Source organism: Anolis sagrei, chromosome 9 (genome assembly GCF_037176765.1).
Source record: "Anolis sagrei isolate rAnoSag1 chromosome 9, rAnoSag1.mat, whole genome shotgun sequence".
NCBI lineage: Eukaryota > Metazoa > Chordata > Lepidosauria > Squamata > Dactyloidae > Anolis > Anolis sagrei.
Window position 1 is genome coordinate 18207973 of NC_090029.1, and position 106486 is coordinate 18314458.

Below are 106486 nucleotides of genomic sequence, written 5' to 3' on the forward strand. Positions count from 1 at the left end.
TCAATCACCCTCAACCCCACCAGTATTCAAATTTGGGCGTATTGGGTATTTGTGTCAAATTTGGTCCAGTGACTAAAAATATGTCCTGCATATCAGATATTTACATTACGATTCATAACAGTAGCAAAATTACAGTTATGAAGTGGCAGTGAAAATAAGGTTATGATTGGGCGTCACCACAACATGAGGACCTATACTAAGGGGTCGTGGCATTAGGAAGGTTGAGAACCACTGCCCTAGAAAGTGGTATTCAGATGTATCCTGACTCCAACACTAGAGTTAATACCCAGCCATCATGACTAGTAACCAAGGACTAGCTGACCAACTGATTAGGCTTCAACCCAAGAGTCCATAAAACATACCAGTGACACATTTGGTTTGAGTTTATTGCAACTTCATTGCTTGACATGAATTTCAAAGTTGACGGTGTGTTCAGTGGGGAAAGACATGGGATTACGAAGCAACTCCTTTAAGACGACTGACCAAAAAGGGAGAAAAAGAAAGAAAAGGAGAGAGAAGGGAAATGCAGGTGTCCAGATAGAATTAAACATCTATTGAATAATAAATTTCTTCTGTACAGTTAATGCTACAGCGACAGATCCAACAGCAAATGGGGGAAGTCTTCACACACAGGTTACAGATTAGGGATGGAGGTGTCCATATAGGCATCTGAAAGGGGATCAGAGGTGGAAAACAGCAAGATCCCAGTTTGGATTGAAATCAATCCCTGCCCATTGTTTCCCTCAAAAACCGAACCAAACAATATGGCTTTTTAAAGAGTTAAAGAGAATCAGAAGAAAGAAGCAGCTAGGGCATTAAAGCGGACAGAGCCGAAGGAAGGGAATACAAGTTCATGCAACTGGAGGAGACGCACAAGTCAGCATTGTCTGTATGCCCTGTGAAATATTATTATGGTACGAGAGGCAGTTTTTCATATGAGATGTCTCTGAGGATGGCTCATATATATTTTTTCCTGATTTTAAGAGATCTTTGCCAGCAGCATCGACCCTCGACCAGCTTGGAATAAATCAAACTGGAAGTGAAGAACTCAGAGGAAGTCTTTGGGTCTGGGTTGGAACAGGCGTCTCTTCAGAGCAACAGGGCATCTCCTCCAGATTCTGGTCTTCTTCAGATTCCTCATGGCTATGTTGATACAAGGTCAAAGTAGAGCTTTGTTCTTCCATTAGAGGTCCAACTTTCCTTGAGGCCACATCTACGGCCATATCAATAAAACCATTCAACATGGTTTGTTCCATCATTTCCTCTTGATGCTGGAGCCAAGCATGGTTGGCTTGAGTCTGAGACTACTTCAACTCTATCAAGAGGTGCTCAAGAAATCCCCAAAGTTGGAGGTTTTCTTAAATTAGTATGTGAAGAACCTTTCCTCCTTGGCTGAAGATTGGAGACTCAGTCTGTGCAATACAGTGATTTCTGCGGAGTGCAGTTCCTCTAGAGAAGAAACTGCTTATATGGCTGCTCCCCTAACTGTACTTTACAGTGTTCCAGTCAGACTGAAATCTCTACATCATCTAGACATTTTTCATTTTGTAAATATGGCTATAATACTGGTCAAAAAATTCTGCAATTCCCATAGTTGGAAGCGTATCAAATAATATCCTCACAGGAACCCCTATTTACACTGCAGGATATGTACATATTTGGTTTTAGGAATCATTTAATGTTTGGTGAAGAAAACAGGGATGAAACTAGACCAACCACAACGATAGCAACAATGACAGTAACATATATCCCTCTCGTAGTAAGTATGTCCATTCCACACACACCCTCGCCCCCCCCCCCCCCAAACCAAAGCATCTGAAATACTGCCAGGTGGATTAAACTAAACATTGACCACTCTTTTCTTTTTTTACTATTTCATGCTCCAAATGAATGTAATTGAAATATTGGTGGGTAACTAGCATATTTATTTTGTCTTCATGGAAATGAAATGGGAAGTTTGTCCGAATAATATTTTGCAAAGCAAATATAGTCTGGAATATAAGAAACCGGCCAAGGACTGGACTAAATGCACAAATGCATATTCAAAATCTGTAATTCGCTCTGTGTGAGAGAGAAAGGTTTTAAAAATAATGTTTTGGAAGCCAGTTGAAAGTCCAGCTACCAAGGGCAAGCTCAGTATATATCTTGGTAAAGACACAAAGACTGGGAGTCTCGTTTTAGGTGGGCAAAAGTAAAGCTCAACCACCATCAAACGTCAAGCAATGGCTGATGGCTTTCCCAAAAGGTTACTCTAAGAACACCTTGGGTTGCCATTGCTGAATGAGCTTCAATCCCCCCCCCCCACCCCCAATTAATTGCCTGGAAAGGTATAGAAATGCAGACAACAAGCCATTGGGTTGAGCCCTTAGAGCTTCACTTGGGTGGTGGAGTGGCTTGCTTCGCTCCCTACAATGCACAATACCTACCACGACATGCACAATCACAACGCGGCTGCGGATATTATCGACTAGTGTTGGGGACAGATGCTCACACATGTTCAGCAGGAAAACGGGGCTCCGATTGCCCCCTAAAATGGGTTAGCTTTCAAGCAGTGAGCAAAGCTCTGGGTGTGTATCTGGGTGTATCTTTGTGTGTGTAGCCCAGCCGCATGGGCCCCATCACCATTTCACACTGGTCCTAGAACTAAGGTTATCTCAAAGGGGTGCTTCCTCCTCTCCCCCAGATTCCCCCCCAAATCTGAGGTATCAGTGGAGAAATACTGGCGGACGTTTGGATCTGAAGCCCGACTTTCCATGGTCCGTTGGCATTGCCTTCCTCCCTTTCATGGGTTCACATCAGGACTTGGTCACGCGTTTCTGGCAGCCGCAGGGCGAGGAGGCCTCCGCCGACCAGAGCGGAGGAAGCCAGAAGGATGGGCACCACTTTGGTGATGCCAACAAAGGAGGCAAAGATGGAGTTCCCCAGGATGGCTCCGATTTTGCATATCCCGTTGAGGATGCCAAAGGCTGTAGCTCTACGGAAAAAGAAAAGGATGAAAAAGTCAATGGAATAAGACTTCTCACCATTATGCTGAACCAGAACTTGGAAATATTATTTTGTGGGGCATCACTTCCCAGAATATTTTGGCCCATGCTAGCTGGAGTATTCTGGGAGTTGTAGCTTAAGGTTGAGATCGTATAGAACAGGGGTACTCAAACTTTTTTAAAGAGAGGACCAGGTCACAGTCCCTCAAACTGTTGGAGGGCCAGATTATAATTTGGGAAAAAAATGAACGAATTACTATACACACTGCACATATCTTATTTGTAGTGCAAAAAACACTTAAAAACAATACGATAATTAAAATGAAGAACAATTTTAACAAATATAAACTTATTAGTGTATTGTCGAAGGCTTTCATGGATGGAATCACTAGGTTCTTGTGAGTTTTTTCGGGCTATAGGGCCATGTTCTAGAGGCATTTCTCCTGACGTTTCGCCTGCATCTATGGCAAGCATCCTCAGAGGTAGTGAGGTCTGTTGAAATTAGGACAATGGGTTTATATATCTGTGGAATGGCTGGGATGGGGCAAAGAGCTCTTCTCTGCTGGAGCTAGGTGTGAATGTTTCAACTGACCACCTTCATTAGCATTTGAAGGCCTGGCTGAGCCTGGGAAAATCTTTTGTTGAGAGGTGTTAAGATGTGCCTGGTTGTTTCCTCTCTGCTGTTTTGCTGTTGTAATTTTAGTGTGTTTTAATACTGGTAGCCAGATTTTGTTCATTTTCATGGTCTCTTCCTTTCTGTTGAAATTGTCCACATGCTTGTGGATTTCAATGGCTTCTCTGTGTAGTCTGACATGGTGGTTGTTGCTGTGGTCCAGCATTTCTGTGTTCTCAAATAATATGCTGTGTCCAGGCTGGTTCATCAGGTGCTCTGCTATGGTTGAAGTAGTCTGCAGTGCCTTTCATGTTCCTTGATTCGTGTTTGGGCACTGCGTTTGGTGATCCCTATGTAGACTTGTCCACAGCTGCATGGTATACGGTAGACTCCTGCAGAGGTGAGAGGATCCCTCTTGTCCTTTGCTGAACGGAGCATTTGTTGGATTTTCTTGGTGGGTTTGTAGATTGTTTGTATGTTGTGTTTCCTCATCAGCTTCCCTATGCGGTCAGTAGTTCCCTTGATGTATGGCAGGAACACTTTTCCTCTGGGTGGATCTTCATCTTTACTCTCGTGGCTTGTTCTTGGTCTTGCAGCTCTTCTGATGTCTGAGGTGGAGTATCCATTGGCCTGGAGAGCCCAGTTGAGGTGGTTATTACGAGTATTTCAGTGGGAAGTGTGGGCCTGCTTCTGGCTGATGAGATAGGATTGTTGTTGTTATTGTGTTCTTTCAAGTCGGTTCAGACTTAGGTTGACCCTGAGCGAGGGCTGGGTAAATGACTTTGGAGGGCCATATCCGGCCCCCAGGTCTTAGTTTGAGGACCCCTGGTATAGAAGACCCTATGTACCATATTACCGGCCTCCGTGCGCCATCCAATCGGCTCCGGCTCCTGCGCCCTCCTCCTCCTCCTCCTCCTCGCGCGCGCGCTCACCCTTACAACCGGCCTCCGCGCGCCATCCAATCGGCTCCGGCTCCTGCGCCCTCCTCCTCCTCCTCCTCGCGCGCGCGCTCACCCTTACAACCGGCCTCCGCGCGCCATCCAATCGGCTCCGGCTCCTTTGCCCTCCTCCTCCTCCTCCTCCTCCTCCTCCTCCTCCTGGTACTTCCTGCAACACAGCTGGGAGGAGGAGGAGGAGGAGGAGGGCGCAGGAGCCGGAGCCGATTGGATGGCGCACGGAGGCCGGTTGTGTGAGTTTTCAGGGCTGTATGTCTGACCGTGTTCCAGAAGCATTCTCTCCTGACATTTTGCCCACATCTATGGCAGGCATCCTCAGAGGTCTGTTGGAAACTAGGCAAATGGAGTTTAAAAAATGTTTTGTAAATATTTACGAAATTTCGTAAATAACAAAACATTTTTTTGGAAAGTTTTGTAAATATTTTAAATATCGAAACAAAAAAACACCCCAATTACAAATTGATTTTAGAAACAAATTTTTTCTTGATCAAACAGGCCTATAATCCACAGATTTTTGGATATTTCCAAAGTTTTTAAAACAAGATCTTTTTTTTAAAAAACTACAAGAGCAATCTCCTTGAATTTTCTATACAATGACACAAGGTAACAGGGAATCGTTTTCCCCAACTTTCAGAAATATTCATGTCTAATTTTATGGAATTTTATAAAGCTTTGACAAAAACGTGTGTGTGTGTGTGTGTGTGTGTGTGTATAACTCTGGCTAGCTGCTGCGACAAAGGGTCACATCTCTCCCTCTCCTGATTGGGGCCCCCTGAGGCTGAGCAGAATTCTGGGAAATGTAGTTTAGGACATGGCCTTTTGCATTCTCTAGCATAGGGCTCCTCACCTTCCCAAACTACATTTTCCAGAATTCTATACTTTCTCAGTTCTTTTCCCAGTAAATTCTGATTTCTCCCTGCTGCTTCTCTCTCCTCATGGCAGGAAGCCATTCATTTGAAGAAGAAAGGCAATCTTTCTGGCTTTGCTCCAAGGGTTACAAAATGCAACTGAGAAATTATTGGGTAAGTTTCTATTCTTAATTTTTGGTGCAGGCCACACCCGTGCATCACATATCACATTGTAAGTACGAATATAATGAATTTGATACAATTTACAAGGACTAACAATAATTTTGCAAAGTCCCACTATGTATATATAAACAATAACTACACAGCTATTACTGATTTTGGAAAATGTTAATGGGGTTAATATACTGTGAAGAGACATAGTAGAAGGCTTTTGTTTCTCAGTTTTAGAATGCTCTATCCAAATGGCATTACTAAAGCCATTGAGGTCTGTGATTTTTCTAAAAAAAAAATCTGTATATCCATGATCATTTGAATTTTTTTCTGCCATTTTAACTGTCTTGTTTTCATGTATTAGATTATTTCTTCTATCTTAAGTTTGTTTAAACTGTTTCCTACTGCTGCTGTAGAACAATGCTCTAAGACTGTGTGATCCTTAAATACAAACCAACTAACTTGTATTACTGCCAATTCTGTGAGTAGAGGTTATGGGCTTGTGTAAGGAGGTATCCAGTGTATCCTTACCCAAGCAGTTCCTCAAGAGTGAAAAAGAGAGTTTCCACTCTGGTCTGGCCCCAACCCAACCGTCCTTCTTTCTCTCAAATGAATGTGCTGGAAGAACTTTCCTTAAAAAGTATCAGATTCAAGCTCTGCCTTGAGCCTCCCAAGATTTAAGCTACTAAAACTTCTACATATAGTCCTCCATTCTACATAAAAGAGATCAGGAGGAAAGGTCACCTTTTATGTGTGGGATACAGCTCCACGGTGATGACATCCAGGGCGTTCCAGGCAGCAATGCTGGTGCCACAAAAGAGGCATTGCCAGCCGATCATGGCCGACTCGCTGTTGCCAAAGAACAAGAAGAAGCAGCAGACGGCGGAAATCAGCATAGAGCCCCCTGCAAGACAGAGAAAAGGGTGGAAAGGTAAATTGTGAGTTTTGGAGGTGAATAAAATGCACAGAAATAGCATTCACTTGTATCCTGAAGTACAGGCTCAAACAGTTCCTTTTTCGGACTCTCTGAGAAACCCTCACAGCAAGTATGGCACAATAATAATAATAATAATAATAATAATAATAATAATAATAATATCACAAAGTCCTAGACACTTGGGAAGTGTTCAACTTGTGATTTTGTGATATGAAATCCAGCATAATATAATAATAATAATAATAATAATAATAATAATAATAATAATAATATAATAAAACTTTACTTGTACCCCGCTACCATCTCACCAAGGGACTCGGTGCAGCTTACATGAGGCCGAGCCCAAACACAACAATACAAGCAATAATAACAACAATACAAGCAATTAAAATAAATCATGGACAATAAAATAAAGTAAACCTTAACAATAAGACAACACATGATTAAAACTATGGGAAGCCCAAATGTAAAATTAAAATTGAAAATAATGTGTGGACTACTGTGGCCAAGTCAGACTTCCCAAGGTACGGGCGCAGCTGGCATACAAATTTTAACTGTACAAATGCTCCCCTGGTCACCACAGAAACCTGGGGTTCCAGGCTCAGCGATGAATCCAGGATCACTCCCAAGCTGTGAACCTGCGTCTTCAGGTTCAACACAGGCTGTAACCCTATGCCCTGTTTGACCTTGCAACTGACCAGGAGTACCTCTGTCTTGTCTGGATTCAATTTCAAATTGTTCACTCTCATCCAGACCATCATAGTGGCCAAGCACCATCTCAGGACATGGACAGACTCCTTAGTAGCAGGATATTTGTGATCGAGCTACATCAAAATGGTGTCGCAGGTGATAGAAGACCAAAAGTTGTTGATGTGTAAGGACACACAAAACTTGGATTTATGTGCTGAACCTAGAATCCACAAGAGTTCTCCTTCTCTCCTTCTACCTTGAATGTAAAGTACATACATCCTTGGAATGAATTTAGCGTGTGTCTCCACTGTAGAAGGAATGCGGTTCAGCATTGTTTTAACTGCTATGGCTCATGGGAGTTGCAGTTTGGTGAGGCACCAGTACTTTTTGGTAGAGAAGACTGAACATCCTATAAAACTACCACTCCCACATTGAGCCATTGCGTGGTGTCAAACTGCATTAATCCTACAGTGGAGATGCACCTTTGGTTTGCAGCCATTGGAGTAAAGCAGAGATGGAGGGGGAAATTGGGAGGATGAAGGAGAACTAAGAAAGCAGGGCAATTGTGACTTCACCGGGGCTGCTCCTGCTCAACTAGGATAACTGATGGATATGCACTCAGATCTAGAACTCACCAATCATCTTGATTCTTCCAACTTTGTCCATCAGAAGCGCTGAGATGATATTGCCAGGTAGCACCGAGAGGCTCCCTAAGAAGCTGACTAAGTAAATGAGGAAATCATTGTCTCGCTCGAAATCCAGGTGACACCCTTTCTTCTGCTCCAAGAAAGTGGAGTTCACAAATGTGCACTCTTTGAATTTGTGTTCATAGAGATCTGTTGGAGGAAGAGACAGTGGAAGGCTATAAACACCGTGTTTGGGGCCAGGTTTGCGCATTTTGGGGGCATTTTTGGATAATCCCTCAAGGAGTCCAGCATGGTGTATCAGAGTTGGACTATGATTCTGGAGATTGGGAATCAAATCCCTGCTTGACAATGAAACCCATTGAGTGGCCTTAGGAAAGTCATGCTTTCTATTTGAATGGAAGGCAAAGGCAAATTCCCTCCGATCAGATCTTGCCAAGAAAACCCTAGACAAGTTCACTATAGGTCAGAAATGACTTGAAGACACCCAACAGCAAACTATCCAAAACGTATGCCAAATATTTTTAGTGGGTATTTGTAAGGATAGGAACACTGGGGCCCCAGAGCCATATCCAAATCAAATGTAGTCCTTTGCCCATCCTTCACGGCAACTATAGGTGGACAATTTCAACAGAAAGGAAGAGACCATGAAAATGAACAAAATCTGGCTACCAGTATTAAAAAACACTAAAATTACAACAGCAAAACAGCAGAGAGGAAACAACCAGGCACATCTTAACACCTCTCAACAAAAGATTTTCCCAGGCTCAGGCAGGCCTTCAAATGCTAATGAAGGTGGTCAGTTGAAACATTCACACCTAGCTCCAGCAGAGAAGAGCTCTTTGCCCCACCCCAGCCATTCCACAGATATATAAACCCATTGTCCTAATTCCAACAGACCTCACTACCTCTGAGGATGCTTGTCATAGATGCAGGCGAAACGTCAGGAGAAATGCTTCTAGAACATGGCCCTATAGCCCGAAAAAACCCACAAGAACCTAACTATAGGTTGGTTTTATTCTTGCACACCCACCAACAAACACACCCTTCCGCCTTACCTGTGTTAAAGAAGACAGTTCTGATAATGATGCAGTTTCTGAAGAAGGTCTCACTGGAGGTGACGTCCTCGAAGTAGCACTCCTCAAACACCGAATCCTCAAAAGTTACGTCCCGGAATTTCATTTTCATGAACCTGAAAGGTTGGAAAAAATAGCTATTGAACCATGGCAGTTAAAGTGGTGTCAAGCTGCATCAATTCCACAGTGTAGATGACTACTAAGGTTCTATGACATTCTAAATATTAGGTTTGTGCATTTCAGGTGAATCACTACCCGTTTCTGCTTGCCGGATACCAGAAGATTCCCCAGAAGGAAGAGTGATGACCTGTGGAGCTATCATCCTTGGACAACCTTAAAAATCCCCTCTCTCTACTGCCTGCAATCTCCTTTCTGCTTGGAGTTTTGCTTCCTCAAACCTTATACTCTAGAGGAGAGGTAGACTTCCATTGGCGAGTGAACATATATTCCATATTATGTCTGTTCCAACTACAGTTCCATCCTCATGATGCTCTTTCCCCCCGCCCTCAAAAAAGGTCTAACACCACTGTTTGCCCCTTTTGAACTCCTCCCTCAGAAACACATTTTCCCTCTACTATCGCATCCAGATTGTTATCAGTTTTATCCTGTGCATTTGGCCCGTCCATTGTGTTTTATTTCTCTATTATTTTAATAGATTTTTATTAAGTTTTAATACACAAAATCCTAAATCACGACTACAACAATACAACTAATAAAGACAAAAAAGACACAAGCAAAAGTAAAATAAAATTCACACATTTGGAAATAATAATGATATACACAGTTTGACTTCCATCTACTTCTTTGTGGTGGTATCAGATTGTTATATTTAATCTTTAATTTTACCCTTCTCTCCTCTTCTTTGCTACCACATTCGTTTTATTTTTCTATTATGTTATTTTGTAACTGTTTATTTTATTTTGCTATTTCATGTATCTTATTTTGATATTGGAGCCCCCGGTGGCACAGTGGGTTAAAGCACTGAACTGCTAAACTTGTTGACCGAAAGGTCGCAGGTTCGAATCCGGGGAGCGGCGTGAGCTTCCGCTGTCAGCCCTAGCTTCTGCCAACCTAGCAGTTCGAAAACATGCAAATGTGAGTAGATCAATAGGTACTGCTCCGGCGGGAAGGTAACAGCGCTCCATGCAGTCATGCTGGCCACATGACCTTGGAGGTGTCTACGGACAACGCTGGCTCTTCGGCTTAGAAATGGAGATGAGCACCACACCCTAGAGTTGGACACGACCGGACTTAATGTCAGGGGACAACCTTTACCTTTACCTTTACCTTTATTTTGATATTATTTTTGATTCTTTGTATTTTATTTTGCTGTACTGTAATTTTGGGCTCGGTCTCATGTTAGCCACCCTGAGAGATGGTGGCGGGGTATAAATAATAATTATTATTAGTATTAGTATTATTAGTATTATTAGTATTATTATCTTTTTGTTTGCTGGGATTATTATTGATCATCATCACTATTATTATCTTTTAGAAGTATTTTCTGAAGGAAAGGAAGGGAAGGAGAAAAAGAAGCAAAAAGGGTGACTCTCCAAGCCCCCAAACGCGCGTGCGCACCCCACCCATCGTCCCTCAGCTCCCCAACTCTCAGTTAGTCCCACTAAATAAAAAGAATCAGGAAAATAAAGGAAAATTTAAAAAAAGATTGAACTGTGATGCCAAATAGAGGAGAAGGAGCCATGTTCGGCTGCCATGTAGTCCCTTTTCAGATGAGACTCCATGATGGCTGGGCCCTTGCCATTACAGATACCGGATCAAATTGAAGAAGCTAGCGTGACCGAAGGGAGCAACTAAAAATGAATCCGGGCTCAAGTCTATTAAATATACACTTCCAGGGAGATGGAATTGAGAAACGGAACTAGAAACCTATCAATAAGAAAGAAAGGTTTGTAGGAGAGCTCTCATTCTCATCCATCCTCTGACACTGGGTTACAAATGTCATTTCCCAATTGGTTCTGCCATTAAAAAAACATGAAAAAGGTTTATTTAACTGCAAAAACTTTGTCTTTGCAGGAAGAACATCCTGCAGCACATTTTGTGATGGTTTTTTCAATTATCACAAGATAGTTTTTCAACTACCATCAAGGCTCAACCAATTCAACATAGTTTATGCCACAAAAATGAAGTTTCTGGAGTAGAGCAACTACTTTCAAAGTATGGTCTGCAGAATTAACCAGGACCATGAAGCCAACAGGAAATTGAAAGTCACCTGGGAAGGTCAAGAGCTTGAACATTGTTTCCATCCTAAATATCTCGGTGCCACCCTAGATCGAACACTAGTATATAGGAAACACTGCATCAACACCATGCTTAAAGTAGCTGCGCACAATAACATCCTATGGAAACTTACTGGCAGCACATCAGCTCTAGCCTTGTCTTACTCAACTGCCAAGTATGCCTGCCCTGTTTGGCATAGGTCTGCCAATGCAAAGCAGGTGAACATAGCATTGAATGAAACATGCAGAATAATCACAGGATGTCTTAAACCTACACCTGTTGATAAACTCTACAAGCTAGCTAGCATTGCCCCCCCCCCCCCATGTGTAAAGGGAAGTTACTGCTAAATGTGAGAGAAATAAGGTTGAACACTGTGAAAACCACCCACTACATGGCTATCAGCCTCCTCCCAGCAGACTCAAATCAAGGAAAAGATTTATGAGAACTACCACTCCTCTTGGCGTCCCGCCCCCCCCCCCCCCCCCAGCAACAGCAAGGGTATCCCTCTGGGTAGCTAGACCAGGAAATCCCAACTGGATGCCCCCCATGAGGATCTTCCTCCAGGGGCAAACCAGGAATGGGCAACTTGGAAGTCCCTGAACAGACTCAGAAGTGGAGTGGGCAGATCAAAAGACAACCTGGCAAAATGACACTACCTAAAAGAATCCCACACCTTGTGTGACTGTGGAGCAGAACAGACAACTCTGCATCTGTATGCTTGTCCACTATGCCCTGCCTCATGTACAGAGGAAGAATTGTTGGAGGCTACAGACGATGCCATTGCTGTTGCCTGGTTTTGGTCAAAAGATACTTAGCCACCTGCGCTCCTTCTATTTTTATCAGTTTTATACTAATTTATGCAATGCTTTTGATACGAAATAAAAATAAGCCAGGAAATAACACTTTGGAACAGAACATTTTTGTTACATAGTGTTGTTTCACCTCTACTTTGCATCTTAAAAGGATACTTGGGGAAAATATTACAGGGAGTCAGGTCATGCCTTGCCTTATTTCACAGAGACGCTAGATGTCAGCATTTCCAAAGATAAAAAGAAACATCATGCTTAGCATCCGCTTGTTAGTCCTGACTAGAATAAACGCATTGAAGCAATGGGATTTATCTACATGTTTTGTGCCACAATTCAGCAATTCATTAGTTGGGAATCCTACCAATGGGATTCGCATCTACCGCTCTTTGGAGGCCAATGCAGAACAAAAATGGATCAACTTGTTTGATTATACTCATTTAGAACTCAGTGGGGTTCTACATGAACAAGGCATCCGTAGTCATGTTTAATCTGTTTTTATCCTAGTTAAGCTAGTTTATTGTTTTGATATGGCATTTTTGTTACATTGTTTATTATTTTATCTGTATGACATCCTGAAAGTCTGCAATAAAATGCAGAATAAAAATAATGACCATTATTTTCACTTGTACATTAAAAAACATTGCAGATCTCTCAGTCTTTGAGATGTTTTCCTCCAAACCTTTAGATATGTGTAAGCCAAGACTGGCTTACACATATCTAAAGAACTGTGATATTCTGGGAGCAGAGTTTCAAAAGGTATCTTTCCCAGGCTCTTATATATGTGCCCATCCATTTATACCCAAGTATTATTTAGCGCCTCTGACAAAGTGGGCATTATTGTATAGTGGGCCCTTGGTTTCCACTGGGCTTTTGTTCCAGGACCCCACTGTGGATACTAAAACCTATGGATGCTTAAGTCCTATTTTACAAGAAGGTAAAGGTAAAGGTAGTCCCCTGACATTAAGTCCAGTCATGTCTGACTCTGGGGTGTGATGCTCATCTCCATTTCTAAGCCGAAGAGCCAGCGTTGTCCGTAGACACCTGCAAGGTCATGTGGCCGGCATGACTGCATGGAGCGCCGTTACCTTCCCGCCGGAGCCGTACCTATTGATCTACTCACATTTGCATGTTTTCGAACTGCTAGGTTGGCAGAAGCTAGGGCTGACAGCGGAAGCTCACGCCGCTCCCCGGAATCGAACCTGTGACCTTTCGATCAACAAGCTCAGCAGCTCAGTGCTTTAAACCACTGCGCCACCGGGGGCTCCCATTTTACAAGAAGGTGTATTAAAATTGTGTCCCTTATGTACAATCACAAAATCAAGGTTTGCTTTTTCCATTTTTAAAAAATATCTTCAAGCCATGTGTGGTTGAACCTATGGAGACTCAATTCATGGAGAGCCAATGATCCTCAGCTTTTCAAATATACCTTTCCCTTCTAGGAATCTTACACTGTCTATGAGCTTAGGATATGTAACTACAGACTTTTCATTTTCAAAGTGCCTTCATGGACCTTTAATAAACATTTGGAGCATCCAAAAACATACCAACCTCTCTAGAACTGATCCTAAGAAAGTCTCTCATTCCAAAAGTAGCCAAAGCTATTTCTTGGAAACCTGAAAAGAATGCTACTTCCCAGAAAGCACCATCAAAGTTTTCTCAAGCCTTTCTCCCTGAAGTTTTTTCAAGATTGTATGGATCCAGGATAGGACAGTCCATATAGAGGGCAGAGTGGTATGTAAAACTGAGAACAGATTCACCATCCCATGGTCAAGGTCTACAGGCCTCCATGAACAATTCATGAGCCAAGGATGAATTGATCTCCAACCAGGAAGGACTTCTCTCATCCACCAAAAGACATATGGGTCAAGCACAACTATAAGGGGCCAGTTGAAAAATGGAAGAAGTGTTCTCATAAAAGACAGAACAGATTGTAAAAGTGAGAATGGGTTCACTGTCTCAGGATCATAGGTCTACAGGGCACCTCAGACCAAACATGATTGATATCTGACCAGGAAGACCTTCTGTGGTCCTCCAACAAACCTATGGGTCAAACACACCTGTTGAAGAAGGCAGGTCCAACTGAATACATGCCAGCACTCATAACAGACTCGTGTCCACAGTTAGTCCATATGACCCATACTATCCATACTGGTATTACTGATATTCACCCACTCACTTGTCATTGATATATGTCCCATTCTTGTGGACCTGGTTTTCTAGGGTGAAGTTGAAGGTGATGTCCTTCACTGATTCCTGGTAAAAGATTTTCTCACGGGATTTATATGCTTCCTCTTGGTAATACCGTATCATGTCCGGGAACCAGACAACAAGGCCATAGTAACTGGAAGAGAAGCAGAATTAAAGATGTCATTTTCCAAGATATTACTTCCTCTTCTTTCCCCCATCTTGTTTTGAAATAGCTAGTTTACTTAAACAAGTACTCTTACCATGGGTCAACAGGTTTAGGTGTCATTGTCATGTTTTGGAAAGAACTAGATCAATTGAATGACTTATGAGTTCTTTCAATTCTTTCACAAATAAAATTGATTCTTGGAATGCAACAAATGTGAGATTTTATCTCGGTGTCTACAACAGATAGTGATCTAAAGTGGAGGAACATAGTGCAGTGTAAATGTTTGTGTCTAAAATTTTAGAAAAGTTTTTCTGGTGGATACCCTAGATTATCAAAAAGGTAAATGTGAACAGGATTGTAGAGCTAACCAAGCACTTTGAGCTCTCCCTAGAAGCTAATGCTACCCTGGAGCAGTATATACGGTGTTATGTCAACTATCAACAGGACAATTAGTTGTCCTTGCTCTCCCTGGCAGAATTCTCATTCAACAACTCGACACAGAGTTCCACCAAGGAAGCTCTTTTCTTTGCAAACTATGGATACCATCCCCGTTTCTACCCACCGGTGGAGAATCGGGAAATGTTCCCGCAGCAGAAGATTGGCTACAAGAATTAACAGCGGTACAGGAGATTCTCAAGGCTTAGTTGGATCAAGCCAAGTTGGATTACAAATGTATAGCTGACCAACATTGGCAAGAAGGGTCAGAGATTCAGAAGGATGACCGGGTTTGGTTGTCCACTAAACATCTCCCCCTCCAGAGACCTTGCCGAAAGTTGGATGCATGGTTTGTGGGACCTTATCGTGTGATGGCTCAGATCAACCCAGTGATGTTCAAGTTACAACTCCCCAGGGACGTGTGTATTCATCCCGTGTTTCATCGGTCTTTGCTATGTCCGGTGAACGGGGTACAGCCAGATGCCAGTAGGGGACTGCCACCTCCTCCCGTACTGCGGGATGGGGAGGAAGAGTTTGAAGTTGAAGACATTTTGGTTTCTTGCTTTCGTCGTCAAAGATTGCTATATCTGGTGGACTGGACTGGGTTTGGGCCAGAGGAGCGTTCCTGGGTAGATGCTCGCGGTTTGCATGCCCCTGATCTGGTAGCTCGGTTCCACCGGGCTTACCCTGCTATGCCCCAGCCTTGGGGGGGGGGGGGCAAGGGGGAGCTTGGGGGGGACAGTGTTGGGGCTCAGCCTGTGATTGAACCTGAACCTGTGATTGTGTTTCAGTCTCCTGAACCTGCAATTGTGTTACAGTCTCCTGATGTGGGTAATGAGGAAGGAAAGTCTCCTGTTGCTTCTGATGTGGGGGATGCTGGGGCTGACTCTGAGGTGCAAGATGGAGACACTTTGGTCAATAGGTTTCATGCAGACACTGACAGACAGGTTTTGGTGCCAGATTCTCATGAGAATGTTTCGTTCAGGCCTTGGGAGGAAGTTTTACTCCCTCCGCCTCTGAGCTCTTCAGATTCTAGCTTGCAAAACAGTCTGGCACCTGGGAAAGTTAATGAGGAGTCAGATAAGTAGAGTTGGCGGCTGGAGATTAGCCAGAATTGACAAAAGGCCCAATGTTTACGTAGGTCTGAAAGAATTCATCAATTGAAGTCAAAGCCTGCTGGAAAGTGAAACCAGTTTTTGGAATTTAACTATTGTCAGATCAGGCATCGTTTGGAAACCTTGCATAAGCCTCAAGGAGTTTCTGCTCAAGTGGTCTCGTCTTCATGGATTTTTCTAGCCTTTCCAGGTGACTAGCAGCATCTGGTCTGTTTTTGGTTCTTGTTTGACTCCTGTCTGGATATCATTGCCTTGGATTATATTCTCATGCTTTTTGGACATTGCTTCTAATTGCTACGTTTTGGACACTGTTTTATCTGGCTGCCTATGAATGCCTTATTGCGTTTTGGAATCCAATCTATTGTTACAAGCATTTATTTATACTGATTTTTTTTTTTTACTAAGCTTTAATAAAAAGGATTGTTCCTTCACTCAACGTGTGGTGTGTTTTAGTCAGAGAGGCTATTTCCAGTTCTGGAGTGCAACAGCCAAAGTGAGGCTGCTTTACTTTGAACATAATTCATCGGAAAAGAACATAAACTGAGATGCAATAGGAAAAAACAGAGATCAGACCACAAGTTTGCAAGACTGAAGCAGGACAGTCGATGACCTGAGATACTTTTGAAGGTACCTCATTGATAGGGTCAACTTAAGGACTGAATCACACACAATAAAATAAATCAAAGTTGACTTGTTGGCAATAATAACAACTCGCCTCATGTAAGCATGCCTTGGCTAACCACTGTTAAAAAGATACATGAGCAGTCAGGACACATACCTTAAGGCCATAGAAAACCACACAATTGCCAGAAAGAGCGTATTCATTCTATACTGGGCTGTCAAACAATAAAGCACATTGTCCAAAACCTAGAGTGGAAAATACAAAGAGTTTTTTAAAAATGCAAAGTTGGACAATACTTTTATTGGAACCAACTTAAATAATACAAAAGTTTACAAACAATTTGCTCATAGAACTGGTTTACGACAGACTTCTGGTGTATATTTTTGTATGCTTTAGCAAAAAGAGAAATAATATTCATTTATGTTATCAATTTCATAACCCTGTATCATACAAAAGCCAAATATGTTTAAGATAGACCAGTGTTTCCCAACCTTTGGTCTCCAGGTGTTTGGGAGTTCAACTCTCAGAAATCCTTATTAGCTTACCAGCTATTAGGAATTGTAGGAGTTGCAGTCAAAACACCTGGAGGACCAAAGGTTGGGAAACACTGAGATAGACAGATGATGGATGAATGGATGGACAGAAAGACTGATCCTGTTGCATTGCACTAATTTCAAAGTAGTGAATGACATTCTGCTAAAAATCATAGATATACAAATAACAACACTTTAAGTTTTCTTCAGTTCAGTCTATATATATATTAATTATTTTAATTAGGGGAAACCTACTAGCAGTGTAGTGGTTTCAGTATTGGGATTCAAGGATCCCATGTTTGTGGGATGTTCCAAGTTTTCATCTAGGCTTCATTGGAGCTCTCCCAGGTCCTGAAACCTAAGTTGTGGCAGAGTTATTTTGTATCCCATAGCCACATCATGCCATCCCATACCTGTTTGAGTGTAGTTGTAGCTCTGACCAAAAAACGCTGGTACCACGTCCCTGTTGAGCTCTGGATTTCAATGAATTCATCAATCTGCTTTGGAGTTTTGATGTTGGCCACCTAAAAGGGCAAGAAGAAGTTACAGCTGCCATTTTGACAGTTCTAAATACATCTTGAAAATGAAATCTAGTTCTCAAAAGAAATGTCTTTTTGAATCCTTAACCAAAATCTCCAATGAGAGAAACAGAGTAATTCCAGGTGGGAGCTGTGACATCCACACGAGCTTAGAAAAATCCTCATTGTCCACCTAAACTATCTAATACTAATTATTAGCTATTTTAGATATTTTGTATTAGAAATTTTGCCCATCCAAAATATCTAAGACTAGTTCTTCACATTTGCTGGGGTTAAGGGCTCAGAACTCCCACAAAAATGGAGAAATTGTGACTAAAAAGCCTGCTTTTCTTATACCTGAGTGAACATTTCCTAGGAATCTCCCACTGGAGATTAGAGATCCAACTGGAGATTGGGAAGCTTCATTGTGCTTCCCAATCTCCAGTTGACTATAGAGTTGTGCTGGAGAGGCTATAGATATCTAGAGATATATTTTCTTTAGGGATCTCTGGCGTAACTCTATGGACAACATCTAGCAGAAGATGATCTAAGGATCTAGAGATTCCTAAAGAATTGTGAATAATTAAATCCATGCAAATCATCCAGCAAATGAGGAAGGTTGACTGTAATCAGACACCTAGAAATATACAAAATGTAGGTATGTGCTTTCATTTAACATATAGTGAAGGTTAAACTGAAGGAGCAAAGAGGTGTAAAGTGATTTTTACAAGAAAAAGATTGGGTTAAAGAGAAGGGAGGGGGGGGTGAGAAGAGCGTGAAGAGTGAGGTAATTTGGGAGAGAAAGCTCATCTCCATTTCTAAGCCAAAGAGCTGGCATTGTCCATAGATACCTCCAAGGTCATGTGGCCGGCATGACCGCATGGAGCACCGTTACCTTCCTGCTGGAGCGGTACCTATTGATCTACTCACATTTGCATGTTTTTGAGCTGCTAGGTTGGAAGAAGCTGGGGCTGACAGCGGAAACTCACCTTTCGGTCAACAAGCTCAGCAGCTCAGCGTTTTAACCCACTGCGCCACTGGGGGCTCCATTATACACACACACACACACACACACACAGAGTATTTATTATGATCTATGGACCCATCAGTTAACAAACCAATTAAACTATTGTATTTTAATCTCCTCATTTCTAGTTTCTGATTAGGAAATAGAGACCAGAGACATTTGGGCACTGTGCCTCAACAAGACTTGCATATGTGTTTTTTCAAAATATCAGTAAAGAATGGAATAGGAGAAAATCATCCTTGCATTTTCAATCCCTGGACTATAAGGGGCTTCTGCTCACCGTAAACACCCTTTCTGGCTCGCCTTTCGCTCTCATATTGGTGTCATGGATTTGCTTGAGGATCATCCAGGCTTCATCATGCTTTCCGATCTAGAAAGACCAAAGTGTCATGTTTGAGATGCTGCTAAGAGCAGGAAGAGTACACTTCCCCATGAAGTCTACTAGACTCAATAAAGCCCTTCCAATTGCATGTTCCAAATCAGAAGCATTTACGTTGTCATTTCCCGATCGTATTCCTTACCTCTAGCAAAAACCGTGGACTTTCTGGCATGAACTTGAGGGCTATGAGAGATGCTATGCAGGGGAGAGAGCAAACCACCACAAAGACCCTCCAGCTGTGGAAGTGGTAATTGGTCCCCATACTGAATCCCCATCCTAGAAGTGGGGGGAAAATAAACACATCTCAGTGCTAGAGGGCATGCTTGATATGCAAACATAAGAATTCTTGGCATTATTTATTTATTTATTATGACATTTATATGCCGCCCTTCTTACCCCGAAAGGGACTCAGAGTGGCTTACAAGAAATATATACATACAATATATTATATTATTAGTATAGTACAATATCAGTATTAAATATTACTATATTGTACTATACCATTATATTGTAATATTATTAATAATATTACATGTAATATAAATATATAATTATAATATCATATTATTAGTAATATTATATTGTATTACATTATAATATTATAAATATTATATGTATATACAATATATTATATTATTAGAATAGCACAGGAGACAAGGTATATGATGATGATGATGATGATGATGATGATGATGATGATACTCTATGGAAAGAGAAAGATTATTATTATTATTATTATTATTATTATTATTATTATATGAGGCATTTGGCATGGAAACTGAATAATAATAATAATAATAATAATAATAATAATAATAATAATAATAATCTTTCTCTTTCCATAGAGTATGGTGACTGACAAAAGCCAGGGGTAGTTTGCAAAGCGCAACATCCCTAAACCTTCCACCTGAAAGGAAAAGCAATGTATCGCTGCTTGAAAATACATTCCAATGGATGCAAGTGCCATCCATTCAGCCATTCTCATCAATATCTCCCTTTTTGCAATGCTAGAAATTGGGGGATACAGAAAAAATACCTTATTTGCTTGAATCTAATGCTCACTTTTTTTACTAAATGACCTTGCCAAAATCAGGGCACTCATTAGATCTGTGTAATAGATCCTAGTGCTGAGCCAAAGCAAAAGGGGAATATGCTTCAGGAGCTACACCTGGAGTTTTTATTTGAGGAGTGTCATCTCTGATTTAACAGCCATGGCTCAATACTATACCATTCTGGAATTTGTAGTTTGGTGAGGCACCAGTATCCTTTGGCAGAGAAGGCTCAAGACCTTGTTAAACTACAGCCCTCATGACTCCATAGCATTGAACCAAGGCAGTTAAAGTGGATTCATTCTACAGCATAGCTGCACCCCAAGGTTTTCTTTTCTGCTGCTGGAAACTTTGGTGTTCTAACACTTTTGTTTTTAAAGAAGGAATTAAAAGCAGGCAGCAACTCTAATGCTACTTTGCATTACATTGGGCAGGGGTTTGGTTTTTTTGTTTGTTTCAGGGTTTTGAAAATGGAGGTGTGCATTAGATGCAATAGTGCATGACTAAAATCAATACAGAACTGGGACTGTAGCGCAGCTGGTTGGGAGTCAGCTGCATTAAGATCACTACTGACCGAACGGTCATGAGTTCGAAGCCAGCCTGGATCGGAGAGAGCTCCCAACCAAAATTGTGTAGCTTTTTGTCAAACTTTACAGCCCGAAAGACAGTTGCATCTGTCAAGTAGGAAATTTAGGTACCACTTATCTGGGGAGGCTAATTTAACTGATTTATGAGGCCATAAAAATCTCCAGGAAGTATGCAAAGAATGAGGAAGTACTTCATCAGTGTCACAAACGGACAGTGAAGCAACAGCTCCCCTGGTGGCCAGAAGCTGGAATGTTAAATAACCTCTGAATGTCTGTCTATATATGTTGTGTATCTATGGCATTGAATGTTTGCCATGTATATGTACATTGTAATCCGCCCTGAGTCCCTTGTGGAGTGAAAAGAGCGGAATATAAATACTGTAAATAAATAAATAAATACAGTAGTCATACATCCTACTGTTGTTGCACAAGAGAGTGAAATATCACAAGGTCAACCTCCAATCTCTAGTTTGGGTCCAAATAACTCGTAGAGGGGGCTTTCTTAGCATGGCAACACTATCAAGCAACTACTCTGAGAATGGCACAAAACTTAAAAGAGAACATGGAAGACTGGCAATGGGTAACAAATGATAGCAGATGGTATAGCTAAACCAAAAGTTCTACCGCTTTAACCATGTGAGCCCTGGCTGAAAAATAAAGTGGGACACATCCTGGTCTGAGTGCCACATTTATGAATGCATCCACACTGCAGAATTAATTCAGTTTGACACCACTTGACCTCCCATGGCTCAATGCAATGAAGTCATTTGAAGTTGTAATTGGGTGAAGTCCTAGCCTTCTTCAACAGAGATGGCTAAAAACCTTGCCAAACTGCAGGATCCCACAATATTGAGCCATGGCAGTTCAAGTGGTGCCAAAATGCATTCGTTCCACAGTGTAGATGCACCAAGAATCTGAAGGCCTTGTAGTCCAGACACGGAAATTGTTACCGTAATGTGGAATGATGCTCCAGGCCATGATGGAAGCATATAGTCCCCCGACCATCCAAAACATGCAGAGCCAGCTCAGGTGCTCTCCTCTCTTTTCCCGGGACAGGAATTCGGAGAAATAGGCAAACACAATGGGGAGGGAGCCTCCAATGCTAAGGAGCCAAGGAAACAATCAAGAAAAATCATTTCTTTAAAAATATGCAACATGCATTTACTATAACAAGTCTGTTAGAAGCCAATTAAAACATTAAAGTAAAAACTAGGCATGTGCAATGGATTTTAAAATGTTTCAAAAAGTCATTACAAAATTAGGGGGTGCCGGCATTTTGTTTTTAAAGTGTTTCTAAAGTGTCATTAGTTAATTTTTCATTACGACATTTTGTTACTTTTTCACTATAGTAATTGTGCAGGTGGGAAAACTTCAGGGGCTCCTTTCTCCCTCATTTGTACAGCTATTGGGGTGAAACTTGGTACAATGGTGAACCACATTTACCACTGTTAGCCCATCAAGTTTCAGAATGTTTCATTTTTCCACAGAGTTTTGGGACTTTTCAAAGTTTTTCTAAGCAACATTTTTTTAAAAAAACCTACAAGACGGATCTCCTTGAATTTTCTATACAATGACACAAGATAACAGGGGATCTTTCCCACCCACCCACCCCCCACCCCCAACTTTTTATAAAAAGCCACAACAGCTAACTCATGGAATGTCTCTCTCTCTCATATGAACAAATAGAACTTCCATTGAGGGATTTCTTCCCAGCCCAGCACAGAGATTGACTTACTAGAAGTATCAGTCTATCCTCCTCTTTGCAGATTCAACCCTTCATTGGAACTCTGGCTGGCTGATGCAATGGAGGGACACATCTCTCCCCTCTCCTGGTTGGAGCTTTCCGAGGCTGAGCAGAATTCTGGGAAATGTAGTTTGGGACAGGGCCTTTTGCATGCTCTGCCATATGGCTCCTCACCTTCCCAAACTACTTTTTCCAGAATGCTGTGCTTTCTCAGTCTCTTTCCCAGTGAACTCTGCTTTCTCCTTGCTGCTTCCCTCTCCTCATGGGGAAAGGCCATTCATGTAAAGAGGAAAGACAGCCTTTTTTGGCTTTGCTTTTTTCCCCTTGCGTTGAACATAAAACTGACTTTGGGAGGTTTCTGAGATTTACAAAATTAAAACAAAAAAGTATTGGGTGAGTTTTGATTTTTATGTTTTTGGCAAGGCCACGCCCACATGTCGTAAGTACAAATTTAACAAATTTGATACAACTAATGAAAAATTGCACACCCCTAGTAAAAACCTTGGGTCCCTCCCATGATGGTATGCTTCCCCATATGAGAACAAGCTGAAACAGTATTGCAAAGAGCCAACGACTTACCCGAAACCAGAGATAAGCCGACAGAAGAGAAAAAAACCATATCCTTGTACAAAGGAGGAGAGGAAGCCAAAGGTAGCGTTGATGGAAAGCAAAGTGGTGAGGCATTGCTTCCGGCCGAGTTTGTCTGCCAATCCACCCCATAAAACAGCCCCGACCATCATGCCCAGGTAGACAATCAATCCTGGAGGAGAGAAGGGAAAAAGGACACTCTTCATTTTGAGTTTAACACAAAATCCATAGCCACGATTGAATTCCAGCCAATCCAAATGAAGACCATCCATTTGCCTCTTTCTCAACAGTTTTACAATTGGTTGAAACCTCTCATCTTATTCTTTTATGCGAAGTTACACAGCAACAGTTGTTTGATGCCACCTGAATTATGACAGATATGCCCATGAGAGTGTAGGGCAAAAGATGCATCTGCACTGTAGAATGAATGTAGCTTGGCACCACTTTAATCGCCACAACTCAATGCCGTCTTTGGAATTGCAGTTTAGAGAGGAACCAGCACTCTTTTTGCAAAGAAAGACAACATCCTTGCACATCTCCCATGATCCCTTAGCATTGAGCTGTAGCAGTTCAAGTGATGTCAAAACACATTCATTCTACAGTGTAAATGCACCCATAGAAAAAGGTCTCCCCAGAAGATCTCAAAGCTTAGGCAGGTTCACACAGGAGCAGATGGTTCATCAATCTTACCCATGACCCCTTCATTTGTGGAGCAAAAGCAAGTACAATCAGTGCTTTATTGCTATGGAGTCTTCATCCAGGGAGTCAACCATCCACACAAATTCCAAGGTTACAACATTTTATAAGGCCATTTTACATACTGTGTCTTGAGCTTCCATGGATTTTGGTATTTACAAGAGGTCCTGTAAACAAAACTCAATGGATACATGTGTACATAATGGGACTTGAGCATCCACAGATCTTGGTATCCATGGGATATCATGGAAACAAATCTCAATGGATACAGCTGTATATAATGGAATTTGAGCATCCACAGATCTCGGTATCCATGGGATGTCGTGGAAACAAATCTCAATGGATAGAGCTGTATATAATGGGACGAGCATCCACAGATCTCAGTATCCATGGGATGTCATGGAAACAAATCTCAATGTATAGAGCTGTATATAATGGGACTTGAGCATCCACAGATTTTGATATCCATGGGATGTCATGGAAACAAATCTCAATGGATACAGCTGTATATAATGGAATTTGAGCATCCACAGATCTCAGTATCCATGGGATGTCATGGAAACAAATCTCAATGGATACAGCTGTATATAATGGGACTTGAGCATCCAAAGATCTCGGTATCCATGGGATGTCGTGGAAACAAATCTCAATGTATAGAGCTGTATATAATGGGACTTGAGCATCCACAGATTTTGATATCCATGGGATGTCATGGAAACAAATCTCAATGGATACAGCTGTATATAATGGGACTTGAGCATCCAAAGATCTCGGTATCCATGGGATGTCGTGGAAACAAATCTCAATGGATACAGCTGTATATAATGGGACTTGAGCATCCACAGATCTTGATATCCATGGGACGTCATGTAAACAAACTTCAGTGGATACAGTTGTACATAATGGGGCCTGAGCATCCTCAGATCTTGGTATCCATAGGATGTCCTGGAACCAAATCTCAATGGATACGGCTGTATATAATGGGACTTGAGAATCCACAGATCTCGGTATCCATGGGATGTTCTGAAACCAAACCATAGCAGATACAATTCTATATAATGGGACTTGAGCATCCTCAGATCTTGGTATCCATGGGATGTCCTGGAACCAAATTTCAAAGGATACAGCTGTGTATAATGGGACTTGAGCATCCTCAGGTCTTGGTATCTATGGGATGACCTGAAAAACTCAATAGATATCATTGTAATGTATAAAATGGGACTCAGGCATTCTCAGATGTTAGTATGCACAAGGGATACTGAAAGCAAACCCCAGCAGATATCAATGTACATAATGCAACTTAAGCATCTACAAACCAAACCCCAGTAGGTACCATTGCGTACAATGGGACTTAATCATCCACAGATGTCGGTATCCACAGAGGGTCCTGGAATCAAGCCCCAGCAGATACCAAGAGCCCACTGTGTGTGCAAGAAATATGGTTGTCATTATATAGTGGGTTATGGACTGTAGGGACTGAGAAATAGATGTAATTGAGTCCTCAGGTGAGTATGACTTTGCATCGAATTGGAGCCTCTCAATTTCCATCAGTTGGAAATGGGCTGCATTTCACTAGAGCACTTTGAGAGCTGATTTGTTGGCCGTGCCTGAGTAAACTATCTGTCATTCAACACAGAGAGAGATTCCCGAAGGGCCGTGATATTCCAGGGGCCTAAGCAGCTTAAGCGCATACGTGTGTGCCGTACGTGCCTCTGACTGACGGGCAGGAGCTTGACGTCTTAGTCCTGCAAAATCACCCAAAGGCAACTGGTGCTAGAGAGAACAGGGGAGAAGACCTGCTTTGGATCCTGTGAACACTCTTTCTCTCTTTGAAGAGGATAGGCTTGTAAATTAGGATTTTGGAGCCTTTAGGGAAAACCTAGAAGACAAATTATCCAAGACGATGTTAGAAGTGTGTATTTCTGCCTTGAAGTAGCCTGACCCTATGAATTTTTCATGAGATTTTATTGGGCAAAGAATACTCAAAAGTGGTTTGGCCAATCTCTTCCTCTGAAATAGAGCTCCCAGCACCTAAGATTCCTTGGAAAGCCTTTTGGGCTTGTGGAAGGTCCTTCTTTATGGACTGACATCCTCAGAATCCCCCATTCATGAAGTTCTTGGAGCTATATTGGTTAGACCACACCTGGAATATTGTGTCCAATTCTGGGCACCACAATTGAAGAGAGATATTGACAAGCTGGAATGTGTCTAGAGGAGGGCGACTAAAATGATGAAGGGTCTGGAGAACAAGCCCTATGAGGAGTGGCTTAAAGAGCTGGGAATATTTAGCCTGAAGAAGAGAAGGCTGAAAGGAGATATGATGGCCATGTATAAATATGTGAGAGGAAGTTATGGGGAGGAGCTTGTTTTCTGCTTCCCTGGAGACTAGGATGCGGAATAATGGCTTCAAACTACAAGAAAGGGGATTCCATCTGAACACGAGGAAGAACTTCCTGACTGTGAGAGCCGTTCAGCAGTGGAACTCTCTGCCTTGGAGTGTGGTGGAGGCTCCTTCTTTGGAGGCTTTTATACAGAGACTGGATGGTCATCTGTCAGGGGTGCTTTGAATGAAATATTCCTGCTTCTTGGCAGGGGGTTGGACTGGATGGCCCATGAGGTCTCTTCCAACTCTATGATTCTATGATAGTCCCAAAAGGCACCTTTCCCCATGCTCTGAAATTGATACCTTACACTAGTATTCGGACCAAAAGCACCAATATTAGATCTTCTGTGAGTATGTGCCTTCAAGTCTTCTGTGGACATATGGAGAACCTATGAATGTCATAGGGCATTTTCCTAGACAAGGAATGGTCAGAGGTGGTTTACCTTTTCCTTCCTCTGAAATACAGTCATTGGTTGTCTTCCTTTAAGTACTAACCAGGGCTGACTCTGCTTAACTTTCAAGACTAAATTATCAGTGGAAATTATTAGTGGAATAAAAGTAGAAGTGGTTGGGCAAAGCAAGTGAGAGAAATGCCTTCTCCACGCCATTGTGAGACGTATGGCATGGCCCCTGTTATTCAACAGATAAAAACAAGGACAGACACTAGCACCGTGACATGTTATGATGACAGTAGATCATCCACTTTTGCAAGTTTACGGATACATGACAAACTCATTTTCATAGAGAATCATATCAGCTTTATGGTTGCCTTCAAAGGGCTACTGAATCCAGAAATGGAGAACCCATGGATATACAGAGGGCCAGCTATAATTTTATACATAAAGATAAGTGTTCTTTATCTTTTTAGGTCCTCAGATGATATAAAACAATGACCCCCATCACTTTTGGTTATCTGCCATGCAGACTAGGGATAATGGGAATTGCAATCCAACAGCACTTGTGGCCCTGAGGTTGGGGGAAGGCGAAAGGGCATTTTAAAGTCAGACAGATGTCCACAAGCCTTGAATCTAAATGCAAATCCCACTCATGTGTCAAAACAGGACATACTGCAGCCTTACAGGTGTTATTGGATCACAACTCCCATCAGCTCTAGTCATGATGCCTAATGATGAGGAATACAGGAGTTGTAGCCCAGCACCTGGAAGAGGGCCACATAAAAGGATATGGTGGGCCAGATTCGGCCCATGGGCCTTCTTTGACACCTATGACATAGGATCTCAATCAAAGTGGAAACATCAGGAAGAAAGCATTAGTCCAAAAGGCAAAAAGTGGGCTACTCCCAAGGACAAATTTACTTGTGCAAAACAGATAACAAAAAGTCCAACCATCTCCAAACATAAGCAAAATAGTCTCCAAAATTTGAACTCAGTCTCCTGGAGCAACCAGTTAATGTTGCATGGAGTCAAGATAGAATGGAGTCAAAGAGAGATGGAAGAGTCTAGAAAAGGAAAGGGCAAGCTAGAATCTATCTGGTCTATGCTTCCTAAACTTCATGTGACAATGCATGCAACGCCATCACAAGTGGACCTCCCCATTTACAGGCTTAAGTAATGCAGGGCTGATTAGGGATTCATACATATATGTGAAATTATATGTAAAACTGGTTATATAATCCCACCGTTCTGTGCCTTTGGGATTAGAATAGTATTGGGATATATATTGTACTATTTGGCCAAAAGACCCCAACCAACCACCTCTACCATGTTATCCCTTGCATCGCACTCTCAACCAGCAGATAGCCTCAGAGAAAAAGAAAATCAGTGACAAAGAAAAACCAACAAAATCCTGGTGGAAAACAACAACAGCAACAACAAAAACAACAAAAACAACAACAACAATGAAAACAACAACCCATTTTGCAAATAGCAAGACCTGTATGTGGCCAAGAGAGAATAGACAGATTGCTACCTGCTTCATCAAAAGTGTTTGGCTAAATTAAAAGGTTGCAGCATCAAAAATAATAAAGAAAAAATCAGATTTGGCAGCAGAAGCCTTGAAAGCAAATAGCAATCAGGCCTTGGAGGAGTCCATCAATAATGCCCTTTCTCCTCCTCCTCCTCCAAGCATATCAGCAAATCCTTTGTGCTGAATCACAACGCCTTTTGCCTTTGCCAGCTGCTGGACGGCAGCCAAGTGTAGTTCCCTTTCATTTACTCATTATTCAATTTCCGGACTCTTACCCCCCACTCCCTTTGCTGCCGTCGCCGAGGGGATAGATTCAATAGATTGATGGTGTATATTAATATGCATGAACACATGCACACGCAAGCACATGCAACACATGATGCAGCGTGCCTTGCAATAGAGACTTGCATTCTAGTTTGCATTCAAGAGGGCTTTCCTCCAATTACTGTATCAACTATCTGTCTATCTAACTATCATTCTCCCATCTCCACCTATCTATCATCCATCCATCCATCCCTCTCCCTTCCTCCCTCAATCTATCTCTCTCTTTCTCCATCCCTCTCTCTCCCCCTCACTTTATTTATATCCCACCTTTCTCCCACACTGGAATTCAAGAAGACATACCAAACACAGAAGATTACAATAAAAACATACCAAATTAATAGGGTTGTGCGATCAATGAAAAAAATGTTTCATAACTCATTACAAAATTAGGGGATGCTAGCGTTTCATTTCTAAAGTGTTTCTAAAGTGTCATTAGTGAATTTTTTGTTACTATAACGAGAGTAATGAAGTTTCACTACTTTTTTGTAGTAGCATAGTGCACTACTTGCACTATGCTACTCTGCTGCTGAGTATGCATGCCCAGTGTGGAACACATCTCACCACGCTAAAACAGTGGATGTGGCTCTTAATGAGACATGCCGCATTATCACGGGGTGTCTGCGCCCTACACCACTGGAGAAATTACACTGCTTAGCCGGTATTGCACCACCTGACATAGAATCACAGAATCAAAGAGTTGGAAGAGACCTCATGGGCCATCCAGTCCAACCCCCTGCCAAGAAGCAAGAATATTGCATTCAAATCATCCCTGACAGATGGCCATCCAGCCTCTGTTTAAAAGCTTCCAAAGAAGGAGCCTCCACCACACTCCAGGGCAGAGAGTTCCACTGCTGAACGGCTCTCACAGTCAGGAAGTTCTTCCTCATGTTCAGATAGAATCTCCTCTCTTGTAGTTTGAAGCATTGTTCGACATCCTAGTCTCCAAGGAAGCAGAAAACAAGCTTGCTCCCTCCTCCCTGTGACTTCCTCTCACATATTTATACATGGCTATCATATCTCCCCTCAGCCTTCTCTTCTTCAGGCTAAACATGCCCAGCTCCTTAAGCCACTCCTCATAGGGCTTGTTCTCCAGACCCTTGATCATTTTAGTTGCTCTCCTCTGTACACATTCCAGCTTGTCATCCACCGGAAAGTAGCAGCCAATAGTGAAAGGACCAAGGCAGTGACATCTCCAACTCATCCCTTGTTTGGCTATCAGCCAGCACATCAACGACTTAAATCAAGAAATAATTTTCTAAGATCTACAGAGACACTTGCTGGAACACCCCAGCAAGCGAGAGTCCAAAAGTGGCAGGCTCAAACCCAGAACCTCAATCAATGGCTGATACCAAATGAGAGACTCCCTCCTGGGCACACAGAAAACTGGGGGACTTGGAAGGCGCTGAACAGACTGCGCTCTGGCACCACGAGATGCAGAGCCAATCTTAAAAAATGGGGCCACAAAGCTGAATCCACAACATGCGAGTGTGGAGAAAAGCAAACTGCAGACCACCTGCTGCAATGCAACCTGAGCCCTGCCACATGCACTATGGAGGACCTTCTTGTGGCAACATCAGAGGCAATCCAAGTGGCCAGATACTGGTCAAAGGACATTTAATCAACTACTAAGCTTGCAAACTTTGTGTTTTGTTTGTTTGTTTGTCTGTTTGTTTGTTCTGTTAAAAATGTAATACAACTGTCTGGTTGCTCCTGACATAATAAATAAATAACTACTTTTTTGTTATACTAATTGAGCAAGTGGGGAAATTTCAAGGGCTCCTTTCTCCCTCATTTTTACAGCTATTGGGGTTAAGCTTGCTACAATGGTAGAACATATTTATTACTGTTAGCCCATGAAGTTTCAGAATGTTTCACTCATCCACGGATTTTTGGGGAATTTCCAATATTTTTTATAAACAGCATTAAAAAAAACTACAAGAGCGATCTCCTTGAATTTTCTATTCAATGACACAAGATAGCAAGGGATCATTCCCCCCAACTTTCAGAAATATTAATACATTGAATGTCTCTCCCTCATATCAACCAATAGAACTTCCATGGAGGGATTTCCTCTCAGCCCAGCACAGAGATTGACTTACTGGAAGTCTCAGCCAGTCCTCCTCTTTGCACCATTCATTGGAATTCTAGCTGACTTCTGCGATGGAGGGACACATCTCTCTTCTCTCCTAATTGGTGCTTTCTGATGCTGAGCAGAATTCTGGGAAATGTAGTTTAGGGCAGGGCCTTTGGAATTCTCTGCCATAGGGCCCCTCGCCTTCCCAAATGACATTTCCCAGAATCCTATGCTTTTTCCGTCTCTTTCCCAGCGAACTCTGCTTTCTCCCTGCTGCTGCCCTCTCCTCGTGGCAAAAGGCCATTAATTTAAAGAGGAAATGCAGCCTTTTTGGCTTTGCTTTGCTTCCTTGCGCTGAACATGAAATTAACTGGGTGGCTTCTGAGGTTTACAAAATACAAACAAAAAAGTATTGGGTAAGTTTTGATTCTTAAGTTTTTGGGACGTGTCAGATATCGCATTGTAAGTATGAATTTAATAAATTCGATATGACTTACGACAACTAAATTAAAAATTGCACACCCTTAAAAATTATTATTAAAGCATATTAAACAGCAATAGATTTTAAAAAATAATTTTAAAACATATATTTAAAGCAGTGTGTGCCTTCAGATTGCCTGTCAAGTTTTACTGACCTCATCATTTTTTTCCTAAGTGAGGAATAGTTTTGCCAGGGATAATCCTACTTAGTGTCCAGGATCAGATGGGAGCTTTTGGGTATGTAGACTAAAAGGGAAATCATGCCAAATGCCTTGTGGTTTTTAACACAAGGAGGTGTTAAAAACCAGTTCCCAAAGCCTTGTTGGAAAAGACAGATTTTAACTTTCATCGGAAGAGCAACAAAGAAGCAACTATCATTGCTTTCCCCAAGGAGGGAATTTAAAAGTGTGGGAGCAGCCATGGGAAATGTATGGTGACCCCACAGATTTCCAAGGGCTTTCCATGGCATAGATTGTTTTGCCAGTTCCAAGATACAAGCCTTCAAATAATATGGATTATTGGACTCTAGGGATCAGCAACTGACAGCCCTCTGGTTGAATGAATCCCTTTGAAGGGTGCCATCTGTCATCAGTTCGTCCATGTCTGCAGGTTGCCCTTTGGGGCTACTTTCATGTCTTTGGGGCTGTTTACTCGTTTCATGTATTCACATTGAAATATCTCTACCCGACCCGATGACCCGAATCCTGCATCTTAATCCCAATAAGAGGCGGAGCAGTGAATCAATTAATCTGAAATTCAAGTCTAGACCTTGGGGTCAAGTCATATAAACATCATATTTTTAAATAATTTGAATTTAAAGGAAACGCAGGCTACACCCATGTTAGCATCTTTGCAGTCTACTTTGTCCTCTTGTCTCTTCCTTTTAGAAGAAGCAGCATGTAATATAAACTACACAACGGAATCATTTATTTGAATATATATGTATAATACAATAAACCAATAGGAGGCATCAGGGGCTAGCAACTCCTCTGCTCATCATGAAGATGCTCTATTACTTCAGTTAACAAAGGGTGCATCTACACTGTAGAATTAAAGCAGTTCAACACCCCTTTATTTCCCACAGCTCAATGCCATGGATTTGTGGGATTTAATGTATTGTTGAAGGCTTTCATGGTCGGAATCACTGGGTTGTTGTAGGTTTTTTCGGGCTATATGGCCATGGTCTAGAGGCATTCTCTCCTGATGTTTCGCCTGCATCTATGGCAAGCATCCTCAGGGATAGTGGGGTCTGTTGGAACTAGGGAAAAGGGTTTATATATCTGTGGAATGACCAGGGTGAGACAAAGGACTCTTGTCTTCTGGAGCTAGGTGTGAATGTTTCAACTGACCACCTTGATTAGCATACAATGGGCTGACTGTGCCTGGAGCAAACTTTTGTTGAGAGGTAATTAGATGTCCCTGCCTGTTTCCTCTCTGTTGTTGTGCTGTTGTAATTTTAGAGTTTTTTTAATACTGGTAGCCAGATTTTGTTCATTTTCATGGTTTCCTCCTTTCTGTTGAAATTGTCCACATGCTTATGGATTTCAGTGGCTTCTCTGTGTAGTCTGACATGGTGGTTGTGAGAGTGGTCCAGCATTTCTGTGTTCTCAAATAATATGCTGTGTCCAGGTTGGTTCATAAAGTGCTCTGCTATGGCTGACTTCTCTAGTTGAAGTAGTCTGCAGTGCCTTTTATGTTCCTTGATGCGTGTCTGGGCAATGCTGCTGCGTTTGGTGGTCCCTATGGAGACTTGTCCACAGCTGCATGGTATACGGTAGACTCCTGCAGAGGTGAGAGGATCCCTCTTGTCCTTTGCTGAACGTAGCATTTGTTGGATTTTCTTGGTGGGTTTGTAGATTGTTTGTATGTTGTGTTTCCTCATCAGCTTCCCTATGCGGTCAGTGGTTCCCTTGATGTATGGCAAGAACACTTTTCCTCTGGGTGGATCTTCATCTTTACTCTCGTGGCTTGTTCTTGGTCTTGCAGCTCTTCTGATGTCTGAGGTGGAGTATCCATTGGTGGAGTATCCAGTTGAGGTGGTTCAGTTCATCTTTGTCGGATTTGTTGTTTGCTGAGGCACCGGTCCTCTTTGGAAGCTTCAAGATCTGATTTATTTATTTATTTTTGTCGTGATATTTGGATGATCAAAGCAGGGAAAACTTGGAGTCCCCACAAAAACGTGTCACAACTATGGATCATCCCTTTCCTCCCTGTCATGTCTTAATGGCAGCATTTCTCAACCTGGGGGTCATGAGGGGGGTGTCAGAGGGGTCACCAAAGACCATTTGAAAACACAGTATTTTCTGTCAACCATAGGGGTTCTGGATGGGAAGCTTGGTCTAATTCTATCATTGGTGGAGTTCAAGGGTCTCTTTGTAGGTGAACTATAAATCCCAGCAACTACAACTCTCAAATGTTAGGTATATTTTCCCCAAACTCCACCAGTGTTCACATTTGGGCATATTGAGGCTTTGTGCCAAGTTTGGCCTAGATCCTTCATTGTTTGAGTCCACAGTACTCTCTGGATGTAGGTGAACTACAACTCCAGAACTCAAGGTCAATGCCCACCAAACTCTTCCATTATTTTCTGATGGTCATGGGAGTTCTGCGTGCCAAGTTTGGTTCAATTCCGTCATTGGTGGAGTTCAGAATGATCTTTGACTGTAGGTTAACTGTAAATCCCAGAAACTACAACTCCCAAATGACAAAATCAATCCTGCCCAACCACACCAATATTCAAATGTGGGTGTATCATGTATTTGTGCCATATTTGGTCCAGTGAATGAAAATGCATCCCGCATATCAGATATTTACATGACAATTCATAACAGTAGCAAAATTACAGTTATGAAGTAGCAACAAAAATAATTTTATGATTGGGGGTCACCGCAACATGAGGAACTGTATTAAGGGGTTGTTGCATTAGGAAGGTTGAGAAGCACTGCTATATGGGGTCCATGAGAGATATTGGAGGCAAAAGGCCTTGCAAGAAAGGAAAAGGGTAACTGTGGTCAGATGGGGTGTAATGGTAGCAGCAAAGTGATCCAAGGAAACAATAGCCAGACCTACTTGATTCCCTTGGAAAAGCAATCACCACCACCATCATCCTTCCCGATCACCAAAGCCATTAAGAGAATTCATCCATCCTGCATCAGCTCATGCTCTTTCTCCTAGATTAAGTACACACAACTGGGATCCGCAAATTGCTTTCTGCAGAGAAAATCCATCGTGCCAGCTGTTCATCCAAAGCTTCTTAAAAACAGAAGATCCCCCTTACACACACAAACGCGAGTGCACAAGTATCGGATCCAACACTTCCATTTGCCTTTGAACAAACACTATGTTATCATCTATCCTTCTGATATTTTCTTGTAGCAATCTATTGTAATGCAAGCTATGCAGGTTGCATATGTCCCGGAGATTGTGGAAATCTACATGGTCCTCAAGCTCTCCTGCACACACAGCTATACTTTTTTTTTTGCCGTTGTTACCAAAAGACTCATCCCTCTCCCCAAATTCAGAAAGATATATTCCCAGGCCTTAAAGTGTTGACCCTGATATTTTAGGGAATTGGAAGCTGCTGAGAAGCAGCTTAAAGAACTGGGCCTATTTCAACTGCAGAAGAGAAGGTTGAGAGGAAATATGAGAGCAATGTATACATATGTGAAAGGATGCCATGAGGAAAGGGGAGTGGGGCTCCCTTTCTGCCTCTCTGGAATCCAGAACTCAATGGAGCAATGGGTTATACATTTATACCTTGTCCTTCTCAGCCTCTGAAGAGGGACTCAGAACGGGTTCAAATGATAGGGGTGGAGATGCCACTTGAACAATAGGAAGAACTTCCTGAGTATAAGAAGAGCTGTTCAACAGTGGAAGTCTCTTATTTGGAGCCTGTTGGAGACTCCTTCTTTGGAGGCTTTTAAACAGAGGCTGGATGGCCATCTTTGAGTGCTTTGATTGTGCTTTAACTACATGGCAGAAGAGGGCTGGACTAGATGACCCTTGGGAGTCTCTTCCACCTCTATGATTCTATGAATTAGTAACGCTACTTGTAAACTCTAGTGTGGTTGTTGTTGATAAGATGCATCACTTAAAGCCCTGTTAATTATAATTCTTTGACTTGCATCAAGCTTGAGGGAAAGGTGAAATAGAAGTCCCAAAAGAGAAACAAAAGGAAAAGAAACCAGAATAATCTCAAGAATAACCATCAAAACCAAAGTAGAGAGGTAGTGTCACCCATCAAGTGTTACCTACCTTGAGGGTCATCAAGCATATTATTGAGATGTTCCTCCTTTGACTCATAGCTTACGCCTTTAGCCATTGCTCTAAACCGGGCCAAAAGTCATGGACTTTCCCAGATGTACTGAACTGCAGAACCCAGCATTACTCACCTTAATGCTGCTGGAGGTGCCCTTTAGTAACATCTGGAAGGCCAAATGATTTCCACCAATGCCTAAATCTAGCCATTGCTCATAGTAAGAATAGACTATCAGAATCCATAGGATATCAACTCTTTGTTGATTCAGTAGGTCTACACCAGTTGGGTATAACAATTGCACTTAAACCAGGAATGTGCAAACTTTGTCCCTGCAGGTGTTTTGGACTTCAGCTCCCACAATTCCTAACAGCCTACCAGCTATTAGGAATTATGGAAGTAGAAGTCCAAAACACCTGGAGGAACAAAGTTTGCCCATGCCTGATTTAGACCATTCCATTACTGTTTCAAATTCCTTGGATCCCACAACAGTCTACTTCTCAAGCTCACATCCCCAAGCACAGCCCGAGGATGATGGGACTGGTACAACATAGCTCTATGAAGATGGCTGGGAAAGGTTGTTTGATATTATTTCACACATCCCCATGCAGACAGGGCTTACCTAGCATGCCTTTGTTGGAGGTGGTCAGGCACATATCCTTCTCAGCACTGGGCAGGACGAAGCCCACCACAAAGACCTCCACCCCATCTGCCATCAGGGCCAAGCCAAGAACAATGAAGAGGATCCACTGGAAGCGTCCATGGCTGCACTCCTCAATGATGTTCTCATACTGATGAGCCAGCTGTTCCTCATCCTCCATCTTTTCTGCTATGAGTTCGGCATGGTCTCTAAACTCATCTGGCAGCGCCTGGGATTTCCTCTTCTTCTTGGGCTTGAGGTCATCTGGGTGAGGGATACCCTGATATTCTCCTTCGTAGACCTCATCGTCTTCATCGTGGCCTTCAGTGGCATCACTCTGGGCATCTTCTTCTTGGCCAGGCTCCTCCCCGCTCTGGTAATACCCGTTGTTGGGAGCATAGCCTTCGTAGTTGCCATCTTGGTATCGGTAGTCATCAGAAACTTGGTTCATCTTGCCTCTATGCCCATCATCCATGTTGAGGCCTAAAGACACCCTGAGGTTGCTTTATTACTGTACTGCAAAGTGTTTCAATGTCGTTTTTTCTTTCCTCCTTGTGTCCAGTTTCACCTGTTACAATGCTATGAGCATAATGTATGAAAAGCCAATCAAAACCTTGGGAATTGGTGAAATGGCTTAGTTTCTAATTAAAGGGTGGCATCCTCAGCTGGAAATATTGTATGACATTTCCTGATCTCTGTAGGGTCTTGCCGTTTCCACCTTCAGCTGGCAAGGGATGTCGCAGGCCAAAACATGAGGGGTTTCCAACTTTGCAAAGCCAAGAGTCAATGGCGCCGAGCTGGTTGTTTGCTTTCCTGATTCATCCCGCTGCCAAAGGTTATGCTCTGGGAAAAGAAAGAGAAACAACCATGAAATGAAGACTCAAGACAAAGAAAGAAAAGTCAACCCAGTCACTGTTTCTTGGCACATTCACAAGAAGAATATAACATTAAGGTGTATAGAGAAAAAAGTGGACTTCTTTCATCATCTTAGGTTACAACACCGCCTGAGCTCTGTGAGTGCAGCATTTTTCCGAATGAAGCAGAGAGTTTTTGAGGACCGGGACATCTGTAGGGATACCAAGGTGCTTGTTTATAAAGTTATTGTCCTCCCAACCCTGCTATATGCCTGCAAAATGTGGACTGTCTACAGACATCACATGCAACTCTTGGAATGATTCCATCAGCGCTGCCTCTGGAAAATCCTGAAAATCTCTTGGGAAGACAAGCAGACAAACGTCAGCATGCTGGAAGAAGCAAGGACCACCAGCACTGAAGCAACTAATACTTAGGCACAGTTTTGCCCTTTATTTTACTTCAGCTTTCCCACTAAAGACACAAAATATTACTGGGAATTCATTTCCCTTAGCTCACAAGCTATTTACTAGTACAACACTGATTCTTTTAGGGTTTGACCAGCACTGAAGCGATGGTCCTCCGCCATCAACTCCGTTGGACCAGCCACGTTGTCCGGATGCCTGACCACCGTCTCCAAAGCGGTTGATCTACTCCAAACTGAAGAATGGAAAACAGAATGTTGGTGGGCAGGAAAAGAGATTTAAAGATGGGCCCAAAGCCAACCTTAAAAACTCTGGCATAGACACTGAGAACTGGGAAGCCCTGGCCCTTGAGCACTCCAGCTGGAGGTGAGCTGTAACCAGCAGTGCTGCAGAATTTGAAGAGGCACGAATGGAGGGCGAAAGAGAGAAATGTGCCAAGAGGAAGGCGTGTGAAGCCAACCCCGACCAAGACTGCCTTCCACCTGGAAACCAATGCCCTCACTGCGGGAGAAGATGCAGATCAAGAATAGGGCTCCACAGTTACCTACGGATCCACCTGAATACTGATCCTGGAAGACTATCCTACTTGGCCAACGAGGGATCACCTAAGTAAATAAGTAAGTAAGTTCTTAAGTTATTCAAGAAATACTAGGTTATCACAAGCAAGGCTTGAATTCTCTGCTAGTGTAACCATGCTGATATAGATGATAGCAGAAGGAAGGAACGGACAAAGGACAGTCCTGCAAAAATAAGCTGCTTAGAGTCATCAGATTCTCTCTGTCTTCCTTCATTATCCTTCTGCAAGTTTGTACAATTGCTGGTGTAGTACGCCAAGAAGAAGAATTCTTTACAGAAGCAAAGAATACTCAGTGGTTTACATGTCCTCAACAAGAAAGGATGTCCTAATATGCCAAAACATACCATTGGGTAAACCACTGGGTAAATGGTTATCTTCCACTAGATTATTTGGTGCTCCTCAACTTTTTGCTAAGTATTTCTTTGCACCTAGCTTTTGAGAGAACTTGTAGGTCTCTTCAAAGGACTTCTTGCCGTTTGCCCCAACTCACCTGCCCACCTAACAGATCGAAAGCAGAGATGCGAGTAGATAAAATAGGTACCTCTTTTAGCGGGGAGGTAATAAAGGGGCCTTAAAGACATCGATCAATTGGAAGAAAGTTCCTCGGCATGGAAGATGGAACAACCACAACACACACACACACACACAATGGCCAGAGTTGAGCACAGCTTCCAAGATGCTGGAAAAACTGCCTTTACTGTTGTTTGTGTTGTTTATTAAGTGTATAATCGGCATTGAATGTCTGCCATATGTGTGTATTCTGTAAAGCCACTCTGAGTCGCCTTCGGAGTGAGAAGGGTGGGGTATAAATACTGTAAATAAATAAATAAATAAACTCTTGGGTCTTATGATTCTCTCCGTAGTTTCAGCCAGAGGAGACCCAATGAGTCAAGAGTGTTTATGTAAGCGTTGAGTCACCAGTCAACAGCTGACTCAATATATCTACTCTTTGTTGACTGCGCCTATTTTGCACAATGAAAATAATATGGTGAGCCAAGCAGGGATTATAATTATTATAAAATTATATATTATATAATTATTTTTTTATTATATTGTAATTATTAAACTATTATAATAAAAATATTAATCTAAAATAATATTAAAATATTAGATAATAATAATTGTTGTTGTAGGTTTTTCGGGCTATATGGCCATGTTCTAGAAGCATTCTCTCCTGATGTTTCACCTGCATCTATGGCAAGCATCCTCAGAGGTTGTGAGAATATAATAATAATAATAATAATAATAATACACTTTATTTAATAAACTTTGTTATTATTATTATTATTATTATTATAGTTATTATTATTACTATTATAGTTATTATTATTATTATTATTATATTTATTATTATTATTATTTATACATTGCTTTATCTCCCCCAAAGGGGACTTATAGAGCATATGGGTCCTACTTTGGTTGCACCTCTTTTGGGATGAAAGTCATGTTGGGTTGTCCTTGTCCTTGGCATTAAGGGTGCACTACACTGTAGAATGGGGCTCCCTGGTGGCAAAGCGGGTTGAACCGCTGAGCTGCACAACTTGCTGACCAAAAGGTCAGCAGATTGAATCAATGGAATGAGGTGAACCCCCACTGTTAATCTCAGCTTCTGCCAACCTAGTAGTTTGAAAACATGCAAATGTGAATAGATCAATAGGTACCACTTCAGTGGGAAGGTAACAGCGTTCCATGCAGTCATGCTGGCCAAATGACCTAGGAGGTGTCTACAGACAATGCCAACTCTTCGGCTTAGAAATGGAGGTGAGCACCAACCCATAGAGTTGGACACGACTAGACTTAATGTCAAAGCAAACCTTTACCTTTTATACTGTAGGATGAATGCAATTTGGCACCACTTTGACTGCTATGGCTCAGCTATGGTATCCTGGGATTTGTAGTTTGGCCAGATTTTACAAATCTAGCAGAAAATGCTTGATTTGTAAAACTACCACCCCAGGATCCCAAAGCATTGAGCCATGGTAATCCAAGACATATCAAACTGTATTCTTTCTACAGAGTAGATGCACCCTAAGTGTTATTCTATGTGTTGAATAGTTAAGGTGTTCTTGCAATATCTATATAAATAAAAATGTAATGTTTGTTTGTGGGATTAACAGAACTCAAAAACCACTGGATGAATTGACACCAAATTTGGACACAAGACACCTACTAATCCAAGGAGTGACCATCACTCAAAAATTGATTTTGTCATTTGGGATTTGTAGTTGCTGGGATTTATATTTAACCTACAATCAGAGCATTCTGAACTCCACCAATGATGGAACACAGGACTCCCATGACCAACAGAAAACACTAGAAAGGTTTGGTGGGCATTGACCTTGAGTTTGGGAGTTGTAGTTCACCTCCATCCAGAGAGCACTGTGGACTCAAACAACGATGGATCTGGAACAAACTTAGCCCAAATATGCACACGCATGGAGTTTGGGGAAAATACACCTTGACATTTGGGAGTTGTAGTTACTGGGATTTATAGTTCACCAACAATCAAAGAGCTTTCTGAACCCTACCAATGACAGAACTGGGGCAAACTTCCCACACAGAACCCTATGACCAACAGAAAATACCTGAGGTCATCCAGTCCAACTCCCTTCACCAGGGCAAGAAAACGCAATTAAAACCCTCCTGACAAAGAGCCATCCAGCCATAGATATAGATAGATATATATGATTCACACACACACAAATATAGTATCATAGATTTGAAAGGGACGCCTGAAGAAGGACAATTCTATGTTGCATGTTCCAGAGTAAGCAAACCAGACAATCTCTACATCAGTGTTTCTCAACCTGGGGGTCGGGACCCCTGAGGGGGTCGCGAGGGGGTGTCAGAGGGGTCACCAACGACCATAAGGAAACACAGTATTTTCTGATGGTCATGGGGATTCCATGTGGGAAGTTTGAGCCAATTCTATCGTTGGTGGAGTTCAGAATGTTCTCTGATTGTAATGAACTATAAATCCCAGCAACTACAACTCCCAAATGTCAAGATCTATTTTCCCCAGACTCCACCAGTCTTCACATTTGGGCATATTGAGTATCCATGCCAAGTTTGGTCCAGATCCACCGTTGCATGAGTCCACAGTACTCTCTGGATATAGGTGAACTACAACTGCCAAACTCAAGGTCAATGCCCATCAAACCCTTCTAGTGTTTTCCATTGGTCATGGGAGCCAAGTTTGGTTCAAATCCATCGCTGGTGGAGTTCAGAATGCTCTTTGATTATAAGTGAACTATAAATCCCAGCAACTACAACTCCCAAATTACAAAATCAACCCTCCCCCAACCCCACTAGCATTCACATTTGGGTGTATTTGGGTATTTGTGCCCAGTTTGGTCCAGTGAATGAAAATGCATCCTGCATATCAGATATTTACATTATGATTTATAACAGTAGTAAAATGACTGTTATGAAGTAGCAATGAAAACAATATTATGGTTGGGGGTCACCACAACATGAGGGACTGTATTAAGGTGTCACGGCATTAGGAAGGTTGAGAACCCCTGCTCTACGTCAACACTGACAAAGGAACAACAAGAAATATTGTTTACCGACAAGCATAAAGAAATTACATATATTAGAAACCAACACTTTCTCATTACTTGATTTTCCAAATTACCAGACTGAGCCACAGCAATGTGTGGCAGGGGATGGCTAGTGATAGATAAGGTTTTACAAACCGTAAAGGATCTCATATGGATCCTTCGGTTGCTTAGCGTTATCATGCCAGAGTTTGGAAAGAGTTTTGGACTCCGACTCTTGTAAATCCCTCATTCTGTGCTGCACGACTGGCCTCTACCAACAGCAAGCAGCAGCCACGAATACTCAGTAACTGAAAGGCTTTCCAAAGGAGTCTCGTTTTTATTTATGATTTTTCATGCACAACACACGACAGGCAATTACAGAAATCCTATTTCATTACCCGGGTCCCTATGGCCCAGAAAATCATGAATTTCAATCAGGCTCATGAACAGCTCCGGCAAGTGAATTGCACTGGAAAGGGATTAACAGCTTACATCTTCTTTATTGTACAATGGGGCAAAGGGGAGGGGGAGTTTGCAAACAATTTCTCATGGTAGTAAGATAAGGGGAGACCCATCCCTCCTTTTCTCTTCAGTGGGTGGAACGGGACATTAGTTAATGAGCAAGGCTTCAGCCTTTGATTCCACAATAATCTTTGAGATAGCCTGGGGCAATGGGCTTTGTTGCAATGAGATGGGGGGGGGGGGAGACACACACAAGGAGGTCTGTTTGGGCATGGCAATTGCATAATAATAGTAATAATAATAATAATAATAATAATAATCTTTATTTATACCCCGCCACCATCTCAATCAGGCTCATGAACAGCTCCGGTAAGTGAATTGCACTGCCCAATGGGGCGGCTAACATGAGGCCCCAATGGAGACTCGGGGCGACTAACATGAGGCTGAACCCAAACATAATACAAGATAATATACAACAAGATGATATATTATTTCAAGCAAAAAGTGGGTACTAGAAACAATATCATACGAAAGCTGACTGGCACAACCTGAGGATCACAACCAGACACAGTGAAGACATCTGACCTTGCGCTATGCTACTCTGCTGCTGAGTATGTATGCCCAATGTGGAACACATCTCACCACACTAAAACAGTAGATGTGGCTCTTAATGAGACATGCCGCATTATCACATGGTGTTTGCGCCCTACACCACTGGAGAAATTACACTGTTTAGATGGTATTGCACCACCTGACATCCACCGGGAAGGAGCAGCCAATAGTGAAAAGACCAAGGCAGTGACATCTCCAGCTCATCCCTTGTTTGGGTATCAGCCAGCATGTCAACAACTTAGATCAAGAAATAGTTTTCTAAGATCTACAGAGGCACTCGCTGGAACACCTCAGCAAGCGAGAGTCCAAAAGTTGCAGGCTCAAACTCAGAACCTCAATCAATGGCTGATACCAAATGAGAGACTCCCTCCTGGGCACACAAAAAACTGGGCGACTTGGAAGGCGCTCAACAGTCTGTGTTCTGGCACCACAAGATGCAAAGCCAACCTTAAGAAATGGGGCTACAAAGGTGAATCCATGACATGCGAGTATGGAGAAAAGCAAACCACTGACCACCTGCTGCAATGCAACCTGAGCCCTGCCACATGCACAATGGAGGACCTTCTTATAGTAACACCAGAGGCACTCCAAGTGGCCAGATACTGGTCAAAGGACATTTAATCAACTACCAAGCTTGCAAATGTTGTGGTTTGTTTGTTTGTTTGTTTGTTAAAAATGCAATACAACTGTTTGGTTTGCTCCTGACACAATAAATAAATAAATAATATAATATATTATTGGGTTGTTGTGAGTTTTCCTGGGCTGTATAGCCATGTTCTAGAAGCATTCTCTCCTGACGTTTCACCTGCATCCAACAAAGGATTCCCCTAGGCAGTAAGAAGCCAGATCTTGAAACTGCTAGGTCATTAAATGTGAATCAAGATGGTCAATTGAAACATTCACACCTACCTCAATCAGACAAGAGTTCTCTTTCCCACTCAGGGTATTATTTCACAGATATAAACCTCACTTGCCTCATTTCTAACAAACCTCACAACTTCTGATGAAGCCTGCCATAGATGCAGGCGAAAGGTCAGAAGAGAATGCTTCTGGAACATGGCCATACAGCTCGGAACACACACAACTCAGTGAGTCCAACCATGCAAGCTTTTGGCAATACATTGCACTATTATTTCCTGCTCTCCTGACCAATCTATCCCAGCATGTATCTTCACTATAGAATTAATATGGTTCAGCACCACTTTAACTGCTATAGAATCCTGGGATTCATAGTTTGGTGAAGCACCAGTGCTCTTTGGCAGAGAAGGCTAAAGACCTCATGAAACTGCAAATCCCGTGATTCAATAGCACTGAGCCATGGCAGTTGAAGTGATGTCAAAACTGCATTAATTCCCCAGTGTGGATGTACCCTCAGATTCATTTGTGCTCAAAAGCCTGGCCCTTGGAAGTTGACGTGGTCTGCTACCCTGGAGACCAGTATTGATAGCCAAAAAAAAAGTCACTCCAAGAAATAACATTTGAGAGAAGAAGGGTAGGAGGAACAGGAGCACATTGCTGAAAGAGGCAGCTTGACATTTTCTCTGTCCTTTAGAAAAACAAACTTACCCTTTTCTTATTTTCTTCTTTGGGGGGAAAGAGCAATCGGAATGGGTGGTTTTGATTCACATTGGGATTTTTCAAAGCATATTTAATTTTGTAAAAAAGCAAACCGATCGAAAAGTCAGGTTGTGTTCCTAAAGGCAAAACCAATTCCTTTATTCATTCAAATTCTCATCAGAGGTATTTTTTGAATGCTACGGTACCGAGAATATAGGAGCCCTCGGTGGTGCAGTAAGCTGCTGAACTTGCTGACCGAAAGGTTGGCAATTTGAATCCTGGGAGCAGGGTGAGCTTCCGCTGTTAGCTCCAGTTTCTGCCAACCTAGCAGATTAAAAACATGCAAATGTGAGATCAATAGGTGCCACTCCAGCAGGAAGACAACAGCGCTCCATGCTGGCCACATACCTTGGAGGTGTCTATGGACAATGCCGGCTCTTCAGCTTAGAAATGGAGATGAGCACCAACCCCCAGAGCTGGACACGACTGGACTTAATGTCAAGGGGAAACTTTTACCTACCTAGAATTCCTTTTTTTTTTTCTCCCAAAAGGAGAGACAGAGACTTACACCTTTTGCTAACATACACAGAGAGAGGTTATGGAACAACTGTAGTCACAGTTCTGAGTGGGGAAAAAGGCTGAAAATAGATCCTGTAAACCTCTGTTTTGCAAGAGTAGAAATCAAACACTGCTCAGAGCAAAACTAAGGACTTCATCACAGTGGAACATCTATCAACTTTAAATCTGGTTGGTGCCTCCTGCAGAATTTTGGGCTTTGTAGTTTAGAGAGGCACAGGAGCTCTCTGGCTGAACAGTTTAAAGGCTCAACTACAAACTCCAGAATTCTGCAGGAGGCAACAACCAGATTTAAAGTGGATAGATGCTGTTGTGCAGACATGGGCAAACTTGGGCCCTACAGGTGTTTTGGACTTCAACTCCCATAATTCCTAACAGCCCCAGGCAGACCCATAGCCAGGATTTCGTTTGGGGGGGGTGATTTTTTTCAGGGGGGGGTGGGGGGGCTGAGTTGCGGAGGGGGGGCTGAGTCTGAGTGAAAGAGGGTCTAGCCTAGCAAACCTTTTGTATTATTACCCCAATACCCCCATGCATATGGGATATTTATTTATTTATTTACTGCATTTGTTGACCGCCGTTCTCAGCCCTAGGGCGACTCACGGCGGTGTACAACATATAAAAAGACAATTTACAATGAAAGCAATATCATAAACAACAATAACAACATCACTATTAATAATACCATTACACTAAATCATTCGCGACGTCTCATCATAGAATCACAATCCAATCTCGTTATCCATATTCCGTCCCACTCATCATTGCCAATTTGTTGTAGCACTTAGTCAAACGCCTTCTCAAACAACCACGTCTTTAGGCTCTTGCGGAATGTCATAAGGGAGGGCGCCTCTCTGATGTCTACAGGGAGGGTGTTCCACAGCCGGGGGGCCACCACCGAGAAGGCCCTATCCCTCGTCCCCGCCAGGCGTGCCTGTGAGGCAGGCGGGATCGAGAGAAGGGCCTCCCCAGACGATCTCAAGGTCCTCGTGGGCTCATAGGCCGAGATGTGGTCAGATAGGTATTTTGGGCCGGAACCGTTTAGGGCTTTGTAGGCCAACACCAGAACCTTGAATTGGGCCTGGTAGCAGATCGGCAGCCAGTGGAGCTGGGACAACAAGGGAGTTGTGTGCTCCCTGCGTCCCGCTCCTGTTAGTAACATGGCTGCCGCGCGGTGGACTAGCTGGAGCTTCCGGGCCGTCTTCAAGGGCAGCCCCACGTAGAGAGCGTTGCAGTAGTCAAGGCGGGATGTGACCAGAGCGTGTACTACCGTGGCCAAGTCAGACTTCCCAAGGTATGGGCGCAGCTGGCACACGAGCCTGAGCTGTGCGAATGCTCCCCTGGTCACCGCTGAAACCTGGGGGTCCAGGCTCAACGATGAATCCAGGATATATTGAGTATGGTGATCAGATCATGATATGAATAAACATAACAGTTTAAATAATGCACCAGTAAGGCCTTTTCGCGAACCACCATGAGAATTTGGGGTGGGGGGGCTGAAGTCCCTCAAGCCCCTTCCCCCCCCCCCCCCCCCCAGCTACATGCCTGGCCCCAGGCCCTTTCCTGGGGCTATTAGCAATTGTGGAAGTTGAAGTCCAAAACACATGGAAGGCCCGGGTTTGCCCATACCTGCTCAAGTGTGATGAAGCCCTAAGGAAAAGAGGGAGTGAAGGAGAGAGGGAGCGGAAAAAGTATAGGGAGAGGAGAGCATGAGAGAGGGAGTGAGTGAAAACATGAGAGGAAAGTGTGCAGGAGGGAAAGAAGGAAGAAGGGAAGAGAGGAAAACGAGAAAGTATAGGGAAGGGAAAGAGTGTTTATTGGAAAGAGAGAAAGAGAGGGGAGAGAGAAGGAGGCAACTGTTAAGCAAGAAAGGAGAGATGAATGGTAGGAGAAAGAGAGGAAGGGAAGGAGGAAACTAAGCAAATATGGGGGAGAGTAAGGGGGGGGTAACAAAAGTAGAAAGTGAATGATAGGGAAGGGAAGAAGGAGAGAAGAGAGGGATGGGAGTGTTGTGCATTAGGTTAGGAACACCATCAAACGGAGTCCAGTACCTGCTAACTACAGAAGTTTATTTACAAAAGGCAAATACAGAAGGGAAAAGGTATTTCCCGAGAGGCAGTAGAAAACATGCTATAAAATAGCGACAGTGCAAGGTACAAAGATCAATAGAACACACTGGTAGTCCATGGAAATCTAAGATATCAAAATACAAGAAATCCAAGAGCAAAAGACATGAAAACTAAAAAAACAAGGTACATGAAAATCCAAGGAGTCAAAGCATAGTCAAAATCCATAGCATGAAAACAAGGATTTAAGCAAGGCAAAAATCCATTTAAAAATATAGGCAAACTTGAGAGCTGGCCATGAACAAGGTTGTTTAACAAAGTTGTCTGCTCTGAAGAGCTCAGGGAAACAGAACCTAATTTAAGCTCAAACCTGACCCAACAAACAAGGTATCATCTTTTTTGCACCTGTACTTCAAGGACTGCTTCTCATGAATCCTTTCTGACCTTCTCATTAACCTGCCCTTGGCTATCTCTGAACAGAGACCTAGTCTTTATCACTAGTTAACTCCAAAGGCTGGGAAGATCTGACCAACCAATTCCCAGGAGAAACATCCTATATCTATTCTGCAGCTGGTCCTGGCCTGTCTTTGTGATCTATGGCCTGCATTTCTGTCTGTGGTTCAACCTGAGGAACCGACACAGACTCAGTGAAAATTTCATCCTCTGAACCAGAATCCCCTGTATCTTGCTACTGAGCCCCAACAGGGAGTAAGCAAGTCCCCCCCCCCCCCCCAAAAAAATGGGAAGTTTAGTTTCACAACCCTGTGTATCTTTATGAGCTCCTGGCAAATAACTTGCTCCTATTTTTATCTCATTATAGTTTTTAACATTTTATCCTGTACATGTGGCCCGCCCACTGTTTACTATGTCTGTGTTTTTATTGTAATGCTATTTTGTTATTGAATTTTTAAATGTAATTTTGATGCTGCTGCTTGTTGTTTATGTTTTGGTTTTATCTTGATGTAATATGCTGTTCAGGCTTGGCCCCATGTAAGCCACTCTGAGTTCCCATCGGGGAGATGGTGGTGGGGTATAAATAAAGATGATGATGATGATGATGATTATTATTATTATTATTATTGAAGGTGGGAAAGGAAGTGGGAAAGTGTGGGAAGAAAGGAAGGAGGAAACAGCAGGTATGAGGAGAGGTTAAGAGAGAACATGGGAAATGCGGAGAGGAAGGTGGGAAAATGTATAAGAGGGAATAAGGGAAAGAAAAAAGGAGGGAAGGGAGGAAGAAGGGAGAATATTAAGCAAGTATAGGGAGAGGGGAGGAGGTGACTAAAGAGAGGAGAAAAAGTGGGAAAGAAGGAGCGAAGGAGGTGTGCCAATTGTTATAATTCAGATGATGGTACTGATGCCTCTCCTCTTGCATCAGGCAGCAGAAAAGCCCAGCCAACCACTGCATCCAATGAGGAACCCTGTTGTCTAGAGTGAACATCAATATCAATCAGTCGGTGGGCCCATGTCATCCTCATAGCCAACCATTTGCCTCTTGAAGACCAAACAATCCTTGGGAAGTGGAAACCACAGCAAGTCACAGTGTTGGCTCTGCTTGCTCAATGGTTCTGAGAGCATCGCTCCAATTCCCTTCCACAGTAGTGCAATTCAACTTAATGTAACTGTCAACCCGTTTATACCATGATGCAGTTTCCCAACAGGACACCAAGCTTCATGCCTCCTTTACTGTGTCAACAAAATCATTTCCTTTCATGCTACCTTACCATTGTGTTTCACACAGATGTCCAATTGGCACGTTTTTTGCAAATTATTATTCCATACCGTCATTTGTCCAAGATGCATTGATAATTCTTCCAAACCCATTCTATCCCATGTTTTTAAAACCTACCTTACGGTCTTTTTTAAAAGTCCCAATAGTCATAAAATTGTACCTTATAACTCCCAGTCCTTGGACATAACTGAACATCATTATTTGATTTCTTCATGATGGAGATGAGCAATCAGGCCCCAATTGCTCCTTTATTGATCTGATCAAGGAAAGGGAGTGCTATGGTGGGAAGCATTGTGGCTACTGAGCGACTTGGGTGAAACAATCCCTCTGGTTTAGTTCTTGTTGCCAAAAATACATTATTTCGATTTGCTAGCATGTTCCTGGGGTTTTTAATGCCTTCTTCCCGCCCCCATTCTGTTTTTCCTCCTTGACAGGGATTCATCTCACTTGATCTTTTGCCACTCTGTAATGTGAACCAAGCAGATCTGTGACTATTGCTGTGGGAGAGAGATAACGGGGTGTCATAAAGGTTACTGTAGAAGAGCATTAACCCACCTGGTTTGCCATTTTTCTACCACCAGGCCTTGTCCATAGTGCTAAAATTTGCCATTCATATTATCAGGATGACCTTTGCATGCCTTTTGGCTCTTCTGAAACGTATCTCTCCACTCTGATGCAAGATTCACAGCACAGATAGTTATTAAGCCCTTCTGTGAGATCGTACAGCCGACACTGCTGTGAGATCGTACAGCCGACACCATTAGGATTATTGCACCTCCTTTTTGGAGTATTGGGAGAATATTTTTATTTTTTCTCTTGAATCTGTCGGAAATTTCAGAAAACTCTCTCAATGAAACATCGACTTCAGAGTGTAAAAATCTATTCTCTGTAATGGTGGCGATGTAGTGTACTCATAAAGCTGTTACTAATACTAACCGTCACCGTAAATCTACCAACAAGAAAATATCCACGTTCTTTGCAATGGGTTCAATAAAGCAGCAATTGAGATCTGAGTACAGATCCCAGTTATGAAGTGCTGGAAATAGCAACCTTCTACAAGAGTCCTATACTAGTTATTTTTAATTGAGATTGCTTACTGTATTGTATATGTGTGTGTTGGTATGTGGTTTTCCTTAATTCTATGTCGTGGGAGAGGCTTCAGACCGTATGATCAGATCTGTGACTATTCAAGACTCAGACTCCATTTTAGAAACAATATGCTATTAGAAGTCCGTTGAAATAGAATGCTTTACAGACTCTCTTAGACTCTCAGACCAGAAAGATGCTTTAGAGTAGATAATGGACTGTTAAGATTATTAAAAAGATGCTCTGTGTTATCTGCACTGAGAAACTATTTCAAATCCAATCTGTAACTGGATTGATATGCACTATACCTGTATGCTGAATACATGAAGTTTGTGAGTAAACCAACTATGATATTTTTTGAAAGTTATTTTTGGTCTCTTGAGAGGATGATGTTTAAACTAAGATGTTTTAAGGGAGAGTAGATGTTTTTTGGGCAACTGAAAATAACACTTCTGAAACTGTGCTATTTATATTTTTGTGCATTGGCATATCTTTGTTCCCAACAGTTCAAAGAGATACCTAGGTATATCAGTCTAACAGCTGAAAAACCTAGTTACCTTGCATGAATACTAGTGGATATTTACCACTAAGCAGAAGGCTGGCTCAAATGAGTTTTTAACTCTTCTCAGGGAGATTCCTGGTTTTCGCAGAAGGTTCTGAATAGCCATTTTCCAAAATGAAGAAATCAAAGAGCCATGTTCCATTATGTCCAGGAACAGGGAGCCACGGGTGCAATGTTATGCCTATTGGGAAGCAAATCTAAGGAGAGTTTCTGTCAAATACCTTGCCATGAAATCTCCAACAGCATAGTCATACAATCCAAGGTCAGTGAGTCAATTCTCAGTAACAGCAAGCTTTCAAGAAACAAGCAGAAGAGTAGCCAAAATTCAGTCTTGAGTCAATCCAATCACCAAACGTACCATTGATGAAACTGTCCAAACAGTATCCACAGCTCTCCAGAGCACAGAACCCAAGGCGTGGTTTCAAATGTTGGGAATCAAACTGCAAAGCCTTAAAATGCTGCTTTCATGACTGATCTTTACTTCTGGCCGTTATCTCAGCAACGTTGGTTGAACATCTCAGCTAAGATTTTTCTCTTCTCTACTCCAGAAAAGAAGGCACTATTAACCCTTCTACATCCAGCTCCACCAAACCCTCTTGTGTTTGTCCAGCAAGCTAAGGAGTATTTGCTTCTGGGTGTGGATGAGGGAGTTCTGTTCATGGCTTGGCTCTAGTTCCACAGCCAATCCCACATCTTCACAATCCATGACATTTTTTTAAGAAGTAGATCTTAAGGTAGCTTTTGAAAACATAAGGTGGAAAAGGTTTGGAAGAATTAAATATGTGTCTTAGTCATAAACAAAATATCACCTAGAATGGCTGGAATAACCGTGTAGAATAATCTGCCAAAATATGCAGTTTTGACATCTTTGTGAAAAACAACGTTAAGGTGGCATGTAAAGGAAATTCTTTTGTTGACACAGCGGGGGAGGCACAAAACCTGGTATCCTGTTGGGAAGCTGTATTATTGTAAAATATTTGACGGTTACATGAAGTCGAATTGCACTACTGTAGAAAGGAACTGCAGCTATGCTCTCGGAACTATTGAGTCAGGCTGGATCTACACTGCCATATAATCCAGTTTCTCGAATCCAGATTATTAGCTTTGGTGTATATGAGTCTACACTGCCAAATAGCAGATAATCTAGATTCAGAAACTGGATTATATGGCAGTGTAGATGGGTCCTAACCATATCCAGCAGTGTGGTTTGCAGGGTTCTCCATTTTCCTAGGATTTTTGTAAATGTAGGAGAATCTGAGCTGTTAGGCTCAGTTGGGGTGATTCTACCATAAATATAGCAGAGTACAGAAGCAAACTTCATAACCAACAGAAACTTATGTGTGGTGAGCTAGGACAAACTTTCTCTCCATAGGATGGCACAGGATTGCAGAGTCAGAACTTTAGTTTCAAAAGTATTTATTGAAGTAAAAGAAATACATTCTTGATATAAAAGGTCTTGGAGCTCACTAGCTTACTAAGTCTCATCTTCTAAGAAAGATAAAAGGATAAAAAGTCAAAATATCCATGCAGCTACATTTTGCCTAGAGAGAGTGGCAAAATGCGTCTTCACTGGAAGGAAGCAAAAGCAGAAGAGAACAATGGAGGATGGCCACATGGCCAAGCCCAGGGGAATAAACATGCCTTTAAAAAAGGAAGTTACTTCACAGAGATTCCATTGCTAAATCTTCAAGGGGGGGGGGAGAGATAGTGACAAGGAGGAAGAGTGAAAACAAAGCCCTTTCTGGGTGAGAAAGCATGCATAGGAATGTGGGGAGAGGAATTCCTCACTCTAATCTTATCTCTAGTCTAGCTACTCATTGAGGACTGGAGACCTTATGACACAAGAGAGTTTTACAGTCCAGGAATGAAACAACCCAACAGTAAGGAAGTGCAATTTTGACAACTTTGTGAGACACAATAACAAGATGGCCTATCAAATAAATTATTTGGTTGGCCCATTTTGGGAGGCAAAATCCTAAATGAGTTGAGTGTGTGGAATAGCACCATTATCCTCTTGGAAACAGCATAATTGTAAAATGGATCCAGAGTTGGCAAGACCCGAGCAGGACTGTTGAGGACAAGGGTGACTTGGAGGTCTCTTATTCATAGACCCACCATACGTTGAAATCGACTTGACGGCAGTCAACAACAAAGTCAGAAAGCTCGCTTATTGATTCCCATCCTTGCGATATCTGTGCCTTGCAAGTCTAATGCGGCAAATGGTGCTGTGATGCCATTATGGTAATCTATTTTCTTGGAGAACAAGTGCTCAGAGCTGAGGATGAGTCATTTATCTCGACAAGAGCTTATCCCGCTACAAGCAATAAAGCTTTCTTCCTCTGAAAGAAGGGATTTTCCTTTGCCTGCTCTGGCACGCTTTGGCATTAACGGCGGGAGAAAGTCCCTCCTCCCATTCATCAAGGAATTGCCAGCAGGATTGTAATTGTATATTAAACAGTACTAAAAACATGCAATTTGTAATTTGGGAAAAATTGGACAAACAATACTCCCAAAGTGGGAAACAAAAGCAAACATGAAGAGGTCATGGGTCACAGAGGGAAAACAGGAGGAAAGCTGGCAAGGGAGCCATGCAAAGGAAGTGCAGGTGACTAATAAGAATGACAAGGAAACCAGAAAGGATATGCAAATATACATATATCTGCATGTTTGCTGGGAAGGAAAAAATAAAGTATCTGCTGTGGAGTCTTATGAGTTGTATTTTTTATATCCTCAGGCTTCTCTATGAAAGAGTGCTGGTGCCTCGCTCAACTACAACTCCTGGGATTGCAGAGCAGGGTCTACTGACGTTTGGTGGTGATTTAATTTAATGCATTCCAACCCCATAACTAGTCCCTGCAACTACTCAGCCCAGTACAGTGTCGGAAGAGCTTTCTTTCAACTCATTTAGAAAAATGGTTCCCAGCTTCTGGTCATTCAAAGTCTCATTTTAAGAGAGGAAAGTAGAGTATAAAGTAACATATCATGACAATCATCATCCAGATATTTTAGCTTTCAATTCCCAAATTTCTTGACCGTTGTACAAGCTAATTGGATCTTCAAAAAGTTGAAGTCCAAAACACCTGGAGGACCAAAGGTTTTCTTGTTGTTGTTGTTGTTGTTTGGAGGACTACTCTTGCAGTCTCATATCCAATGCCTAGTGTTTCCCAGATTGTACATGGCACAACTGTAGTAAAGCACACATTACGTGATCTGAATGAATACTTCATCTAACTTGGAAGATATAGACCAGTGGTTCTCAACGTGTGGTTCCCCAGATGTTTTGGCCTACAACTCACAGAAATCCTAACAGCTGGTAAACTGGTTGGGATATCTAGGAGTTGTAGGCCAAAATATCTGGGGACCCACAAAATATCTGGGGACTCCACTGGCTTAAAACCTTGACACTTGACATCTTTTCTCTGAGCGAATGGATGCCATATGACTAAAAATGGCACATATCACTTAATATTCAGACAGAAGATCTCCCATGGCCTTCTGGGGTCCTAAAGCATGGCATCAAGGATGGAGACACTATGGTCCTTGAGATCTTGTTGGATGGACTTCAGCCTCATCTTTCTTAGCCATAGATGATACAAGTTGAACCTGGTGGTACTAGAACTCAACAATATCTGGAGGAAAAAGGATTCCTCATAAGGAGCCTGTAACCATCACCATCACCATGAAATAATCATTATGGTCATATCTATCTATTTGTCTGTCTGTCTGTCTATCTCACTATCTGTATCTATCCATGTTATGAAGACAAAGTTTCCTCATAAGTATCATCATGATGAAATAATAAACATGATCATCTATCTATCTATGTATCTATCTCAAACTATTGTGTTTGCATGTCAATTTATACTACAAAGGATGTTGCTAGGTGAAGTGGCCCTCTGTGTTGTCACTAGATTGGTTGTGCTAGGTGAAGTATTGACTGTTGCTAGGTGAAGTGACCCTCTGAGATGCCACTGGAAAGGAAAGGTGGCATGTGCATGGAAGGAAGAGATGGGGAATGGGGAAGGAAGGAAGGAAGGAAGGAAGGAAGGAAGGAAGGAAGGAAGGAAGGGAAAGCAAAATATGAGGGAAGAGAAGAAAAGAAAGGGAAAAGAGATGAAAGCATGGGGACATTGGCCTCTCTGACACCTGGTAATGTCAAATCCACACACATGATGATGATGATGTTGATGTTAATGTTGATGTTGTTGATGATGATGACGACGATAATGTAAGGGAACCTAAGACAGACATATATTTCCTTTATTGAAAAATACTTCCCCCATAAAACAAAAAAACTTAATTCTTTGATCCTGAGAAGAACACGACAGGTTTTTTCAAAAAATTTATTTTGAAGAAATTCTGATATTTTTAAGCCTGACATTTCAAGAGTGTGAACTCTGCAAAGGCTGGCGGGCAGCATTCTGTGCCGTTGAGAAGTTAGCACAATGTTCCTGCAACATATGTTGTGAACTCCTCCTTCTTCTCTTACTAGAAAAAAAAAAAGATAACTCGTTCCGCACTGTTCTGGGGATCCCTTGCAAAGAGGTCCAACCCCAAATGTACTCTTTGAGGTGCAACACAAATGACTCCTTGTCCCCTTCCTTCTTCAAAATGCACAACATCCAAAGAAAATCTCATCTATCTTGGCATGTGATGTACGAAACCTCACAAATATCTCTCTCCATTCCTGGCCATAAAACACAATACAGCCAACCTCCATATCCATAGATGCTGTATCTATGGCTTGCAAATATATCTTTTAATAGGCTTGGGCGGTTTCGTTCGTTAATTTCGTGATTCGTTATTAATTCGTATTTAAATTAGCTTACGATCCAATATTGAGCCATGCAGGACTACTGTGAGGAGTAATTAAAAATCGAAACAATTTTTCCAATTTATTTTGTATTGTTTCGTAATTGTTTTGTAATTGGTTCAAAATTGTTTCGAAATTGTTTCGAAATTATTTCCGTATGTCTGGTGCAAGTTTTATAGTTGTTGTTTGTTTTATCAGTGATAAAAAATAAATTATCACACCAACAGTCAACAACAGAGGGAGAGGGAAGCTTCAGAAGTTCCCCCTGTCCCATTTGGAGGGTTTTTTAGCATATTGCGCAATCGCGTCTGCCATTAACGAATCGATTCGTAATTTTACGAAATTTCATATATTTCGAACTTTTTAAAAGGAAAATTTCGGAATTCTTTAAAAAAACGAAACGCAAGGGCCCCCTAAAAACAAAACGAGTTTAGAACCAAATTTTTCCGTGGTTACCCAAGCCTATCTTTTAAAAATACAAACAGCAAATCTTGGTGTTGCAATTTTATATATGAGACACCATTTTACTACACTGTTGTATATCATGGGACTTGAGCATCTGAGGATTTTGACATCCAGGCTGAGTCCTGTGCATAAAGATCATGGACGAATGTTGTATCAAACTGCCAGTTTTCTCATTAATCCAAGTTTCTTCTGACAAGGATTTCTCAATGTGCTTTTCAATCATTTGGGGGATGTTTTCTGACAATCCTTCTGAGGAATCAAGACAGTGCAAGTCGGGAATGATAGGAGCTGTGGTCCAGCACACATCCATAGGCCTCCAATCTATGAAACATCTAAAGCAAACATTTCATGAATGGTTTTACAGGACAGCAAGCACTTTGCTGTTCGATGTAGCTTGACTCATCTCTCCACATCCTCACTCCTACCAGCAATGCATGATAGGACTTGATAGGATGATACATATCCAGTGCCAAGACACTACACTTGGAAGGCCATCATACTCAGACAATGAGGAATATCCTAAATAAGTAAGATGGGACTTGTATTCAGAGATATTTGGAAGATAACCCACTAGAGCTGACATTTGCTTGGATCTGGAAAATGAGATGGTCAGTTTTTTTTAGTATTCAGAGACATCTCTGTATCTTTGTCTCTTTCTCCCAGTTAAAGGGTGGAGATAAATCAACAACCGGCTTCTTTTTCTGCTCCTTTCTCTCATTTCTGGAAGGAAGCACCTCGCTGTGGATCTGCAGTCCAGGTTTCCCTGCTGCAGTATGACATCATGGAGAAAGAAAAGGTTGGTCTCAATCCAGCAATGAATTAGTTATTAGGGCTGTGCATAATGTCGTTTCTAATTCGTAAGTTGTATGTCATTCGTAGGCTTTGTATATATGAACAGATATTAAGAAACATGTGAGGGGAGGGGGTGCCCACACAAAAACTCAACCCAGACTTTTTCTTTTGAATTCTGTAAAGCTTGTAAGTCTATCAAAGTCAGTTTCATTTTCAGGGTAAACAAGCAAGGCAAAGCCCAAAAGGCTGCCATTCCTCCTTAAACTAAGAAGAGATAGGCTGCCTCTCACCATGAGGAGAGGAAAGCAGCAGGGTGAGATAAGCTGAGGGAGATGGGATAGAGACTGAAACAGCACAGAATTCTGGGAAATATAGTTTGGGAAGGCAAGGAGCCCTATGGCAGAGAATGCAAAAGTTCCTGCCCTGAACTACATTTCCCAGAACTCTGCTCTGCATCAGGAAGCCCCAATCAGGAGAGGTAGAGATTTTTCCCTCCATAGCAGCAGCCAGCCAGAGTTCCAATGAATGGTTGAATCCGCAAAGAGGAGGACTGGATGAGACTTCAATACTAGTAAGTAAGGTAATAGTATGATAGCTGGGTCCGGAAGCTCCGAGCATTACGGAGATGCTGCATTGCTCCTTGGGGAGCACTGTTTGCGCAAGATAGACTTAGCTAATGTAAGCCAGGCCAGAGATAGATAATATAGAAGGAATGTAAGAGTTTTTAAATGGTGAAACCCTAACCCTTACCCTAACCCTTACCCTGAACAGGACCGTAAACCTAAGCCTAGCCCCTTACCTAAACCCTTACCCTAACTCTTACGCTAACCCAAACCCAAACCCTAAACCTTACCCTAACCCTTACCCTAAACCGTACCCTAACCATAACCCCTAACCCTTACCCTAACCGTAACCCTAACCCAAACCCTAAATCTTGCCCTAACCCTTACCTTAAGCGCCTCCTCCTTTTTATCCTTCCTTTGCTCTCCCTGCTCTTACTCTGTCCCCTCTCTTCCCTTATTCACAGCCGCCTTTGCGGCATCTCCGTAACGCTCAGAGCTTCCGGACCCAGCTATCATACTATTACCCCTAACCCTAACCGTAACCCTAACCGTAACCCTAACCCAAACTTTAAACCTTGTCCTAACCCTTACCCTAAGTGTCCCCTCCTTTCTATCCTTCCTTCACTCTCCCCACTCTCACTCCACCCTCTCTCTTCCCTTATTCACAGTTGCCTTTGCGGCATCTCTGTAACGCTCAGAGCTTCCGGACCCAGCTATCATACTATCACCGTAAGTAAAGCTGCGCTGGGCTGAATTCCCTAAATGGAAGTTCTATTGGTTAAAGACATTCAATGAGATAGCTGTTGTGGCTTTTTAAAAAAAGTTTTTGTCAAAACTTTGAAAAAATTCCCAAAAATCACTAGATGTATGAATATTTCTGAAACTTGGGGGGAGTGATCCTCTGTTATCTTGCGTCATTGTATAATTTTTTTTAAAAAATTGCTCTTGTAGGTTTTTAAAATGTTGTTTGTAAAATACTTTGAAAATTCTCCAAAAATCCATGTATGGGTGAAATATTCTGAAACTTGATGGGCTAACAGAAATGGGTCTATAAAGTGGAGTCCACAACATGCGAGTGTGGATAAGAGCAAACCACAGACCATTTCCCACAATGCAGTCTGAGCCCTGCCACATGCACAATGGAGGACCTCCTCACAGCTGCACCAGAAGCACTCCAAGTGGCCAGCTTCTGGTCAAAGGACATTTAGTATAATGTATAATGTCAAGTTTTTAACTTTGTTTGTGTTTTTTATACATTACTAGCTCTCCCCTTCCACGCGTTGTTGTGGCCCAGTCTGTTGATCTGGAATATAAAGTAATGAGAAAGTGTTCATTTCTAATCTATGTAATTTCTGTATGCTTGTGGGTAAACAGTATTTCTTGCTGTTTCTTTGTCAATGTTGATGTGGAGAGTGTCTGGTTTGTCTACTCTGGAACATGCAACATATCATTTTTCTTCTGTAAGGGTCCCTTTCTAATCTGTGTGTGTGTGAATCATATCTCTCTCTCTCTCTCTCTCTCTCTCTGGCTGGATGGCTCTTTGTCAGGAGGACTTTGATTATGTTTTCTTGCCCTGGTAAAGTGAGTTGGACTGGATGGCCTTATGTATTTTCTGTTGGTCATGGGGGTTCTCTGTGGGAAGTTTGCCCCAATTCTGTCATTTGTGGGGTTCAGAATACTTTTTGATTGTATGTGAACTGTGAATCCCAGTGACTACAACTCCCAAATGTCAAGGTCTATTTCCCCAAAACTCAATCTGTATTCATATTTGGGCGTATTGAGTGCTTGTGCCAAATTTGGTCCAGATCCATCATTGTTTGAGTCCACAGTGCTCTCTGGAAGTAGGTGAACTACAACTCCCAGAATCAAGATCAATGCCCACCAAACCCTTCCAGTATTTTCTGTTGGTCATGGGAGTTCTGTGTGCCAAGTTTGGCTCAAGTCCATCGTTGATGGAGTTCAGAATACTCTTTGATTGCAGGTGAACTATAAATCCCAGCAACTACAACTCCCAAATGACTAAATCATAATTTTTGAGTGATGGTCACTCCTTGTGTTGTGAGATGTTTTGTTGCCAAATTTGGTGTGATTTCGTTCATTGGTTCTTTTGTTTTTAAGGTACTCATTATGCACAGAGCATTTTTATATATATAGATAACTGTATTCTCAATTTGCTTCTGAAACTATAAATAAGCAAATTTTCAAAAGATGACTATTAAGTCCTTCTTGGTGGTTTCTCCTGTGTATAGAGGCTAATTTGGTCTTACTTTCCTTGTTGGGCAAAGACTTCTCTAACTATACAGTCCTGCAGCCCTTGGTGCCCTGAAAGTCTTCATCTGTTTTATATTTTATATTTAGGACTGCATCCAAATCCCCATTTTGTAGACTCTGGATTTCCAGCAGCACAGCTCTGTTGTCTGCATGGTTTGCTCAGTTCCCAGGGTCATCCTTTCATCCCTTCAAAATTGGATCCTGAAATGTACCGGTCCTGTACTATGTGACACGGAAAGCAAAGGGAGCAAAGGAAACCAGCTCTCTCCTTGAAGTGCAAGATCAGACGATTTCTATTTTAGACTTTAAGCACAAATGGTATTAGGAGGACCAGAAACCGAATCCTTGAGTGACCTTAGCGATGAATCCTGGGGAAAATCTGGTTTTGTCAAGAAGAGGTGAGATTTTCCTTTTGCTCAACCCAGAAAGATGGTGACTAAGAAAAGTCCCATGTTGGTGGGACAATGGTGGGGATTTGAATTGTAAGGGAGCTCTCTGAGACCTAAACACAACTTGGTGATATAGTGTCCAGCACTTTGAATTGTAATTACTCTATTTATTTACTAGCTTGGGCAACCAGCATTGCTCGGGTTATTTGAAAAATTCATTGTTTTGATTTTACATAATGTATAAAATTGTGGGTTAACTACAACTCACACTCCATCAGTAGTTATAGTTTGTCATGTTGAGTAAGTTGGCTCTAGATGCATCATCGGTGGGGCTCAGTCTGGCTACAAGAAAAACTACAGCTCCCACCATGGTTGGTCAGTCCCCTCAAATCTCTCCAGTAGGTTCAGTTGATCATGTGGGTTCTGTGTGCCAAGTTTGGTACAGATTAGTCGTTGGTGGTAGTTACAGTATTTCTGGATATAAGTGAACTACAACTTCATTCGTGGGGTTCAGTGTGATCTCTGGCTGCAGGATAAACTACAGATCTAACCATGATGGGTCAATTCCCCCTAAACCCCTTCAGTATTTTCAATATCAGTCATAGTGGTTCTGTGTGCCAAGTTAGGTCCAGGGCCAACATTGGTGGGATCCAGAGTGCTCTTTGATTGCATGTGAACTATAAATCCCAGTACCTTCAATGGCTATAAATCAAGGTGAATTTCACAAAATCTCTCCAGTATTTTTTTTTAAGTCATGGGGGTTCTGTGTGCCAAATGTGATCCAGGTCCATTGTCATTGGGGGTCACAGTGCTCTGACTTGATGCAGGGTGAACTATAACTTCCATCATGTGGAGTCAATCCCCCAAATTTCTCCAGTATGTGTAGTTGCTGATTAGTTCTGCTATCTTTGTTGTGCAGACAGAGTTGAAAAGAGTAGGAAAGGGTTAAGGGAGAGGCAGTGGGTGGGGTCATGCAAATTCCACACCAATGGAGAGAGTTAGAAACACTGGGACGTCTGTGGTGGAGAAAATATGGAAAATCTAGGATGGAATTGTCCCTGAATGAAAGCATTCCTTGAGTGGTGGGCAGCCTAGTGTTTGGGGAGGATATTGACAAGGTTTGGGCTATGTGTTCATGGCGCTCACTATAACCTGAAATGTCATTGGAGAGAGGGCTTTTAGTGGCTCTTCAGCACTGTGGGTTAAAGCTCTTTGTGGAAGTGGGAGCCTGTCTGTGGAAGTGGGCACCCCAGCCACATACACACATATATTTTTTCACTTTATTATGTATATAGACTTATTATAACTGGAAGCTGCCTCCAAGAAGGTACAACATGCTTAAAATAGAAGGACGAAATGCAACACTGTTGGGATACATATAGCAAAAGAGTCCCCTTAGCATTCAGATTAAAACCCTACACAAGGAGTGCCTCTTCTGACAATAGAATGAATGACTTCTCAATATAGGGAGCAAAAGTGACAATGTGTCACTGCCCAATTGCCATTTTGAGAAGGAATACAGAGGAAAGTGCTACCCTTATGATGTTCCTGCAAGAAGGGATGTCAACATAATGCCTATATGGCAGTTCAGGATTGGGAAACCAAGTCAAGGGCCATCTATGGTGACAGTCCTATGAAAATATCTGTCTGTTTTTTCCTTCATTTTGGAAGCTTTGGGGGAGTTTGTTATTCATAATTTCTTCCGTGAATTATTACAAGTAGAGATGACCCCTTGTAAACACCAAATGGACTTTGAGGGGTCTTGCAGGGATCTATGAGAGCACAAAAGACCCATTTCCCCAATACCATAAGTGACCCATGCACCATGATTTTTGCACCGCTGTTTTAATGGGAAGGACAAAGGCCAAAATATAGTAACTCTGGGCACCAAATGAGCCTTGCCTGAAATTCAGACCAGGCACAACCCTGAGCCCCAGCTCTTGGGAAAGCCCTATTCAAGGCAAGTGTTTGTCTGGCAGGCAGTGATCAAGCCTAGTGTTGTGATGTGCTCAAATCCCTTTCACAGCCTGGCACAAAATAACCCACTTCGTGCTCCTGAGGACAGCTTGTGCCAGTCCTCGTTTTGCACATCCCTCTGTTCTCAAGCGCCCTCCCTGCTCTTTTCCATTTATATTTCATGTGGGTTGATTGTTGGCCGAAGTGTGACTCAATCTGCATGCAGCCGTGCCTTTGCAGGGCATCTGAGCTTGAGGAGGATGGTGCATATAGGCAGAGATCCTTCATCATCCGCAGCCAGGATGGATATCAACATTGCTAGCCCAAACCAGGTTAGGAACAGCTCCAGAACTATCCAAGATGCCAAAATAAGCCATCCAAAGAGCTGAAAAGAGTCACTCCTGAGGATATGGAAAGGAGCTGTCTCTGGTGCTGAAAGGTCCTAGTCAATAAACCAGAGGGAGCTGTCAGAGGTGCTGAACCGTACTCCCAAAACAGGATTAGCACTTCAAATAGTTTCCCTAAAGTCTAAATTAAACAAATGGATTCACTGCACCCTGACATAGAAGCTGTAAGTCACCACTATGAGTAAACAAAAGCAGCACTGACTCTAATCACTCAGTGAAATGACAACAACCCGGCACTATTTTTTTCCTGTTGTCTTCTGGCTTTCTTTGATTTTCCTCATTTAAACTTCAAAAAACCAGATTATATATATGTTTGTGTGTGTGTGTGTGTGTGTGTGTGTGTGTGTGTGTGGCACACATATGCATACTATATCTATCTGTCAGGACTCCATAGATAATGAGAGCTGACAAAGAGATATAGATCAATTATTACTATTTATCATTTATGGCTGTGGAACAACCTGCCGGAAGAGCTCTGACTCTAGATCAGCTGTCAGAATTTAAGACACAAGTGGCAATCTACCCAGGCAATTTTAATGATGAATTTTAGACATCAATTCTATATCTTATTTTTGTTTTGTGCATTTTAATATGTATTGTATGGAAATATGTTTTAATATGTGTATTTTATGGAGTGTTTTTAAATCATTTTGTGCTTTGATTGTGTGTTTTAGCAATGTTGCAACCCACCTCAGGCCATGGAGGCAAATAAGAAATAATAATAATAATAATAATAATAATAATAATAATCTTTAGTTCTAATCTGCCTTTCTCCCCATAGGGCCTCAATTTAAAATAAGACAGATACAATATTTTTTAAAACCAATTTAACATTTGTGGCTGGATACAAAAGTGAAAATACAGTTGTAATATAAGAAAAGTATGTTCAATAGATCTAGAGCTATTGATAGATAGATATAAATATAAAGCCTAGATCTTCAGCGATGGACTTGAAGCTCTGTCTTTGGTCACACTGGATGGGACCAAAAAGGCAATGTGAAAAACTGCCTTCATCATGGGTCCTGGACCTGTAGAGTTCTCCTCAGTGGCAGCTGGTGGAGGTCTTAGTGTAATGGCTGAGATCATGGACCAAGTGGGTGGCGTGTGATGTTCTATTTGCACAGCTCCGTGCCTTCCACCCATCACAGCAGCTGTAAAAGCCAAAAGGCCCTTGTTGCTATGGGAGAAGGAGGCAACTCTAAGGAAGAAATCCATCATTTTGACTACACTGAGAAAAGGACCAGTGGCATCCTCCCACATGGAGTGAACCATCTGGGGTTGGGACCAGCCACCCTTTCAATCTTTGAATTGCCTCCTCCTTACCTTCCTCTTGCCAACCACACTGAAGCAGCAGCAATCTGATCAGATGTGACAACTCTTTGGAGTCTTGGCTACCTTAATGAGGAGTTGGAAGGTCCCATTGTCCCCAAAGAGAGACACATGAGCATAACCTACACTTAAGGATGCATATGTCACAAACATGAAGCCAATATCTTGCAAACAAACAAGTAAAATGCGGGCTAGAAAATACTACTCTTTCTGTGGATTTGTAATTGGTTAAATGACCAAACACAAAGGTTGCTCAACTCACTGATTTGTTATTTATTTATTTATTTATTTTTTCAAACATTTGTACACCGCTCTTCTCCACCACCCCCCCCCTCCTGGGGGGGGGGACTCAGGGCGGCTTACATCCGGCACAATTCGATGCCATTACATATAAATAATACATACAGTAATTACATAAAAAACCCAATAAATTAATTTTAAAATTAGTTTTAAAATAAAAAGTACATTAATAAAAGTGCAATAATACTGGCTGTCTAGCCTTATGTAGAAACGAATTCAGTGAGCACAACACAATCAGAAACCTGTCCATAGTCCATTTTCCATAACATTATCATTATTACCATTGTCAATTATCTGCCAGCTACCCAAAGGCCTGGTCCCATAATCAATTTTTTAATTTCCTCCTGAAGGTGAGGAGGGATTTTGTTGACTTGATTTCACTAGGGAGCGAGTTCCACAGGTGGGGGGCCACCACCAAGAAGGCCCTGTCCCTCATCCCCGCCAAGCGTGTTTGCACCAAAGGCGGGGCCGAGAGCAGGGCCTCCCCAGAAGTTCTCAGACTTTGAGGTGGGACGTAGAGGGAGATACGTTTGGACAGGTAAGCTGGGTCAGAGGCGTTCCCTCATCCCCGCCAAGCATGTTTGCACCAAAGGCAGGGACAAGAGCAGGGCCGCCCCAGAAGATCTTAGACTTCGAGGTGGGACATAGAGGGAGATACATTCAGGCAGTAAGCTGGATCAGAGCTGTATAGAGCTGATGCTTCTTCATCCTGGAAAGAAGTGACTATTTGGCCTGCCATAAAGAAGGCTCTATCTTGGGCCTTTCAGGGCTGTTCTATATCTCTATTAATGACTTGGATGAAGGTTTAGAAGGCAGGCAGATCAAGTTTGCAGATGCGACCAAATTGGGAGGGAGTGTGAATACTCCAGGATGCAGGATCAAGGTCCAAAATGATCTTTGGTAGAGCTCCAACAGCTAGATCAGCTGTTGGAGTTTAAAAACAATCTAAAGGCACATCTCTTCTGGAAGGCCTACCCAGTTTTTTAACTATGAATCTTAAACTTATGTCCTTTGTATGATGTCTGTTTTGTGTACCTTGATATGTATTTTATAGAAATGCAGTTTTAATGTGGATCATTCACAGAAATATAAACATATATAGAAGTACACTCACATATATATGAATGTGTTTATGTATGTATATATAAAGAGATAATGAGAGACTTATTTTGATATAAAAGAAGGCTAGACTGGCAAGTGGGAACAAAACCTTGAGAAAGAGAAGTTGGAGAGATCTGGCCATCAGAAGCTATCAGAGAAAGTCCTTAAAAATGGAGTATAAGAATATTATCATACTGAGCGATTATGGTTAAATCAGAAGAGTTTTTGAACTCAAGAGTTGTAGATGGAAAATGTATTTGATGTCAATACAGAAAGAAAGAGAGAGCATAAGAATGATGAAATGATATAAACACTAACCTACTAACAATCTAAATGAAAATTGTAAAATTTCCTCGGTAGAGATTAATAATAAATATTTTAAGAAAAGATTTAACGTGAAATAATCCATTGTGAAAAATTAAGATCAATTTCCATGGAAAAAGAACTGAAAAGAAGATATGAAGACCAGAAGACAATGCGAGAAGACATACAAAGATACAACCAATGGACTTAAAATTAAAATGGTTAGAAGCCTCAATATTTTATGAAATGTGTGTTAAAGAAATAGAGACGGAAACTTGGTTGTAACAAGGATAATTTTGTAAAAGAACTCCTCGTACATTCCTCAACAACTCCCACTCTCTTTGTTTACTCCTCGCGATGTACTAGACATTTGCAAAGATGCAGCTAACCAATAACCAATCTGTTATCCCCAAAAATTTCCTTGTCCCCCCATCCCCTACATTGCACAGTGATGCAGTGAGTTAAACCCTTGTGCTGCTGAACTGCTGACCTGAAAGTTGGCAGTTCAAATCCATGGGCCAGGGTGAGCTCCTGCTGTTAGCTCTAACTCCTGCCAACCAAGCAGTTTGAAAACATGCAAATGTGAGTAGATCAATAGGTACTGCCTTGACGGAAAGCAAAAAGATGCTCCATACAGTCATGCCAGCAACACAACCAGGAGGTGCCTACAGACAACTCAGTTTCCTTGGCTTGGAAATGGAGATGAGCACCACCTCCAGAGCCGGAAATGAAAGGAGAAGCTTTTGCCTTTGCCTGTGTATTTGTGTTTCTTTGTATTTACTGCTTCCATGGAGATTAGCACAAGGAACAATGGCTTCAAACTACAAGAGAGAAGATTCCATCTGAACATGAGGAAGAACTTCCTGACTGTGAGAGCCGTTCAGCAGTGGAACTCTCTGCCTTGGAGTGTGGTGGAGGCTCCTTCTTTGGAAGCTTTTAAACAGAGGCTGGATGGCCATCTGTCAGGGGTGATTTGAATGCAATATTCCTGCTTCTTGGCAGGAGGTTGGACTGGATGGCCCATGAGGTCTCTTCCAACTCTTTGATTCTATGATTCTATGATCTATGATTCTGTTTCATTGTAACAAGACATTGAATGTTTGCCTGTGTCTGTTTATATATTGTAATCCTCTCTGAGCCCCCTTGGGGAGAAGAAGGGAATTTAAATAAAGTGTTGTTGTTGTTGTTATAAAAATATTTGGGAGAAAAATAGTGGAACTCTCTGCCTTGGAGAGCAGAAGCTCCTTCATTGGATGCTTTGAAACAGAGGCTTGTTGGCCATCTGTTGGGGTGCTTCGATTGTGTTTTTCCTGCATGGCAGAATAAAGAGAGTCGGACTAGATGTCCCTTGGGGTCTCTTCCAATTCTATTATTCTATGGCCTGAAAACGTGGAATATAAGCTCCTCTTATGCAGGAAAGGGGGATCAGCTTGCTAAGCAGCAGCAAGCATTTTTGCTGGAATAATTTCAATCAAAACACCCAGTGAAGTGTAGCAGCATAACATGTCAAGGCTGCCACCCTGGAACATCCTTTTGTTCTCGTGTTCTTTTTTCTTTCTTTTTTGGACAGCCTGCTGCTAATTAACACGAAGCCGAGGCATTAATTAATCCTTTATCCTCCTTAACCTTTCGGCACAATTCCCTCGGAGAGTCATCTCAGCCCATGAGAGCCAACCAAACTCTCGCTAAAGCAGCGAAGCCGAGGCACAAGATGGAGATGCAGAACGTCCGCAAGTTACCTTTTGTGGACTCCTGCTGTCAGAATCCAATTGAAGCGTAGAATCCTAAGGTTGGAGGAGATTCCTTGTCAAAACTTGGGGAAATTATTTCTTTTTAGTCTTTTTAGTCGAAGCATATCTAGATTTAGTATTGCCAAGTTTTCAAAACAACAATAAGGGAGAGTCAAAGCTGATGACAGTCAGAACGTAACTCTTATCAACTTCATGTTTTACCTAAATGCCAAAGGAAAGACTGGATCTTTGTCAGCTTGCCATCTGCAGACTAAGACTGAAAGACGCGAATAAAAACAGTAAAGTAAAGCTTAACGAATTTGAACAAATAATACAAAATGGAAAGGCTGTAGAGGAGCATGATTTTGAAAGGAATAACTAGTAAATAAATAAATAAATAAATACAGAACAATGTATTGTCAAAGGCTTTCATGGCCGGAATCACTGGGTTGTTGTAGGTTTTTTCGGGCTATATGGCCATAGTCTAGAGGCATTCTCTCCTGACGTTTCACCTGCATCTATGGCAAGCATCCTCAACAACCCAAATACAAAACATCTAGGATGAAATTGTCCCCGAATGAAAGCCTTCACTTGTGTGGTGGGCGGTGTGCTGTTTGGGGAGGACATTGGCACGGGTGGGGAGACATGGTCATGGTGCCCGTTGTAACCTGAAATGACCTTGGAGGAAGGGCTTTTGGTGGCTCTTCGGCACTGTGGGTTATCGCTGTTTGTGGAAGCGGGAGGTTGTCTATGTAAGTGGACACCTCCACCACATACAGATTGGCAGAGTCGAAGGACTGGGACTTCTCAGTGGTGGCCCCCCGGCTATGGAACTCCCTCCCCAAGGATATTAGATCACCCCCCCTCCCTCCTGACTTTCCGAAAAAAAGTAAAGACCTGGTTCTTTGAGCAAGCTTTTGAGAATGGAGCAGAATAGATAACACGGAACTATGAATGATGAACATGGAATGGCCAGACGATGTTACTGGATAACGTTTTTAACAAGATGACATCGATGATTATATGCTTTAACGGTTTTTATTTATGTTTTATATTGTCATGTTGATTGTTTTTAATTGCACTTTTATGAATGCCTGACATCAAATTGTGGCAATTTGTAACCCGCCTTGAGTCGCCGCTGTATGGCTGAGAAAGGCAGGCTATAAATATCGTAAATAATAAATAATAAATATAAGATAGTGTATAAGATAATAATTGAAATAAAGGAAGGAAAAACAAAAACAAAAAACAACATCCTCAAGGAGGTCTGGGAAGAAGATTTAGGGATAAAAATAAATGAAACAGAGTGGCAACAATTATGGAGACAAAGACATCTAAAAATTTATCAATATGGGTTAAAGAAAATTACTACAAGTTAATATGGAAATGGTAGCTAACACCAGTAAGAATAGCAAATATAAATAAAAACTACTCAAAAAATTGCTGGAGAGGATGCCAAGAATCAGGAACATATATACATATGTGGTGGCAATGTAAATACGTAAATAATTTTGGGGGAAAGTGTTTAAAGAAATAGAGGATATAATGAATATTACAATAGAAAGAAGTCCTAGTATAGCTTTATGATCATTATATAATAATAAACAATTGGAAAAAGAGGATAAAGATGTGATAACAAACTTATTAACAACGAGCCATCCCCTGCCACGCGTTGCTGTGGCCCAGTCTGGTGATCTGGAAAATAAAGTAATGAGAAAGTGTTCGTTTCTAATATATGTAATTTCTTTATGCTTGTGGGTAAACAGTATTTCTTGCTGTTTCTTTGTCAGTGTTGATGTGGAGATTGTCTGGTTTGCCTACTCTGAAACATGCAACGTATAATTGTCCTTTTTGGGTGTCCCTTTCAAATCTGTGATGTATGTGTGTGAATCATATCTATCTATCTATCTATCTATCTATCATCTATCTATCTATCTATATCTATGGTTGGATGGCTCTTTGTCAGGAGGGCTTTGATTATGTTTTCTTGCCCTGGTGAAGGCAGTTGGACTGGGTGGCCTTAAGTGTTTTCTGTTGGTCATGGGGGTCCTGTGTGGGAGGTTTGGCCCAATTCTGTCATTGGTAGGGCTCAGAATGCTCTTTGATTGTAGGTGAACTATAAATCCCAGTAACTACAACTCCCAAATGTCAAGGTCTATTTCCTCCAAATGCCATCTGTGTTCATATTTGGGCATATTAAATATCCCTGCTACATTTGGTCCAGACCCATCATTGTTTGAGTCCACAGTGCTCTTTGGATGTAGGTGAACTACAACTCCCAGACTCAAGGTCAATGCCCATCAACCCCTTCTAGTATTTTCTGTTCATCATGAGAGTCCTGTGTGCCATGTTTGGTTCAATTCCATCATTGGTGGAGTTCAGAATGCTCTTTGTAGGTGAGCTATAAATCCCAGCAACTACAACTCTCAAATGACAAAATCAGTTTTTTTGAGTGATGGTCACTCCTTGGGTTAGTAGGTGTCTTGTGGCCAAATTTGGCAGCAATTCGTCCAGTGATTTTTGAGTTATGTTGATCCCACAAACGAACATTACATTTTTATTTATATAGTTAGCAAGACTGCTTATAGAAAGGAATTGGAAAAGAGAAATAAATATACAAATAGAGGAGTGGCACAAAGAAGTATGGAAATTGGCAATAGATGATAAGCTGACATGTATATTAAAAGTTAAAAGAGGTATATAGAAACAAAGTGATTTTGGCGATGTATGGAGAAAATGTATTGAAAAAGGATTTAAAAAGAAAGAAGGAAAGTTACCTCCACAAGAACTGAAATTTTGGACAGATGATATGTAAAAGCTGTGGCTTGGGAGGGGAGAATAGCGGTGAGAGATAGATAAATATGTATAAGCAGAAAAATAACACTAGATGCCAAAAGTATGGTAGGTTGTATTGAGTAATATGTATCTTCTGTAAAATAAACAATGTATAACAAATGTATTGAACTATGATAAAATAATAATAAAAATATTTTTTTTAAAAAAAGACTGAAAGACCCGGATCCAAATCCCTTCTCAATTATGGAAAGCCACTGGATGATCTTAGCCAAGTCACACACTCTCAGCCGAACAAGAAAGGCACTGGCAAACCTTCGCCAAAGGAATCTTCCCAAGAAAGCACTAGGATAGAGTTGCCATAAGTTGGAAAGCTTGCATAAGTTGCCATAAGTTGGAAAACAGCAGCCCTTGCTATTGAAACATATAACCAAATAAGCATCAATGTGTACTGTAAACCAATACATCATGTACCATGTGCAGAACTACTCTCATACAAGCTTGAATAAGGGGTTTTGGGATTGGGACAAAAATGCCCAACTGCTTTATCTACAGCAGTGGTTCCCAACTTTTTTTTTAACCAGTCTCCAACCCTCCCAAAAGGGTTAAAATCAGTTTTTGGTCAACTTTAGATTCAATCTGGTTATTTGGGGTGCTGATTCAGAAAATTGCATTGGATAGACAACATTGACTCTAGTTTCTTATACAGAACATATGCCATCCAGTAGTCACCATCTGTTCACCCACAGAAAACCATATTTAATAATCTAGAGCTGATATGGTCTATCCAATGCAATTCTCTGAAACAGCACCTCAAATAACCCCAGGAACAGAACTAAAAGTGAAGACACTAAGGCACCCCCACTTCCAGGTGCCACATGGAATGGCTCTGCTCAGAAGGAGGGAAAAAGAGAGCAACAGTCAGGAGCTTGTTGTCATGTCTTTTGTGTGGTAGTCAGCCTCTCCCCTCACAACATCCCCATTACCTCAGCGCTATAAGAGGATTTCACAAGACCAGTCACTCTCATTGCAACAATGTAGAAACAGTGAGGCCGCAGACCATATTTTAGTTCTTGGGGACCAGTGGTATTCCACTGGTCGCATCTCCTCCTATGAACCAGTTAGGACGTTAAGATCGTCTGGGGAGGCCCTGCTCTTGGTCCCGCCGGCTTCACAAGCACGCCTGGCGGGGATGAGAGAGGGCCTTCTCAGTAGTGGCCCCCCGGCTGTGGAACGCCCTTCCTACAGACATTAGATAGGCCCCCTCCTTATTGGCATTCAGGAAGAGAGTGAAGACCTGGCTCTTCGAACAGGCTTTCAGCTAAGCAGTACAATTGATTGATTATTGGAATATGGATTAATGGACAACAAGATCGGATGCTGATTCTATTGATGAGACGTGATGGATTTTTGTTTTCCTGTATTGTTGTATTGATGTTCTGATGTTAATTAATGGATATTACTGTTTTAAATAATTAATGATTTTGTACTGTATTGTTGATACTGGTTGTTAACCACTCTGAGTCGCCTGATGGCTGAGAAGAGCGGTATACAAGTGAAGTAAATAAATAAATAAATGGACCACAGGTTGGGAACCACTGATCTACAGGTTCTGTATCCACACATCCATTATCTGCAGCTTGAAAATATTCCAATAATAATAATACCTCTGAGGATGCTACCATAGATGCAGGCGAAACGTCAGGAGAGAATGCCTCTAGAACATTGCCATATAGCCCAAAAAAACCTACAACAACCCAATAATAATAAATCCCAAAAAGCTAACCTTGATCTTGCCATTTTATATAATGGACACCATTTTACTATATACCATTGTATATTATAGGCAGATATGGAGATCCTACTATACAGGACAATAACAAGTTTCTAACCACAGTGTATTTAATTTTAAAAAGCATAGCAATGATGTCTCTAAAGTTATCTGTATATGTAAACTAGCATGCACAGACATTCGAGCCACAAGGAGAGGCAGGTATTATTATTATTATTATTATTATTATTATTATTTGTATGGTCTTCTCAAAAGAAAGGAAAACAATGTGCAGATAGTGTCCCCAAATGAAAAGAATGGAGCACTAGGGGTTTGCTTCTGTACGCAACTAAGCTTGTCCTGGCTGCATTTCCCAAGAGGCTGTAGCGAGTCTGAAGACTCTCTTGGGAGGGAGATGGAAACAAGGCCAGCACCTCTAATGAGGGCCCTATTTCAAATTCAAGCCTTCTTGGAAGACTCGGTTGAATGCAGACTGAAGGAAGAGACAGTAAATAAGGAGCTCCCCCCCCCCCCCCCTCATTCTCTTTCCCACCAAAGCAGCCACAGAAATAAACATGTCATCCACACTCCTTGCTACCTAAGGCAAGGGAGTCATTAGTGGAGTGCATCAGAGAAAGCCCTCCCGGTGCATCCTCCCTCCCTCCTTCTCCTGCTGCCAGTGTTCCTGCCTCCCCGGTACACGCCAGCTGGTGCTTTCCATTCTCAGTGCCCTTTAAATATTGAAAGGATTTCACATCCTGTGCAGGCAGCAGGAAGCAGCAAGGGGATGAGTCAGGCCGAAGGATGCACAAATCCGTCCTTTGCCTTTCTTTCCTCTTCTCCTCCATTGGGTTGCTGTTGTATGGAAATCTTGAGCTCTGATAGATGGTTGCATTGGGCCCAAACAGTACACTAGAAAAGTAATTGTAAAGTTCTACCATTGCAAAACTATGGGTCATCTCTCCACTCCTTCCTTTAGGCTCCATCTCTCTCCTAAAAGCCATTAATCCCTTCAGGGTTGAGAAGGGCAGAATTTAAGTGTGGCAAATAAATAAATAAATAAATAAATAAATGTAATTTATTATTATTTATTTATTTCAAAGTTTTATATACCGACCTTCCCACCTCTTTTGAGGGACTCAGACCGGTTTCCAACCATAAAAACACATACAATCAGTAAAACATCATAGTTCATATTACAATAACACATTAAAATAACAGATATATTCAAAACTACAGTGGTCAGTCGTCATACTAAAATCGATTATACATCATTTTCCATCCAAATCTTAGGGTGTTGTCTCATTCATCGAAAGCCTGTCTCCATAACCACGTCTTCACCTGTTTCCTAAATGTCAGGATAGAAGGGGCGGTTCTGATCTCCGGTGGGAGAGAGTTCCAGAGTCGCGGGGCCACCACCGAGAAGGCCCTGTCCCTCGTCCCCACCAGACACGCTTGTGAGGCCGGTGGGACCGAGAGCAGGGCCTCTCCAGACGATCTTAATAATCTTGATGGTTCATAGGGGAGAATACGTTCGGAGAGGTAAACAGGGCTGGAGTCGTTTAGGGCTTTATAGGTTAACACCAGCACTTTGAATTGTGCTCGGAAGCTAATTGGCAGCCAGTGGAGCTGGTGTAACAGCGGAGTGGTGTGCTCCCTGTACCCAGCACCCGTTAGTAGTCTGGCTGCTGAGCGTTGGACTAGCTGCAGCTTCTGGGCAGTCTTCAGAGGCAACCCCACATAGAGAGCATTGCAGTAATCTAAACGGGATGTAACCAAAGCGTGGACCACCGTGTATGGACAGTGTATATGGCAATCCGCAGGTATTATTGCAAAATGGTGGCCACATCACCCTCCAGGATTTTCAGAAGACATTGAAAAGTTCAGGAGGATGCCTCCAAGATGAGTATGTAGGGAGATGGGGTATTATTGTAACATCACCTTCCAGTTCCTTCAGAAGACCCTGAGAGGTCCAGGAAGATGCTTTTATGGTTGAGTATATGGGAGGAAGCAAATATTACTGCAGAATTATGACAACATCATCTTTTAGGACCTTCAAAAGATGCTGAGAAGTCCAGGAGGATGCCTTTATGGTTGGACATATGGAGAGATGGAAGTATTATTGCAGAAGGATGACAACGTCATCTTCCAAGACCTTCGGAAGACCCTGAAAAGTCCAGGGGGATGCCTTTATGGTTGAGTATATGGGAGGAAGGGAATATTACTGCAGAATTATGACAACATCATCTTCTAGGACCTTCAAAAGACACTGAGAAGTCCAGGAAGATGCCTTTATGGTTCAGCATATGGGTAGATGGAAGTATTTTTGCAGAAGGATGACAACGTCATCTTCCAAGACCTTCGGAAGACCCTGAGAAGTCCAGGGGGATGCCTTTATGGTTGAGTATATGGGAGGAAGGGAATATTACTGCAGAATTATGACAAAATCATCTTCTAGGACCTTCAAAAGATGCCGAGAAGTCCAGGAGGATGCCTTTATGGTTGGACATATGGGAAGATGGAAGTATTATTGCAGAAGGATGACAACATCCTCTTCCAAGACCTTCAGAAGACCCTGAGAAGTCCAGGAAGATGCCTTCATTATTGAATATATGGTATTATTGCAGAAGGATGGCAACATAATCTGCCAGGACTTTCAAAAGACCCTGAGAAGTCCAGGAGAATGCCTTTATGGTTGAGTATATGGTAAGATGGGATATTACTGCAGAAAGATGCAATACAACTGTTTTGGTTCACTCCTGACATGATAAATAAATAAATAATAAATAAAATAACTGCAGAAGGATGGCAACACCACCTTTTAGGCTCTTCAGACAACATTGAGAGGTCCGGGAGGATACTTTTATGGTCGAGTGCATGGATAGTAGTATTACTGTAGAAGGAAGGTATAGAATTATGACTGCTGCAGCCTTAAGAAAGGTAGAGAAGCTATCTGGGTAATTATTGCATAGACTCATGTAAAGGTCTGAAAATTTTAGTCCAAAAATTGAACCAAAAAGTGCAAGTCCACTTGTCTATAGGTCAATGGAAGTACAAAACCTGAACTCTTACCAAAATTGGAAACTTCCCCTTCTCTGAGTAGAGTTGCAAACAGCCAGGGCTTAGTCCATCCCAAGAGAACCTAACATACACACCAGTTCCCTCAACTGTCTCCTCAATGATGTCGCTGCTCCAATATTTGAATGTAGGGGAAAGGTGATGGTGATGAATATGTATGGTAGTGATCCAAAGGTGAAGAGATTTATATTGTGTCCCCACCCACCCATCCTAAGCCATCCTAAATCGCCCTTCAGGGATTGAGAAGTGATGTGATAGAAATATGGCAAATAAATAAATAAATAAATTATTTTTAAATCCCCAAGAAACACCCTTCAGGAAATGTATGGCTGGTTTCTACAAAGCCAGTTACTAAAATATCGAACAGTTAAAGCAAGTGAGACCAACAACAACAAGCTCCGACCCAGCTTACTTGTCCAAACCTATCTCCCTCGACATTCCACCTCATAGTTTAAGATCCACCAAGGAGGCCCTGCTCTCAGTCCCACCAGCTTTGCAAATGCATCTGGTGGGGATGAGGGACAGGGCCTTCTTGGTGGTGACCACCCACTTGTGGTATCCGCTCCCCAGCGAGATTCGATCGGCATCCTCCCTCCTTTCCTTTAGGAAAAAACTGAAATCATGGTTTTGGGACCAGGCTTTTGGTTAGCAGGCACAACGGCACTTTGGACATTGAACGGAACCATATGATTGTTATGGTAAATGGAAACAGCTATGTGACTGTATAACTAATGTTATTGTTTTTAATCTACTGTGTATTTATGGTTTTATATTGTTGTTATACTGTGATATTGTTGTTTTAATGTGTTATTGTAATATGAATTATGTTGTTTTACAGATTGTATGTGATTTTAAGGTTGGAAACCGGTCTGAGTCCCTCAAAAGAGGTGAGAAGGTCGGTATATAAAACTTTTAAATAAATAAATAAATAATATTGCAGCATTGAATTGTTGCCAGTGTTAGCCACTCTGAGTCCCCCCTCAGGGGTTGAGAAGGGTGGGGTAGAAATGTTGTAAATAAATAAATAAATAAATAAATAAATAAATGCTGTAGTGCTCAGTGCGTTTGTGCAAAAAAGGGACCACTCCATTGTCCTCCCATTTTGGTGTTTGATCCTTAGTCCTGCAAAGATGTTCAGCACCTTGGATAGATCCATTAGTATTAGCTTGGTGAGAATGCTATATGATTTCAGATCCGTGAAGTCATAGGTTCGGAGCCCAGAATACCTCTCTCCCAAAGGATTGAATGAGACACAGATGGGTTGAAGGCAAAATCAGAGGCATTTCTTCTCCTTGGCCAAAGAGGATGTCAGCAGAGTCTGCACACTCAAAAGACTGACATACCTCAATGCAAACATGTAGAAATATTAATAAGACTTTGACAGCAGTTTGAAACAAAGGATTTCTGCTGCCCTGAGTGTTGATTGGTCCAGATCATGAGAGGCTGGTTGCCTGGGATGCATTGTCTGTCATTGCTGTCTGTCATTGCTGCCAATTGGTCTCTGGGTTTGGAGGGAAATTCAACCAACTGTCATTGGTATATTTCAAGGCCTGTGTCTGTGTATTGATCTGCCCAGAAAAGGGGTGCAAGCAAAAAGAAATGCAGTATGGAAAGAGATAATGAGCTGAAATAGGTTTTGAAGTCTTTGTTTTCATCAACAGAATGGATGCCAGCCACATTGCTCAGGATGTTGGCATATACAATGGAGACGTCACAAAACAGAGTCTGGCACAACACTATAGATGAAGATATATTCCAAGGATAAAAGCAGGTTGTATCAGGAAGAAACTAAAAAAGACCTAGAGGGTCTTGTGCGCACTCACTGTCTCCCTGCTGCATTGAGAGGGGATTATGATAATTATGGGATCATATCTTGGGGTCCAAGGTGCAGTGGGACAACGTTCCAGGGAAATTAATGTAAGATTAGGAGCCCCCGGGGGCACAGTGGGTTAAACCCTTGTGACAGCTGGACTAAAGGCCAACAGGTCACAGGTTCGAATCTGGGGAGAACGCAGATGAGCTCCCTATGTTAGCTCCAGCTCCCAATGTAGGGAATTAGAGAAGCCTCCCACAAGGATGGTAAAGCATCAAAACATCTGTGTGTCCCCTGGGCAACATCCTTGCAGATGGCCAATTCTCTCACACCAGAAGCAACTTGCAGTTTCTCAAGTCATTCCTGACACGAAAAAGAAATGTAAGATTATTATGGGGCTAATGAAAAAAGGTGATACAGGTTTCCTGTATGTCCCAATGGTGCTTCATCTCAAAAATTATAATTTGGGGGTCTAATTTTTGATGACAAGAAGGTAAAAGCTTGTAAAATTACAACTCCCACTCAGCCATGTCAGTTCAAGTGGTCTCAAGCTGCATCAGTTCGACAACATAGATGCTATGTAGACTCTGTGGTCATCTTTTTTTCTGGATGTCGACTATAGAATCACCTTGGAGCAGCTAAAGTTTTCTAGTGAGAGTATATTAATATTTATTTAATTATATGAATAATCCAATATGCAAAAAATAATCCCACCTGGAAATCAAAGGAAATTTGTGTGTGTGTGTGTGTGTGTGTGTGTGTGTCGCACTGTATTGTACGGAGAGGATGGGGTTATCTGTTTGTTTGGGGCTTTTGTTGTTGTATTTGTTAGGTAAAAAGGTATGTATATTTACAGGAAATATATGTGAAGCCACACACATATATGTGGTATGGACTTAATGTATACAGAGGGAAACATATGACCCTCAACTGTTGTAGATATTGTTTACTTGTATGTGTGTTTGTTTGTATGTTTGTCTTGCTTAACTTTCAATAAAAATTACTTATACCGAAAAAAAATAATCCAACTAATGTGGTGGAAGTTTTTGGTTTTTTTTTCATGTCAGGAATGACTTGAGAAACTGCAAGTCGCTCTGGTGTGAGAGAATTGGCCGTCTGCAAGGACGTTGCCAAGGAGAAGCCCAGATGTTTTATGATGTTTTACCATCCTTGTGGGAGGCTTCTCTCATGTTCCTGCATGGGGAGCTGGACCTGACAGAGGGAGCTCATCTGTTCTTTCCCTGGATTCGAACCTGTGACCTGTTGGTCTTCAGTCCTGCTGGCACAAGGGTTTAAAACCACTATGCCACCGGGGGCTCCTGGTCTTGGAAGTAACCAACATTGACATCTCAAAAAGGGTTGTGGTTTCCCATTTGGAAATCTACAGAAAGAGATATGCTTCTTCTTCAGATTTTGGTGTATTTCTTCGTTGATATTCCCTTGAGCTCAGAATTTCCACCAGGAGCACAGCCAACAGCTTTCGTCTTAATATCCCAGGATGCAGCTACCGCTTTTGGTCTTCTCTGCAAAGCATCCTGGTAGACAGACCTGCCTTTTCCTTGGCAAATAAATCAAAAATGGAGGAATCCATGGAGAGGTCTCTAGTTGAAATTCAGCTGGAGACAAAAATAAACAGCCAGGGCCCCAAGGCAACGAAGCACCAAGGGGGCAGACGGAAGGGCAGGGGTTTATGCTGCATTGAAAGCAGCTTAGCAGCTATGATGTGAGGGCTTTAGACCGAACAGCCAGCACTTTGCAATGAACTTGGAAACAAAGGAGGCACTAATGTAGATTGGGTAATGCAGGAATAAGATGCTCCAAACAGGTACTTTGGCAGCGGCATTTTGCACCAGCTCTCATTTCTTAACACTCTTCCAAAGTGGCTTGATGTATAGGCAAATATGCCTGAGAGCATTATACAAAATTATGGCAGGAGAGAAACCACAAGGCATGGCTTCTTTATTATTTTATTTCCAGTGCAAGCTGGTGGATTTGGTGCACCATGCTCCTGACTCGATATTTCTTTTTTTTTAATTAGATACTTCTTGGTTGAAATAAGACTGTTGCATTATTTATGTCAGGAATCTTGTGGCATCCATTTCCTTGTCTCAGGATGAAAGATGAATCTGTGCAATTAGATTATGCCTTCAGGACGAGGGAAACAATGCACAGAATTCATTGGGTTTGTTCTAGTTTAGGACTTATAGCTTAAATTCTACATTGAGGTTGCACACTGTGTGGCAGCTCTTATGCTGTAGCATTGTTCACCTGGATGCATGTATAATATGCAACTGCATATGCAAGGGCACCAATGCACTCAGGATTTACAGCGGTGATTCTCAACCTTCCTAATGCCGTGACCCCTTAATAGAGTTCCTCATAATGTGGTGACCCTCAACCATAACATTATTTTTGTTGCTACTTCACAATTGTAATTTTGCTACTGTTATGAATCATAATGTAAATATCTGATATGCAGGATGTATTTCATTCACTTGACAAAATTTGGCACAAATACCTGATATGTCCACATTTGAAAACTGGTGGAGTTGGGAGGGGGATGATCTTGTCATTTGGAAGTTGTAGTTGCTGAGATTTATAGTTCATCTAAAATCAAAAAACATTCTGAACTCCACCAATGATGGAATTGAACCAAACTTGGCACACAGAACTCCCATAACCAACAGAAAACACTGGAAGGGTTTGGTGGGCATTGACCTTGTGTTTTGGAGTTGTCACCTACACCCAGAGAGCACTGTGGAATCAATCAAGACCAAACTTGGCATAAATAATATGCCCAAATGTGAACACTGATGGAGTTTGTGGAAAATAGATCTTGACATTTGGGAGTTGTAGTTGTTGGGATTTATAGTTCACCTACAATCAAAGAGCATTCTGAACCCCACCAGCAATAGAACTGGACCAAACTTCCCACACCAAAACCCCATGACCAACAGAAAATACGGTGTTTTTTTATGGTCTTTGGCAACCCCTTCTGATGCCCCCTCGTGACCCCCCCCCCAGGGGTTGCGACCCCCAGGTTGAGAAATACTGATTTACAGGCACATATGTGTGCATGTGTGCAACCATTGTTTCCATAGAAGTTATTCATGCCTACACTGTAGAACAAATACAGTTTGATGCCACTTCAGCTGCCATGGCTCAATGCAATGAAATCCTGGGATCTGTAGTCTGGGGAAGCACTATAAAACTACAGCTCCCATAATTCCATAGCATTGAGCCATGCAGGCCCGTGGCCAGGATTTCGATTCGGGGGGGGGGGGGCTGAGTTTTTTTCAGGGGGGGATTTGGGGGGCTGAGTTTCGGGGGGGGGGGGGACTGAGTCTGAGTGAAAGAGGGTCTACCCTAGCAAACCTTTTGTATCATTACCCCAATACCCCCATACATATGGGATATATTGAGTATGGTGATCAGATCATGATACGAATAAACATAACCGTTTAAATAATGCACCAGTAAGGCCTTTTCGCAAACTACCATTTTTCTGGGGTTCCTACAAAAGCCCTAACCCCCATAAAACTAGAAGCCTGCTGTAATTGTATCTATTTGCACCTTGTTAGTTGAAATCCCACTGAAACTGCAGATCTAGTACTTTGAAAGACACTATAGTAGAGTGGACTGAAGCTGGTATGGACCATTATTTTAATCCACCTTCAACTATAGCAACCCATGTAGGGGACCTTCAGACAGTCCCACTCCCACAGCTTAGAGGAAAACAACAACGACTTCCTTTGACTCATCTTGCAAAGGATAGAGAGTGCATCTACACTATGGAATGGATGCAGCTTGACAACACTTTATCTTCCATGGTTCAATGCTATGGAGTCATCAGAGTTGAAGTTTTAGCTTTCTTTCTCAAAGCATGCTTGTGCCTCACCAAAACGCAACTCCCAGTTTCCATTGCCTTGAGCCAGGTCAGTTAAAGTGGGGTTGAACTACTCACAGCAGCCCAGTATTTATTTTTATTTATCATGTCAGGAGCGAGCCAAAACAGTTGTATTGCATTAAAAACAAACAAACAAAGCACAAAGTTTGCAGACTTGGTATTCTATTAAATGTCCTTTGACCAGTATCTGGCCACTTGGAGTGCCTCTGGTGTTGCTGCAAGAAGGTCCTCCATTGTGCATGTGGCAGGGCTCAGGTTGCATTGCAATGGTTGGTATGTGGTTTGCTCTTCTTCATACTCGCATGTCATGGATTCCACTTCGTAGCCCCATTTCTTAAGGTTGGCTCTGCATCGCATGATGCCAGAGTGCCGTCTGTTCCACGCCTTCCAAGTCACTCTGTCTTCTCTGTGCCCAGAAGGGAGTCTCTCCTCTGGTATTGAGGTTCTGGATTTTAGCCTGCCACTTTTGGACTCTCGCTTGCTGAGGTGTTCCAGCGACTGTCTCTGTAGATTTTAGACAACTATTTCTTGATTTAACGTGTTGGCGTGCTGGCTGATACCCAAACAGGGGGTGGGCCAGAGAAGTCACAGCAGCCCAGTGATTCCAGCCATGAAAGCCTTCAACAATACACATGTTGCAGTTCGTATCTCTAAAATATAGGCAAAGATGAGGATTGTATTACAGGTAGCAAAAGGTTCACAAAAAAAACAGCCCTGTGTATATTTCTGGAATGGCACAACCACCAATCCAATGGCGAGGAATGTTGGGAGCTGCAGTCCTGTGTCATCAGGAGATGTATATATCGCCTCTCCTTAATGAAAAGTCCAGGGAAATACTTTGCAATGTATTAATGTATTGATTCATCCCAGTATGGATTCTGGCACCGGCTGTTAAAGACAAGCTGTCCGTGGCTGAAGCCCAAGTATCCAATAAGAATTAGCAGGAATTATGGAGAGTGGGCTTCTTTAAAAAAACTAATAATAATAATACAATCTCATTACTTAGAGTCTTTCCTGCTTAAGCCAAGGACATGGGTCCCTTTTTAAAGACGGCAAGATGCTTGACCAGCAGAAAAAAATACCTTGTCATTCCTCCCACTGACCTGAGACTGGATCCCAGACGTCTGTATTTCATCCCAATCCTGCTGCCAGATCTTCCCATTAAAAGCAGAAATGTCCATAAAGGTGATTCAGGGCAGGCAGGAGAGTGCCTTGAGAGCTGGGTATATTTACAAGAGCTGAGCTAGCATTGCTCTATCCATGACAGATCTATAAGGCAGTGTTTTCCATGCTATCGATTGGAGTGGGAGGCAGGAATTGTTATCTATTTGCAACACACACACACACACACACACATATATATATATATACTAGCCATCCCCTGCCACACATTGCTGTGGCCCACATGGGGGTTCTGTGTGGGAGGTTTGGCCCATTTCTATCATTGGTGGTGTTCAGAATGTTCTGTGATTGTAGGTGAACTATAAATCCCAGCAACTACAACTCCCAAATGTCAAGATTCTATTTTCCCCAAACTCCACCAGTGTTCACATTTGGGCATATTAAGTATTCTTGTAGAGTTTGGTCCAGATCCATCATTGTTTGAGTCCATAGTGATCTTTGGATGTAGGTGAACTACAACTCCAAAACCAAAGGACACTGCCCACTAAACCCTTCCAGTATTTTCTGTTGGTCAGGGGAGAACTATGTGCCATGTTGGGTTCAATTCCATCGTTGGTGAGGTTCAGAATGTTCTTTGATTGTAGGTGAACTACAAATCCCAGAAACTATAACTCCCAAATGACAAAATCAATATTTTTTTGAGTGAAAGCCATACATTGGGTTGTTAGGTGTCTTGTGTCCAAATTTGGTGTCAATTCGTCCAATGGTTTTTGACTTCTGTTAATCCCACAAACGAACATTACATTTTTATTTATATAGATATATACAGGGTTAGTCAAAATGCATAGGCCAATAAGCCATTCAATTGAATGGCTTATTGGCCTATGCATTTTGACTAACCCTGTATAATGACTAGAACCCTGTTGATATCTTTCCTCAATAGGCGCAGTCTAAAGATGCATCTGCACTTGAGAGTTAACACAGTTTGATACCACTTTAACTGCCATAGCTCAATGCTCTGGAATCCTGGGATTTATAGTTTGGTGAGGCACCAGCACACTCTGGTAGAGAAGGCTTATAAAAAACCTTATAAGACAACACTTATTATTATTTTATATTTTTTATTTACTGTATATACTCGAGTATAAGTCTAGTTTTTCAGTCCTTTTTTTTAGGCTGAAAATGTCTCCCCCGGCTTATACTCGAGTCAATATTATTCATTATTTTACTCTATTTATTGTTGTTATTATTACATGTATTATTTTACTCTATTATTGTTGTTTTACTCTATTTATTATTATTGAAGGACATGTAAGCATATTTACATTGAAGAAGGTTAGAATAATGGTTTAATCAGAGTTGGACAGTCTTATCTTGAATTATAGTTTTATGTAAATATTCAAAAACATTTAACCTACTGATGCCTAAATTAATATAATTTTATTGGTATCTATTTTTATTTTGAAATTTACCAGTAGCTGCTGCATTTCCCACCCTCGGCTTATACTCGAGTCAATACATTTTCCCAGTTTTTTGTGGTAAAATTAGGTGCCTCGGCTTATATTCGGGTTGGATTATACTCAAGTATATACGGTAATTGCCATATTTATACCCGGCCTTTCTCTACCCCAGGAGGGGGACTCAAGGCAGCTTACAATGGCAACTATATAGTGCCTCAAGATAACAAATTCACCTAAAAATAGTTTAAAACGACAACGTATTAGACATGATTAAAATACATTCAAAGTTAAAAACACGCCATCCAGTGTTCAAAGTCTAAGGCCATCCCAAGGTCAAATTGCATATAATTGCACTTTCCACGATTCCATATGTAACAATAGTAAAGGTTTTCCCCTAATATTAAGTCCAGTCGTGTCCAACTCTGGGGGTTGGTGCTCATCTCCATTTCTCAGCCGAAGAGCTGGTGTTGTCCATAGACACCTCCAAGGTGATGTGACTGCATGGAGCACCGTTACCTTCCTGATAAAGCAATACCTACTGATCTACTCACATTTGCATGTTTTCGAACTGCTAGGTTGGCAGAACCTGGGGCTAACAGTGGGAGCTCATGCCGCTTCCTGGATTCGAACCTGTAATCTTTTGATCAGCAAGTTCAGCAGCTCAACAGGTAAACCCACTGTGCCACTGGGGCCTCCATGATTCCATAACATGGTAGTTAATATTACTTCAATCTGCATTTTACTTGTGTGGATTTTATATGATGCTGTTATTATTATTATTATTATTATTATTATTTGAATATTATTATTTTAATCTGTATTTTACTTGTGTTATTTTTACATGTTGTTGTTGTTATTATTATTATTTGAATATTATTTTAATCTGTATTTTACTTGTGTGTATTTGATATGCATTATTATTATTATTATTTTAATCTGCATTTTACCTGTGTGTATCTGCTATATGGATTTAATCTTCTTATTACAATACTTTTATTATTTTGATCTTCCTTTTTACCTTTGCATATTTGTTATATGCCCCTGGTGGTGAAGTGGGTTAAACTCATGTGCCAGAAGGACTGAAGACCGATAGGTCGGAGGTTCAAATCCGGGGAGAGCAGGTTGAGCTCCCTCTGTCAGCTCCTGCTCCCCATGAGGGGACATGAGAGAAGCCTCCCACAAGGATGATAAAACATCAAAACATCTGGGCATCCCCTATGCAATGTCCTTGCAGTCAGCCAATTCTCTCACACCAGAAGCAACTTGCAGTTTCTCAAGTCACTCCTGACACACACAAAAAACGTTATATGGATTTTAATAATGTCTTCATTCACTGTTTTAATCATGTTGTGCCCCACCTTGAACCACAAAGAGAGGTGGGTAATAAACATTATTATTATTATTATTGGGTTGCTGTGAGTTTTCTGAGCTGTCTGAGGATGCCTACCATAGATGAGATATGAACTGCAACATGTGTATTATTGAAGGTTTTCATGGCTGGAATCACTGGGCTGCTGTGAGTTTTCAAGGCTGTATGGCCATGTTCCAGAAGCATTCTCTCCTGAGGTTTCGCCTGCATCTATGGCAAGCATCCAAAAAGGTTATGAGGATGTCTGCCATAAATGCAGGTGAAATGTCAGGAGAGAATGCTTCTGGAACATGACCATACAGCCCAGAAAACACACAGCAACCCAGTGATTCAGGCCATGAAAGCCTTTGACAATACATTATTATTATTATTATTATTATTATTATTATTATTATTATTATGGTCATTAAAAGTGCTGTCCAACTGCATTAATTCTATAGTGGAGATGGATCCTAACATTTGGGAATATTGATTTTTTAGTTTACGTTTATAGAAGCAAAATTGTGTATTGGTTGCACAAATGTCCACGAGATGCCAATGCATTATGTTGGAAGGAACTAACCAAGGTGCTGAATTCTATTTTTCATGGGAGATTGTGTAGATGCATCCCATGTCTTTGCATGTGTTTGAGAAGTAGATTTCATTCTGTATTCCTGCAAGTTGTAATATCTACGTCTGCTCAGCCACCACCGTCTTTCCATAATCCATATTCAAAGGCAATGGAGCTTAATGTAATTATAACATGGAAAACATATTTGGAACATTATCTTCACAGGATTATGAAATGTGAAATATCTCAGCAACAGGAAAATTATTATAAGACAACAGCGTAATAAAGTGGGGGAAAATAGGTCAGTTCATGCAAATGTCAAGCAAAGAGCAGCATGGATCCCAATAAATAAATAATGCTACTAAAACATTCAAAGATGGCTCAGTCGCCTTAAATTAGCAGCTCCAGGAAACCTCATTTAAGGAAAGGGAGCAGAAAATTCAACCTTTGTGGTTGAATTTTGCAGATTATCTGTGAATTATTATATATGATGTGACCCTACGGTCAACTTGCATTGAAAGCTGATGGCAGAGTTGACCATACAGGTTGACATCACTTACATCTATACTGGAGAATTAATGCAGTTTGATGCCATTCTAACTGCAAAGGCTCAATGCCCCTTTCTTTCTCTTTCTTTCCTTCCCCAACCCCTTTCTTTTCTCCTCCTCCCTTCCTTTCTTTTTCTTTCATCACCTATCCCTCTCTCCCTTCCTTCTCTTTTCCTTTCTTTCCCTTCTTTTTCTCTTTCTTTCTTTCCTCCCTTTCTCCCTTCCTTTCATACACATGTCACCTTTCTTCCCCAGTGATATCACAGAGGGCCACTTCACCCAGCAACAGCCAATCCAGCAAGAGTCAATCCTTCACCTAGCAACAACCAATCCAGTGACATCATAGAGGCCACTTCACCTAGCAACAACCAATACTTCAGCTACCAACGGTCAATCCAGTGGCATCATATGGGGACACTTCACCCAGCAACAGCCAATACTTCACCTATCAACAGCCAATCTGGTGACATCATGGAGGGCCACTTAACCCAGCAACAGCCAATCCTTCATCTACCAACAGCCACACCAGTGATATAAGAGAGGGCCATTTCACCCAACAACAGCCAATCCTTCACCTACCAATAGTCAATCCAGTGACATCACATGGGGCCACTTCACCCAGCAACAGCCAATCCTTCATCTACCAACAGCCACTCCAGTGATATAAGAGAGGGCCATTTCACCCAACAACAGCCAATCCTTCACCTACCAATAGTCAATCCAGTGACATCACATGGGGCCACTTCACCCAGCAACAGCCAATACTTCACCTACCAACAGCCAATCTGGTGACATCATAAAGGCTACTTCACTCAGCAACAACCAATCCTTCACCTACCAACAGTCAATCCACTGACATCACATGGGGACACTTCACCTAGCAACAGCCAATACTTCACCTACCAACAGCCAATCTGGTGACATCATGGAGGGCCACTTCACCCAGCAACAGCCAATCCTTCACCTACCAACAGTCAATCCAGTGACATCACATGGGGCCACTTCACCCAGCAACAGCCAATCCTTCACCTACCAACAGTCAATCCAGTGACATCACATGGGGCCACTTCACCCAGCAACAGCCAATCCTTCACCTACCAACAGACAAACAGGTGACATCAGAGAGGGCCACTTCACCTAGTAATGTCCAAAACATCACCTACCAACAGCCAATCCAGTGATATCAGAGAGGGTCACTCAGCAACAGCCAATCCTTTACCTACCAGCAGTCAATCCAGTGACATCAGAGAAGGCTACTTCACCCAGCTACAGTCAATCCTTCACCTACCAACAGCCAATCCAGTGACATCAGAGAGGGCCACTTCACCCAGCAACAGCAAGTCCTTCAGCTCCCACAGCCCACTGTGGCCCCCACTAATTATGGATCAGGACCAAAGTTGGCACACACATCCCCCATGGCCCACTTTATGTCCTGATGTGGTTATGGGGGAGGATGGACCATGGATGATGGTTTGTGCAGTACCTTCACTCCCTTCCTGAGACCACTGCGACCCCCGCAAATGATGGACCAGGAGAAAACTTGGCACAATGGGACCAAAACGGCCTTGCAATCATCCTGATGCCCTGCTACACACCTTTGCAATTCAGTAAAAGGGTTTTTATAGCTACTATTATGTTGTGAGAGATACGAAAAGTTGCATAATATAGAATACATAGGAGTCTGCTGTTTTGCAATTATGCTTTGTGTTCCTCTAGCTGCATAACTCAAACTCACACCTTGAACCCAATGCTTACGGCTCAGGGTTCAGTCTCATTTTGAGTAGAGGCTGGATGGCCATCTGTCGGAGGTGCTTTGATGGTGTTTTTCCTGCATGAAGGCAGAAGGAGGTGGGGCTGAGTGGCTTCCCCTTCCAACTCAAATGGTGTGGGATGCCTCTCCTTCTGTATGTGCTCTGTCAGTAGAGGTTAGATGGCCATCTGTCAGGAGGGCATACAATCTGGTCCCATAGGGAGTAGAATGAGAATGTTAATAAGAGAAAGGAGGGATGTTGAGGGGTGGGGGTTAATGGGTTGTGTGTGCAAAAGGCGCAAAGCAGGCATATCAAGCAGGAGAGAGAAGAAGGAGCAGCAAGCTGGCAGGTCCCTCCTCTTCCAGAGCATCTTGGTGGAAACGGAGCCCGGCCATGCTTCTGCCAAGCACCAGCTGTCTCTGGCTTTAATGAGGCAGCTATAAATACTGCTCAGCCAACCCCTTCTCTCCCTCTTTCTTTCTCTCTCTTTCTCACTCAAGCACTATCCGTTTCCATTTTCTCCTTCTCTCTTAGCTTCTTCCCTCCAAGCGGTGAGTCTAAGCGGTAGAATTAACGCAAGTTGGCACCAATTTGGTATTTCAGGGAGCTAGAGTTTTACGAGGTCTCTACTCTCCCCAGACCAAGAGTACCGGCATCTCACCAAACTACAACACTCAACTTTGCATAGAACTGCACCATGGTGGTTTTTTAATTTATTTATTTTTGTCGTGTCAGAAGCGACTTGAGAAACTGCAAGTCACTTCTGGTGTGAGAGAATTGGCCGTCTGCAAGGACGTTGCCCAGGGGATGCCCGGATGATTTTTATCATCCTTGTAGGAGGCTTCTCTCATGTCTCCACATGAGGAGCTGGAGCTGATAGAGGGAGCTCATCCGCCTCTCTCCAGATTCGAACCTGCGACCTGTCGGTCTTCAGTCCTGCTGGCACATGGGGTTTAACCCACTGCACCACCATGGGAGATTGTGGCAGGGTATAAATAAAGATTATTATTATTATTATTATTATTATGCAATTGCCAAGCCCAAACAGACCTCCTTGTGTGTGTCTTTCCCCCATCTCATTGCATATTCGAAGTCCTGTCGGTCTTCAGTCCTGCCGGCACAGGGGTTTAACCCACTGCGCCACCAGGGGCTCCACCATGGTGGTACAAGTTGGGTCAAACTACATTAATCCTGCAATGGCCACGGTGGTCCATGCTCGGGTTACATCCCGTATAGACTACTGCAACGCTCTCTATGTGGGGTTGCCTCTGAAGACTGCCTGGAAGCTTCAACTAGTCCAACGTGCGGCAGCCAGATTACTAACAGGAGCGGGATACAGGGAGCATACTACTCCTCTGTTACGCCAGCTCCACTGGCTGCCAATTAGCTTCCGAGCACAATTCAAAGTGCTGGTGCTGACCTATAAATCCCTAAACGATTCCGGCCCAGTTTACCTGTCCGAACGGATTCTCCCCTATAAACCATCAATAATAATAATAATAATAATAATAATAATAATAATAATGTTTTTGCTGTTGTTATTCTTGTTGGTGTTACATTTATTTATAGCCTGCTTCTTCTAAGCAGACTGAGCTCTTTTCCTATCTCTATTTGCATTTGCATACTTCCGGTGATGTTTTGCTTTTTGCAAAGTTCTTCTTTTTGCTCTTTTGGTGCAACAGCAGCATCTTTTACACAAAATCCACAAGAACCTGAATATTTTGCAAGAAATCAGGCTTTCTCCACAAAATGATCCTCCACCCCCCAAAAAAACCCCAAATGTAAAAAAGAAGAATCCCAGGATAGCTTTCTCGGTGGAAAATGAGAACACTTGTAAGCAATTCCTACTTGAGACTGATCATGTTCCATGCCTCAAAAAAAAAAAAAAAAGGAAAAAAAGACACCTGACATTTCAAGCATATGCATGGCTATTTTGAATTAAAATTCACTGGGTTCAATGGGACTCACCTCCAGATAGATATTGCCTGAATGTTCAATTCTTTGAGATGCACAATGGAATTTTTTTCATGTCAGGAGTGGCTTTGAGATACTGCATGTCACTTCTGGTGTGAGAGAATTGACTGTCTGCAAGGATATTGCCTGGATATTTTGATGTTTTACCATCCTTGTGGGAGACTTCTCTCATGTTCATACATGGGGAGCTGGAGCTGACAGAGGGAGCGCATCCAAACTCTCCCTGGATTCGAACCTCTGACCTGTCTTCAGTTCTGCCAGCACAAGGGTTTAACCCATTGTGCCACGGGGGGATCCACAATGGAAATGAATTACCACTGAGATATATGGTAAGTAATACAATTTCTAGTTCCGCTTCTTATTTTTCTAAAAGCTGGAATTAGTTCCAATACAGGCTGCAATTTCTTAAGATGCTTATTCTTCTATCCTTTGAGTGGAATGACATTTTGCCTGGATTATTTTAACACACGGTGAGTGAATTGGCCATTTGTTAGGAGTGAAGCCCAGCTCATAATTCAGGTGGCTTTATCCAACGATCTCCTGATGACAGTGAAACTTTTCCAAGGTCAATGCATTTAGGCAGCCTTTCTGGTCTGTTCAATGAGTGAACATACCTGAGACACCATCTGAACCAGGCATGGGCAAACTTTTTAACTTGGGGGTCACATGGTGGGCTGGAGTAGGGTGGGCAAGCTGGGTAGGGGGGCTTTTCCCCAAGTCCCCTCCCTGCCCGTTTCTCCCCTTCCTCTTCTCTTTTGGAGGAATAAAGTGAGGGAAAGACAGGAAATGTTTGGATCCCAAAAAGGTTGGCCTTGGTCAGGATGAGATGGTGGATGGGAGAGAAAAAAAGTGTATCCATCAGGCCCCGTATTGCCTACTCCTGATATAGAATCCTAGAGCTGGAAGAGACCCCCAAGGGCCATCCAGTCCAACCTCCTGCCATGCCGGAAGGCACAATCAAAGCACTCCCGATAGACAGCCTCTGCGGAAAAGCCTCCAGAGAAGGAGACTCCACCACATGTACCAAACATACCAAGTTTGTATGAAAATGTGACTATTTTCTGTGCTGATCAATGACTGAAATAAATGATTTGATTGATTTGATTGATTGACTCCACCACACTCCCAGGCAGCCTAGGCCACTCTCCAACAGCTCTTCCTCTCAGGAAGTTCTTCCTAATCTTCTCAGTCCAATCTCTTTCCCTGCCATTTGAAACCATTGCTTCCTTGTGCACTGGTCTCTAGAGCAGCAGAAAGTCAGTTTTCCGCCTCCTTCTCAATGGGACACCCTTTGAAATCTGGAAACATAGTGCTCATGTTCTCTCTCTACCTTCTCTTCTCCAAGCTAAACATCCCTCAGAAGGAAAGGAGGAAAGAAAAAGAGAAGGAAAGAAGAAAAGGAGGAAAATAAGGATGAAAGGGTGGAATGGAGGGAGGGAAGGGAGAAGGAAGGGAGGGAGGGAGGGAGGGAGGGAGAAGGAAGGGTGGAATGGAGAGAGGGAAGGGAGAAGGAAGGAAGGAAGGAAGGAAGGAAGGAAGGAAGGAGGGAGGGAGGGAGGGAGGGAAGGAAGGAAGGAAGGAAGGAAGGAGGGAGGGAGGGAGGGAGGGAGGGAGGGAGGGAGGGAGGGAGGGAGGGAGGGAGGGAGGAAAGAGGGAAGGATGAAAGGGTGGAAGGAAAGGAAGGAGGGAGGGAGGGAGAAAGAGGGAGGTAAGAAAGTAAGGGAAGGAGGGAAGAAAAATAGAAGGATAGAATGGTAAGGGAGGGCTTCAGAAAGAGCCCCAGTGGCCGCATCTGGGCCCCGGACTTGGGTTTGCCCATACCTGATATAAACTGATAAGGTATACCTGCCGATATAAAAGCACTCCATGCAGTCATTCCGGCCACATGACCTTGGAGGTGTCTATGGACAATGCCAGCTCTTCACCTTAGAAATGGAGATGAGCACCACACCCCAGAGTCGGACACGACTGGACTTCATGTCAGGGGAAAACCTTTACCTATACCTGCCAATTAATAGCAATATCTCTAACAATATCTACATACAAATCTTCTCTAGCAAAGTAAGCAGAGATCCTTGAGAGAGAGATGTCTTCTTTTCTCTGCCCACTCTTTAGAGACCCACCCAGATACATGGGAGATGGTTTTGTTGACACTTATTTTTATAACTATTGCTAATACATAACACAGTATAATTATGGATATCAGTTCCCCACCTCATTGAATGTATTTTGGTTCAAACCCAGCAATTAAACTCTATTTAACTGGAACTAGATATGGTGCTTCCATCCCTATCTATGGCCTTTGCAGATGCACCATCTTATTGTTGTTACTGCTTTCAAACCCAAACAATCTGCCCTGTTTATTGCAAAGCACCCTCCGTTGAGTTCCTGAGTTCTATTTTCTTTCCATGACAGTAATGCAAAGACTATTAGCCCCAACTCCATTCGAAGCAACCACTCAAGGGATTAGCAAAGCCCAGCTGCTTGCTGGCAAATGCGTCCTCCCTCGAAGGTTTAATGTCGCCGTTCTATATAACCCTTGAGGGAAGCCGGGAGAGGAGTTCTCCAAATGTGCACTGCTTTCTGGAGCCTACTTTTCACAGACCTATAGACAACAACCTCGCCATATGCCGTACAATTGCATATACTTTGTGACAATACATCCAGAAATGGCTTAGCTTTGAGCAATCTCCATAGCAAAACTGAATATATATTCTTGCAATCTCAATGCAATCTCAATGGCAAGCTGGGCACAATCCATACATTATGGGGCACCTCCCTTGCATTTGGAGGAGGCCCAAAAACCATTGTGGGTGGATCATGTTAGAAAGCCTGATGCACCAAGATATAGAGCATTTCTAGTGTTCAAGACATAGGTTTATATGCGGAGAGATATGTGCCAGTGCAAAATGGGTGAATTGTTTAGCTCTTAACACTTGCATCCCAGATAGATAGATAGATAGATAGATAGATAGATAGATAGATAGAGATAGATAGATCATGAATGCTCACTTATTTCCAACTAGCCATCCCCTGCCATGCGTTGCTGTGGCCCAGTCTGTATATATGTGTTTTGTGTGTATATATATGTGTGTTTATATATTTGTGTATATGTGCATATATGTGTGTTTGCGTATTTATGTCTGGTTTTGCGCATACGTTGTAATGTATTTTTATTTTTTGGCTTTTAAGTCTTTTCTGCTGTGTTTTTCAGTGTTTTATGAGAGATGGTCACTTGTTGGCCTGATAGGTGTATTGTGTCCAAATTTGGTGTCAGTTCGCCCAGTGGTTTTTGAGTTATGTTAATCCCACAAACGAACATTACATTTTTCTTTATATAGATGTATGTGCATAATCAATCACAGTTTCAGAAACAAAACCTATCCATGGCCATACAGCCTGGAAAACTCACAGCAATCCAGGGATTCCAGCCATGAAAACCATCTCAAATAGATAGATAGATAGATAGATAGATAGATAGATAGATAGATAGATAAGGAATGCTCACTCGTTTCTAATATATTTGCACAATCTTCACTCCAGGCTCACTTTGCTGTGAACAATCACAGCTTCAGAAGCAAAACCTATCCATGGCCACACAGCCCGGAAAACTCACAGCAATCCACAGATTCCAGCCATTAAGGCCATCTCAGATAGATATATAGATGGATAGATAGAAAGATCATGAATGCTCACTCGTTTCCAATGTATTTGCACAACCTTCCCTCCAAGCTCATGAACAATCACAGTTTCAGAAACAAAACCTATCCATGGCAATGCAGCCTGGAAAACTTACAGCAACTTGGTGATTTCAGCCATGAAAACCATCTCAGATAGATAGATAGATAGATAGATAGATAGATAGATAGATAGATAGATAGATCGGGAATGCTCACTTGTTTCCAGTGTATTTGCACAATCTTCGCTCCAGACTCACTCTGGTGTGAACAATCACAGTTTCAGAAGCAAAATCTATCCATGGCCAAACAGCCTGGAAAACTTGCAGCAACTCAGTGATTTCAGCCATGAAAACCATCTCAGATAGATAGATAGATAGATAGATAGATAGATAGATAGATAGATAGATAGATCAGGAGTGCTCACTCATTTCCAGTGTATTTGCACAATCTTCGCTCCAGACTCACTCTGGTGTGAACAATCACAGTTTCAGAAGCAAAATCCATCCATGGCCATACAGCCCGGAAAACTCACAGCAACACAGTGATTTTGGCCATGAAAGCCCTTGACAACATGAAACCTATCCATTTGTTATTTCTAGAATGTACAGTTGAAGAATTGCCACCCAATTTTTCTGTTTTGTTGAAAGTTTCATTAAATTTTAATCGCAATGCAAATTTGACTCCAGGGAGTTGGTTGCAGGGTGCTCTCAATCATTTTCCCTTAAGATAGCCTGTCTTTTAATAGTTTTTCAAATGGATTAAATTTTATTTAAATAGCAGTGATCTTCTAAAAGGCAACAAAAAGGCCATTTAATTGCTGGTATTGATCTTACAGATGCTTTTGCTTTGTTGTTAAGTCTGCTCTGGTTTCCCTATTCCGTTATACTAAGGTGGAATATTCTTTAATACTCCACCCTGAGTTCTGGAATTGATGGAAAGCCATACTATAAATTATGCTAAAACTCAGCATTGTCGCTGTCGTTGTTTGTCTCTTTTCCCATTGCCTTCCACATAAAGAGGAGTTTGCCTCCGAAATACAGATCCACCGATATAGTAGAAACTTTAGGGTGCTAAATGTCTGAAAGCCTTCCAAGGATTCCATCCCCGTGAAATGCCACCCAAAAGTGATATTTCTCCCGAGCCTTTCTCCGAGGCCAATCTGGAGTCGGACATTTGCTAGACACCCGCAGCATATGGCTAACAAAAGACACCAGATGATCGCATCATATATCAGAAATCTGGTGCCAAGAGCCGAAGGAGACCGGATTCTGGGAGGGGGAGTCAAGAAACACACCCATCACCCATCCTTTGAAAGCTCCATTTCTATACGATTCAAAGAGTATCCCCTTTCTGACAAATATTCCTCCTGGAAATCCAATAAACCTTTGCCGTCCCAAGAGATCGAAGATTTTGCAGTGTCTCACCTCTCCCCCTCCTTGCCTTTCCAATGCTGCACTGTAGGCAGAGCGCCAAATAAAACAAAAGTAGGGCCAAATCCCCCCAGAAATATAATGATAATAATAAGAATAATACAAGGGGAGAAAGAGAAACATTCCTTACCCGGAGCAGGACGGCTTTGGTTCCAGAGTTGCCAATGCTGTGTTTAATATTATTCCTCCACCAGGCATTGATGTCCCTTTGCTTCGGTCTAGGTTGTGGCATCCAAGGGGGATTAGCCACTGTCCTGGCCAAGCAGAGTGGGTCACAGGCCTCCAGGTGAGGAGAGATCAGCAGGAAGAGCCTCCATCCGCTCGCCTTGGTGGAGGGAGAGAGGGTGCCGAAGTGTGGGTCTGGCACACCGACAGCCAAGCCGTAGGGAAGGACAGGCAGGCTGCAGGCGGAGCAGATGGGAGGGGTGGGAGCAGACCTGGCCAGCAGGGAATTGCGAGCAGAACAGATGTGTTGACTTGAACTTACATATAGGAAATTGATGGTCTTCGGCCCCAAAAGAGAGGGGGGGGGGTGATAAGGCGGATGAGAGACAATAGTCAATATTATAAAAAGGGGAGGCGCGTTGGTGCAGCAGGCTCCAGTCTCTGTTCCTCCACCCACATGCAAGCATTAAAAAAAACACCATAACTGCATGGAAGGGGAAACTACTTCTAGGGCAGGAGTTCTAGATAGAATGATAGGATCCTAGAGTTGGAAGAGACCCCCAAGGCCATCCAGTCCAACCCTTTCTCTCATTGAAAGAATGATAAGATCCTAGATTTGGGAGATAACCCAAGGACTATCCAGTCCAACCTTTTCTACCATTGGAAGAATCATAGGATCCTAAAGTTGGGAGGGACCACAAGGGCCATCCATTCCAACCCCAATCTTCCATTGAAAGAATAATGGCATCCTAGAGTTGGAAGAGATTCCCAGGGCTGTCTAGTCCAACCCTTTCTGCAAGTTGAAAGAACAATAGGATGCTAGAGTTGTGAGGGACCACAAGGGCCATCCATTCCAACCTCATTCTGCCATTAAAAGAATGATAGGATCCTAAAATTGGGGGACTACAAGAGCTATCCATTCGAACCTCATTCTGCCATTGAAATAATCATAGGATCCTGGAGTTGGGAGGGACTACAAGGGCCATCATTCCAACTCACGGAAAGAATGATAAGATCCTAGAGTTTGGGGGACCACAAGGACCATCCAGTCCAACACTTTCTGCCATTGAAAGAAAGATGGGATGCTGGAGTTTGGAAGGACCACAAGGGTCATCCGTTCCAACCTCATTCTGCCATTGAAAGAATGATAATATCCTAGAGTTGGAAGAGCCCCCCAGGACCATACAGTCCAACTTTTTCCTACTGTTGAAAGAATGATAGAATCCTAGAGCTGAATGAGACCACAAGGACCATCTAGTCCAACCCTTTCTGACATTGAAAGAATGATAGGATCCTAGAGTTGGAACAGACCCCCAGGGCCATACAGTCCAACCCTTTCTACAGTTGAAAGGATGATAGAACCCCAGAGTTGGGAGATACCAAAAGGACCATCCATTCCAACCCTTTCTGCCATTGAAAGAATGATAGAATCCTAGAGTTGGAAGACACCAAAAGGACTATCCAGTCCAACCCTTTCTGCCATTGAAAGAATGATAGAACCCTAGAGTTGGAAGACACTAAAAGGACCATTCAGTCCAACCCTTTCTGCCATTAAAAGAATGATAGGATCCTAGAGGTGGAAGGGACCACAAGAACCATCCATTCCAACCCCATCCTTCCAGTGAAAGAATGATAGGTTCCTAGAGTTGGAAGAGATCCCCTGGGCCATTTAGTCGAATCCATTTCAGGAAGATTAAATCCAAGCAATGCATCATCATGTGCCATCTCCCTTTTGATCCAAAGTATTTGGGGATAGCTTGGTCTTGAATGGGCATAGAACTGGAGTTCAAGGAAACCATCTCAAGAAACATCAGTCCTTCTCCCTTCTACCAAGCAGAAATATGCAATTCAAGCCCTCCTGACAGACGATCCTCTAACCTCTTCTTCAAAATCTCTGGAGAAGGGAGACTCAGCCAGACTCCAAACAGCAGCATATTCTATGGCTGAACAACTGTGACCATCAGGATGTTCTTCCCAATGTTTTGGTGGAATCTCTTTTACTGCTATTTGAACCCATGGCTCCATTCTGTCCTAGTCTCCAGAGCAGCAGAAAACAAGTTTGTGCCCTTCTCAATGACACATCTTTTCAATGCAACTTCCTTTCAAATGTCCCTCACTCACAGCCATCTCCATCTCAGAGCGATGAGCTGTTTGGATAGAGAAAGGGCTCCACAAGGCTGAAACATTTCCAGTGGCCACCCAGTTGCTCCAAGGATCATCAGTGGGGAAAGCTCATGAATGCCAAAGCCCAAGGCAATGTCTGGGGCCAGAATCCAGTCAGTAGTCCCAGCTGCAGGATATACATCACTGAAGCAGGTGTCGTTTTGGTGGCATGTGCATGCGTAAGTAAAATGAATTATTTGGGATCGTGCAACAAGTAGATCCTGCCTATTGCCGCAGAAGCAGAGTTGTACCTACAGGAACATGGTGCATTGCGCATTGTGCTTGCATTTCATATTCCAGTTGTACATTGCACGTGTGTATTTTGTTGCAGTTTTGCATCAGGCAAACCACACCCCACCATTGACAGTAGTTGCAGGATGTTTCTATTTTGCATGTGGGGTGCATAGTAAATAACTTCCACTGGAAGTTGCCAGTTTGCCAGTATCTTCTCTAGGAAATTATAGGCAAGACTTTCTGATCACTATGAAACACCAATTTTCTATTTCTATGGTAAGTTTCTATGGCCATCTGTTGGGGGTGCTTTGAATGCAATATTCCTACTTTTTGGCAGGGGATTGGACTGGATGGCCCATGAGGTCCCTTCCAACTCTATGATTCTATGATTCTAAGTTTGGGAACATATCCCGTGCAGCTACAGGAGGGGCATTGACGTGAACTTTTATAGGAAAGTTATATATGACTAGCCGTCCCCTGCCACTTGTTGCTGTGGCCCACATGGGGGTCTCTGTGTGGGAGGTTTGGCCCAATTCTATCTTTGGTGGTGTTCAGAATGCTCTGTGATTGTAGGTGAACTATAAATCCCAGCAACTACAACTCCCAAATGTCAAGATTCTATTTTCCCAAACTCCACCAGTGTTCACATTTGGGCATATTGAGTATTCGTGTAGAGTTTGGTCCAGATCCATCATTGTTTGAGTCCACAGTGCTCTCTAGATGTAGGTTAACTACAACTCCAAAACCAAAGGATACTGCCCACCAAACCCTTCTGTTGGTCATGGGAGAACTGTGTGCCAAGTTGGGTTCAATTCCATAGTTGTGGTGTTCAGAAAGCTCTTTGATTGTAGGTGAACTATAAATCCCAGCAACTACAACTCCCAAATGACAAAATCAATTTTTTTGAGTGAAGGACATACATTGGGTTGTTAGATGTCTTGTATCCAAATTTGGTGTCAATTCATCCAGTGGTTTTTGAGTTCTGTTAATCCCACAAACGAACATTACATTTTTATTTATATAGATGATCTTTTATTTCTGTACTCTTCTCTGACCTGGTTCTTTCATTTTGCAGGTGCAAAGAGTTCATTTTGAATAAAAGGTTTCCTGAAACACATCAAAGTGCTCTACATTTTCCTGGGCCTGGAATCGATCCCTTTTCATTCCATGCTATTTTTGACACTGCAATGTCTGCAAAGACATTGACTTGGGCTGCATCTACAGTGAGGAATGAATGCAACTTGGCACCACTTGAACAGCCATGGCTCAATGCTATGGCATCGTGGGATTTGTCATTTGGTGAGTCACCAAATTTGGCGGAGATTAGGCTACAGTCCTTACAAAACTACAACTCCCGTGATGCCACAACACTGTGCCATTCCACTTGAAGTGGGATCAAACCACATTAATTCTACAGTGGTAGGGGTCCTCTGGATCCACATAGCTGGCTTCTCCTTTGGCAAATGTAAAGTATTCCAAACACTATCTGATGCCAGTGTGTCCTTATGGAGCGGGGGCGGTTTGGCGGGGAGTTTAGAGGGCCTAATCCCCAGCTAGATAATTCAAGGAAAGAGGATTACCCATCTCTGAACACAGCCCTCAGTCTAAATATAGAGAGATTCCACCTTTTAGTTTCATCTCCTTCAGGCACGGAGAGTCCTCAGGCAGACAGAGAGGCCTATGGATGGAGACACACACGGTTTCTCCTTGTCCTACTTGGTCTGGAGGGAAATCCATCCCAGCATCCTAACCTAGTCATGTCCCACTGAAGTGGTTTCTCCCAACAGTTTCCCACCACTTTAATTGACATGGCTTGATGCTATGGAACCCTGGGAGTTGTAGCTTTGCCATCTCTGTTGCCGCCTCTGCCAAAGAGTACTAATGCCTCTCCAAACTACAACTCCCCATTACACCATAGCATGGAACCGCTGTGGTTAAAGTCATGCCTAACAGCATTCATTATGCTCAATTGGTGCCAATGTTGGTATCATTTGGGCACTGGGTTTTTAATGAAAGCCTTCCGGATTAGATCATGTTATCACTTTCTCCATAATTCCATCTCGGTCAAAACAATATGAATTCTTGTTGCTCCCCTCCTTTAGTTTATCACGGGTCGTCTTGTTCCTTGTGAGATTTGTAAGCGTTAAACTGCTCATTAGCTCTTGTGTAATTCTATAATCTTTTTTCGCAGAGGGAAAATAGCGCTATTGGAGCATTCCACTCATTCATGATCTGGGAAATTAATTTAGGATGCTGCCGAATGTCTCTTTGTTGGATTTGGTAACAGGATTCAGGTTTTAGGCCAGACGTTTAAAAGCATAAGTGATACAGGGAATGCGAAGGAGGTTATTACTCAACACAAGCTTCACAGACTATCCAAGACCCTCCTATCTCAATGGGGTGTTCTCCCAAGATGAAAAGTGCTTCCTTATTTACTATGGTTGGGTGCTTTCTCTGCTTATAGATGGAACTACTTGCATTTTTCTGCAGGAGCTAAGGATGCTGCTACACTGTCGTTTAATACAGTGCATTACTCGCATTAGCCTGGTGTGTCCTTACGATGCATGCACGCTAATGCATTTTAACATGGAGTAAGCCATATAATAATAATAATAATAATAATAATAATAATAATAATAATAATAATAATAGATTTAAAGATCGAACTGCAAACACTCTGGCACAAGCCAGTAAAGGTGGTCCCAGTGGTGTTTGGCACACTGGGTACAGTGCCTAAAGACCTTGGCCTGCACTTAAACACAATCGGCGCTGACAAGATTACCATTTGCCAGCTGCAAAAGGCCACCTTACTCGGATCTGCACACATTATTTGTTGATACATCATATTGTCCTAGACATGTGTGAAGTGTTCAATGTGATCCAATACAACAGCCAGCATAGTGATCTTGTTTGCTGTGAACTAATCTTGTTGTGTTTCAAATAATAATAAATATAATTAAATATTATTAATAATAACCTCTGCCAGTCTAAATTCGGAAGTCCCAGAATAGCTTGACATGTTCATTTCTTGTAACTTTTTCATGCTTGTGATCCCACTGGTTTTTTGTCGCAGGCAGATGGTATTTGTGGCACAAGTTCCAATGGATCATCTGAGCAACAGTGTTATGCCTCTGCTTGTAGTCCGTCTGCGCGATCTTCTTGCAGCAGCTCTGTGAGCCATTATTTCATCTGCTTCCTTGCAGAGTCTATACTTGGAATCTGTAGTTGACTTTTCAATTTTGGCTTTGATGGCATTGATTCTAATGGCTTGTTCTTGGGCTGCAAGAATCAGGCCCTCCGTCTCCTTTTTCAAAGTTCCATTTGTGAGCCACATCCATGTTTTTTCCTTGCCAATTTTGTTCTTAATTTTTCCCAGGAACTGTCCATGGAGAGCCTTCTTTTACCAGTTTTCTCTTCTGCTCTACATTGTATTTTTACGATATTCAGTCGTCTTTTGCACTTGAAGCGGTTTTCTACTATTGACTTCCCTCAATGTTGGTTCTTGGTTGCCTTTCACATAATCTGCCAGTGTATGTTTCCAAGACTCTATGCTTGGAAGGCCATCCTATTCGGACACGAGTGATCGCCGATGATGATTGCAACAAACGCAATCAGCCTAAAGGTTTATTTTATTGCAAACCTTTATAGCAAACCTGGATTCTAGGGAGACAATAGCAAAGCAATACTGAACAACTCTTGCCAAGAAAACACCATGACAGGCTCAACAGGAATCAACTTAAAGGCACACAACAACAACAACAATTCACTTCTAAGCATCTGCCTATAGGAATTATATCACTTTTGAAACACAATCTGGACAATGAGATAATCTATCAGCTTGGATCTCAGTCAGAGTTCAACAAAACTGACTTGTTCCAAAAAGTTTCCCCAAAAAATGCTTCCAAAAGTACTTTTTTTCCAACATGCTGTCTGTCTGAACACTCTCCTTCTCATAAGGAAACCTTTATTGTCTTCAGTTGGCAGCCTCATACTTTAAATACTCATCGTTCAAAACCATTCCACAAGAAAACTGCGGAGAAAAGCAAAACTCTTTGCTTCACAGTTGTTCTTTGGCTGGCTGTTACGTCCCCAATGCGCATTTGCTAGAAAGAGTGGTTTTGAAGGGATTTTGCAAATCCACCTGTGGCGCAACTGAGTGTGGAAAGCCAGGTATTAGCACACTCTTTCAGTATGGAGTCTCATCCCAAGATGTTCAGCACAAACCGTATTATGTTGAATTGATACTGGAAGCCTTACCACGCTTTTAGATTTGGTTTCCAGTTCAGCTCCTCCAAAATAAATAGGAATTTGCAATTTGCAGGAATTTCTAGTTGGCTGTCAGGCCTAGAAAGAGTGAGAAGGTAGTTTCAAAAGTGCCAGTTCTTACCTGAAATGAAGACCTTTGATGGTCCTGCTGAAGCAAATCTGGCCTCTTTTTCTGCTGAGCTCCTGGATTTCAAGGAGCGAGGAGGGAATCACTGCATTGGGATCTCTCCTACATGCAGTGATGCAGTCCAGGCAAGCATTGCATGTTAATGATGCGCTCGAAAGGGGGGAAATCCCAGCAGAAGGAAAGCAATGCAACAGACCTGCTTCTCTTTTTGGTTTCTGCACCAGCAGCAGAGGTGGATGCAAAGATACAGTCAGGGGGGGAAAGAGACTGCAGTGCTGAAGTAGGATGTGCAATAGTGATCCCATTGCCTCAGTATTAGAACAGTCTAGGTAAGGATCTCAAAATGTATTCTTATTCAAAATGTGTATTATTTAATTGATTTCACCCTGGATTCCTCCCAATTTAGTGACAAGAATCCTACGCCTTCAATGGTTACATGAGCACTGTCAAGTTCTTTCTGTTTTGGGGCAACACCAAAGGGAAGCGTCTTTTACTTGCCAAGATCTGTTCAGGAAGGATGGGTGCTGGTCCCTAGCAAGTGTCCCAGAAAAAGAGAGAGAAGGAGGGAGGGAGGGAGGAGGAGGAGGAGGAGGAGGAGGAGGAAAGGGAGGGGGGAGGGAAGGCAGGCGAGCAGGCAGGCAGGAAATAGGCACAATATGGAACATTGGGGGAAATTGCTGGTCCTCCACATCAGAATCCGCTGATAGTCTGCCTTCCAAATACTTTATTTATTTTATTTATTTATTTTGAACACTTGTACCCCGCCCTTCTCAGGGCAGCTTCCAATTGGCAATAATCCAATGCCACATAATAAAAATACATTGTCGAAGATTTTCATGGCTGGAATCACTGGGTTGTTGTAGGTTTTTTTGGGCTATATGGCCATATTCTAGAGGCATTCTCTCCTGAAGTTTTGCCCGCATCTATGGCATGCATCCTCACTACCTCTGAGGATGCTTGCCATAGATGCAGGCAAAACATCAGGAGAGAATGCCTCTAGAATAGTGTTTCTCAACCTGGGGGTCAGGACCCTGGGGGGGGGGTCATGAGGTGGTCTCAGAGGGGTCACCAAAGACCGTAAGAAAACTCAATATTTTCTGTTGGTCATGGAGTACTGTGTCCACAGTGCTCTCTGGATGTAGGTGAACTACAACTCCCAAACTGAAGGTCAATGCTTAGCAAACCCTTCCAGTATTTTCTGTTGATCATGGGAGTTCTGTGTGCCAAGTTTGGCTCCATTCCATCATTGGTGGAGTTCAGAATGCTCTTTGATTGGAAGTGAACTATAAATCCCAGCAACTACAACTCCCAAATGTTATCCAAACTCCACCAGTGTTCACATTTGGGCATATTGGGTATTCATGCCAAGTTTGGCCGAGATCCATCATTGTTTGAGTCCATAGTGCTCTCTGGATGTAGGTGAACTACAACTCCCAAACTCAAGGTCAATGTTCAGCAAACCCTTCCAGTATTTTTTGTTGGTCATGGGAGTTCAGTGTGCCAAGTTTGGTTCAATTCCATCATTAGTGGAGTTGAGAAAGCACTTTGATTGTAGGTGAACTATAAATCTCAGCAACTACCACTCCCAAGTGATAAAATCAATGCCCCTCTAACCCACCAGTATTCAAAATAGAGCTTAATAGGTATTTGGTCCAATGGATGAAAATACATCCTGCGTATCAGATATTTACATTACGATTCATAACTGTAGCAAAATGACAGTTATGAAGTAGTAACAAAAATAATTTTATGGTTGGGGGTCACCACAACATGAGGAACTGTAATAAGGGGTTGAGGCATTAGGAAGGTTGAGAAACACTGCTCTAGAACATATTTATTTACTGTATTTCTCAGCCAATTGGTGACTCAAGGCATACATTTTTCCATAGCTGAACTGAAGATGCATACATGAAATTTATTTATTTATTTATTTCAGATATTTGTACCCCGTCCTTCTCAACCCCCAGTGGGGAGGGGACTCAGGGCGGTTTCCAGCCAGCAACGATTCAATGCCTCCATGTACACTCGCTTCGATCATCTGGGGAGGCCCTGCTCGTGATCCCACCCACGTCGCAAGCGCGCTTGGTGGGGACACGGGACAGGGCCTTCTCCGTGGCGGCCCCCCGACTCTGGAACGTCCTTCCAAAAGATCTCCGACAGGCCCCCTCACTAGCAGTTTTCAGAAGGAATTTGAAAACTTGGCTGTTCCGTTGTGCCTTCCCGGATTAGGAATCCCTATCCCAAGTCCTAGTAGCACTTTAGCACAATTAACATTGCTGCACACCGTACTTTAAATTCCTACGCCCCTCCTGCCATTTCAGCACTTTTAACCTTGTACCCCTTTCGCCGGCCGAACCAGTTTTAATATGTTTTGATGTATTGTTATTGCTGTCTCGCTAATTTTGATTTTGATTTGCTTTTTTGATTTTTGATTTGCTTTGTTATTACTTGTTATGTTCTCTATTGTATTGTGTTTTGTGGCTTCGGCCTGTGTAAGCCGCATCGAGTCCTTCGGGAGATGCTCGCGGGGTACAAATAAAGTTAATAATAATAATAATAATAATAATAATAATAATAATAATAAAATACATAATAGAAACCAATAATTACATACAGTTAAAACATTAAGTTAGTTCAATTAAAAATGTACTTAAATATAACAGCCTTGTGGTCTTATCTAGCCGAATTCTGTGGTTGGAGATTCCATCCAACTTGTCCATAGTCCATTACCATAGCAATTGTCGTCATTGTCATTGTCAGCACAACTACCCAAAGGAGTGGTCCCACATCCACGTTTTCAACTTCTTTCTGAAGGAGAGGAGGGAAGACAACAACCTAATTTCCCGGGGAGCGAGCCCACCACCAAGAAGGCCCTTTCCCTTGTCCCCACCAAGCACATTTGTGACAAATGCAGGGCCGAGAGCAGGGCCTCCCCAGAAGATTTTAAACTCCAAGATGGGACGTAGAAGGGGATACGTTCGGACAGGTACGCTGTCCTTCTTCAAACTTATTCCATCAAGGCTGTTGGGATGCAACATCTATCCATCCATCCATCCATCATATGGTCTGGGGATAATGGGAGTTGCAGTCCAACCAATCTGGAGGGAGGGCAACAGTTTAAGGGAGGTCACTGCAAGAGAGGCCTTTCCCTGACCATCTGTCTACTGGCTTCTGCCACCTCAACGCCTTCTCCTCCATTCTTGCTCACGATTCCAACACTTACACATTCAGATGATATGAAGGCGGCACCTATGTGGGCGGGAGAGTAGCAATGGCGATGAGCAAGCTGTTCAAGTCACCCCACCGAATCTTGCCTTGTGATTTGAGGAGGAAAGACATCTCCAATCAGAGCCTGCCAAACGAAATGCCACCTATACCCTCAAAAGCAGCAGTTCAGACTCTTCCATCAATATCTTTTGATGTTTGGTGGCTCCTAGCTTTGAGAGAGGTGTTCCGTCTACATCGCCAAGCGACAGAAGGAAGTCCTTTGTGCGTCTTACGTGCAGAGGTATTAAACAGGAAAAGAAGTGAAGCTGCTTTTTTAGAATCGTAGAGTTGGAAGAGACCCCCAAGGGCCATCTAGTCCAACCCCTTTCTGCCGGAAAATTTATTTATTTATTTATTTACAGTATTTATATATCGCCTTTCTCAGCCCGCAGGCGACTCAAGGCAGTTAACAGGGCAAAATTCAATGCTTACAATGTCATAAATACAATTAAAAACATAACATATAATAAAAATTAAACAATCAATAAAATATAAATTCATAGTGTCTCCTTGCTAAAAACCTTGTCCGGACTCATTTAGTCGTTCCATTTTCAGTTCCATTTTCAGTATGTCAGTTACTCTACATCTGCAAATGCTTGTTCAAAAAGCCACATCTTGACTTTTTTCTGGAATGTTAAAAGGGAGGTGGCCAATCTAATATTTAAAGGGAGGGCGTTCAACAGCCGAGGGGCCACCACCGAGAAGGCCCTGTCTTTCGTCTCAGCCAAACAAAGGCAGTAATGAGAGCAGGGCCTCTCCTCATGATCTTAAGGTCCATAGATGGTTCATAAGGGGAGATGCGTTCGGACATGTGTTGGGCCAGAACTGTTTAGGCTTTATAGGCTAAGACCACCACTTTGAATTGTGCCCAGTAGCAAACTGGCAGCCAGTGGAGCTGGCGCAACAGAGGAATTGTACGCTCCCTGAGCGCTGCTCCTTTTAGCAATCTGCTGCCATTCATTGGATCATTTGAAGCTTCCAGGCAGTCCATGTTCAACATCTACACAAATGACCAACCACTGCCAGAAGGGACAGAGAGTTTCATCTATGCTGATGATCGTGCCATTACCGCTCAAGCAGGGAGCTTTGAGATGGTTGAACAGAAGCTCTCCGAAGCTCTAGGTGCTCTTACTGCCTATTACAGGGAAAACCAACTGATCCCTAATCCATCTAAAACACAGACATGTGCTTTTCATCTCAAGAACAGACAAGCATCCCGAGCTCTGAGGATTACCTGGGAAGGAATCCCACTGGAGCATTGCAGCACACCCAAATACCTGGGAGTCACTCTGGACCGTTCTCTGACCTACAAGAAGCACTGCCTGAACATCAAACGAAAAGTGGGCGCTAGAAACAACATCATACATAAGCTGACTGGCACAACCTGGGGATCACAACCAGACACAGTGAAGACATCTGCCCTTGTGCTATGCTACTCTGCTGCTGAGTACCCATGCCCAGTGTGGAACACATCTCACCACACTAAAATAGTGGATGTGGCTCTTAATGAGATATGCCGCATTATCACGGGGTGTCTGCGCCCTACACCACTGGAGAAATTACACTGCTTAGCCGGTATTGCACCACCTGACATCCAACGGGAAGTAGCAGCCAATAGTGAAAGGACCAAGGCAGAGACATCTCCAGCTCATCCCCTGTTTGGGTATCAGCCAGCACGTCAACTCAAATCAAGAAATAGTTTTCTTAGATCTACAGAGACACTTGCTGGAACACCTCAGCAAGCGAGAGTTCAAAAGTGGCAGGCTCAAACCCAGCACCTCAATCCGTGGGTGATACCAGATGAGAAACTCTCCCCTGGGCACACAGAAGACTGGGCGACTTGGAAGGCGCTGAACAGACTGCGCTCTGGCACCACGAGATGCAGAGCCAACCTTCAGAAATGGGGCCACAAAGTGAAGTCCACGACATGCGAGTGTGGAGAAGAGCAAACCACTGACCACCTGCTGCAATGCAACCTGAGCCCTGCTACATGCACAGGAGGATCTTCTTGCAGCAACACCAGAGGCACTCCAAGTGGCCAGATACTGGTCAAAGGACATTTAACAGCTACCAAGTTTGCAAAATTTGTGTTTTTTGTTTTTGTTTTTTATCTGTCTGTTTGTTTTGTTCTGTTAGAAATGTAATACAATGTTCTGGTTGCGGATGACACGATAAAAATAATTCAACGGCAACCCCACATAGAGCGCGTTGCAGTAGTCTATACAGGATGTAATCAAAGCGTGGACTACCGTGGCCAATGGAGCTCTTGGTTTAGCCTGAACTTTCAGAGCTAGGATGCCCCTTTTTCCCTCTGGTAAACTACAACTCCCGGGATTCCACAGCATTGAGCCATGGCAGTTGAAGTAGTGTTGAAGTAGTGTTGAATTGCATTCATTCACTTCTAGGGACTCACTCCCTTCCTTACATAGGAATTGCATAGTGCAACATAACCACCCATTTTTCTTATTTAATAATATACAATATAGCAATGATAACAAATGACTGTTGTACATTTCCTCTTGGAGGGGAGGGAAGATGGGCTACCAAACTGGTTGTTGCAGGTTCCATTTTACGTTGCTCATGGAGGTCATTTCCATCAGCAATAAATCCCTCTCTTGCTGGCAGGTACACTCTCTGCCTCGCCGCCAGCTGCGATCGCTTCCTGAACACATTATTGCTGCATCAGCGCAGACGCGGACAACATGTCAAAGAGACCCAGGTTAGGTAGCATTACATTCAGGAGAACAAAGAACAAAAGTGGTGGTGGTGGTGGAGACACAAAGAGAAGAAGAGGATGCAAACTGCCTTTGTTTTGGGGCAGGTGAGTGGAACCCTTGCAGCAACCCCAAAATAGATGGG

At 42.4% G+C, this 106486-nt stretch overlaps 1 protein-coding gene across 1 annotated transcript; it reads right to left on the bottom strand.

The window, feature by feature from the left end:
* Positions 1–368: 368 nt before the first annotated feature.
* SV2B (synaptic vesicle glycoprotein 2B) lies at positions 369–93931 on the bottom strand. The gene is made up of 13 exons (XM_060755628.2): positions 93536–93931; positions 35677–36537; positions 22908–23088; positions 21535–21686; positions 19091–19224; positions 18850–18939; positions 17438–17548; positions 16648–16736; positions 14143–14307; positions 8902–9035; positions 7835–8035; positions 6317–6476; positions 369–2974 (listed from the first exon to the last, which is right to left on the bottom strand). The coding sequence occupies exons 2-13, from the start codon at positions 36167–36169 to the stop codon at positions 2791–2793; spliced, it is 2094 nt and encodes a 697-aa protein (XP_060611611.1). The 5' UTR covers positions 36170–36537; positions 93536–93931; the 3' UTR covers positions 369–2790.
* Positions 93932–106486: the final 12555 nt, after the last annotated feature.

Bases quoted from the DNA above. Each gene is read 5' to 3' on its own strand.
- SV2B (XM_060755628.2), bottom strand. From the start codon at position 36,169: ATGGATGATGGGCATAGAGGCAAGATGAACCAAGTTTCTGATGACTAC. The intron at 21,687-22,907 runs GTAAGTCGTTGG...TTGGCTCCTTAG, and splicing joins CGGCTTATCTCTGGTTTCGG to CATTGGAGGCTCCCTCCCCA. The intron at 16,737-17,437 runs GTATGGGATGGC...TTTCCACTCTAG, and splicing joins CTACAACTACACTCAAACAG to GTTTTGGACAATGTGCTTTA.